Consider the following 144179-nt stretch of genomic DNA (forward strand, 5'->3'; position numbering starts at 1 on the left):
GAGGATGAGGAAATACACCAGAGCCTGGTGCGGGATTTTGCAATACTCTTTTCCCACACCAGCCAGAATCAGCTGGAGAGGGCTGCACTGTGGCAAGACCTGGTCCGTCGGGTAAATGACATAGGCACGCATAATAGGACATATGAGCAGGTACAACATCACTGCAGTGATTTAATCAGAAATGTCTGTCCGCATGCGTCGGATATCCACAGGCAACAGGTTGCCACAGGTGGTGGGGTGGCTACACATCCCCCACTCACCAGACTGGAGGGACTACTCCTAAGTGTTGTGGCTCCAGCCCACCAACAACAACAGCAGCAGACCTGCATTATGATGGAGGCTGGAGCCACACAGCACCATGACTACGAGCGTGCAGATAATATGCCATATGTATAGTTGACTGTTGTGTACACTGGTAGTTAATGCATGTGTGAGGTGTGTCCTTGGTTTGTAGCTGTCATCATAGTATTTAATGTGCAAGTGTGATATTCTCAATATCAGCAGCTGACCTGTGAAAGGCAACTGTTGTACTACTGACCTGTATCATACTCAGTAACAATGGCACAGTTGTGCCCACTGACATTAATTTCCTCACTTCTGCAGGTCCCTCCTGTGTAACAGCAATGCAGCCTATCCATGCTGGTGAGTGTGTATTAACAATACCTTTAATAGTCTTGATAGTAATAGTAATATTAGGCTCAATCAGTAGTGCTCTGTGTATGCATGCAGGTGTGTCTGTGTCTGTATGTTGATATCTCGCATACTGAGTAGTGTCCAAGTGTGCAAGTGTGCAAGTGTGCATCTCTGTGCATGTGTGCATCTGTGTGCTGTGTGCACCTGTGTGCATCTGTGTGCATGTGTGCACCTGTGTGCGTGTGTATGTGTGCATGTGTGTATGTGTGCACCTGTGTGCATGTGCATGTGTGCATGTGTGCATGTGCGCATGTGTACATGTGTGCATGTGCGCATGTGCGCATGTGTGCATGTGTGCATGTGTGCACCTGTGTGCGTGTGCATGTGTGCATGTGTGCATGTGCGCATGTGTGCATGTGTGCATGTGCGCATGTGCGCATGTGTGCATGTGTGCATGTGTGCATCACTGGTAACATTGTGTAGACATTGTAAACTGTGTTTTCTGTTTCCCTCCCACAGGTTCTGGTGCTGCTCTGGTGTCATGCAGCAGAGAACCTGAATCAGGTGCCACAGGTAGTTATAATGATGATATCTGTGTAATGGCACAGGAACGTGTGCCATGGTCCGTCATTGGTCAGTCAATTGACAGTACACAGCTGTCAACCCCATCAATGCGCACAGTCATCCTGCCAATACATCCTTTGTCACCAATGTCCCTAGGTGATGGACAGGATACAGTGGGCACTGACCAGGGTAATGTGGTATCTGTGGCACATGCTTCCCCACACAGCAGCCATGGGCATGGCCCTGAGATGGTACCACACAGACAGATGTCCAGGGGTTCTCGTGGGAGCATCCGTGGGCGTACTGCGCCTGTCAGACGTGCCCACAGAGGTCTTACAACCTTAGCTATGTTTCGGGCTGTCATGCAGGCACAGTCACGTATGGAATGGTACACCAGACAGGGTCTGAGGGAGCTGACAGCATGTCGCACAGCCATGAGTGACAGTATGCGTGACATTGCGGCTGCCATCCATAATTTCACCAATGTCATAGACAGACGTTGTGGGGACATATTAGATCAGTTCCACAACTACATGTCCATGAGCCAGGGCAATGGTGGACGGTTGAGGCATCGACATGGGCGTATGCCAGCAACAGCAGCAGCTGGCAGTCATCGCGGATGACAACAGGGCCACGGCCAATGCTGGGTCTGTGCTGTCATCAGACCGCCCCAGGAGACCATGTGCACGTGGCTCTGGACAGGCCCAACAGGGATCTGTGTCCAGTCAACGAACACCTGCTTCTGATGACAGTACCCAGTCTGGATTGGTACCGGATATGGTCCACAGCACCCCTGCAAGGCACAGGTACCGTGTCCGTGGCCAGAGACACTGATCTGTATGACCTGGCAGGTACAGTCTGTGACTGTCCACAAACACCGGTATATGGCAACCATGAGTTGGAACTGTGTGCATCCAGACACACATGCGAATTGACAACACCTAGGGCTACTGCATACATGCACACACTGCATCAACATTGCCCCACCTTGTACTGCTGTCCCTCACCAACACACATACACATACATGTCAATTGGTGGTATCAGTGGCAGACTCAGGCATACCAAGTTCACACCCTGTGCATATGATGAAACTGTGCCACCTCCTGCAATCTGTAACATCAGTGCAGGTATAGGTTAACATGTTGCTGATGCACAGGGTGACTACATAGACGTGTAGTAATAGTATCATGTTGTTAACAGTACAGTGTGCTGATATAATTGTGGGTATATCCCAGCATGCCTGATGCAGTAAGGGTATGATTGTCTTGTACTGTTTTCTACACCCATGGTAAGTACCATAGTGTATCATCTGCACATGTTTGCATACTGGTGGTAAGGATGTCAACAGAAGGCCACATACATAGGTAGCACAGGGGATAAGGTAATGAAAGTATTGATACGCAATGATGGACATGTAAACTGAAAGTGGCATGTTGCCCACACCGGACTTTGCAATGCGGATGTTTGAGGATGTTGATATGTGTGCAGTACTACACAACTGGTACAGGACACACAGGAGCACCCTAGCACTGCAAGCTCACACCTCATACCATGCTAGACAGCCCAAACACACAAAACTAACTTTCACAGGAGGGAGAGTCCCCATAAATGTCAGGGATACTGTGGTGGCAGGACAGGTAGCATACATCCTACTAAGTATGGATCCACTGAGTGAAGGCTCAGGGTCTGTTATTTGACATGTGTATTAGTGCAGGTATGAGCACCTGGGTACATCCTGACGGTACATGGTCTGTACACTTGTGTGCGCTGAGACTGGACCCTGGCAATCTGACCTGTGTATTTCCATGTACATGTGTAAAGTGCCTGCATATTTGCACTGTTACCTACTGGAAGTGGTACAGCTTGTTTGTTGTACAATGGACTACATGCAGCCCTGCTTACTGTAGTTTTGTTTGCATGCATGTTTGCTTGCAGTTACCCTGGAACACTGATTCCACCTGCAATGCAGATTTACGGAGCCTCTGTGGATTCCTAGTGACATCTGCATAGCTTGCTATACTATGTCCATGTCTCACTTGACAGAACGTCACTGTTTGTCCTGTTCGCATGTACGTTGCCTGTGACACATTGCATATGACTTACCTGGCATTTGACCACGTGAGCAGTCATATATGCCAGCGCTAACTAATCACAGGCACTACACCCTCGCATACTCACCTTCTGTATCTTGTTCCTCATTGGCCCTATGTGCTGTTAATCACCATGGCAATCACAATACTATGGTAGAATGTGCAAAGGTCACTTGTCAGTCACCTCTATGGTACAGTTGTGGAATATGTGAGTCATGTGGCAATGTCACAGCTGCCACATGTACACAGTCAACCCTCTCCCCTACCCATGAATGTACAACACATGTGTGAGATGCAACCACATAGCCAAACTGGGGACTAAGCACTCTGAACCCAGTACTGGCATAACCTGTCAGGTGGCATGAAATACTACAGTGACTACAATACCAGTCTGATGTAGACCTACACTGACAGCAATCCAAACACATGAACACATTGGGGCATTCTTGGAGCCTCAGAATAGCATCCTGCCTGAGCAGCAGACACCTCTGCAGCTGGCACACAGGCATACGTTAAGCCGGAACACAGCACGTGCAACCCATAGCACACAAATCCTGTGTGCCAAATAGTCACAGCCTGTACGGCTAGACAACACACCTGCTACAGTTGTGTTGGGTACCTTTATTGTCCGGTACAATGAGGTCCCGCTCACCAGGCTGGACAAGGTGAAGGTCACAGTGATATGTCCGTGGGGCACTATGGTCCACCACATAACACAAGCATACAGGTCAGTCAGAGGCATCGACACATATGACTCAGTCATTGTCCATGCCACTATAGCTGACCTGTGATGTACCTCTCTGGACTACATGATAGGGAACATAGAAGGGCTCTCTGAGCATGTGGCACAGGCTGGTATGACCCTGACCTTGGTTGGCATCATACCCTCACCAAGAATGCTGAAGTATTACTGAATGCTGATGAATTACTGTAGCTACAACACCCTAGCTGAAAGGTTCCTAGCATGTAGTCACTGCATTGCTATGGAACAACTTGTTACCACTCCCACAACAGGTGAAAACATGCAGCACCTGTTCATCAACAACATGTAGACTATATGCCCCAGACCAGATGTGTATCCCTCGATGCTAGGATGATATCATATACAACTCACACTGTATATACACATACCAAATGCAGCACCCGCACAGAAAACCACAGTCATAATGTTATCCAGTGCAAATACCATGTATTCACATGTGGCAGGCGTCAGACATGGGAACTATTGAAGGTCACAGGTATATATGTGTAGTTGGCACACACATACATCATATGTGTGCATTGCCATTACTGGTTTAATTGATGTCATGCATTATTGTGAACAACAACCCACACACATGGGCATTCTGTGTGACAAAAACACATGTGGCATTTGTGGAATTCAAAGCCATAACTAACTGTGCTATGACAGTAGTGAGAGACGCAGTAGCAGAGTGTGCTATTTGCATTACTGGGAGATTTGCCCTCTTCTGCTGTACTTGTAGGGTGCTGACATCATCTCTGTTTAGAGATTGGAATATGCAGCAGCTGGTGTGTTGTACTGGTTGCCAAAAGGGTCAGTTCTCTCACACATGTAATTGCACACACCCTACTTCCACCCCACACACACACACACACACACTTGCAGGATTAAACCCCTACCTAACTATGTTATGACACTAGTACGAGACGCAGTAGCCGAGCGCGCTATTTGCATTACTGGGAGGTTTCTCTTCTCCGGCTGTACTTATAGGGTGCTGACATCATCAGTGTTTAGAAAGAGGAATGTGCATCATGTAGTGTGTTCTCCTAGAGGGAGACGCATTAGCAGAGCGCACTATCCGAATTACTGGGCATCTGGTCTGCACCTGCAGTATTTATAGGGTGCTGACATCATTATTTCTACAGAGGTATGTACATCTATTACTACCTGTCAGGTGGGGGATAGCATATATATGCATTTGCAGCCACCTACTTCAGGGTCAGATATGCACATCAGCACTGGCAGGTTATGTTTTATACCATGCTTCGTGACCACAGGACCTGTAACAGACATCACAACCAGTTCAGACCACCCCTCCCACATCCAGGACACACACTTTGCTTCCCTGGGAAAAGTGCCAAGATATGAAGGTGTTCACATACACCATTCTAGTTGTTAATGTCAGGTACAGGTATATTGTGTGTGGGAACTACTCAGGCCTCTACAACATTACGCTACAGCCACTACAATTTGTGTGTCCATGTGCTATGGCAGGACCACTCATCACAGCCACAAGGGGGAATACATATTGCACCTGACCATCTGCAACATGGGTACTCACTGTTCCACACCAGAGGTAGACCACCCTTGTTGATCTCTGACCATACCCACCTTTCCCTGGACATCCATATCCCATCCCCATCCCCAGGCAAGGTTGTCACTGCAAACAATGTGTATTTATCAAAAACAGACTTTGCACTTGTGAAGACTGGGGTGGAAGACTTCAAAGGACCCATGCTGGGGGAGTATACAGGCCACTCTGCATAATCCTTGACAATTGGATTCTATGAGCATGTGGAAGGTTTGCATTGATCATGCTATCCCAAATATACCCATGACTCCTCCACAACAGGACACCTGTCAGGTGTACACCAGCCATATATGAGCTGTCCAACAGATGGAGTGAGCTAATACATTGCAGAGCAGTAGCCCACAGAGGGAGGACATCTCTGAACAGTACAGGCATGACACTTCAATCCCTCATAATGATCACGACAAAGTGTTGACAGTGAAATTGTCCAGACACTGCAGATAAGGCTCCCCTCAGTCTGTTATTGATGCCCACTTACTGTTAGAGGTCCTCACCAACCCTCTTCCAGCAAACACCAGCCACATGGATGTGGCATAGCAAATTCAACACCTGGGATCTCCACTGTGTCCCTGCTTGACGGAGGCACAGCACACTAGCCTCAAATGGTGCCTTATGTGACCTACTTTACAGTGGCACAGTAGCCTACTGTACTAGGGAGGCAGACACCAAGCACACTCTGGCTAAGCTTTCATTCCCTAGGGCAAACAGCCTAGTATTGACCTCTACACCCATATGTTTAATTGTCAGATGCACAATATTTGTTGCTGATAGACTGTTTGCAGGTCTTTATTGCCATAGCATTCCCTGTTTCTATGAACAACTTGTGTATCTGTGGAAGATGTTTGAATATGAGAGGGATCCACTATATCACTTATGTCTCTGTAGTCATTTAACTGTGTGCACTGGGCAGATTGCTGTAATGTGGTTGGTTCCTGGAATAACACGTACAAATAGCAGATATGTGTGGCCAACTGATATCTGGTGTGATTACTCTATGGTCTGATCTTACCAGTGAGGGATACACTTCTCATCTTGCCATCCAGTACCCATGTTGCTGATTATCACATCCAGTATGCTTACTCCTCTTGTGGGAGTGGTACGTTGTTCCTGAGAATTTTGGTTTATGGATTCTAGGAACCTTTGTCCTAGGGTGTTGGAGCTAGAATAATGCTCCCAGTCTATGTTTGGGAATTTTCAGTCACCCAATATAATGTGGTTTGGAGAGCTTGATATATTCATGTATTCCAACATAGGCAAAGTGCAGTTCCTGGTGTTAGGACAGTAGTCTGTAGCAGGCTATAAACTGGGAGGCAGTTTTAGCCACTGTTACTTGACCATGGATAGTCTATGCTGCTTCTTGTTGTAGTACCAACATGGGGGTGTGGTTATCCTTGACAATTATTGCTAGTCACCCTCCTTTTGTAGCTTGTTCCATGTTTTGGGGCTGTACATCACAGTATGAGGTGTAACCTGGTAGTGTTAGGGTGCTGTTGTGAGCCTTGACCCAGTTTTCTGTTACAGAACAGATATCAACATTCTCCATGCTGGGGGAGTTTAGACTGCATGCATCTTGCTGTTTAGACTTCTGGCATTGGGTAGTGTTACATCTAGGTTCTTATCCCTTGTGATACCTATGGAGGTGGGTTTGTGTTTTGAGCCTTACCTATTCAAGGCATGCTGGGGGTAACAACAGCCTTTGCCAGTATCCATAAGGCCAGGACTGATAGGTGCATGCCCCCCCTAGCAGGTGGAGTATCATGTCGTGCTCAGCATGTCATCCCAGGCTGGCACACATTGGATCCCCTTTGACTAACAGCAATACTTCAGCCAATTATTGCAATTGATCATCTCATCTTCATATTGTGGCATCATGCTTGGTGAGGGTAGGATGTTAGTCAGGGTCATCAAGTTTGCATATACTACATGGTGTTACATTGCTTAACACATGGTAAGCATGCCTCAGGTGGTGCTGCAGGGCTGCCTATGTTGGATGCACATACTACACTCCCTGTACATGTTTGAAAGCAGGCTGTGTCAACTTAGGCGTCCCTTTTACTATATGTGTGAGTCAGAGAGAGATATAATTTCCAGGGTCCCTACTGAGCCAGTGTATGTGCTATGCGTTGCCACTTTGCCAAGGCCAAGGCATACTGGGCACGCCTCCTTCTGCCTACTGGGGCAGGCTCAGGTTGATCCTCCTCCGAGTCACACTCTGCCTGTGATTGACTTGGCAATGGTGGGGGGCTGTTTGGCCCAGCCCTATGCTGATCCTGCTGCAGCTGTTTTCGCAGAATCATATTATGTAGCATAGCACATACCATGACAATTTGGGTACATGTAGTTGGTGAGTACTCCAAGGCTCCACCAGATGTATCCAGGCACCGGAACCATGACTTGAGCAGCCCAAACACACACTCGATTACATTTCGTGTTTGTGCGTGTGCCTCATTATGGCGTTCCTGTTCAGGTGTGTGTGCATTTCTGATGGGTGTCATCAGCAACGGCTCCAGTGCACATCCAGCATCCCCTACTAAGTGACCATGTGGGATGTCCCCACTGGCAAATGTCTGGTACAGCTGCATCAGATGCCAGATATGGGAATCATGGTAGCTTCCAGGGCAGCCAGCACACACATTCATTATTATGCCCTGGGCATCACACATGACCTGGCAGTTGATGGAAGGGAAGCCCTTGCAGTTGATGTAGGCCCTACCCCGCTCACCAGCTGGTGCTTTGATGTGTATGTGTGTGCAGTCTATTGCACCCACTACTTCAGGGTATTCCACTATTTGCTGGAAGAAACGCATATTGCTAGCCAATATCTCACGGGCATTGGGGAAATATACATGATCACCGACATGTGCTGACATGGCATCCAGGAACTGGTGAAGTACCCTGGAGGCTGATGCCTGTGATATGCCCATCATATCACCAGTTGGTCTCTGGAAGGTACCTGTTGCTAGTATTCTTAGGCCAACACATACCTTGATTTCCACTGGGATGGGTTCCCCTCTGTTGGTTCTGTGTGTGAGGCGTGGCCTGCACAGCTCAACAATTTGCTGCAGGAGGTCTCTGTCCACTCTATAGCGCTCCACTATCTCCAGCTCATGTAACCCTTGGTAGGTGACCCTGGGCCTGTACACTCTTCTCCATCTCCTCCTGTGGGTTGTCTGGCAGCATTTGCATTGTCACCACCCTCAGCAAGTCGCCTATGTTTCCTTATGACAGCTATGGCAGCCCCTAGCATTTCTGCTCTGAGTGAAGCTTTTTCAGTTTTCACTTCTAATAGCTTACTCCTGTCTTGCAGTGTCTCTTGAAAGAAACATCCTGCACTGCTGTTTGCAGAGTTTTAAGTGCTGGGCTGGGCTAGTATTCTGCCTGTGTAATTGCCTGCTTCTAATTGTTTTCACCTGCTAGCTCCAGCAGTACTCCCTGCTATCTTCCTACTATTTCTGTTGCTTCCTTTTTCCTTTCGGTTTCCTCAGGGGGGAGAACGTGCATACCAGTGGAAAAACGCTCACAGTGGCTTACACTCGTGCACACATGCTTACACAGTTTAGAATCTACTTATTCGAGTTACAATGTGCGCACACCAGTGCAAACAGTCTTACAAGTCTGCCAACAGGCTCCCACATGCTCAGTCTGCCTTACACGCACGCACATTGCCCTACTTGTGCTTCCTGGCATGCACACGTACGCATGCACGCCCAGCAAGAACTTTGGTATTGGCTACAGTGTGCACCTTCCATTTCTTGACTTTCCCATGCTTATTTTGTGGCACTCCTCTTTCCATTATATGTGTCTGACATTTGTCACGTGATGTAACACTGTCCTCCAATGAACTGCATTTCCTTCTGCCATTCCCCCCTGTGATGTCACCTATCTCCTACTCTGTTCCTCCCCCTTATGAAACTCTTACACTACTTGGAATGTGCTCATTTGCTATGTGACAGTGGGATTCAGTATCCTAACACTCATTTACATAAGATTGCCTACTAATGCTTAGTTACATGTCTTAGACTCAGCTTCCCCCCTTAGCAACCACTAAACGGTGGCCATGTTGTTTTTGGTCTGCTGGTCCCTGCATTGTAAATACATGTATTGCATAAAACCCACATTTGTGGGTTTATAACCTTCATTTTTATGTTTTATATAGCGCAGCCCATTTGCACGGGGCTGCAATACTTTTTTATCATATTTGCATCGGGGTACCTTGCCAATGGCCACATATTTGGCCATTGGCATGCTGCCTGACACATATGCACCCTTTATTTGGAGCTGACATGGCTCCATTGTGTTATTTGCAGAAACATACTCAGTTGTCAACTGAGTACATTTCTGCAGCTAACACGACTCTTACACGGGCTGGTTTGAGCTTCGTGGATCGCTAATCTACCTCATTTGCATGCCTTTCGGCTGCAAGTGAGGTGATTAGCATATCCACGCCCAGTCCGTGTAAGAGATGTTTTAGCTGGTCTCTTACACGGAATTTCGGGCTGTTCCTGGATCGCGAGGGCTGCATGGAGTCTTACACTACTCTGAGACTCTGTGCAAGCCTTCGTAAATCCTGCCCATTGTTGATGATGCTTTTTCAGAATCTAGTCTGGCCCCTGATTCCCTGCCTCCTGCTCCCAGAAAACCTGACAAATACTACAGGGTCCCTGAGTCCCACAAGTTCCTTTTTAAAAATCCTATTGCAGATCCAGAGACTATTTCACAGGGGCCCAAGGTCATTAAGGCTTCTACTGCTAAAAATCCTACCCCTTCTGATAGACACTCCAGGGCGCTGGATAGATGGGGTAAGAAGGTTTACACTTCTGCAACATTGGCCATTAGGGCTTTAAACTGCCAGTTTCATATGTTAAAGTATAAGCAACATGTTATTGGACTACTTAAACAGAAAATGATGTTGATTCCTGATTGTGTGGAAAATAAAGAATTACAGGATTTAATGCATTCTGCAGAACAAGTTAGAAGACATACTTTGCAATGTGGTTTTGATTCATTAGAGGCCTCTTGCAGGGCTGCTGTTACTTGGTCTGTGCTCAGAAGGCATGCTTGGCTTAAGGAGCAATCTTTGCCTGATCATGTTAAAGCTAAATTGTTGGATGCTCCATTAAATCAGGACCGCCTGTTTGGCAACAAGGCTGAGGAAGTTCTTAAAAACATGGAAGATAAAGCTAAATCTATGCAAACTGTTAAAGTTTTTTTACAAGTTCAGACTCCTAGATTTAGTTGGCACTGGCCCTCTAAAAATTGGTCCTTTCCAGCCCCTTCCAGGTCTTCTCAAGCCAAACCCAGACACAGCAAAAACTCCAGGTTTCAGTCCCAAGGGACACACAGAACTAAGCAGTGGGGGCCTCCACTTCCAAATCTGGGAATAGTAAGACTCCCTCTTATGGTAAACTGTCTCAATGGCTTCCTTTTAAAATTTCCAAGCACTTATCAACTGACTGCCCCTTTGGGGGGAAAGATTGCTCTTCATGCAAAGAATTGGGAACTCATTCCCCAGGACAAATGGGTTTTAAATATAGTGTTCCAGGGATACAGATTTCACTTCCACACATTGCCAACACCAAGTGGGTGGCTGGACTTACCCCCAAATCAGTGGGCAGAGGCCCAAAAATGAGTACTTTCTCTTTTAAGCATGGGAGCTATTCAACCGGTACCAGAAGAGGAAAAGGGACAAGGTTTCTACTCAAGATTTTTCCTGGTACCCAGAAAAGACAATTCATGGCATCCTATCCTGGACCTGTCTACTCTAAACACCTTTTTGGAGATTCCAAAATTCAAGATGCTGACTCTTCACCAATTACTTCCTATGCTAGACAAAGATGCCTGGTTGGCAACACTAGATTTAAAAGAAACATACCTGCACATCCCAATCAGGGAATCTTGCAGAAGATACCTACGCTTCAAAGCAGGCTACACGCACTATCAGTTCTCTGCACTGCCCTTTGGCTTATCTACTGTGCCCAGGGTATTCACAAAGTGCCTAGCTCCATTTATTGCATTTTGCAGGCAAAGAAATATTCAAATATACCCATACCTGGACGATTGTCTAATTCAGGCAGAAAGCCAGGACATAATTTTGAATCATCTGGCCTTTGTACAAAGGGTTCTAACTTGTCTGGGGTACACCATAAATGAAAATAAATCACACCTGGTACCCTGTCAACAAATTATATTCCTGGGAGCAAACTTGAATACAACTTCCCAGATGGCTTACCTCACGCCAGAGAAACAGATTAATTTGACAACCTACTTCAAACAAGTGGCCACAAAAATCCTGCTATCTGCAAGACAAATACTGCAAGCCTTGGGGTTCATGGCTTCCTGCATACTTCTAATTCCATATGCAAGACTGCATATGAGGAAACTACAGTCGTACCTAAAAAGCCTATGGTGTTAACATTCTCAAGACCTGGAAACAATGATTCCTATCATACCTTGCTTAGGCCTAGAGTTCCTTTGGTGGGAGGCCTGCCACCAAAACAAGGGACTACCTTTCACAGCACCCCCTGCCACCCAAACCCTAACAACAGACGCATCAGACTATGCATGGGGGGCTCACCTGGCAGGGAATTGCATTCAGGGCAAATGGAACCCAAGTCAAATGCACTTGAATATCAATGAAAAAGAAATGTTAGCTGTACAGAATGCTCTGACAGCCTTCAAGGACCACATTCTTCCAGGACAACTAATGGTAAAGATGGGCAACACAACTGTTATGTGGTACATAAACAAGCAGGGGGGTACACATTCTTACCCCCTCTGCAGACTAGCCATGGCATTGTGGAACACAGCCTTCAGCTGCCAAGTGCACCTACAAGCTCAATATCTGCCAGGAATATTAAATACACTTGCAGACGGACTAAGCAGAAACCTCATGGACCCCCACGAGTGGAAACTGGAACCAAGGATTTCAACATGTTGACAAGCAAATGGGGGAGCCCAGGTATAGACCTTTTTGCCTCTCCCCAGAACTACCAATTGGACAAATTTTGCACAAGGTCTCCCCACAAACAAGCCTGGAAAGTGGATGCTCTGTCCTTCAGCTGGAAAACCTATCAGTCTATGCTTTCCCCCCTCTGCCTCTGCTCTCCAAAGTACTACTAAAAATCAAACAGGACAAACCAAGGATGATTTTGATTGCTCCAGACTGGCCTCACCAACACTGGTACCCCCTCCTGCGCAGTGTGTCATGGTTATCTCCATGGCACCTGCCTCAGACTCCTTCCCTGCTGATCAGCAGGAGAACCAGATTCTGCACCCTCAGCTTCTAACACTGAATCTTGCTGCCTGGCTCATTACTTAATCTCTCCTTTATCATCCCTCAGCAAACCTGTGATGGATATCATTTTAGAGGCAAGGAGGTCTAGTACTAGAAAATCTTATGCTGAAAAATGGAAAAGATTATGTGCCTGGAACCAGTCTCAAGAGATGAGCACAGCAGCACCCAATTTACCTCAGATTTTATAATACTTAACTGAGATGCTCCACAAGGGCCTGTCTTTTTCCTCCATTAAAATCCATGCCTCAGCCATTTCAGCTCATTATAACACAAAACCTCCCCTCTTCTCTCATCCACTGCAGTTCCTCAGAGGAGCCAAAAATTTGAGACCACCCAGGAGAGCGCCAACCCCAGCCTGGGACCTTAACTTTGTCTTGGAGAAACTCACTCTACCTCCTTTTGAGCCAGCTGCTACTGCAGACTTAAAATTTCTTTCTTGGAAAACAGCTTTCCTTTTAGCAATCACTTCAGCTAGAAGGGTATCTGAATTACAGGCCCTTATGGCAGTGGAGCCTTTCATCATCTTTCAGGCGGGCAGGGTGTCCCTCAGAACCAATCCATCCTTCATGCCCAAGGTGGTATCCAATGTGGCTCTTAATCAGTCTATTCATTTGCCAACCTTCTTTCCCAATCCACAGAATAAAGGTGAATGGATACTGCACTCCTTAGATGTGCACAGACAACTTAGATTCTAATTGAACAGGACTAAACCTCAAAGGAAATCTAAACAACTGCTGGTGGCATTTGCTGCAATGGCAGAGGGGAAGGCTATTTCAAAGCAAACCATTTCTAAACAGATAAGCCATTACATTAATTTCTGCTATAAGCACCATGGAAAACCTATCCCCCAGGGCATCAGACCTCACTCCACCAGGGCTGCATCTACCTCTACAGCCTTTCTTAGAGGTGTCCCTACCAGGGAAATCCTAGAAGCTGCTACCTGAAATTCCATGCATACTTTCCCCAAGCATTATCTTTTGCCAATTTTCTCTAAATCCAGAGCTGGCTTTGCCACTACAGTCTTGCAGGACCTTATAGCTGGCCCTAATGCTATCTAAATTCCTCCTCCCAACCATAGCTTTGGGAACCTACCCAAATGTAATGACTGCAACAGTGAAACATGAAGAACATAGTACAGTTGTGTACACTTACCATAAATGTAGATGTTCGAGTGTATTCAACGTTGCAGTCCTGGATACCCCCCCTCCAGCCCCCTAACTTCTTTTGGGTTTATCTCTACTTCCCTTTACTATGCTTAAAAGCCTTTTTGGTGTATTTGCTTTTTTGTTGGAGGTATATATTTGTGATTTTATATTTAATTGCTTCCCATTAGGGGGCACCTGAAATCTGGGGCAAGAAAAACTGATGTAATGGCATCAGCTGCATGTTTTATACCCCTGACGACCTGACGTCATGGAAGAAGGGACAGCAACCAACGCAGGACCCAAGACTTTGTTAATCAGGCTGACTGAGGGCAACCTGCAAGCAGATTACCCAAATGTAATGACTGCAACAGTGAATACACTCGAACATCTACATTTATGGTAAGTGTACACAACTGTACTTTTTATGTGGTGCAATAAAAATGTATGGCTGTACATTCCTTTGTAAAAGTAGCAAGCTATGTGAAAAACCACTGAATGCTTTGCATTGGGCAATTTGAGAACTCTATTTTCTGTATGCATTCTATGTTTTCTATGCATTTTTTTAAATTGCTTTTATTTTAAGGTATATAATTCTCTATTTGTTTAAAATGTTTTTCATATTGTTTTCTCTGAGTTTTTTTATCTTGAAAACAAATTTAAACTTTTTTGAAATAAAGTAAAAGCATTGAGCTCTTACAGTGAGAAATCTTTTTTATGCAGAATTCTCTCATTTTAGATATCCTGGTCAATATGCTTGTTGCGTGTTATTTAGTTTTCTTGTTTTCAGCATGTAGCATAAGTCAAGTCTCTCTCTCTCTCTCTCTCTTCAGAAGTAAGCCTATCCTTATGCTTTATTGAATTTTAAGTTATTCAGCTAAATTCATTCATCACATTTGTCTAGTCACACTGGAAACCTTGTTGTAGGCCTTAGGCAAAAAAAACTTCCTTGTTATATCACCTACTAAGAATGAACTTCAGACAAAATGTCCATCCTCTCACTACAAGCCATTCTTGCCTTTCTGCTTGAAGAAAGGACAAGAGACGTGTGGGTTGAAGACTATTGCCACAAAGATAATCCAAAAAGACAGCAAGCTTACAATAAAGTTTAATGGTAAGCCTACCACCTTTGGCCATCATATTGATAAAATGAAGGTTCAACTCAGTAGCAGCAACGTGGTGGGCAAAAAGAAAAAAAAAAAGCAAACCTTTTACAAAACAAATCATCTAAAATACTGACAAGTTTATGGGACCCCCTTTGCAAAAAAATCCATAGTAAGAGGAGGATAAGCATTTACAGATCCTTCATCATTTGAACATGAAAAAAAATCAGTATCATCAGAAAACGCATTGTTAAAATTATTTTCTGTTTCTTCCGCTCTCCTGACTTTGTTTACTATATTTTCTTTTTTGGTTCCCTGTACATTTCCCAACTTTATCACAGTGTTCTTAATTGCAAACTTCTCTCTATCTTAGTTTATAATTCCTGAAGGCTGGAATCCTGTCTTTTACCCCCACAGTTGCCTTATATCTGTATGAGCAATCTGTGCTACATCCTTTTTGGTTCTAAATGCTGAACCAATAAATTCATCTGGCTAATCTTCCCTCACCTTTAGTGCCTTTATTATACCTCTCAAGTGTACCTCGTTATCAGGAACGTTCCTCATTTTGAGTCTTAAAAGTTCGTGTTCCCTGCAGCTCCACACAGAGGGTGTGTCACCCATTCACTGTTTAGATTTTTTAACTGATATCCATTATAAATAATAATGAATTACAGTAAACTCCCAGTTAACCAGAATTTAAGCAACCATCAAAAAAATATTGAAGAAATACAGTACAATTTTCATGTGTTGCACTTTCTGTTTCCCCCCCACAGAAACATACCTTAGGTTTTTAGAGTTCTAGAATTTTAAATAGGAAGATAGTAATAAATTCCCTCTCTCACCAACCTCAGAACAAGTCAAACCAAACAAATAATATAGGGTACAGTATTAGTCAGGCCTATTTTTAATAGTAACGCTCAAGCAACCAGAAACTACAGTTATCCAGCATCTACCAATCCTCATCTGTGCCGGTTAACTGAGAGTTTACTGTATGCTAATTTATCAAATGAACTTTTCATATGTATGAAGTAACACGTTACCCATTTTGAGAGCTTCCTAGCTGAAGTTGTTAGTAAGCTGTTAGCAAGTGTTCTACACTGTGCCCATTTCTTCCACATTGTGAGAGGTGATGTTCCACATTTTAGAGATGGACGGTTGAAAGCTATGGTAGTTGTCACTTCTGAAATTCAGTGCACTTACCTTTAGTTCTGATAATTTCTTACCTTGAGATGAGCAGCACTCTCAAATTACACTGATCATTTTCAATAAATGAAATCCCAGTTTTAATGCAAAAAAAGTGCTAAGCTAGATCAGACCATCATTGTCCTCCATATGATGAGTTCACGTTCCACTCTGTCAAAGTTAATCATCTGGAACTGCAGGCATCTATGTTCATTGCCACAGTCTACAGGTTCTAAGTCTCCATAGGTATCTACTCCAGCAAAACAGAGGGATGTGTAGCTGTGTGCCTCCTGAGTTTCACTTAAAACAATATGATGGCATTTGAAAGAATGATTGGTATCTCAACGGCAAAGAAAACAACTTAGGACACCAGAATTACCAGAAACTCATGCATGCTTAGTGTTGGAAGTCAAAGGATCTTTGCAGGTTTTTGTATCCTTTTTTTACCATTTCCATGTTTGCTGACTATCTGTCTGCCACCACTTGCCAATTCTTTCCCATTACCAAGGTGAGACTTTTCAAGTGCAGTCATCATACAGGCAACCAAGAGGGCTATTTGCATTTTCTAGCATAACCCCTACTCCTGCAGCTGAAACCTGCTATGCCTTCCCCTATAGGTATGCACTTTCCAGACCATGCCTTATTCAGGCTGTCATGTGGATGCAGCCTGGCCCATGATGCTGCATACCTTACACTTCTGTCTTCAGTAAAAGTCAACACTGTAGTGGACTGGGGAGCCTTCCTCCCCACAGGTTGGGTGAGTTAATCTCAGCCGCTCCCTCCCTTTCACTCTTCTCTGCCTGGTTGTTCAAACACCCAAGCTGCTAATTGATCTAGGGTCATTTGGGCCATAATCAGCACTTCTTCTATGAATACAGTGAAGACAGGATTAAGGATTACTGCATATTTTGTGTCAGGCGTTGTTAACTTACTACGTGTTTAGTGTCCGAAGTCAAAGGTTCATTCCATGCCTATTGTCAGAGGTCACTGGTTATGATTAGTGTCAGAGGTCATTGGTAATGCCTAGTTTAGTGCCAGCAGTCAGAAGATGATTACATGTTTTGATGTGAGGTCAGTGGTTCAGATGTTGCTGTAGTTGTAAAAGAATATTGTCCTAAATTATGACTCATGGGCAGTTGCCCTTGTTGCCACTGGTCAGCAACAGTGCCTAAACAGTAACACTCAAAAAGCAAGATGGCAAAGTGTACAGATTGGTGGGATATGGGTTAAAAGATCTAGCCCTAAATTTACGTTAGTGTCAGAGGTCAATGGATCAGTGCATATTGAGTGACAGAGGTCCCTGTCTCACTAGAGGTCTTCAGCTGACAGCCTCATTGCATGTTAAGGGTCAGTGGTCATGATCTCATGGCATGTTAAGTGACTGTAGTTCCTGGCTCATAGCATGTTAAGTGACAGGGGTCAAGGTCTCACTGCATGCTTAAGGTCAGAGGTCACAGACTTGTGGCTCATTACATATTCAGCGTTAGGTGTCACTGACTGACAATAGCTCTTATACATAATTCTTGTGCCATCTCAGTTTGCTAGATACATTTGTAAAGATTATATAAACTTTATGCCTTACTTATTGTTTTCTGGTATAAGCAGTAACTTGTTGAACTGGAAAAATGCTAGCATACGTTGCATAAAATCATGAATTCTTGTCACCAACCTGTAGCATTTAAAAAAAATAAGCATATTATTTTCAGAGGCTGTACTTTGCTGAAGTAGAAGCTACATATATTATAGCTCACTATTTGTCTGAAGCTACGCATATTATATCTCAATATAAATCTGAGGCAAGCTCTGATATCAACACTGTGATTCTTATGAAATATGAATCACCTGCTCTGAGAAGCTAAAACATAACTGCTTTAGTTCACTAATGGCAGGAAGATGAAAAGCACTTACTCATCTTTATGAATACAAGGTACAGATCAAAGGGCTCAAGACAGGCAGCCATTTCTGCTGTTGACAGAGCAGATAAACAAGAACATTCATTACAGTGAGAAAAACATGGAGAGTCATGCCAGCTGAATTATTTGAGAAAGAGGCTTCTCCTAACTGATGAGTCATCAACAGGGTGAACCAGTTAAGGGTCAGGAGATGTGTTTGAGCATACTCGGAGCTAAGGCAGCCAAATGATTTGGTTAATGGGATGTGGGCCAGAGATCTAATTCTGAAACAAACTTTTTTTTTTAAGATTCAAGTTTCATTCTTACAGCTAGCTGTGATGATGAAGTGAAGAGAGTACAAATAGTTTTGCCTGACTTCAAGAACACTCCTGTAACACTCTGCTGTGCAACTCTGGATGTCAAAATTATTTGTGATACCCCTGAGCAGAACTTTCTAGTCTATTAACATCATTCTGATGTCTAGTCACCCAGATCCTTTCCGGCCTCATGTGGATAATTTAAATGAATTCTGTGTCATGCTGCAGTGCTAGAAGGGAGAAAATAGAAATGTGCAACAAAGTGAAGAAAACTTATAATTAGCAGAAAGGAAAACTAATTCTACCACTGGCCTGATCCACATGAAATCCTAGTCCATATCTGATCCAACAAGGGAAGCTCGTGTGTGTGTGTGTGTGTGTGTGTGTGTGTGTGTGTGTGTGTGTGTGTGTGTGTGTGTGTGTGTGTGTGTGTGTGTGTGTGAGACCACGTGCATGTTTCTTTTTACAAATAGACAAAAAAATGAATAAATACAAATTCAGTGTTTGTTAAAAAAATATATACACACACCTATATATATATATATATATATATATATATATATATATATATATACATACATACATTCAGTATACATTTATATATATATATATATATATATATATATATATAGATTATAGTCATAACTATGACAGTTATATTCGAATATACTCTTGTCCTTCTTTGTTGTAAAAGTTATATTCACTTCTCCAAGACTGATGGGCTACTCTGTCCATATGTGTTTTATTTACCCTTGGCCTTGTAGCCCTTATCATGGCTTGAAAAGGGTTTGACACACACCAATTCAATTTCCCAGTCAGAAGTGAATAAATTACTACAACTGTCTCCAGCCCCTGTCTCCCACATATCACTTACCCACACTAGTACCTGACAGATGCCTTTCACTCCTATTTGGGCAGAAGCTGCCTTCACAAGATAGCAAGTTGTTTTCTACATCCTGTGACCAATCTCCTCCCAGCTTTTCCAACCCTTCAGATCCCTAAAACTATGACAACATTGTTCAGTTGTCTTGCTCTGTTCCTCTGCAATGCAGAAGTGACAAACAGAACTTTAGTTGATCAAAGAAAGACTGATTGCACTCAACCTTTATGGAACACAGTAGTGTCTTCTTCTTTATTCATCTCAGCTGATCTTAACCTTTACAAAGTCCTAGGCATATTAGATTCCATCTATTCTGCTCAGTTTTATATATATATATATATATATATATATATATACATACATATACATATACATACCTGTATCAGTAACAGCGTCCTGGCCAGATATCATGCTGCAGACAGTGGTGGTCATGGTGTCATATGGCACGAAATTATGCAGGACGTTGGTCCATGTTTTGTTCCTTGACTTATCCATAAAGTTCATGCGTGTAATGCACACCAGCATAGTATGCACACTTCTGCTTGCCATCATGACATTAACAGAATGCAAAGTTCTGCTGAGAGGTACCAATGCATGTTCCCTAAAGTTCCTCAGAGGGATTAATACAGATTCCTGTAGTCTCTGTCTGAGCTGTCCTCAGTGCCTCAGAATGCACCAGTTACTCAGTTTGTTGCCAGCTGCCCCTCCATCACTTGTGGGACAAGGTTCTGGCCCAAACCACCAGTTCCATTGACAAACCCATTATTCTTAGAATGTAATGTCAGTGAACAAAGAAAATTATTGCATTAACTGACCAGCAGGCCATGGAAGGTACTGTGGCGTCATCCTTACCTTAGGACTCACATTGTCCTTATAACACAATGTTATAACAATAGCAATTGCCCATTACAAGGGGTACATTACTGAACCGAAGTAATGAATGATATCAAAAGAAGGAAATCCTCCATAATGTTACATCTTCTAATTTCTAGGGAGCAATGCAAAACTACAAAAATAGAGAAATGATGACCTAAATTTTATAAAATATACCACAAGAGCATACCTCTCAACCTCTTACCACAAGAAATCTGGACAATGCCTAAAACAGTGTGTGTGTGTGTGGGGGGGGGGGGGGGACAAAGGCCCAAAACAGGGACAGATTTTAAATATTTCTCTTATAAATTTAGACAGCTGTTAGAATAATTGGTTTTGTGCTAGCATGCATTTTCTGAATGATATGAACTCTGAACCTCAAATGTATGTCATTATATAGAGACTTCAATCCTCAGTAATTTGCCAGAAAACCACACATTTTATGAGGAACAGAGTAAAAATTTGAGGCAAAAATCTGGACTTCTGCAAAAATCTGAACAGTTGATGGTATATACAAGAGCATTAAACATAAACAATAACTTTGTATGCCCACTGTGTGAGTCTGAGTAAGTCAATTAAAGAGACAGTACTTCTGGGTATCCCCTCCAACAAGGAAATTATGCCAAGCAGTTTTCTTTATCCACAAATACCAAAAGTCAAAAAACATAAGTGGGAGACAAGAAGAAGCTGAGAATGTTAAATAAAAAGCTTTATTTATTGACAAGCACATTCAGACTAAAATTTAAGTGCTTTCTTAAATTTTGGTATTTGGGTTTTGTACTGCAAATGGATTTATCCCTGTCATTGTTCTTTGCTTGGAATTTATTCACAAATAAGTTGAATAAAATAACTAAAAATATATTACAATTTTTCTTGTCATAGAAATAAATCTAGCAAATAACTTCAGTTGTAAATCTGACTGTACAATCTTAATTTCATTCTTACATTAGCTCATTTATAGGTAACAAATATACTAACTACATAAATGTGTGTATTTCATGGGATTTAATTCAACATGCTTTTTTAACAGTGTCTTTCACCATGTGTTCTAGAAAGAGTAACACACCTTGAATTAACCCAGTGTTCTTCTGAAGTGTGGAATTGTTGCAGAACCTTATTTGAATAGAAATTGTACCTGAAAATGTACAACTCATAAAGCACAGTTATCCAAATAATCATAGACCTGCACTCAGGATCACGCTCAGAAAGTTAACAGCTGTGAAAGAAATGCATTTTCCACTTCATAATTAGGAAAAAAATCTGATTTTTCAGGACTTTGTAACCATTATAATGGTGAAGCGATAAATTCCAGTATGAAGATTACTTATGCAAATTGTGCTGTGCCTCAGTTCATCAAAAATTTAATGTACTCTATGCTGGCAAAAGACTTAAACTGAGCTGAGCAGCAGCTGTGAAAATTCAATGAATGTTTATCACTGATGTGCACTGGATAATTAAAATTTATAAGCTGGCATTTTTAACTCGGTGGTTTTAGCCAATAGTCCAGTTACACATGATGGTCATAGCTGTCTGTCTGTTGGAAGTGGCTCCTAGATACATCAGCACAGCAAATGTTACTCATTTTAAAACAAAATGTGATTGTTTTGCAGGAAACTTCTTTTCAGCTGTGATCTTATATCAGTTTATGAACTGATTGACCGCAACTGGTTTCCATCAGCAGTGCAGGGAGCCGCACAGCCTGAAGTTAAGTAGTGGAAAATTTGCAGGTGATAATACAAGCAAGTTTCTCAAACAGAGACATAAATAAAATGAGTAATGGCAAACAGAAAAGCAGTACATCTCCTCAAGGTAACTCTGAACACGTTTCGTATTATAAACCTGAAATTCAAAATGGGATGCAGAACATGCTACACTGCTACTACATATTTTCTTGTGGCTTCACTGAAGGAAATGTTGCAATATGTCACCAGTTTTAGGATGCAGGACTTTTGACTATGACATGCTCTATCACATGTATACTCACACACACACACACACACACACACACACACACACACACACACACACACACACACGCACACACACAAATATATATTGGCACACTCATGCATGCGCGCGCACACAAATATATATTGACACACACACGCACATGCACACACACACATACACACACACACACACACACACACACACACACACACACACACACACACACACACAAATATATAAATATATATATATATATATATTGGGTGGCCGCGGTGGTGCAGCGGTTAGCATTGCTGCCTCACAGTAAGAGGTTCTTCGGTTCGATCCTTGGCTGGGGTGCCTTCTGTGTGGAGTCTGGATGTCCTTTCTGTGGTCGCGTGGGTTTCCTCCAGGTGCTCTGGTTTCCTCCCACATCCCAAAGACATGCTGTAGGTGGATTGGACACTCTAAATTGGCCCTAGGTGTGAGTGCGTGCATGTGTGTGCCTTCTGTGGAAGGTTGGGTGCCGGGCTGGCAACTTGACACCATAAAACTCCACTGCCAATCATAAGCAGACAGGTGATCTGCTGTGGCGACCCCTAACTGGGAAAAGCCGAAAGAAGAAAAAGATATATATATATATATATATATATATATATATATATATATATATATATATATTGACACGCACGCACATGCATGCACACACACGTATGCATACACATACTCAACACATGCACACAAACATATATATCAACAACAAATAAGTAATACTTGACCTATCTTGTAAGCCCATTCCCAGGCACTTGAAAAGCTGCAGCTCATACATAGCCACTGGCTTTAGTATGCAAACCACAAGTCCCACATTAGGTCACTCTGCATTCTTGAATTTTTGACACTTTGACCCCCCCCCCCATCTTTGCATAAAGACCATTCCAGTCATTCGCTCGCTTTTATATGAGAAGTACAACCTTACATTTTCATTAATGCATTGAGTATGAATGTTTAAATGCTATCGGTTTATTTCTCTGGTATTTGGCATAATTTGTAAAGATGTATTACACAGGGACTACATCAATTCTCTAGACATTACTATGAATTTTTTATCAAGCTTGGCAAACACATATACTGTGTATTCTTTCAACAGTTTACATCTGAAGTTATTTTAGCCCCAGTTTTATTGACCTTCTCTGGGTTGCCTCTTGCATGTTTGTATTCTGGTAAAAACAATTCTTAATGTATGCATAGTTGGGTCAAGAGTTACTTCCTTTAATGCAACACCAGGAACAATATGGTCAGCTTTAAAAAGACGATTTACCATCTAGTTTCACACAATGGATGCCTAGTGCCAAGCCAATTATCCTTGGACAAAAAAATATGTATACATATGTGCATTCCTTTGAGAAGGCCATTTATATCTACAGTTTACTACTTTTGTTTACAACTAAAAAACTTTTATTTTTTTCCTCAAACATTATCTCCTGTGCAGTTTATAATGATATATAAAGTATCCAAGCTTTGCCTCCATTCGTACAATGTGAATGAGTAAAAAATAGTTGTAATGGCTGGATTCTGCTGATTACACTTACAAAATGGCTAAATAATATCCTGGTTAGCACAGCTATAGCATGAGAGTTTATCTTAACAATACTTAGAGGGGTGCTTAACATGGGTAGTTAAAGTCGGGTCTGCACTAAAGCAGGCAGTACTGACCTGAAAACAGCACAGCAGGGCATGGAACAGCTTTGTTTCAGCTCCTGTTCCTGCCTGCTGTCTGCTGAAGTATATACAATGTTTTGAGTTAAAATGCTTCCCTTAGATAGGGAATAAGTAAAATGTCAACCACTTCCCCACGGCTTAACCAGTTTTTAAAGCTGGAACAACATATTGTGTGTTTTTTAATGCATTTTTTTATTAATTTGGAATACATGGATAAATCTCCATACACTACAAAAGTACTAATTGGATCATCGATCGTAACAAAATATTATGCCTTCTTGACATGGATGCCACGAATTACCTCTCGAGCTTCACTGTCAAGGTGAATTTCTTGGCCTCCATGTTTCAAGCAAATAATATTCTTATTATATTGGGTATCCCAATCATAATCCTCTATATAATGCATTGCTAGAATGAGATACCTATAATACTATCAAATTAAATTTTTCTAAAACTCCTGCATCTTTTATTGTAATGTGTGCCACTATAAAAAAATCACACCTGTCTAATGACACCTATGCCCCGGCATGTTCTATATCACAGTGTGGATGGAGACATACAAATAAAAAAATCAGCTGCCAGATTCATAAAGGTTACCACAAAGTGTACACTATGTATAAACTTAATGAAACCTTCCTAAGTGACTACACGACACATTGAGGTAGGATTATTTTTAAATTCAGAAAGTGTACACAAATTTTAGACATATAGTACACTTTGTGGTAACCCTTATGAATTTGGCCTCAGATTCCAGAAATATTTAACAATTGATCCCAATAATAGGGAGTTTTATGTAAGAAACTCCACATAAAAACTTGTTATACTGACGTTCATACGTAAGTACCTCATACCTAACAAGCTTTAGTAATGATCTCATTTCCACAGAACTAAAAGACATAAAGAATCATGACTTGTTCTCCTAACATGGCCACCCAGCTTGTGACCACAGAACAAAAAGATAAGCTCTCCTAACATGATCAGCCAGATTGTTATGTACTGAGAAATGGATTTCAAGAGATTCACACTGAGAGTGAAGCTTGAAAAGTTACTTTTTTTTTTAAATCCATTTCCAGAACACACAACAAAATTAAGTTATGAAGGCTGGTGATAAAATCAGATTTATCCCCCTGGAAAGCCTCCAAGCTGACTATTTGCTTCTCAGTACATCTCTTTATGGTCTAATCATCTGACATTAATACTACCCCAGGGGTTGGGACTGCATCAATGAGATGGGAAGGGGAAGTTGAAATCTGCGGCAGAGCTATCAGCTTGTGATATCTTAAACATCGTCCTGCCTACCAGAGCATTTTCTTATGTCCCACCCAACCTAGCATGATGACATTACCTTGTGAGGCTTTGCAGGCAATGAGGCATGGCCTTTGAAGACATGTCCATCCTGAAATGCATCTTTTGCTCATTGAACAGGATCATATTAGGATAAGTATTCATTTTATGCAAATAAACATTTGGTTAGTTGTGAGGTAGTATTTTACCAAATATAGTTTCTTAATCAGGTTATTACTACGTTATTATAATTGTGTCCTAGCTATTTCTGAAGTTCCTTTCCCTTGCGGCCATCCATCTGGATTTTGCAAATGATTCTTTTAATTTAACATAGTTTGTATCAATTTGCAAGATTTCAGTTAACAGGAAAGCCCTGGCAAGCAATCATCAGGAGAAATAAGAAATGGAAAGGCAGCATTTTGTATATGCCCAACCAAATGGAAAATCATGCATTCTGATCAGAAGAACCAGCTAGGAATAACAACAGTATTAAACTAGCTCTCAGACAAAAGCTGCTATCATCTGCTATTTCTCTCTCTTTTTTTTTTTGTTGTATTGTTTAGCTCAGAAAAATAATGCATAGCCATTAAATAATGGAGGCATTTTTTTTTTATTTTATTCCAGAAGCCTTTTCTTTTTTTTCAGTCTGAAAGCATACTTTTGAAACATTTCGTATTGAAGCTAGGATATAAAAAATATAAAGGAAATTTAAGGTATTTAAAATTCTAATTTTTCAATAAACAAGGGTAATCCACAGCAGGAACAAACATTTAAAATGTCCTGCCATTTTTCTGTGTTCACCATCACATGAAATACTGTGATAAAATTTGCATTGGAAACATTTTACTTTCAGCATTATGATGGCCGACTGTTTTTGTGTTCACTTAAGTAAAGAAAGTCAATTCACGGTTCTTGCACATATCTAATAAATGTGGATACGGTAATCGTAAAGTTATTCACTACACTGAAAAAACATTTATAATACTAAGACTCTGAGGAAACACAAATGTTCATTGCACACCTCTTGATTCTAAAGCAGATATATCCATTTACTCAGAACTCGCTACAGCATGATCCAGATGATAAGAATGAGTTCCACAGCAGCAAACAATGCTGTCCTGCATCTTCCTCCACTCTAACTGAATCGCCTAGAAGTTCCAAACAGTATGAAATATTCTGTAGGCAGATTACTGGTTAAACTTTGGTGGAGGCTAAGGCTTTGAGTGATTGACAGGGTGACCATGTGGGATGGCAAAGCAGATAAGGCTGCTCTGCATTTCAGGATGCAATATGGAACATGTGACGCTACAAATATGATGCACATAACAAACAAATAAGAATGGCCTGTAGAGATGTATGAAGCCATTTTAATCTAGAAATAGTTAAAGCAGTTCTGCAATGCAAGATGGGACCAGGAGAAATAGTTGTGTGTTTCAGTACTAAAAACCAACATTAATGAAACAATCACTTCAACAATTAATGCAATAACAAAATTACAGCAGTAATGCTGACCTAAATGTTCATTATGATAATGTCAGTGCCTATCTCTTGAACCATCTAATTATGATTGTCCAGTCAGGTGATTGTCCTGGGGAGTATTATACATTGTATTTACCAGCATCCAAAAAGGACAGCTGTTGCGTTCATGGCAAGTTGAAAGGACATGGCAATTCATAAGGGTATAATGAACACTGCCAATGTTATGAGGGAACACTCCTCATTGTGAATGTAACTAGATTATAGGTTAAGTCTCAGTAAGGAACTATGTCTGTTTTTATACAGGAGTGAGTATGGAAACTTGGTGGACATTTATCAGTTTATGAATGCCTTTGGCCTATATTTGGTGATTGGAAGTAACATGTGTATGTTGTTTACTGAAGGAGTCCAACATGGGTTGGGTAGGGTTGGAGAGAAAATTACTAAAGGGTTTGAAGCGTTTATGATGGATGTGTTATAAGTGTTCATGTTCTAGTAACATGACACAACTGTTGCTTTCCAGTTGCTCAAAAAGGCAAGTGTTCTACATCCCACTAGTCTGATCTTACTTAACTGCTTAGCCTTCCCAACACCCAGGCTTATGAAACTGTACAGCTCTACCCATGCCCTAATTCTAAACCTAAACTTCCGACTCAGTTCCTAACCCAGGTCCAGACACCCTAACGCTAAAACTCCACTCCTGCTCCCTAACCCTAAAGTCCCTGATCACTCTTTAAATGCAAAATTCATGTCCCTCTCCCTAAACCCAAATTCAGTGATCACTCATTAAACCTAAAACTCCTCTGCTGTGCTCTGACCTTAAACTTCTCTCCTGCCACCTCACCCTAAAACTCCCCATATACTGCCTTAACCTAAATCCTCTTTCCAATGTCTGCTCTAATCTACCATCCTATCCCCACACCCTCCTACCACATGTCTGCCACACTTTCCTCTCAGACTTTAATACTATATTCAGGTAAGATGTGGTGGTAGTCTAACAAAATTATATTAAAATTTGAGCTTGACCGTCAAACTGTGTAATCTACAGCTAACAAAATAGAAATCAAGTATTTGATCTAGTTTTAAATTAAATCTGATTCTACCAAATTAAGTTTTTACCAAATGATGTGATTTCAATTATTTGTTTCTACTAATTAAGATTCTACACACACACACACACACACACACACACACATATATATATGTGTGTGTGTGTGTGTGTGTGTGTGTGTGTGTGTGTGTGTGTGTGTGCGCGCTTGTGAGTGTGTGTGGTCTTCAAGCACTTAGGACTCAGGTCCCTGAATTCGAACCTTTTATGATGGCATTTGGATTGGAACAAATATTATGTTCATTGGATATCTCTAATGTGGTACTCTTATTACAAAATGGGAAAATATTTAAAGTGTAGGTCCAAGATTGTGATATGAGGACTATGTTTCAACAGATATACATACATATATATATATATATATATATATATATATATATATATATATGTATATATATATATATATATATATATATATATATATATATATATATATATATATATATATATATGCATATATGTAAGATAGATCCATATATATATATATGTGTGTGTGTGTGTGTGTGTGTGTATGTGTAGAGAGAGAGAGAGAAAGCTAAATAAAACAGAAATGAAAAACATCAGGAGAAACAGCACATTAACAACCACGACGGTTCAAATGAGCAAACCCCCAAAACGGTGAATTTCACCTCTGGGAAAATAACCACTTGGCCACCACTGACAACCTTTGCCCTTTTCTTTACTGTAGTGCAATCTCAGAGTTGGAATATTCAAGTAGGGGGTGTGGGTGGCAAAGCACCCCCACTTTGGTGGGTTTAATTTGTTTAGTTTTTTTTTTATTGTCAGTGGTGGCCAAGTGGTTAGTTTCCCTGGAGGCGAAATTCACCTTTGTGGGAGTTTTCTCTTTTAACCTTTCGATGTTGTCATCATCTTGCTGTTAAACAAGTCAACGTTATGGGAAATCGATGATATAAAGTACATATATATATATATATATATATATATATATATATATATATATATATATATATAGATATAGATATAGATATATAGATATATATATATATATATATATATATATATATATAGATATATATATACTTTATACTATATATTAATACAGGTCATAAGTAACATGTCCTCTGCCGACCACCTCAAAGCTCTATCCCTGTAGTCTGTCTCCTACAAGCTGCTGAGGGGGAATCAGTGCCTGGCATACAAGGTATTGTCAGATCCCACCCTAGTGGACCATCCTGCATACTATATATTAATACAGGTCATAAGTAACATGTCCTCTGCCGACCACCTCAAAGCTCTATCCCTGTAGTCTGTCTCCTACAAGCTGCTGAGGGGGAATCAGTGCCTGGCATACAAGGTATTGTCAGATCCCACCCTAGTGGACCTCCTGCATATTTGCAAAACACCAGAATTACCTATTTTAAAGACTTAAACCTTGCCTGTGATATAAATAAGGCCTGCTGGAGAGAGATATATATCCCAGACACTACTCCTTCTTTGGAACAGGCTTACCATCCATGTGAAGCAAAATTCTTCCCTAACCCAATTCAAGTGTAACTTGGACAAATGGATGGGGAACAGGAAATTCATTCCTGCTTTGGCATCTCTGTTTCTAATGGGTCCAGGCAGCCTGTAAATGTTTCACCTCCCAAGCTCCTGCTTACACTTATCAAGGGTACTAGAACTTGTCAGAGACTTGGGATGCATGGCTAGGCTTAAAAGGGCCCCAGAGGTCATTAACTTAGTATATGCCTATGAATATTATGTATCATTTGTGTGCATGCGTGCAAGTGTGTGTGTGTGTGTGTGTGTGTGTGTGTGTGTGTGTGTGTGTGTGTGTGTGTGTGTGTGTGTGTGTGCGTGTGTGTGTGTGTGTGTGTGTGTGTGTGTGTGTGTGTGTGTGTGTGTGTGTACTGTGTGGAAAGCTCTCTTTCTCTCTCCATATCTCTTTTTTCTCTCATATACTCTGAGTATAAATCTTTATTTCTCTTTTACTTACTCACTCACACAAACAAGAAATGTTTTAAGACACATTATCAGCTTTACCAAAATGCTATATATAGTTTGTGCACGTCATGTGGAAGTTATATGTACTTTGTCAGTATCATCAGTTCTAATAACTCTTTTATGCATTTCCAGTTTTAGGAGAGTACCATAGTCAGACACAAGTAACATAAAATGTAAAAGAGAACTCTTATTACATTGTCATGACTATTTCTGCAAATCACACCATAAGCTTAGATATTAATGGAACTACCACTTTGATCACGATGCTGTTGCATAGTTACCTTGCCTCTATTTGCCTCCTCTTCTGCGTGTATCCTTTATGTTCTTTACGTGTTAAATCCCTGTGGTCACTTCCAGTCTTTTCCTTCTGCCTCAAACCACCAACAAACGAATCGAGTCCATGCTATCTCGCAGTCAGCCCTTCTGTCTTAAACCACCAACAAACTAATTGAGTCCATGCTATCTCACAGTCAGCCCTTCTGCCTCAAACCACCACCATCAAAATCGAGTCCATGCTCGCAGTCAGTCCCTTCCTTCTGTAAAAAAAAACACCAAACAAACTAATGAGTCCATGCTATCTCAGTCAGCCCTTCTCTGTTAAACCCACCAAAAAATGAAGTCCATGCTATTATACTTGCATCAGCCTTTCTGCCTCAAACTACCAACAAACTAATTGAGCCCATGCTATCTCGCAGTCAGCCCTTCTGTCTTAAACCACCAATAAATGAATCGAGTCCATGCTATCTCGCAGTCAGCCCTTCTGTCTTAAACCACCAACAAACTAATTGAGTCCATGCTATCTCACAGTCAGCCCTTCTGTCTTAAACCACCAATAAATGAATCGAGTCCATGCTATCTCGCCGTCAGCCCTTCTGCCTCAAACTACCAACAAACTAATCAAGTCCATGCTATCTCGCAGTCAGCTTGCTTCTAACGGGCTCTGTCTTAATTTCTTCAACGTCTGTGACATCTTCTTATTGGTACTCTCACAATTATCAAAAATCATTTACTCTCTATTGGCATTTTCCCTTCCCTGTGACAACATCCAGATTATCATTCTCATACCCAATTAGAATCAGGTACTGCTGCACCTAACCCTCTCTCTCCCTGCTACCAGCACTCAGCAAAATTTTGGAAAACATTGCTGACAATTAACACTCTTTTTTGTTAAAGTAATTACTGTTATCCTAACATAGTATTTGGAAGAGCTAACAGCCACTTCACAATCTCAGTCTTACCTAATCTTACTTTATTGTACCAAGCAGATCTAAAACAGCATAAAGAACTGTGCTCTTACTTGGGAAGTTTTCATTATTTTAGCCAAAGCTTCAAAGGTCTTTTCATATGTCCACCTTCACACTGAACTGGATCCCTTGACAATTGACTGGTTTTCAAACTACATGGGGGAATGTGCTGGTCAGGTACTAGTGAATGGCAATTTCCTGAATAATCTATGCAGAGCTGATTGTCTCCCCATTTGTTGCCAGATGATTTCAGCAAAAATCTCAAACTTCTGCAATATTGTAGGACCTCAAAGGATGATAAGACACTAAGCAAGGTGTTGTGGGAGGGCAATGACTCTTGCATAGCACTGTGTGAAATTTGGTCTTCACCTTGGGTTTTTTATTTACTTTTTGATGAAATGACTTGCACAGAAATTGTTCATAACCCTACCAAGACCTTAACATTTGTTTATTTATTTATTTATTTATTGACATTTGTTGACTGGGAAAGTTCACTGGGTCAGTAACCCATTTTCAGTGGAGGCTCGAGGAGAAAAGCTCCACAAAAATTACTATAGAAGTACACACATTTAACAAACATAATAAAGTATATGTTACATATGTTAAATGCAGATATATTACAGGACAATTCAAATTTTAAATTAAAGAAAAATATTTTGCACAGAAATGTGCAAGACAGAAGAAGTTACCTATGTAAATACAGAGATATACTGCGGTAGGAGTGTTTTTCACACAACATTTTTAGCAGAGTTCCCCAAATAATGGTTTTACACCAGAGACCGTATCATATCCCTTAAAGGACCTTAGCGTGCTAAGTGGAGTTCCCCAAGAAACAGTTTTATCGCTTACTATGAAACTGTGGGAAAATGTCTAATGCAAAACAGATTGTATGATCCTCACCTGATTTACTCTTTCAGCCTCCAGCTTTGGTTCTAGTCTTCAGAATTCTCTTCCCCCACCCAGTCAAATGTCTGTGCAACAAGCAATTCCCACAAAATGCAAGATGTAATAAAGGCTAACAACATGCTGTTCAAAACCAATATAAGAAGTCATCTGCTCTCTCATGAGGAAACCATCACCTCTTCTACGGAAGTCTTGAAGTTGTTCACAATTATAAATATTTGGGCATGAACCTAGACCTGGATTTATCCTTCTGATATCATGCTGACTCAGTACAAAGTTGAATCTTCAGTATTCTACTTACATATCCAATACTCACAGCTTTCCTCACAAATGAAGTTTGCCATTGCGGTGCTAATATTTACCTTCCCCCATTACATAGTCTGCTTCTAGCACTACCAGACTTCAGCTGCCACTTTATAAACCTCTGCCATCAAAAACATTACCACTTCATTACCTTTTCTAAATCCAGCTGTCCCCTAATTAGTGTTTGTCTCTCTCTTCTTTCACCTTCATTCTGCTTCTGGGACATTGTCTCTCCCTACACTCTTACCAGCCTACTTCCTGTTCTCTTCGCACACCCATTTCTGTCTTACATTAGGGGTGGAGCCTAATCTCATTGGCCTGAAAACATTGAATGCCATTTCTTCTCACATCCAAAGATGTCCAGCCTATAACGCATTTCAGACAGCACTACAACTGTATCTTTCATTCTTACGTATGTGTAAGTTCTATAATTTAATGCTTTAGAGTACCTCCAACTAACCTGTTTACTTTAAATGTACCTTGCATCTGAATCCCTCTCCTGAGACACAGTTTAATTTTTGTCATGTTAACTTTGGTAGCCATTACCTTTAGTTGCTGTTTTTTTTCTTGTTATGACTGCTTCATGTATTTATTATCATATTTTCCTATTGCTAGATTTTCTTACTCTAGCAAGTGTTTTTGCTTACTATATGCAAACCTTTTTACTCCTCTCTTATCTCTCTACCATGCTTAGCCATTTGTTATACTGTAATATGTTCTACTGTGCTACTGTTCTCCCATTGTAATGCATGTGGTATAATCACTGTTGTTAAAGACTACATAATTAAGTTGTGTCTGAAAAAGGGCCGCATTTCTTCACTCCATAAGTAAATAAATTAGATTATGACAAAGAATAAGACTGAACCAAACCAAGACAACAACTATAAGCATGTGTAACTCTTCAGTACAAAACAGTCCAAAATATTCAAAGTAATATAAATTTATTGTGAGCGCTTTTGCAGTAACCACTACTGCTTCATCAGGCAATGAATGCATTCAATCATTCCCCGTTTTTAAAACATGAATCAACCAATCAAAAAAAACCTCTGTGTCATCACATGACTTCATTTAAAATGATACATAAAAATTACTATATAAAAAACTATGTATATAAAAAAAAATATATATATATATATATATATATATATATATATATATATATATAATAGCAATCAGTTTCAATTTTTGACATTTATTTTCTCCTTCTAGATCTTGCTTTTAATATAGGTTTAATGGATATTTTATCATTTAATCCACTTCCCCTGCTCACCCTCATTCTGATAATCCATTTCATTTCACTTGTTTCATTTATGTTCCTTATGTCTCCCCCTCTTTCATTGGGTGTAATGGTATCAATGGCTAAAAACTTAAAATTATGGGATGTACCTTCTTGTGCAATATGTTTTGCAAGTGCATTGGTTCTAATCCTATTGTTAATATTATAAGCATGTTCCCTGATTCTATCACAAAATCTTCTGTCAGTCTTACCTATGTAAAAGGCTGAACAGACTATACAGTGGGCTAAATAAACAATTTGACTAGTGTTACAAGTAGCTGTTACTCTAAAAGTCAATTCCCTCCCTGTGTCCAGGTGTAAAAACCTATTTGAGGTATCCAGAAACTTACAATAGTTACATTTATTACACTGATAGGTGCCAAAAACATTCATTGATCCCACTATGGGGTTTAAAGCTCTAGGATAACATAACCTTCTCTTTAATTACTTTTTATTCTTAAAAATAAAAGTAGGTTTATTGCCCACCATTGATTTAATTTCAGGGTTGGTTAATAAAATGTCCCAATGCTTCCTCACAACATCCTTTTACATTCAACATCCATTTACCAAATCTGTTTCACCATACTGTTTTTAGTAACCAAGATGTCCCATCCCTGCAAAAATATAGCAAATATAACATGCCCACAGAAATTCCAGGACACCAGAACAGATTGAACTTAATTATGGGTATGGTAGGTACTCCTCTACAAGGGAAGGTCACCATTCCCTATTCATATCCAAAACAATAGGCTTTTGAAAAATGCATCTCATATACCAATGATTCATTAAAATGCTGTGGACCCTTCAAATTTACAACAACTAGGGCATTAATATAGTGAATCAAAAAATTATTACACAGGGTGTGTCCAGAATGTGACATTTTTTAACTGCAGCCTTGTGACACAGTTTCAGTTCATGTAGGTCATAATTAAAGCTCTCTCTCCGACTACTGAAGAGGTTTTAATAAGATCTTGCACAATGATTTCTTGGTATTTTATTGCATAAAATTTAAAGAGTGGAGTACTTTTGCTGACTTGTGATCATGCTGAAAAAGGTGTTCACAAGCTTTGTGACTAGAATGAAATGATGCCAGTGCTGTGGTCAAATGACAGTGCACATATATGAGCTTCCAGTCACATGAAAACTAGACAATGGAAAAAATATTTATGGGTGTGCCACCTGCACACCCTTACTAAAATTCTGCCAAGTACTTGTCAAACTGTATATACGTTACAATTTGCTATTCGATGACAGATCCCTGCCTCCTTCTAATCTCTGTTGAAACTCTTCCCCATCTCTTCTGCATCGAGCAGCATTCATGTTTTGTGCCACCTTTCCGTCTTTTCTAATCAGGGAAACACTATCTGTATATCTGTGATGTGTCCATGCCCATATAATGTTTTTCATCCTTTCACCACATCTATCCTCTTATAGCCCCAGTTTGTCAACTCTTTAATATCTCAGACAGAAATTATGAGAGTCCCACACCATCCTTCTAATTTCAACCTGCACCATTTCTGTAACATCTATGTTCAATTTCAAAAAAGATTTTCAAAACACATTCATTTTCAGATACCATCTGCACTCCATTCAGGGTCAGAAGGGAGACAGTTGTTACACTGTCAGACAACCGACATAAAGCAGAAAAAGAATTCTGTAGGGGCTGCAGTCCATCATGGGACACACACACACACACACACACACACACACACACACACACACACACACACACACACGCACGCACGCACGCACGCACACACACACACACACACACACACACACACACACACACACACACACACACAGACAGCTTGGAGGATTACCATTTCACCAAATGGCCTGTCTTTGGAATGTGAGAAGAAACTGAAGACCACAGGGGAAAAAATATATTGTCACAGGAAGATCATACAAATTCTGTGAAAAAGACAACTCATCTAGGAAGTAAAATACAGAACCAGGTTACAGGGATTGTTGCACCGCTATCTACCCCCTTTAAAATTGCAGATAACACTTCTTCAGGCGTGTCTTCACCAAAGTTTTAAGAAGAGGCATCATTAATTCTCTTCTAAACTACCCTTCCCCAGGATCCAAACCCAAATATTATGTTTAGTCTCACCCCCAGTTTCTGAAATAGTTAAAAAAGTAATTTAGTAAAACATGAAAATATTCAGCAAACAATGGAAGAAAACCTTTGATCCATCAAGTATACCTGAGTGCTTCAGTTATCACTTTGTAGGTGACCTCCATCCTAATGTTCTGTGTCAGCGCTTATGGACACAATTTTATCTTTCTATAGATCTATGCTCTGGTCCCACTTCCAGACATGCATTCAGGACATTACAGACATCTTAGTAAATATTGTTTCCTCATTTTTGCTCTTAACTGTTTTCCTCTTCAGTTGGTACTTTGGCCTTGTGTTTCTCAGTCCTTCCTCTTTAATTCTGTTACATTTGTCCTTGGTGGTGCATTGTATCTATGTCAGCTGCCTTCCTTTCTTTCTTGCACTGTTTGTATGATATAAACCCTTGTATGTGAATGTATATTTTAACCAAAATGGAGAAACCCAATGACTCTTCTCACTTGTAACCCATGTCAAAGACTCATACAAAAAAAACATTTGACACATCACTGATTATATAACAATTTCAGTACACTCATGCAGGTCATAAGGTCAATAACAAGAAATTGCACAATAACAAGAAAATGCAATATTTGAAACAAGCAGTCTGAAATTAGACTTGCTGAGAATATTTAAAAATGTGGACTAATTCACATCAGATAATAAGGTAAATTAGTACTTTCAGCTTAATCAGTAAAATAGAAGAGAACAGGAACTGAGGTTTTTGGTTTGGCAATATAATAGCAATACTATTAACAAAAAGAAAACTAGGAAGACAGTTGCTAAGATAGCATTCTGTTAGGTCATTATGCTTCCATTGTCCCAGCATCACAAGCTTAGAAATTAACTCATTTTCGATTATCTGTTAACACCCATTAAATTTAATGTTGCTCACAGCACTAGAGGTATGGGTTTGATCCTGCCCTGTGGTTACTGCTTACATGAAATTTACAAGATCTCTGTCTGTGTGGGACTTATTTGGGTATTACCGTTTCATCTTAGGTTCATAGGTTCATAGGTTCATAGGTTGGTACTAGGCTATCAGCCCTAGGGCCTATACAAACCTAGCCTTAACAATTCCCTGGCTATTTCTTCCCACACTATTTACTTCCCTGGACCCTGTCTAGCAGGGCAACTGACATGATCCCTGGGGTAAATTTCCTTTCTCCCATCCAATCGTCAAGGTTCCTTTTGACGAGGGCCAAAGAGGCACTCTGCTTGACATGTATGGGTAATCTATTCCAGAGTCTGGGGAGTCTCTGGTTCAGGAATCTATCCCTCCAGCATGTTTTGTTTATTTTGATGACAAGGTTTAGTTCTCTGGAGCGTGTGGCTCTGAGGGATTGGGATTTCTTTAAGTGTAGCATGTCCAACAGCTCTGGGTTTGACATGGCCTTGTATGTTAAGCAGAGATTGCCTCTGAGTAGACGATATGCGACAGAGTATAGCTGTAGTTTTTTAAGGTGGTCAGCGTAGGGCATCTGCTTTAGGCCTGTTATTCTTCTAGTGAGGTATTTCTGCGGCCTTTCCAGTTGTTGCAAATGTCTTGAGAGGTACATACCAAATGGGGCGTTGTATTCTATAATGAGTCTAATGAGGGATGAGTACAGTGGAACAATGACCTCTTTTTTCTGGATGAAAAGCCCTTAGTGATGAGGTGTGCCACATAGAAGGATTTCCTGACTGTTGTGGCGATGTGGTTATCGAAGGTGAGACCACTGTCCACCTGAGTCCCTAAGTCTCTTATCACACTTTTGGTGTTTAGTGTACTGCCACCTATATGGTAATTCACAGATACATGTTTTTTCCCAAAGGGGATAACTATACATTTCTTGGCACTGAGCTTGAGCCCATGGCTCTGGCACCAAGCATCTGTTTCTGTAAAGCCCTTTTGTAGAGTATCCACATCATTTGGGGATTCAATAATGGCTCCCAGTTTGCAGTCATCTGAGAACTTTGTTAGCCAGAGTCCCTTAGTGTTGGCCTGTACTTCAGAGAAGTAGATGCCAAACAAGAGCGGTCCCAGGACTGAACCCTGAGGTACTCCACTTGTCACTTGTCACTTGTCTGGAGCTGGATTTGGAGTCAGCTACTTTTAAAGTGTGGGTTCTATCAGTAAGCCAGTTAGCAACCCATTGGGTGACGTAGGGATTAATGCCCAGGTTAGTAAGTTTATCTATGATTCCAGAGTAGGGGATGGTGTCAAAGGCCTTGGCAAGGTCTAGATAGGCTGTGTGGACCACCTTACCCTTGCCCATGGCTCTGGAGACTGATTCAAAGAAGTCAATCAGGTTCAGGAGACAGGATCGGCCCTTCATGAACCCAAACTGGGTGGGGTCCAGTGTTTGAAGGTTGCCAATGTCTTTGTTTATAAGTTCCATGATAATACACTCCATGGCCTTGCAGATAAGGCTCGTCAGACTGATGGGATGGTACTTTCCGGGATCCAAGGTGGATCCCCCCTTGTGGAGTGGGATAACTGTAGCTCTGCACCACTCAGTGGGCATGAAACCTGAGGTGAGGCTATGATTAAACATGACACTTAGGTGAGGTGCCAGTTCATATTGTAGTTCATGTAGTACACAGCCCGGGGTGTCATCTGGTCCCATGGATGCTGTATTCTTAGCTATGGAGAGTGCGTTTTTTTACCTGTGTGGCCATTATTACTGGAATTTGGCAATCTTCCAGTATTGAGATGGGCCATTTAAGAGGTGAGAGGGGGGTGAAGTTGGCACTGAATCGATCTGCCAGGATATTGGCAATATCCTTGGGATCAGTATATTGAATGCCATTCTGTTTTAGCTCAGAGCAGATCTGAGCATTGCCATTTAGATTCTTGACATAGTTATAGAATGCCTTGTGGTTGTCTTTGGAATCTTTGGCAATTTTATTTTCGTAACTAGCTTTGGAGGATTTTATGAGGCATCTCAGCTTCTTACTGAGGCTGGTAAGGGAGTTTTTTGCATCCTGGGATGTTCCTCTTTTCTGCAACAGTTTCTTCCTTTTGTTGTAAAGTTTGTTTATGGCAGGGGGCCACCAGATTGGCTTCCTTTTTTTGGATGAGAGCATCTTGGTTCTATTTGGGATGGCACGATTCATGCATGAGTGGATGTGCTCGTACAGTGCCTTAGTGTAGGATTCAGCAGTTGAACTTTCAGTTCCCGTCTGCATGGGTGTCATGAAGTTTGTCACTTCTGACTTGAGTAACATGAAGTTGGCTTTGGAGAAGTTTTTATGGAGGTTTCCTTACTGGGAGGTGGGGGGTGGGATGTGGATGTTAAGGGTGATTAGCTTATGGTCAGACCTGACTAACGAGGGGTGACCATAGGTGTGGAGCATCGATTTCCCATGTTGGTAATGACCAGGTCTAGGATATTGGAGCCCCTGGTGGGACTATGGATTAGTTGATCCAGGGCATTGGAATTTATGAATTCCAAGAACCGTTGGGCAAAGGTGTTGGTACATGAGTAGTTTTCCCAGTTAATGGCAGGGTAGTTGAAATCACCCAGTATTAGGGTGTTTGGTTGTATCTTAATATTTTCCAGTATGTTTAGAAAGGTATAGTGAGAATCTTGGGGTATGGTTGGGATCTGTAACAAGCTACAATTTGGATTGCAGTCTTACCTAGTGTTAGTTGCACATGGAGAATTTCAGATGCATTGTGTTGGGCAACTAGCCTGGTGGTGTGAATATCCTTGGTGAATATTGACACTCCTCCACCTTTAGTGTTTTGGTCCTGGTTTGGTGGCCGAAAAGTGTGGTAAGAGTTGTAGCCTGGTATTGCAGGGGTGCTCTCTGGAGCCTTGAACCAGATCTCAATTACTGCACAGGTATCGATGTTCTCCATTTTTAGGAGTGCCTCGAGAGAGTGCATTTTGAGATTTAGACATCTGGCATTGAGTAGCATTACCTTCAGATTTTGCATGCTTGTACCTGTTACGGTGGTGGTTTTGTCCTTTGAACTTTGCCTAAAAAAAGGCACTATATGGGTGGCAAGAGCCTTAGCCAGTAACCTGAATCCCAGGGGTGGCAGGTGCAGACTATCTCTGGCAAAGCATCATGGTCTGTCGATCATGTCGTCCCAGGCAGACAGATACTGGATCCCTTTTGAATGACACCAGAAGCTTAGCCAATTGTTGAAGTCAATCATTTTGTCCTTATAGTGTGGTATCATTCTGGGTGAAGGCAGGATGCTGCTCGGGGCTAGGGTCATACCTGCCTGGGCCACATGATCCGAAAGCTCTTCCATGTCTCTTTTCATGTAGTCCAGGGAGGTACGTCTCAAGTCATTCACTCCAACATGGGCAATGACAGAGTCATATTTGTACTTGTTGTGGAGTGACTTGAGTGCATGCGTTATGTGGCGGATCCTGGCACCCAACAGGCAGCTGACTGTAATTTTCTCCTGGTGAGTTGGACATCAGTGTGCCAGACTATAGAGTCACCTATGACTAAAGTGTTAGGTACGTTGTCTTGCCTTAGGGGCTGTTGCTGGGTGGCACACTGATGTTGTGAACTATGTGACACTTTGGTTGTGATTGGTGTTTGTTTGCGTTTCAGCTTCAGAGGTCCTTGTTGCTTGGGCAGGTTACAGTTAAGGTCCTCTGCATATGTGGATTTAGTGTTGCTATATGTGGGTGTTGGTGGTGTGGGTTTAGAAGGGCTATGTGTTGCTTGAGGTGTAGTGTGGGTGTTAACCTTCTCCTCTTGACTGTCTAGCACAATCTTGGGTGGAGAGAGCTTTGCTTCCATTTTGGCTATCTAAGTGCATCTCTCACAGGTTGTAGTGTTGGGTGGCAGGAGGAGAGGGTTGTCTGTGTACATGAGGCAATTGCTGCATTGCTCCAGTATGCCCAGATTCACCAGGTGGACAGGAGAAATCACCAGAAGCTGACCCTTGGACATGCCTGGTTTGGTGCTTTTTTTTTTTTTTTTTGTAAAGTACAGGAGCTGTTTTCTCTTACCTTAGCAAGGTACTTTGCAATTATAGGCTGTTTAGTGCCTACTATTTATTTCTCCTTATTAACAAGGAGAGTTGAGTGCTTGTATCAGTTTAAGGCTTCCTAGTGTTTTCCACCAGGTATTAGAGCAAGTGCTAGTCACAGGGATGCTTAAAGGTAAGATGAAAAAAAAAATGCACACTGCAGTGTGCACTAGAGAAGTTAGATGTGAAAGTAGGTAACTTAAGTTTTACCTGTTTAAAAAGTTTAGGTTTAGTGGAGAGTTACTATTTTTAAAACAGCAAGATGAATTGAAAGGGGTGGTCACTTTTGTATTCTAGTACTATGGAATACAGTGGTATGGGCAATAAATTTAAATAGTTAAAGGGGAGGGGATTTCAAAAATGATGATTTTGTGATTACTCACACAAGCCAGTGAAAGTAGAGAGGAAATGAGATATATGGTCAGATTAATCTCATCTCACCTTTAGAAAGGTACAATGTCAAAAATGTTCTAAAGGGAGTACTATCCAGGATGGTGTTAGCATTCCAAAGGCAGTACAATGAATATGGCATCTGCAAATCTTTCTACAGGCCATAGCAAAAATGGCAGCCATTTTTAATTTTGTTAAAAGAAGGTTTCAAGGAAGTGAATGTAATATGCTTATTGCCAAATCGCTGGCATATCCGAAGTGCTGCTGGGCTCGAGGGGCGGGGGTTGTGGTGAGTTGGTGTTGCTCCTTCTAAACAAAAAGAGGGACAAATCTAACACCTTAAGGATACTAGATCTGGGCCTTCATTTTCAGAAGGGTCATCAGTTTCCCATGAGATACTTAAACAAGCCTTGGCTCTTTACTGTGAGAACTTGCATCATGCATATATACATGAAGCTTGCTGAGCTATGGTATGCAAAGCTTGTCGGACTCCTCCTACTCTAGCTGGATTTTGGTTGTATATTGCCCTGTTTTCACCATAGTTTTGACCTGCTGCCTTAATTGTATTGTATCTATCCTTGTTTCATCAGAGTTTGGACTAAGCAACAGGTGAATACTTAGAGTTGAGTGCTGCTGATTTTAGGCTGGGTGGTTTTGGTTGAAGTTCCTGGTGAGCGGTGAAAGGTTCTACCTGAATTAATAACTGCTGCTTCTCCTGAGTTTTTCCTTACTAATTGTGTGTCTGTTGTTTCCTTGCTGTTGAGTAGGACTTTACCCCTTTAGGCGGTTGTTCGTATAATATATAACAAGCTTATTTGCACAGAATGGTGGTTTGTAGTACTGAGCTGTGTTGTACTTAATGTGCTGAACTCCTGTTTCTCTAATTAGATTTTGTTTATCTAGTACCCTTGTTTCACTTTAGATTGAACCCCATGTTTTATTTTTCTTATAACATGAAGACAATTAAGTCTAGGCCAATAGTATGAAATTATCAGATCAGATATGGCTACATTTGCATTTCTTGCTGTTTCTATGAATTCATAGATTCTTATTTAAGTACTCTGCTAGCTGCCCTTGTGGTCCATTTTAATCCTAGTCAATTTCCCTTTCAAATGTGAGAATCAAACCCTTTCCCTTGTGTCTGTGAGGTAAACACCTTAATCATCATGCCAACCAAACCCTGTGATCTAGCTCATGTGCTTACTTCAAGGAAAGTGGAGTGCTGCTTCTACTTACTCTCTGTGATAGTTCACCAGTTAATGTAGAAATATCTGGTCACATACATGTCTGTGTTGACATACTTCTACATGTTGCACAGTCTGCATCTGTTATAAACATCTGGTCACATAAGTGTCTCTGTTGACATACTTCCATATGTTGTACAGTCTACTTCTGTAATAAATATCTGGTCACATGTGTATCTCTGCTGACATACTTCCAAATGTCGCACAGTCTCCTTCTGTTATAAACATCTGGTTACATGCATATAGGTTCATAGGTGTGTACTAAGCCAATGGCCCTGGAGCCTTTACAAGCCTAGCCCATAGAAGTCCCCTGGCATCATGCCACTGTTAGTTCCCTGTACCTCTATCAAGTAGAGCCACTGGAGTGATCCCCATGGGTGAACTTTCTATTTCCCATCCACTAATCAAGATTTCTCTTGAAAAGGGCCAGTGAGGTGCTCTGCTTGATGTGTATGGGAAGTCTATTCCAGAGCATGGCCAGTCTCTGGGTTATGAATCTGTCCGTCCAGCATGTTCTGTTGCTTGTGGTAATGAGGTTGAGGTTCCTGGAGTGTGTGGTGTGGAGGGATTGGGATTTCTTTAGGTGTAACATTCCTAACAGGGCTGGGTCAGACATGGCTTTGTAAGTCAAGCAGAGATCGACTCTTAATAGACGATATGAGACAGAGAAAAGTTGGAGTTTTTTGAGTCTGTCCATGTAGGGCATGTGTTTAAGGCCTAGGGTCCTCTTCATGAGGTACTTTTGTGGCCTTTCCAACTGTTGCAGGTGTTTAATGAGGTACATGCCAAATGGGGCATTATACTCAATGACTGGTCTAATGAGGGAAGACTAGAGAGAGATGATAACCTCTTTCTTCCTGGATGCAAAACCCTTGGCAATGAGATGTGCCACATAGAAGGACTTTTCTGACCACAGTGGCAATGTGGTGGTCGAAGGAGAGGTTGCTGTCAACCTGTGTCCCCAGCTCTCTTGCAACGCCTTCAGTGTTCAGTGGGCTACCATCAATGTGATAATTAGTGAGAACTGAGTTTTTTACAAAGGGAATGATGATGCATTTTCTGGCATTAAGCTTAAGGCCATGGTTTTGATACCAGTTGTTGGTCTCAGTGGGGCCTTTCTGTAGGATGTCTACATCACTTGGGGAGTTAATAATGGCTCCAAGCTTGCAACTGTCGGTGAACCTGGTCAACCAGAGTCCCTCCGTGTTGGCCTGGAGTTCTGAGAAGTAGATGCCAAACAGGAGAGGACACAGGACAACCCCTGTGGAACTCCACTCGTGATACTTTCACACTGTGGGTTCTATCTGTGAATCAGTTTGCAGCCCACCTAGTGATATAGGGGTTGATGCCTAGTTTGGTGAGTCTATCAATAATTCCTGAGTGGGAATGGCATCAAAGACCTTGGCCAGATCAAGGTAGGCTGTATGAAGTGCCTTGCCCTTAGCCACAGTTCTGGTGACTGACTTAAAGAAGTCAACCAGGTTGAACAGGCATGATCTACCCTTCACAAAACCAAATTCTGTGGGATACAGAATTTGGAGATTCCCTATATCTTTGTTAATTAGGTCCATGATGATGCGCTCCATAGCCTTACATATTAGACTCGTCAGGCTAATGGGCCGATAATTTGCAGGGTCTGTAGTCGCTCCCCCTTTATGGAGAGGGATGACTGTAGCAGTGCACCATTCTGTAGGGACAAACCCTGAGGTGAGGCTGTGATTGAACAGGGCACACAAGTGTGGTGCCACTCCACTTTGTAGCTCATGTAGAACACAGCCAAGGATATTGTCGGGTCCCATGGAAACTGTATTCTTGGCCTTGGACAATGCAACTTTAACCTGTGCTGCAGTAATCCTGGGTGTCTGGCATTCTTTGAGTATTGTGATTTACCCTTGGGGGGGAGAGGGGTAAAGTTGCCACTGAATCTGTCGGCTAGTATGTTGGCAATATCTGTTGGCTCTGTATAGGAGGTATGATTGTGCAGTAACTCAGAGCAAATCTGGGTATTTATGGAGATTCTAGATATAACTGTAGAAGTCTTTGTGGTTGTTTTTAGTGTCTGCCGCAATTCTCCCTTCATAGCTAGCTTTAGAGGTTTTGATGAGGGATCTCAACTTTTTGTTGAGGCTAATAATGAAGTTTTTCCAGTCTTGAGACTTCACCTTTTTCTGCAACAGTTTCTTCCTTCTGTTGTAGAGTTTGTTAATGGCAGGGGACCACCAGATTGGCTTCCTTTTTTTGGAGGAGAGCATCTTGGTTCTGTTAGGTATGGCTAGTTCCATGCATTTATGAACATGTTCGTACAGTGCATTGGTGTATGATTCGGTGGTCATACACCTATTTTCCATTTGCATGGGTGCCGTGAAATTAGCCACCACTGTTTTTAGGAGCCCAAAGTCAGCTTTTGAGAAGTTTTTCATGGTGGTTACCTTTGCTGGCAGTGTGGGTGAGATGTGGATTTCCATGGTAATTAGTTTGTGGTCGGATCTAACCAGGGAGAAATTGACTATTGGCATTGAGCAATGGTTGCCCATGTTAGTAATAACCAGGTCAAGGATGTTGCTTCTTCTAGTGGAGGTAAGAATGAGCTGCTCCAGCGCATTGGAATTAATGAATTCCAGGAAGCGTTGGGCAAGTGTATTGGTGCATGAGTAGTTTTCCCAGATGAAGAAGGGGTAGTTGAAGTCACCCAGTATGAGAGTGTTGGGTTGGACCCTAATAGTTTCCAGGGTGCTTAGGAACATGGATTGAGAGTCTTGGGATATGGTTGGGGACCTATAGCAGGCTACAACCTGAATCGCCATCTTACCCACTGTTAGTTGTACCTGAAGTATTTCCGATGCGTTATGCTGGGCTACTAGTCTGGAGGTGTGCATATCCTTTATGAATATGGAGACGCCACCGCCTTTGGACATGCTTCCACGTGTTGTTTATATTCTCACTCCGAGATCACACTACAGTGGGGAAAAGGGAAACTGTGAGAGCCCTTTTCACTTTCTGTGAAACAGGCTTTTGGTAGACTGTCCGGGTTCTGTCTATATATATATATATATATATATATATATATATATATATGTGTGTATGTGTGTATGAGCCTATGTTATAATTTGCAGGAGATGTGGGGGCTGCAGTGGGCTTGCCTCCCTTCAAAATTTCTTTTCTGTGTTTTTTTTTTGATAGATTGTTCATCGAGAAATTGCTTGTACTTTTGATTAATTTTTAGATATACGCACACACACACACACATATATACACACACACAGATATATATATATATATATATATATATATATATATATATATATATATATATATATATATGAGCCTATGTCAAACATTCAAAGTATTAAAGCTTCGAGCAACTGACATAGTGTTAAAAGCGTTTGAACCACAAAGACTGGAATACACATAATAAAATCATATCACATAGATCTGAAAAAAAAAACAAAGTCTATTTTGTTTAGTAGGCGGCAAGTCCCCTGCACCCCACACCCCCCTGCTAATTATATATACCACTCTGAATTCACACTACAGTGGGAAAAGGGTATAGTCCAATCCTCACTGTACTGTGATCTTGAGCATATAAATACTGGCAATGTTTGAAACATTAATTTTCAACCAGTGCAGCTGCTTATTCAAGTGCTGAATACTTGAGTTTTCCAGTACTTGAATGGAAACTCTCTCTCTCGCTCTATAAATATATATATATATATATATATATATATATATATATATATATATATATAGGTCTAGGACATTTCGCTGAAAATCCATTTTGCCGAAAATTTCTGACATAGGATCCAAATCACCGAAAATAGTACTGGCATTGTATATGCCCTTTTCTCCCACTGTAGTGTGATCTTGGAGTGAGAATATTAAAGCAGAGGGGGTGTGGGGGGTGTAGCCTACCCAGGTTATAAACTACTTACTTATCCTTTTAATAGGGACTGGACAATATAAAACAATACTAGGCAATATTAAACTGTACTGGGTGCCCCCTTCTTTAATATTCTCACTCCTAGATCGCACTACAGTAGGGAAGAGGGCATACATACTGTCAGTACTCTTTTCGTCTAAATGGATTTTCGGCGATTTCAACCCTATATCAGAAATTTTTGGCGAAATGACACTGATCCATATATATATATATATATATATATATATATATATATATATATATATATATATATATAGATATATGTATGTATATATATGTATATATATATATATATATATATATATATATATATATATATATATATATATATATATATATATATATATAGACCATAAGTACTTCTAGTGATCTTATCTCTAAGTCATTGCAGTTTCCCTTGACATTTACTTACATTTCCTTTCCCTTGACATTTACTGCCATCTCAACAATTGGACTCTATTAGGCATAATTCTGGTGGGAAATTTAAAAGTACACTCTATAAAGGAATTCACAGATAAAACAATACAATAGGAAGAGAAAATGATATGGGTCATAAAACAACATTTTCCACCTTTACTGAGATGGACTAAAGCAGGTCTAAAAGGCTCTTAAATACACTATTAGGTTCAGCAATGCTGAATCTGAACTGAAATTAGCTATCTCACCAAAGGCTAAGGATAATTTTAAGTTTTTTTTTTTTGCAACTTTACTTGGAGTATGAAAAGCGAAGTTCTATCATACACCAATCTGAATGTGAACAACACTACATTTTTCTGATACCAAAGCCATAGTAAGTATCCTGGCTGACAAATTTAGTTCAAATTCTTCCCCTTCCTTGTACACCAATGTTCCCTTCCTTCCTTCCTTAACCCCTTTTACAGTGTTCCTCCCATTATGACTATGGACTTGGAACCTATTACCAAAACTAAAAACAGCATCTCCATGAGTTTGGACATTATACAAGGCTCCTTCACTGTTAGTACAAAGTACATTATTGTTAAACCCCTCCATAAGCTCTTTAGTCTCAGCCTCTCCACATGTAACGTGCCTGAGCTCTGGAGAACAGCAGTTGTAGTGTACATGCATAAATGAGGTGTTGTAACTGACCCTGGGAATTATTATCCCATTTGTAGTATCTGCAAAATCTTGGAGCAGATTCTCATCAATTACACTTGTAAGTTACAAATACTTAACAGTGGTCTTTATGGTTTTGTGAAAGATAGGTCTTGCTTGCTTAATCTGGTTAACATTTTTGTGCATCTGACCAATAGTATTGATGGGATCCTTCTGTCCATGTCACTTAAAGCATAGATAACTGGATATTGATTGATTATGCAAACTACAGACAATTTATAAGATGTGCTGTAGATTTTTTTTTTTCAGTAAAATATGCAGTGAGTGATTAATTACTTGTCTGTTATTTGTGATGGCAAATCATATATGCTGCAGATCAATATAAAGTAGAAAATGGTCACATTACAAAGGCATGCTGAAAATTGGCTTTGTTCCAAGTCAGACTTTCCAGGTAAACAAATGTTAAATAAACAAAATAAATGTGAGTTGTTAAATGAACCTCAAAAAAAAGTATTGATATGTAAAACATATTCTTATATATATGTTTCGCAAGCGGCACCGTTTCTGCTTTGACAACTTCTGTATTCATAGAGATGTTACACAACAGTTGCTCCACACCACATGCATTCACAGTAATGTTAAAGTACACTTGTCCTCTTATCTGTGTGACAACATATTTACTCAGCACAGTATTACACAAGCAGTGGCCATTGTATCTGATACACGTTATGTGGTCATTCATCCTAACGGAAAGCGTACTAAAGAGTGAGACTGTGACAGTTATACTCACACATAATATTATTGCTCAAGTGCTGTTAGTCAATCAGCTAATTTTAGATGTATGTTTGATTCCTCTCTCCTTCTGTTTAATAACATACAGGTGACAAACATGTCTTGACCAAATATTGTAAATGTGAAGTAGCTTTTCTAACTAATGGATTTTTTTTTTTACAACTTGTGAGCGCTCTTCAGAGATTGAAAATCTTTTGTGGTATTTTCATTTGTAAAGTGAAACTATGCACCAGAAAAGAAGATGGTGGGGTCTCTACACTGAAATGAGTTTTGTGTTTGTTCTTAAAGGTTCAGTTACAAATTCAGTATTCTGCACACTGACGTAGTCTTTTGCTGTGCATGTGTGGTCATCAATGGTTAACCTGAGATTTTTCATTGCCATGAGAGACCCTTTGAGGCTTCTGACCAAGTAAAAAGTCATAATAAAAAAATGCACTCCTGGTTGAACTGCCAGTAAAATATTATGCGTTACACAGCCAAATACTTCAGTTTTTTTTTTACTTTGTGTTAAATTATTTTTTTAAAGAAGAAAGCAGAGAATATGAGGGCAGTGCCCATCAGTGCTATATGTCCATTGTTCATATCTACAACAAAATATTATTTTTGCCCCATTTTGCTTTTCCAGAGAAAGCAAATACCTTAAAGCAAAAGCAAGCATGGGAATTTCACAAAACCATTGTTAGGTGTGGGAATTTCACAAAACCGTTGTTAGGTGTCAGCCTTTGTAAGCCATATGTAGATGTTCAGAAAGCACAAAACATACAGCATTAGAGACCAAGCCTGATGAAAAGAAAGTCTTTGAAGGACCCAGAAGAAGAAAAATATTGAGGTGTAGATAACCATCCCGCCTCCATGAGATGTAAAGCACCAAAGGTCACAAGTGAAACTAGACAACAGGGAAGTTTAACAGAGATATCTTCTCTACCTGATGTCACAGCTATTTTTGTGCTTCTATTAAAGCATTAACTTGTTGGCATTTCTAACAGAATATTCCTCTAAGAATACAATAATTCAAAGTGAAATATGTGCCATGAACATTAAATTCAAAAAGATGAAGTTCTTTCCATGTGCATGCTGCACTTGTGGGCTACTGACTGTACAACAGTTGCTTTGACTTTTTCAGGAAAACATTGGTAGTAAGATTTTTTTTGACTCCCCATTTCAGAATTTGAGGTTCAGTCCTTCTGTACTGTCACTATCTTTGCTGAATATGCATTACCTTAATGTTTTAATTTGCACATCAACAGTGATTCCTTTCTTTTGAGTAATTCCTCCCTATATCATGTTTGCACAGCCTTGGAGTTCATATGTATAGGTTTGGAAGATAGGGAATTGTCCTACACATAGAGAGTACTAGAGGTCTTGCTATCCTGGGTGGACACGGTGGTGCAGCAGTTAGCATTGCCACCTTACAGCAAGAGGTTCTCCGGTTTGATCCTTGGCTGAGGTGCCTTCTGTGTGGAGTCTGCATGCCCTCCCTGTGGTCATGTGGGTTTCCTCCGGGTGCTACCATTTCCTCCCACATCCCAAAGACATGCTGTAGGTGGATTGGACACTCTAAATTGGCCCTAGGTGTGTGTGCATGTGTGTGCCTTCTGTGGAAGGTTGGGTGGTGGGCTGGCAACTCAACACTGTAAAACTCCACTGCCAATCATGAGTGGACAGGTGATCTGCTGTGGCAACCCCTAACCAGGAGAAGCCAAAAGAAGAAGAGGGCTTGCTATCCTGGAAAGATGTTGTATTTATTTATTGCTTTGTTTTGTTTTTCATCTGAATAAGATCATGACCAGTTGCTTTTATCTAGCTGTAACCTTGTCCTAATGAAACTCTGTAACACATCATAAAAACTGCTATTACATTTACTGTGACAGATGTATGTGAAATCATTGAAAAGTGAGTGGAAAATGCACTGTTTTTGAATGGGGTCACTGGTGGGGAAATACCCCTTTACCTGAGCTGCAACAAATCTGGAGCTGTTTGTATAAAGTAAGGAGTTACAGAAGGTGAAACCCCTATGATGGGGTTTCCAGGGCCTTGCTTCCTCAATGATAAAGAGAATTCTACTTCTGTTTCAAAATCAAAGTCATTTTCAAAATCCTAACTGTAGAACCAAAAATTGGATGTGCAGACCTATGGATATAACCGCTTGTACACAAGGATGAGTTGAACTATTTATTGTCACACAAACAAAGAGTGAATACACTGGTTAAGCGCTTTCAACTGAAAACCCCAGTCTTCTTCAGAACAACATAATGCTAAAGATTCTCTAATTTATAGTCATCTGATCATTTAATTGTTTTAAAAAACCTGCCAAAAACCTTAAAGGTATACATATCTAAAATTTGACTATACCTAAAACTAACAACATACTAAAAACAAAAGTTTTACAATAAGGGCATGACAATTGTGATCTCTCTTATACATAATGTTATCTAAGAGAGTATAAATGTAAATGTTGAAATACATGAAAAAGTACAAATTTAATAACTGATTTGATATATATACATAATGATACAAAAATGATTTATAAAATATTTTCTCCATGATCTACATATAAGTATTTGGTAGATTCTCTGTAAATACTAAGACTTAAAATTTATTATAAATTAATAAAAAATAGTTATTTAAAAAATTATTTAAAAAATTCTGTTGGTATGGTAAAATTAATATAATAAATATAATAGATGAGTTAATATATATGCATTAATCATTAATCATTATGAAAGAGCTAAAAAGGGTTTTATGCTGATAAAATCATTTAAACCAGGCTGTCTAGCAGAATCAGTGTAGATCTGCCATCTACTTTCAAATTGGGCCAAAATCATTTTCCAATTACCTCCATATGGAGTATTGATAACCTGATCAATAATAGCAAATACAAATCCATGATCTTTCCCTTTCTCTAAGATATGTCTATACAGAGCGTTTTTAGTATCACACTTCTGTATTTTGTATTGATGTTCATATATTCGTTTTTTAAGCTGTCTTTCCGTTTTTCCAATATAGTATGCAGTGCAACATTTACACGTGGCCACATAGACCACCTGTTTAGTGTTGCAATTCCCTGTCCTACACCTAATAATAGTGTGATTTATGTCATCTAACCGGATGGTCTTAGCTTCATTAATATATCTACACTGCTGACATCTTCCACATTTGAATGTACCTTTAAATCTATCCACATCTTCATTTTCATAACTAGCTCTTTTCAGTATTCTCTTCAAGTTGGGGGCTGTCTTAAATACACATTTAGGAAATTTACCTAGCTTTTCCTCTAAATCAAGTGTAGTTATCACTTCCCAATGTCTTTGTAAAATTTCCTTGATTACGTGTGTATAGGGGGTATAAGTCAATACACATACTCTCCCAAAAAATTCCTTCTGCTGTTCTACTTGGTTGTCCAAATTATAACAGCCTAATAATGGCGTATACTTCTGACCCCACTGTTTCTGTATGTATTTAGTAATATCGTACAACATGTTCTCCGGATAACCACGACTAAGGAATAAATTGTGTATCATCCTTAGCTCAGTCTCCAAGTATTCCTTTGTGGAGGACATTCTTGCTGCTCAGATACACTGTCCTTTCACTATATTTTTGAAAACATAAGGGGGGTGGTTGCTGGTGAAATGAATATAATCATTGGAAAATGTAGGTTTTCTATACACTTTTGAGGTAAAACCTTCTTCATTGTGACTAAGTAATATATCTAAATATGGAATTTCTTTGGAACTAAAATTATGTGTAAATTTCAGGAACTCTGTTGTACTATTAAGGAATTTCATAAACTCTTGCATCCTGTCCAAAGATGCATTCCATAAAATAAATATGTCATCCAAATATCTAGTGTAGTATACTATATCGGAAAAAAATTCACTTTTAAATAAAAATTCGAACTCCCATTCTAACATAACCAAGTTCGCAAATATGGGAGCGCAAACTGCTCCCATAGCCACTCCCTTGGTTTGTCTAAAGTATTCCCCTTGAAATACTATGTAATTATGGTCCAGTACCAATGACATCATATCACATATTAGACATATCTTATCCCAAGTAAAACCTGAATGTTTCCTGAGACTGTTGGCAAAAAATTCCAAACCTTCATCTTTAGGGATGCTAGAAAACAAATCCACAACGTCGATGGTAAGGTAAATTAAATTGGGATTCCATTTATCCTTTGTAAGTTTACCCAAAAGGTTCCATGAATCTTTCATGATATGTGGAATTGTATTGTATATATGTTTTAACCATCTATCTATTAGCTTTCCTATGTTGAAAGTTTTGGACTTAGATCCTGAAACAATAGGTCTAAATGGTGGGTTCTCCACTGATTTGTGCACCTTTGGAATTCCAACCATTTTCACTAACACAGGATGATCTGTTTTTAAAAAAGAATATGTGTCATTAGTAATCCTATTATCTATTAAATACTCTTCAATACTCAAATCTATTCTCTGGTGACCAATGTTAATTTGGTTGATAGATACACTTTCGTAATTGCCCGACTCGTGGAGGAGGTTGTATATACCCTGATTGTACTCATTGGTGTAATAAATTACAACACCGCCCCCCTTGTCTGGCTTCATGATCCTTATATCCTTGTTGTACATAACCTTATGTAGACATTCTCTTTCCTTTATCGAAAGATTATCATTTATGTTGATCACATTTTTCTTGTCTTTCCTCAAATTATTATGTAACCAATAAATGTCGTTGCAAACCAATTTTTCAAAGTTATGTACTTGTGGATTAGAGGCGAGGATGTATGTGCTCTTCTTCATAAGATCCGTACCCGCTATACCAATAATTCTCTCCTCATTTTGATCACTTTTGTCAAACTGTATGGCTAGGTTCAGTCTTCGACAAAACAACTTAATTTCCTTAATGTTGTCCACTAGATTCAAACCTACCATGGGTATGAATTTCATACCCTTACTCATGAGTCTAAGAAATTCAGTGTCTACATCTACCTCAGTGTAGTTGAATACATTAAATCCATCATATGTAGTAAGTATAGGCCGTTGAGTGGTTACACACATATCTAGGAGAACAGATTCATCCTTATTAGTTAATCCTATAACTGTGGAAACAGCTGAATAAGACTCATTTAACAAAGGTTCTGATATATGTTCAACACATATCATAGATGTTAATAACGGCTCACTTATAGTCTTAGTCAGAATATGTTCCACTGTTTGTTGGGGTTCCGTGCTGGAAAAAATCTGCCCCCCTGAAAATTTTCTTCCCCTAAGGGAACTTTTAGATTGTTTTCTGGAGATCTGATGTATCTTTGTGTGTTCAAAAACTCTGTTAGATGGCCAAACATAGGCTCTGTTATTTTTATACAAATCTAAATCACGTGATATTTTCCTGTTTTTTCTCTCAAAAATAATGTGTGTCTTATTTTCAGCAATGGTATATTGTTTAGTGTAAAGCTCTTTCCATAATTCAAAATCATTGTGTCTTGTGATAGCATTATTCATGCTTTCTAACTCATTAGCCAAATTAATAAGTTTTTCATCTTGATATTTAATTAACATTTTAATAAATGAAAACCCAAAACCATCAAATAGATCATTAAAATATTTTACTGTATCCGGTCCATAGGCTATACCTAATGGAAGTTTAAAAAATCTGAGACCTTTAGGTACAATTTTTAGTTTTAGGCATTTGGACAAATAATTACTATCAATTTTCGTATTCTTATAAGACACTAATTTTTTACTAAAGTCATAGATTAATTCTTTTAAAGATGTGTATATAAATTCTGTACTTTTAGGTTTTTCATTTAAATTTCTAACATCCACATCAAAAAAATCATAATTGTCGCCTAAAAATTGTTCCATCAAACATTCCTCATTGTAAACTTTTTCATGTTCCTTATTGTTCATTACACTATATTCAAAGTCCACTCTCCCTCGTTGAGCAAAAGTCTTAGATTTACAAGGGCTGGAAACATTATGAGGCACAGTACCTTTTAAGGCTGAAACAGCCTTCTGTTTTGTGTTTCCATATTTTTTAACCGGTGGTATTTCCTTCGGCCGAGCCCCTGTTTGCTGGTTATCCTGTCGCACTCTGCTAAAGCTAAAGTCGAATGTGAAATCATGTGCAGGCGAATTGCAGAGGCGTTCGTTCGTTGGAAAATGTTCTTCCCCATTATTTGGTGAGTCAAAACAATCCACATTAGTCTCTTTTTGTATGTCCGGAAGATCAATGATGTAATTCGTGTTATGGACACCATCCGTGTCCCGTAGCTCCTTAGGAAAGCCACAATCTGGTGTATGCAGTATGTCGGATTCATACTGTCCAGCAGATGATGTAAGCGCGTGAACAAAAACATCGTTACGCTTATCTGCTTCAGAAGTTAATGCTGGTTTACGTAACTCAGCGTTGTCTGCATCAGGAACTGTTGCTGTTTTACGTGCCTCAATGCTATCTCCATTCATGGTCACTAAACTAGTGACTAGGTTTAAAAGTCTGTGCACCTCTTGCTGAAGAGCTGTAACATCAGCTCGTAGATTCACAAAATTATCCTTCGACAATGAAGCTGGTGATGTATCTGTCGAACTTGCCATCCAAAAAATGTAACCAAAACGATAAAAAGTAAACTCCAACTGTAGAACCAAAAATTGGATGTGCAGACCCTTGGATATAACCGCTCGTACACAAGGATGAGTTGAACTATTTATTGTCACACAAACAAAGAGTGAATACACTGGTTAAGCGCTTTCAACTGAAAACCCCAGTCTTCTTCAGAACAACATAATGCTAAAGATTCTCTAATTTATAAATTTAAAACAATTAAATGATCAGATGACTATAAATTAGAGAATCTTTAGCATTATGTTGTTCTGAAGAAGACTGGCGTTTTCAGTTGAAAGCGCTTAACCAGTGTATTCACTCTTTGTTTGTGTGACAATAAATAGTTCAACTCATCCTTGTGTACGAGCGGTTATATCCAAGGGTCTGCACATCCAATTTTTGGTTCTACAGTTGGAGTTTACTTTTTATCGTTTTGGTTACATTTTCAAAATCCTGACATTACCGATGTTGATGCACATCCATTTTGGAAAAATATCTTAGGGTACAGATTTTATGGTGATAGAAACTGTTTTATGGGTTTGATTGCACCGCAGTTTGCTGAGACAGCAGCATCTCATCTTTTCAGAGGTGACTACAACTGTTATGATGAGATACATCATAAAAATGTAAACAATTCATAATACATATTTAGAGATAAAAAATTAAGTATTTAATCAGATGCTAATCATTGCTCATGCTCTGTTGTTCCTCCTTAAACTTACACCCTGCCTGACCTCATCTGCACCCTTAATGCAACCACCTACCCAAGCCAGTGAGAGCTGCATAAAGAAAAGACCAAGGCATCCCACTACAGTATAACCCTGGTAGTGGATCAGGAATTTCTCGGCTGAGGCTAGTGAGACTAAGAGGTCTATAGTTACATCTCAGACTTCATTAACCTGGACACTGAAAATCTCATAATCCTGCACACTCATTAATTTGGCTTTGTCATAAGAAGGTCCTGTCTCTTTAACATTATTAACTTATTTGAAAAAGTAACTGAAGAAACAAATATCAGTTTTTAAGTACAGACAGCATATCTGGACCTGGCCCAGGCCATTTACACTGTTGAATATGCAGCTATTATTGACAGACTTGTAAATCTGAATATAAATCATTGTATTTTGTAGTTCTCATTTGATGGAGCATTTTGGTTTTGTCTTTGCTTTCTGTGTCTGCTAAGTTTTTTTTTTGTTGTTAGATGCTCATTAGATGGTGCCAGTTTCCATATTTTCATTGGCTCAATTGTACAGCAAATGAGGAAGGAACTCATCAAGTCAAATGGATTGACCGAACCAAATCAGTATACCTGAAAGCCAGTGATCACTTTATAAAACAATGCCACATAACAGCATCACCACTTTAAAACAAGGAAGCAAGCTGACATATTGTTGGTTGCCTTTTCTCTTTTGTGATTTGATCATGGCTTTTCTAGAGTTTGGGTTTTATTAGTCAGGTGAGGAGTTGCCATTCTGTTACTGGGGCTTCACTAAGGTGAGCTGAAATGCATAGGAAGTTGGGAGACATCTGAGGTTTGCATGGTCTGACATGTGTTTTGACTTTTTTCAAAGCTATTCAGAGACCTGGAGGATGATTGCTACACATATGGAGACAGAAAGAAACAAACGGACAGAGCAACAGAAGATAATTGCAGTCATTCAAATACTTCTTCATAGCTTAAGGTACAAGAATTCTTTGCCAGAAAAATCAAAGAGTAGAACTACTCAGAGAAGCTCTGCCACCTGTTTGTTTCTTATAGTTTACTTAGAGGTGGCTTCTGCTGGTCTGTCTAGTCTACTAGATAGTGTCTAAGCTGGTTTCATGTGAAGGTCCATACCTGGAACTTCATGGCTGCATATCTCATGATTATTAGGACCACCATATTTTACATAAATTAAGATATTGAGTTTTAGTGATTGTAATAGTGAATGTTATACAGATTCCCTTAATTTTGTGATTGTGTTTATTAAGTAGAATGAAAATAGACTACACATGCAAAACACTAAAATGAATCAAAGCTGCAAAAATATAATGGAGGGGAAACTGTTAATATTGCTGGCTGATTGTATTTAAAATGCTGAATCTCATAGAATCCTCCATGTTTAAAGCAGTTACATGACCATATTCCTGAATTTGACCATATTTTCCATTGGAAAAGTGTTGAAAAATGTGAACTTAGTTATTTTTATTTATTATCTGTCGATTTACTTTATGTATACATTTGGTAATATTGTGGGTGGGCTGGTCAAATGACTTTTTTCAACCATGACTGGCACCATAGGTATGTAACACAGGCATCTAGAGGGTTCCTATCAGATAATCGAACTTCTGCAAGTTCGAACCTCATATGGTCGAGACTATAAGTTCGAATTTGCAGAAGTTCAAGCGTTTCAATGGAAATATCTGCAAGGGAAGGTTTCCGTTTTGTTCAATGTGGTGCGATCTCGCAGTTGGTATATTTAAGTAGTGGGGGGGGGTGCAGGGAGGCTTGCCCCATACTTACAACAGTTTGTTTTGATTTATTTTGTTTTTTTTGTTTTGTTTTTTATCCATAGTCGAAGTTTTTTAACTTCAAACAGGATGGTTCAAACATTCCGTGTTCAAAGTCATTAAACTTCAACTATGTGATATAGACCCACATCTAGCCAGTACAAAAATGTATTTACAAATATTTACAAGAAGTGTTTAGATATACCCAAAGGAAGTAAGGAGCATTATGACCTTTCAAAGCATTATAAAATTCTCTGTTTGATTAATGTCAAGTTATAAGGCTTGCTACAGAGGTGGCAGAACCAGATAGAGAATCCTATACTAGGTCATTCATTAACTTCCTTCAGAAAATGTCTTGATATATGAACGTTTTTCTACAAGTGTCTGATGTGGAGTTTGTCACTCAAGCCCTTAATTCCAGTCTCACCTTTCCTTGATTTTGACCAAAAAAACCCAAAACCATTGGTAACTGTTCTGTGATTTTGTATTTCATGTGGTTGTTGATTGTAAGGGTGGTCACGGGCATCTGGCTGCTTTATCCAACGCAGATGTGAGAATGTGAAATATCACAATGCAGTAAGAATACATTTTTCTAGTATATCTGTTTAGAGAAGGGTAAATCTGTATATTATGTCCCCTACCCCCAGGGACTCAAATTCCCTCATATGTAAACTTAGTGAGTTATGCATTTTGGACCTCTGCTATGAGTTTCAGTTGTCCCTGCTATGATTTTGAAACTAGAGAGATGAAGAGGTGTCATTCCATGAGATAAAACATCACACAGTTCTGAATGAAGTTACTAGGAAACACCAGTACATGGCAATTTCTAACAGAAAATATTTATATCTAAGTGGGTGACTTATTAGAAAGGTCCTGCTCACACTCATGAATAATGTGGGATGTGAAAAGATACCCACCACTGAGACAGAATCTGCCACAAAAAAGTATAGAAGTGTGTCGTGTCACCCATTATTTATATGATGAAAGAGTTTCTCAGTACAAATAGACCTTAAGTCTTGTGGAAAAAAGATATAGTGCAAACTATTTTTAGCAAAAAATAAACAGAAGATCTATATCACTGCTACTACAGTTTATGACTGGAAGACTAAAACAGGAACATGTTCTCATGGGTATAAGCTTAACAAAAGATAAAACATTGTGTACATCTATTTGTTTTAAAAATAAAGCTTTACTCATGCCTAGGAACATTCATGTTACTACTTGGAACAAGGGATCCCTTAAGTATTTGTTTAAGTTACTCATTTCTTCAGCACTTAGTTTAGGAATTAAATGAAACCCACAAACCGCAAGGACAGTGCTTACAGCGAGACTCCTTCAGTATACTGCATCAGTAGTACAATAAAGGGACTACACATGTTTTGTATCCTTAATAGGGCAGGATGAAAATATTTTTAGCCCGATGCCAGAATCCTTGACTACATAACTGCTTATTTTAGACTGTAGCATCCCTCCCAGAGTAGCTAAAGTGATACATTGTTTCCTGCTGCCCACCACTCCAAAACCAGCTGAATGTGTCATATTATTGGCTGGGAGTTAGCTAGCCAGGAAGTCGACTCTGTATTTTCTATAATTAAAAACAGTTGGGCCAGAATAGGAGGTTCACAGAGGGATAGCAGGGATACATGGCTACTGCCTGTAGAGCTGCATTCTGTTGTCTACCCTGCTTGGATTACTTCTGAATACCTGCTAGAGTTAATTATTCTGTATAATATTAATAATATTTCAAAATAAGTTTTTATTTTTTGATTCAGGATGTTTTTAAGTTCGCAACGTCTACTACTTTTCTGATTTTTTTCTGCTTTTTAATGTATAGTTATTAACTAGACAAACAGGAACTGAAAAACTTCCACACAGAGAAGTTTCTTACAATGTTTTGTTTTGGACCTGCAATACTTGTATAATGGGTTGCTTGAGACTTAGTGGATACCACAGAGATTACTTGTTTTTAGCTTCCTAATTTCAATACAGGCATTTGAAAAGTCAGTGACAAATGTTAACCATGAATCTTCTGCATATCTTAAAAAAAACAGATTCATTTTCAAATAAATTACAAGCAAACTATCTCAAGCTTAACAAAACGTTAACTAATTCAACTCTATCATTTATACCAAACTGAGGTATAATAGATAAAACAATAACATATATGCCTGTTAATACATAAAATATGATTCCTCTGACCACACCATATTGCTGCCCCATACTGTGGAAACAAGATTTGACAGCCCTGATTCTAAAGGAAAGCAAATTATTACACCTCCAGAATACATGTAATCAGTCACCTAACTTCCCTGATTAATATCACCAACATCATGGATCTGTCCCTGGGAAAATCATCTGCAATCTTGCAGGAGTGTAAAACTACCTGTACAGACACTTCCAGGTGAAGATAAAAAAATCTCCTCTCCTTAGTTGCACTTCTCGGCAACATGTCTACCAACTGCCATCTGGATGGTGTAATTATTGTATTTAACAGCCTTTCCATCCATTCTCTATGTGTGAAGGACTCCAACTCCTTGCCCAAACATGATGATCTGTATGCTCTGGAAATTAGGGCCTTAGGTGCAGGGGGAATCTTGTCTAATTCATGTGTAGCTGTACCATCACTGGCCCATAGATCTATCTCCTCACCTTAATTCCCATTTTCTGTGCTTGTTCCTGCAAACACCTATACATGAGATATGACCATGATGGAAGTTCAAATCTAGCTTGAACCTCTTGTCATGAAACAATCTGGTCGTTGCTAACTAATTGATTCCAACAAAGCAGTTAAGTCTTCTGTCTGCACATCTTCCAAAAGATGGATTGGTTTACTTTATCTTTTACCCCTTGGCCAGTTGGTGTAACTCATAAAAATCAAAAGTGAAAACATTCTTAATCATTTATGTCTTGAAATCTTTACTGAGTTAATCCAAGCTGTTATTCTGTCCTGCCCCCAATTCACCCTACACAAATCTCCAGCAATTTATCTCAGACTCCTGTGTAAAGAGTTCATGAAGCATTTGCCTCCAGACTGCCCAATAAGAGGGTGACTGCAGTCTGAGGAAATCAGCTATGTGGATGGCCTACCACTATCACTGTAGATCTGGCACCCCCAGACCTCCCTCATAGGGAAGCAGAGTTAATTTTTCCCAGGCTATTCTTGGCTTGGTGTTTCCCCAGATGAAGGACTCCATTCTATCTTTTAGCTTTTTCAATAACTGACAAGCTGGGAAGTACCAAATAGACTGTGCCAAATACAATACATATGGCATAAAAAGTTACAGGGACTGAACCTTCTGATCAAGATCTAACACCAGGCTCTACCATTTCGGAAACTGACTTGTAAAAGTGGAGTGAGTTATTCTCAGTTTAATATCTGAGTTTGCTACTATGAAGTAGCAAACCAAACTCCCAGGTATTTTAACTTATAGTGCCCTTTAACAAAAGGAAACTTCTTCTGCAAGTTCTCAGATGGGTACCACTTCAGTGAAATGGCATCTGTCTTGAGTAAATTGATTTTATACCCTGACAAATCCCCATACTGCTGAAATAAATTAATTAAGACTTCCAAATCCTCTCCAGGATTCATAAGCATTAATAACACATCATCTGCATGCAAACAAGGAGATCTTCAAATGCTGGGTACCTCACTGACATCTTTTAATTGCTAAAGCGTGGACATAGCCTGTGAGTGGTTCCAGACAAATAGAAAACAACTAAGGCAATAGGGGACAACCTTGCCTGGTCACTCTATAAATCTGGAATTTCTCAGAGTAGAAGCTAGCTTTACCCTCGCCTCAGCTCCTTGATAGATATTTCTTAAGATATCTATGAATTCCTCTGGGAAGTATATTGTCCACAAGACAAAGAACAGAAACTCCCATTCAGCCCTGTTGAATGTTTTCTCTGCATCCAGACTAAATAATAATAGAGGATTTCCCAGATCTTCTGCCTTTCTGAGTATCAAATTAGTGTGGATAATATTTTCAAATGTCCTATGCCCAGTAACAAAACCATATTGATCTGGGTGAATCAGGTCTGACAGAAAGGAAGATGTCTTCTTTGCCAGTATACCAGTAAACAGTTTACAATTATGATTTAACACAGTGACGGGCCTACAGGAGGAGGAAAACCTGGGCTCCTTACCTTTCTTATGAAGGACAGTTAGCACTCCTTGTTTCCATGAGAGTGGGGGAGGTCTTTTTGTAAGACTTTATTCATTATGTAACGCCAAATATCTTTTACTTGATTCCATCCTGACTGCCAAACCTCAGTGGGGATCCCCTATGACCCTGGTGACTTCCCCTTCTTCTGATCTGCCATTAACTCTTCCAACTCATCAGGCAAAATGGGAGCCATAACCTGCTGCTATTGCTGATATGTCAGTTTCTGGGTTCCTTGGTGCTGAAAAAAGGGGATCTCAAAATATCTCTGGGTCTCACTTGAGGTTGGGTAATATACACAAGTTTATAGTAGGCTCTAAAGGTGGTCATGATATAGTAGGACAGAAAATTACTAAAGATCCTAGAGGAGGACCTTGGAATCTATTATTAGAGGAACAAGAGCTGCTTCGGCAGCTAAAAACCAATGCTTTTGCTCCCCCAGGTCTCAATGAGTCTTGTTCTATAAAATGTCTTTTGAAATTAAAGGCTCTTTTAAGGTAATTTTAGAGCTGTTTATTATTGTATATTATGTATCATATATATATATATATTTCTTTTAGCCAATACATGAATTGTGTAGCATTTTAACGTCCGAACATTCATCAATAATGTTAGAGTAAATATATATTCCATGTAGGATGTAGGAATTATTTGTAGGTGTTGTTTGTATTCTTTGAATATATGTTCTTTTTTTATATATGAGGTTTTCATTGTAAAGTTGATCAATTGATTTATTAATTTATGTATTTAATTAATTATTTAATTGAATAATTGACACTCTCAGGTATATAGGCTGGATGTAGTTGGTTTGTCAAATGGTCTGAAGAAGTGTGAGGATTACCCGCATGAAAGCGCTAACCATTTTAATTAAAGTCTTACATCTCTACTTTGTCTGCAGATGGTACCGGTTATTTTTGTTTTACTTGTTGTTTTTTTCATTTTCGTGGTTTTATGATATAGTAGGAGTCATTAGTATAGTCACTTGTCTCCATACTATACTGCTGTGGGACCATACAGTCAACCTTCTGTTGTCTAAGGTACGCAGGTACATAGTTTGTATTCTTAGAGGAAGCTATTGTCCAAATGTTTTGAAAAGCCACATTCTGAAAAGCCATTTTCATAGTTATATATGTCAAGGCATCCTGGTTAGCTTTATTGAGCTCCATAACCTGTTCATGGTCCAGAGTATAGTTACTTGCAGAGATTTGATGGTATCTAATGCTGCTCTGTTTTTCTAAATATGTCTGGCATTGAGCCCTTTTGCATGCAGCTAAACTTTTTCAGCAAAAAGGGTATTAAACCATTCAGGTGTAACTATTCCCCTCAGCTTACCATTGTGAGATAATTCCCCCAACAGCTTCTGAATCAGGATATTACATTTTTGCTCAGTCAACATAAATACTAGAAAATGCCAATATTTACTGAATTGGATTAAGGGAGGGTGAGTATAAGTTAACATCGAAAGGAAATGGTCAGAGAAGTAGGGGGGGTAGATTGCACCCCTTAGCATGCTCTGCAAACATATATATCCTGTCTAGTTTAGACCATACTCTATATTTTAGAGACACATATGTAAAGCCTGGTTCACCCTCCTGCCCACAGCTCAAGCCTACATCCTACAGCAGTTAGATCTTGGTTGTTAAAAAGATAATGGATTTCCCTATTTATTTATGTTAATAGTGTATGCCTAGGGCAACTGCGGTGGTGGTGCTGTGATAGCGTTGTCGCCTCACAGTAAGACACTGTCTGGTTAGATTCTCAGCTAGAGCATCTTCTGCGTGGAGACATGCATGAATGGGCGTACCTTCGTTGAAGGTTGTGCATCAGGGCTGGCAACTCAGCATGTAAAAATCTGCTGCCAATCATTAGCAGACCGGAGTTCCACTGTGGTGACCCCTAACCGGGAAAAGCCAAAAGACACAACAACAACAACAAGTGTATGCCTAGGGCCAGCACTCACATCTTGTTTCACAGTCCCTGGAAAACAGTATTCTACCCCCTGAGAAGTCTACTAGCTAAGTGATCACCTTTCTGCAGGTGTGAAACTTAGAATTTGGTGGGCAGTAAACTGAGGCAATTGTCATAAGTGTTCCATCAGTCACACCCTTAACTGCTGCAAACATACCATTCTTAGCCAATCTGCATTCCTGCACACAAAATCTTAAACTAGCTCTCTGCATAAGCACTATACTCTTTTTCCCAGCTGGGTATGTAGAATGCACTAATACTCTACTCCCCTTTTATTTATTGCATGATTGGTCTGATTTGTCAGGTGTCTTTTCTGTAGTGCCAAAAAATCAGCCTGATATTTTTTTCACATGTAAGAGGACCCTACCCGTTTATTGGGATTATTAGGCCTCTTTACAGTCCAGCTGATAAACCGTACTTTTGTCCCTGAGTATGCTGAGCAAATTCTCTCACTAACACCTCATCCCACATGTTGCCCCTATACCAATTCCCTCACTGATCGTACCATAACTCTCAACTGTCCAGATTTTTGCAGAATGTTCAGATTTCTGCATCATATTTTTGATCTGTTCTTCATAACATTTGTGGTTTTCTGGCAAATCACTGAGGACTGAAGTCAATAAATAATGGTACACATTTGAGTTTCAGACTTTATTGCCTTCAGAAAATGCATGCGAACACAAAACTGGTTATTCTATCAAATTTCATAGTTTACAAACTAATATTTATTTTTGAGCCCATGACCCCATTACTTTAGGCTTTGTCCAAACTTTTTGTGCTAAGAGGTTGAAAGGTAAGATATACACAGAGAAAAGGAATGTCAGGGACTTTTGCTACATAGAACTCTAAAACTGACATGTACCAATATATGTTAGGTAACAGCCTAACTCATCCAGTTGCTCAAAAAGAACAGAAAAAATTAATTCAGACAGTCACAATAAACGTTCAAGCTTGCATACAGTTTTATAACTGCTTCCACAGAGAGAGCCACTGATTCTTATCTGTTGTCACAAGACTCACCACTGACTACCATTCAACAGACCATTAGAGAGTTATGGTAACTTTAAAGTCCATAGCATGGTCAGTCATTATATCCCAAGGCAGCCAGATCCTTATATTAAAGCCCCTACAAAAAGTGGTAAGATCTTGTTCTTAATCCACTGCTGAATGACGGTTCATTCATACTGCAGTCCCTGTGGTCACTTAGATTGATTTGGGTGGCTGCAGAGGCACTGAAGTGTTATCTCCTGTGTTTGCTTGTATTCATTTTCTCCTGTATGATCTCTCTCTCTCTTTCAAAGCCTGCTGTCAATTGCACATCAGAAAAGGGTCGCTCAAGGTTGTTGAGGGCATTCTGGCTTTCTTTAAGATTGTCTTGTGAGAGCCCAAAAGGATTGCTTCGTTGCTGATGTTTTGGGTACAGTCACTATTGGCAAGTGTACAATTCATTACAGATAAAGCCTTGAGAGCTTGCTGTGGGTCCATGAAGGATTTAGCCCCAGCTTTTAATAGTACCTTACATGTGGCCAGGCATAGAAGGTGACACATCAGGTCCTTCTGCTTGCAAGCCCTTATTACCAGCATAAAGGATGCGGTCTGTCTTTGGGATTGTAGAGGGAAATCTTAACACACAAACTCTCAACTGTAGTCTGGATCACCATAACTTAGTATATTTTCTTTGAGGGCATATGTTTAAATGTATACTATAATTAAACCAAATAAAAACCAATACCACCAACAAATGAATGGTCTTGAGCAAAAAACGATAAAACAAAATGAGCATAAAATAAAACACTTGCTCAAGATCAATACCAGGCAGTTAATTCTTACGAGACACTATTCAGTTTCAAATATCAATAAAATTCAAGTCTCTTCAGACCAATTTCTTCAACTTAGTTATCACAATGATGGTAGCAGTACAACACATTAAAAGTCTCTTCAGACCTTAGCGGAAAAAATGTTCCAAACCAGTGTCTCGAAAAACTATGAAATATTAACAGGTTACCAAAAAGTCTCTTCAGACCATAAATTCAGGAACTCAATACCATTCTTAGATACTGGATATAACAAATTCTTTATTGACATATGTTCAGTAAGTGCTTTCACCAAGCGGCTTTTTCAAACCATTAAAAATACAATGTTACAAAAAGCACCTTATATATGCTTCAACATGATTAATTAATAAGCATAATCAGCAGTCAATTAACTGTTCAATGTTCTTATATATATTTTTAGTATATCTCCTTATTTAGTGAACTGATATGAAGAGACTTTTTGGTAACCTGTTAATATTTCAAAGTTTTTCGAGACACTGGTTTGAAATATTTTTTCCGCTAAGGTCTGAAGAGACTTTTAATGTGTTGTACTGCTACCATCGTTGCTATAACTAAGTTGAAGGAATTGGTCTGAAGAGACTTGAATTTTATTGCTATTTGAACCTGAATAGTGTCTCGTAAGAATTAACTGCCTGGTATTGATCTTGAGCAGGTGTTTTATTTTATGCTCATTTTGTATACTATAATTGCTCAGGGGGTCTTGTTTCATGTATCATATGGGCTCCATGCCTCTCTGTGAACCTGTTCAGTCTTGATGTTATTTTTCAGAAGGGGTATCCAGATAGCCAGTTAATGTTGCACAAAATGTGCTCAGTTTCCATCCCTTCCAACATCCTAGAGAATCTTAGATTCCTGTGATGAATTCTATTCCCTAACTCTGTCAGTTTGTGTGCCACACAGTCTAATCAAGCCTCTGCAGCTTCCATGTGGGTTCAGACTTCCGGGTTTTCATCTGTTAGGGTTTGCAGCATATCCAAGTAAAGACTCGTGTGGTTTTCCACTTCCAGGAACTGGGAATAATTTTGTGCCATATCATTTTGCAGTAATCTGTTCACGTTCTATAGTTCCTGAAATATTTGCTGAAGCAATGGCTGCTGTTTCACCCTATATATATATATACACTCATCACAGTTACTCATCCTCAGGGTCAATCGATTTATTCTTGTAAATGCCGCTCACCTTGCCTCGACTTTTGTTTTCTGGACAGGTAAGCTCACTGACACACCCTGTCACTTTCTGTAAACGGCTTAATGTAGAAAACCATGGTAACTTGGTGAGTGCTGGCGGACTCCGGACCTACAATTTCTCTCACACTAACATGCCATGTGTCATCATGCAGGAAGTCCGAACCTTCTGCCTATCTTATGAAAACACCAGAAGTACAACTCTGTACTAAAAATAAAATGCGAACAGAAGCTTATGGCTTCATTTAACCAGTTTGCCATCAGTTTTTTCTATACACCATACCAGTCCGGTTTGTGATTTTCTTAGTAAAATTATTTGCATTTTAGTTACAAAACTTTTCTTGTCAAATTGCAAATGGCTTCTTCACTCACAACCCTAAGGTAAACAGGAAAACAAAGCACATTGCACACCTCTTGATTGCCCTGTTTTTTATTTCTTTCATCTCATAATAAAAGCTGCTACATATCCACCCAAGAAATCTATTACTTAGTTCATCATGACATAGATTGACACTGACACCACTCCATCTACAAGGAGAATAAGAAACTATACCTCCTCCAAAAAAGAATATCTATCTTTCGGCTGTTAATCCTTTCTGACCTTAGACAATGAATAATTTTAGAATGTAAATTTAAAGATGCTGATCATGTAAAATCTTATAACTGCAATCAAAATTGAAATCTAACACTATAATAGCTTGTGTAATATTTCTTTACCTTTAATAAATACTCCAAATGTTCACAGCAGGGAGAAATACAGCACACCTCACAAAACAAATGTAGGAGCATCTGTTTGCCATTCAAAGAAGTGTAACACTCTCTTTCTCTCTCACTCTTCCACTCCAATTTGTTCTAAAGCTGAGAACTTTGAGAAGATGGTCATGTGACTGAATCATGTGACTAAGATTAGGCATATAAGACATCTGTATCAATTTTCTAGTTTTTAGAAATACCAAAAAAAGGTATTGCAGCGAAAGCTAGTATGTGTATGTTTTTATCATTAAAATGATATCCCATCTAATCCATTACTTATTTACTAAGAGTGCATATTGGGCCTTTCTATTCACTGGCACATGACTTATCTGCTAGGGATGGCTATTTTTTATTGTTAAATAAATTTCTCCTGTTAGTACCCACTGCTGAAAACAACTTCATTGTAAAACAACAAGCACTTTTTGTAATTATAGAGAACATATGTGAAGTTAATTATAAAGTGACAAGTGGGAAAAATAAAAACAGAACAGTTGTATCACATAAATGTTCTAAAACCTTGGAAAGAAACTGATATTTCTGCTGTATATTTGCAGGAGAGGTTATGATTCTTACAGTAGGTCCAGAAGTCAAACTATGGAAGACACTATCAGCATCTTAGGAAAAAGAAACAAAGGATTTTGTAAACAGGAATAAAGACTTACCTTCAGACTTGCCTGGTAGAATCAGTTTAATCCAACATAACATTCATGCCATAAAGATAGTCCCAGTTCTAAACAGTTAAGGAAAAAGTGCAGAAAATGCTTAAACTTTGGGTCACTGAAGAATCCCAAAGTGAATGGAATAATCTCATTCCTGATAGTCTATAAAGTTTTCCAATTATATCAGAAAGTTAAATATCACATATAAATTGAAGTCATATCCCATTCCTTAAGTGAATAAATCTTGGACCTAACCAAATGCTATTGGCAAATTACACTAGCCCCGGAAGCAAAAGATAAAAAATACATTTTCCACACCAGATGGAGTCTTTACATTATACTACCTTTTTGTCTCCATGGAGCTCCTGTAACATTCCATAGACTGATGGACAGAATTTCCATACACCATGCTGCAGCCTACCTGGATGATGTGGCAATAGTCTTTGAAGACTGAGAGAGCTATCTAACTATAACTGAAGCCAAATTCCCTGTATCAAGCAGGATTGACTGCTATCTCCATAAAGCAAAAGTTATGCATGGAAGGAGCCTGCTAGTTGATCTATGACATAGGTTGAGGGATAGTGAAACCACACACTAAACAATGAAGTAGTAAAAAAAAAAAAAACTGAACACAAACCACTAAATAGTAGGTTAAGGATTTTTTTGGTGGTAGTGGGGGGTTATCTGACTAGCTATTATTCTAAATTATCCCAGACTTTGCTGTCATTACTTGCACCCTGACTGACCTGGACAAATATGTTTCCCTTGAAGGTTAAGTGGACAGTGGAAGCAGAACAGATCTTTAAACACTTAAAAAGTATGTTGCCTTCAAAACCATTACTAATTAACTTTTCTAAGCAAGTTTTAGTATAGACAGATGCCTATGATGCAGACATAGGTGCAGTTTTGTCTCAGATTGCTAAATTAGCATAAAACTCATCAATGCTGAGAAATGGTACTCAGCTATAAAAAGAGAGTATTTAGTCATCAACTGGGCCCTCACCAGCCTTAAGTACTGCCTAGTAGGAAGGATATTTGTACAGTCTATACATCTGTGCATCTATCTATATCTCTAGCTATCTTCATATAAATATATATTTATATGATATCCATTGCTTTTGCAGATCAGTGGTTTTGTCAACATCCATTTAGTTGACAGAATTTGGTCAGCTAAGCAGATGACCGACAGTTGTGTGAGATCAAATGATTTTTGGGGTTGGGGTATATGCCTTTTCCCTGAGAATTGTGCAGTCTCAGAGTTAGCATATAATTTGCAGGGAATGTGAGGACACACTCCCCCTTCAAAAAACAATATTTTCTTTCTTTTTTATTTTTTAGGCACCAAGATCGTTGCTCATTGCATGTGTAGTAGTGTGCTGACATGTGTAATGTTGACAATTTTGTGTCAACAATATGTTGTTCAATATATATATATATATATATATATATATATATATATATATATATATACATATATATGGATTCACTTTATAATCTCGAAATACTAAAATAGCGAATTTTAGTATCTCGAGACTATAAAGCTAAAAGCCCAAAAAACTGACACACACAACCGCAAAATTCAAAATCGCAATCATTCACATACATACCACCACACAAACAAGCACACATACATCTACCTAATGACACTACAACAAACAAAACAACACAAACAAACACAACATAACAAACAAACACACCTACCCTACCTATAAACAGGGGGGTAAGCTTCCTGCACCCCCCATGTGAAGGGCTGTGCCCCCCACACCCCTTATACACTTATATATACTAACTCCGAGGTCGCACTAAACACACATACACTTAAAACTCACCACTACACACATCCACACACAGTAAAATCCCTATCCACTACCCTAACAAGAACACCACTTACCTGAATCCCCAGCTAAATCCACAAACCGCACATCATGAACGTGACAGCACAACGGCAGATTCGACATTTCTGCATTCGATATTATGCAATTTTGCGTAACTGTACTTTCAACTTTATAGTCTTGAAATACTAAAATTTGATATTTTAATATTTCGAGATTAAAAAGTGAAACCATATATCTATATATATATATATATATATATACATATATATATACATATATATATATATTTGTATAACTCTGTTTGTCTGCCTATCTGTCTATCTATCTATCTATCTATCTATCTATCTATCTATCTATCTAACTACATGCTTGCATACACACATATACCCAAACATATCTGGTTTATAAATCCTTCAGGAACTTAGTTCTTGAAAACAGTGGGATAGCATGTTATTATAGGTTTAGATAGCCTTATTTGTAGAAACTAACATAATTATACTGTGCTTGGCTGTCCTGCATCAGTTCATAAATTATTTACATTATTTGCAGCACATTTCAATTAAATTAGTAAAAAAAAAAAAAATTAGAAAGTGTATATTTCATAACTAATGCAACTGACCATAATTTAAATACATTTTAAATACGATCTTATGTTACAAATACAGTAATTCATCTTATTTTAAAATATTTTTAATCGAAATCACATGGACAAATCAACTTCATCCAAAAAAATTTAAAATTTCTTAAAACTACTGCATATCAAACTAGGCCTATAAGAGGAATTTTCTATTCGTTTCATCTTGATGCCATAACATTGCTCATCAATTATTCGTTTTAAAATTCTAATTGTTTTTTCCAACATAAAAAGCTTTGCATCTGTCACAAATGGTTACATAAACAACTCCATCTAAAGAACTAGTATACAACCTCTTACAACCTATGATCTTGTATAGTTTAGTACTGTGTTCTTAGTACTGTTGTATATATAACACCAATCATTACAAAACTCACAAGGAAATGTACTTTTCTGCCATTAGAAGTAATTTGTGTCACATTCTTCCTCCAACTTTCAAACAATGCTTTCAATTTTGTGATTTCTTATCAGTAAACAGTGGTTTACCTATGATCACTTGAGACAATTCATTGTTGCCTTTCGAAGTTTTCAAGATTTGTTAAATAACATGTTTATTTTCTGTTGTAGCAAACACTGTATCCAATCACCATAAATGATGACAGATTATGTAGTTTATTCTGCTGTGTCATGTTAACAGCCAGAAAGAATTTTCTGCAATATAGGGCATATAACATTTTTTCATATTAACCATATCAAAACTGTCTAATATGTCTTTTGACCTATAACTCATACTGATAAAAATTGAGGTATTGTCAGTAATTCCTAAAACATTTAATCCTCACTGGCAAGTATCAAGTTTAATTGCCTTACTTTTACTAACATTATTCTGAAACTGGATGAAAACTTGAAAGTTGATATAGGTGTTACCAAATGTAGATTTCCTAGATATGCTAAATGTAAAGAGGCTGTTTAAAATATATGTCAAATTTGCAAAGGCAGAGACCTCTAGAGACAGATGTGGTGGTCTCTACCTTTGTAAATTGCTTTTGACCAGAGGTTTGTTTTGCACTATTTTCACAATGTATACTTTTTCTAAAACAAAGTGCTAAGAATTTTTTAAATAACCTAGAGTGGTGGTGATTTCATACTTAAGGGAATGCTTCATAAACAATGCAAGTAGTTGCCTTAGTGCCTTTAACTGAAATAATTAACCAGCTTAACCAGTTAACCATTAACTGACAATTGTATGCATTGTTTTTACTAGGCTTATACTTCTCTTTCTTACTATAACCTTTTATAAAATGAATGTATGTATTTAGTGAGATTTTCATCTCAGACCTCCACTGAAAAGGGGCCTTTGCTGTGAGTCAGACAATCTTGGTAAACAAATGTTAATAAATAAATACAAAATGTGAAGGAACAGTGGATACAGAGCAGTTCTATGGACTGCAGATCTAAAGTGGTAGAGTTTGCAAATCTAAAAATACTGGCAGTTTCAGATGTTCTATTTAGGAAAATTAAACATATCCATCTCTAGCTGACTGCTAAGCAAGCCTATCTAAAATATGTCATCAATTACTTTGTAACCTGTGTGAATATCTGACACTTCAGTTTTGTCACATGTTCATCATTATGATGTACATATTAATATATTCTTTATAAACTGCTGTGTAAGTTACTATTATGACTCCTCTCTATTAAAATATGAATGCCCATGAAAGAAACAAACAGATTTCTACATCCTAGTATTTTATTAACTATTTCTAACAGCCTTCATTCCTCCCATGTTTACATGCTTCTACCTTACCAGATTCATGAACTTTTTTAAAAATGTCTTTGATCATTCTGTTGTCCCTGTTAAGATACGGACTTCAAAACATGAGACAGTACTCTAACACAGGTCGCAGCTATGCTCTATACCATGCCTCTCAACCTCTTACAGTAAGAAATCTTGACAAAGCCATAAATAATGGAGGGACAAAGGCCCAAAAATAGGATATTGATCTTAAAAAAGTAGAAAGTTGATATAATAACAGGTTTTGTTTTAGCTTAAATTTCTTGAAGGATATGAAGTCTGAATGTCAAATGTATATCATTATTTTCTGACCTTATTCCTCAATGATTGGCCAGAAAAGCACAATTTTATGAGAAACAGATCAAAAACATGAGGCAGAAATCTGGATGTTCCGCAAAAATCTGTACAGTTGAGAGGTATGCTCTATAAATTGGCAAAATAAGATTTACATCACAGAAATATTCATCCCAGCAGTACATTAAAATGCCAGTTTACTTCAGCAAATGCTTTCTTCACATGTTGCCATTGGCTAAGACTAGGTCTGGTAATAACACAAGATCTATATCTTTGCTTCATCCCCAGTAGTATTTGTCTGGCAGTTGGCACAGAGGGATAATGCTGTGAGCTGTAGTTCCTGCTGTACAGGTTTGATTCTTTCAGTCCTCATTTGTTTACTGTGTGACCTTAAACTAGTCACTTTACCACGTATTGCTCCTGGGGTGCCCCTGAAAAGGGAATGTGTGTCCAGTGGGCTTGCCTCCTTAATAAATGGATATTATTAGTAGTAGCATTACTATTACTTCTCTAGTTAGGTTTCTTACTCTGATGTGTACAGTTTTCTTACTCTGATTATACAGTTTTACATGTCTTGGCAATGCATCTAGTACTCACCTGTTTATACAGTCTTCTAGCTAGTTTAGAATTTGATGAAGATATTTCCCCATCTGTTATCATTCTCCTGGCCTTGTTTTTTCTGCTGATAGGTCACTTAACTCTCAAAGCCTTTGGATAATGGCTAGCATGAACATATTAAGAAACACTGGCCCCAATACAGACATCTGTGGCATCCATTTGTCACATGACCTCTACAGTGACAAAATTCTACTTACTGCAACCCTCTGAGCACTGCTTTGAAGCTGCATGTTTCCTTTTCCTGTTCCAGTGCTCTACAGCCTAGCTATTAAATATTATGCTGTAGTAAATCATGTGCCTTAGAGACATTCTGATGGCATACAGCCACAGAGCCTCTTTGGTTCCCTTTTTATGTGACTAACTGCAATAATGCAGAATCAAGATGGGATAAAACAACCTGCTGTCCAGGAAACAGTTGGTGTTAGTCTATAGACCTGCTATTAATAAACTATGCTGTCCTCCACTTCTTAAAGCCTCAGTTTTTCTGGTCAAAAAGCCATGGTTAAGCAGTGAGGTCTATGAGCTCATAAAATCACAAAATGCAGCATTCAGATCCAAGGACAAGGAAGCCCTAAAAGTAGCAAGAGGAAAACTAAACAAAGGTATAAAGGAAACAAAGAGAACCTATGGCAGAAAGATCCAGGGTCACTTTAATGATCAAAATGATACCAGATGTTTATCGAAGGGCATACAAACCATAACTGACTACAGATCTGCATCATGAATAACTTCTTTGCATGGTTTGACATGGATAACAAAATGGTGGCAAACAAACTCCCTTTTGGTAAGGATGAAGTAGCGCTGCACCTAAACACAATAGATTTCCTTAGCACCTTGACACATGTTAACCCAAGAAAAACAGCTGACCCTGATAACATTATGGGCAGGGTACTGAAAGAGTGGGCATCAGAACTGGCATCAGTGCTCATGGACATTTTCAACAGTTTGCTGCAACTAGCCAGTGTACCAAGGTGCTTTAAGAAGATGACCATCATTCCATTACCCAATAAACTGCAGCCAAGTCTATATAACTACCATAGAGCTCCTCTTACTTTGACAGTGATGAAGTGTTTTGAAAGACTGATTAAAAACCACATAACCTCAAGTATACCAGCAACTTTGGACACACTGTAGTTTGCATAACCACTGCACAGCAGATGCCATCTCTCTAGCACTTCATGAAACCATGACCCACTTGGAAGGTAAGAACTGCTATGCCAGAATGCTATTCATTGACTTCAATTCTGCCTTCAGCACTGTCGTCCCTCAGAATCTAGTAAAGAAACTAGTACAGCTGGGCATTAATACCCTGTTATGCAATTGGATCCTAAGTTTCATCATGAACAGGCCTCAAAAGGTTTGTGTGGGTGACAACAGTTCTGGAAGCATAACTTTGAACATGGGGGTACCACAGGGATGTATCTTGAGTCCTTTATTATTCACCTTGCTGACACATGACTGTATGGCCAGACAGGAGTCCAATAAAATCATCAAATTCACAGATGATACCATAATCATAGGTCTAGTCAGGAACAAAGAGGAAACAGACTACAGAAGCAAGGTGGAGCAACTGATAGGATGGTGCAATAGCAACAACTTAGCATTGAATATCAGTAAAAACAAAGAACTGATTGTGGACTTCAGGTGTCAGGAAACACATAAACCTCTAGAGATAAAGGGAGTGTCAGTGGAGAGGGTCAAGGAATACACATCTCAAAAGACTTGTCCTGGTCCTAGCACACTAATTACACTGTAAAAAAAGCACATCAAAAGTTGCACTTCTTAAGGAAACTGAGAAAAGCAAACTTGTCACAGTCCATCCTCCAAGCATTCCATAGGGTCACCTTCGAGAGCGTCCTAGCCAACAACATCATAGTCTGGTGTGGGAACTGTAATGCCTCTGACCATAGGGCTCTCAGATGAGTTGTAAAGGCTGCAGAGAAAATCATTAGTTCTTCACTTACATGCTTGGAAGACTTCCACAAGACTTGTTCCATAGGAAGAACCAGAAAGGTAACCAATGACCTTACCTATCCTTCAAATGGCATGTTCTCCCACCTCTCCTCTGGTAGAAGATGCAGAAGCATGCAATGCAAGACCTTCAGGCTGAACAACAGTTTTTTCCCTTATCCATTAGACTGTTGAACTCTGCCGACAGGTGAACCAGAAGAAAGTCAGCTCCTTCATCCTCCCCAATCACCTAGGCATGTATGTACTGTCTGATCAGGAGCAGTACACATTACAGGCTCATCACATTCTACAAATTTTACTAGTTTTACACAGTTCATACAAGTGCATTATAGAGAGTCAATGTCCATATTTGAATGTGCAGTTCTGTCTGTTCTTCAGCTGTACCCTTATATGAGAAATTAAAGAGAGTGCAATATACACTGTTTAATATCTATATGTTTTTTCTATCTATTTTTATTTATATGTTATGTTTTTGGGGTGACAATTTACTTTACTAAAATATTTTCTGTATGTATGTCCTTGCACTAGGAATGAAGCAATGCAATTTTGTTCAGGTACACTGTGGTGTAGATCTGAATGAGAATAAAATTTGCTTTGACTTTGACTTTATTGCTGTAATGAATTTTACCAACTTTCTTGAAGATTACTCCTTCACCTCCCCTGGGAAGAAAGTCAGACTAACCAGCTTCCATATCACAAGCTCTGGGGTACTTCATTTGTGTTTTTTTTTTTTTTTTTGAGTTCTCCTGGTATCTCTCATTTTTCTAGGGATAGGTTAAACAGTTACATTGTTGACTCTAATAAATCTTGTTAAGTGTGCCACAGCATCTGGTCCCCATGCCTTCTATCACACAGCCAACATTTTTTTCAACCTTCTCTTTTGACAGTACCATCCCTTTTATCTACCGCTATCCTTACATTTAATTCTTTTTTATTATGCAAGACCCTGCCCCTTCATTTTGGGGAGAACAGAGACAACATATTCCCAAAGCAAGTACTTCTGCTTCCTTTTGTCTCACATTACAAACCTTGTACTTTCACCAATGTGCTATATGGACTCTTTCTTTTTTGTGTGACATATCACTGGAGCTCTTTAGTCTTGATACTTTAATTATTAAATATCACTCTATTTTTAGCTTTTTTTCCTCATTAACTACTGTGGCTACTGTGAAGATAGGTGAAGGCTGCCAGCCTAGGCAGATAGAATTTTGTAGATAATTCTGTCATTTGTAAATATTAATATAAGCCACAGGCTTGTTCTCTTAAATGGGAAAAATGGTGTTAAGTGTGGAACTGCAAAAATGTAACAACAGTGCACTCTGCTGTAACAAAGCTAATAAGTCAATTCTGTGATGTCAGGGCTTGGAGCCGATATGTCTGGATGAAGGAATTTTGGCTATTGTCTTGAGACCAGAGTTAATTGCTAGAATTTGCATGCATAAATTATTTTATTGTTCTGACTTCCTGACCAGCTGCAAGATCAAGGGCTATTAACCTCCGAGAATCTGTTAGCTTGGGAACCAGAAGGAAATTATGTAATCTGAAATAAATCAGTGGCACTATGTTATCAATTTAAGGACAGAAGGAATGAGAGCATTTGAGCATTTGTCTTGAGGACATCCAACATCACCAGCACTGCCTGTTTCTATATGTAAGTAGGATCTTAGACTTTAGTGTTTCTCTTAGAAATAGCTAGGAATTAGGAAGATTAGACTAAGTGTTTTTCTGTGATGTCAGAACTTTTTCTACTGTATTGTTTTAAACATTTCTCTGTGATCTCTGAACGCTTGACTAGTACTGTGTATTAAGAAGTATTGTCTTGTGTTTTTATTATTTATTATTAAATATTTTTAAACCTTTCAACTGTGGCTGTTTTGTGTATAGATAATTTAAGCTGTAGAGTACATTGCATGTATATAGTGATACAGTATCAAGTCACTCCAAATAAGCTTTGCTGTTCAGTCACACTTACCATTTGGATAATAACATTGCACAGTAATAATTGGACACCCCTTTAATATGGGCCTTTGAGTTGCTGATAAATATTAGCTGGGTGGTGGCAGTGATTTCTACCATATCATCTGGGTAAAAGGGGCACATCTAGAGAACCTGTGCCACCCTTCCCCAGGGGTGTCTATGTGGTTGTATATAACTCTTATCTCAAAATGTGTGTGTGTGTGTTAGCTACTTGAGCAGGGACACAAAGCACTGGTTGGACAGAGAGTGTGCTGGAGGTTTTAGCTTGCCCACTAGGCTGAGATCTAAACCCTATAGCTGTGCAGTGGGGAGTCTTATTGGGGACCTGGAGATAGAGGGAGAAACCAGCCTCAGACTGACTGTGATCTCTGCGTGCTCTTAAGGGAAATTGTACTTTACTGTGTGCATTTGTATTTATTATCCTTTCCCAATATGGACGCCCCTCACTGGTGTTACTGGTGAGGATTGAGGCTCCTTGATTGCTGGGCCAGTGCACGGGCATCACAGCTACACCCTTCCACGCCTGTACTGCTTCCATGTTAAAAAAATATTTACCTATTAATGGAGTAAGTAAACCTGCCATACCAGGATGCTTTTCATTTATAATCCAGGCCACAAAACTACAAATTAACTATGCAGAGAAGGCTACATGTAGATATATATTTTCCAAAGTCAGTCTTTTGCCATTCATTGTGTTTTTAGCCTCCATTGCAAACCTGCATAAATACCTTATCCATCATTTATTTATCTTTCTCTTTATCCCTCTTCCTAAAATTGCTATCTCTATCCACCCAGAAAAAAAGGCAGTTGTACTTCAGACTGGCTAATACATCACCTTAACACAAAAGCAAACAAAGTGAGTTCCCAAACTACAAGAGATAGCACGTGCCTCATCAGACTTATCCTAGCAGAAAGGCATAGTAAATGTATTTGAGTAAAAGTAGCAAAATGTGTCTGGAAATGTCCTACTGACTCATTACATAAGGCTCTTGGCAGTATTTGAAATATTTAACCCTCATGCCAAGAAGAAGAATGAAAACATACTACTTTCTATCTTTTGATGCCTTAGTAGGGAGGGCTATATATGAAATATTTCTGTCATGTTAAATTTAATTTGCTGTCTGTAACCACAAAAAAAGGTGCCAGTTATGGTAACAGCTGCTATATTTCTTTGTAGTTGGTAGTCTAAATTATTGTGAGTTTGTTTTCAAGGACTACAGCAAGCTTGGTGGACAGGGGTACAGCTGACATAATATCACTGATGATGTAAAAAAGTGAAGCAAAGCTTATTTTAACCTGTTAAACACACAGGCACACAGACACATAATCACACTCACTGTCTCTCACAGACAGATAGACACACTCACATACACAAGACACGTGCACACACACAAGCAGACAGAAATGGGCACAGACTTGCTGTATTTGGTAATGTTTCATTGGCTTCATAGGAGTTTTACTGTCAGGCAATTGTCTATAATCAAAACAATTCTGTAATGTATCATTCGCTAAAAATGTGTCCTGGTATTTTATGTTTCATGTATTATGGCTAGACAGTAAGACATAGACAGTTACTTTAATGGTACCAGCTTTGAAGAAACAACAGTTAAAAGATGAATAAAACAAGGTCAGTGATGGGTCATCCTCTTTGTAATGCCTTCATAAAATGCTTTCTAATGTCTTTATAAAATAAGTGACATTAAGCACTATAAGAAAGCAGGAAGATAGCTCTGTCTTTCTACATATGCAGATATCCCAACTGGAGTAATGCATGCATTTCTGAAGATCCTACCTCTGTCATGTTGTAGGTAGGAAATAATTGTCATAAACTGTTCTCATCTGTCCATGATTTTGCAGAATTTCCATAATTTTGCATGATATTTTTGCCCCGCCCCCGTCCATTGTAAAATTTTTAATTTTTTGGTAAATCAGTGAGGCTTACAGTCAAAGTATAATACCACACATTTAGAAAAAAATACACTGATGAAAAATCTATCATTCTATTAACTTTCTAAGTGAATTATTGTAATATTAAAAATTGTTCCTGACTTTCAGCTTTTTTTTTCTCGCATTTCTGATTTTGTTTCTGGTTCTTAGGGAATGAAGCTGAGAAGTATGTTCACAAGACAGTAAAATTTTGCAAAGCCTATGTACAAGAGCCAAAAAACAAGAGTAAATAAATGATCAAAGTCTAGATTTTTTGATGAGGGTAGATAACAAAAGTTGTCAGGTATGTCTGTAGAATCAAGAACGGGAGGATGCAGTTTCAAGACAAAATGAAGACTGCACAAAAGAAGTATATTTTTTTAATATAAACATGGTAGCAGATGCATGAAACAATCTCCCAGAGGAAGAACTGGAATCAAAAGCAGAGACAGAAATTAAAATGCTCTGAGGAAAGTAAAGTATTATTATCTATTTTTTCCAGGTACATGTATTTACATACATAGTCTTAGTCTGACCTACTGTATAACCTGCTGCATCTCCTAGCTTTCTTTCTCTCTTAGTAACTTCTGCTTAAACTAACCTCCTAAATCCTCAGCTCTACTACTGTAGCCCTACTATAGCCCCCTCCTTTCTCTCCCCCCTCCCATTCACCTCACTATTTATCTTCCCCCCACTTCCTATCAATGTCTATACATTGTCCTTCTTTTGAACAACGATAATCTTTTTGTTTTCACTCTCATATGTAGTACATTTTGACCACTGTTATCAGTGCAACCCTTAATGTTCATAATTTTTTTCTTTTGTTTTTCTCTTTATAATTAATTTCGTATTTGCATTGTTGTTTTTATAGTTTTTGTCCTGTATGTTTACCTTTGCTTATGTTTGCTGGGGCTCTTTCCCCTTGAGTCTCCACTGAAAATGTGTTGCTTACTATCAATGCAATGCATATAACTAATAATCTTTTCTTTTTACAATTATTTTGTATTATTGTTATTTAATATTTGTATATTGTCACTTTATCTTAACTTATGTTTGCTGGGGCTTTTCCCCTCGGGTCTCCACTGAAAATGGATTTGTTTTCAAACACAGCTGGATTAACCCGATTAACAAATGTGAAATAAATGCAAAAATAAATAAATACATTTCTCTATTCTGAACACATTACATGCATGAACTAAATGATGACATGGTCAACACAATCTTCATCATAAATAACAAAGTAAAAGGGTATTAAAAAAGTTTATAATAAAGAGAAAAATATAACATGTATAGCACTAAGAAATTACCCCACCAGAATTCAACATTATACTCAGCTACTCTCTAATTACCATAGCTTGATAATTCAATGCATGAACTAATGAGCGCCTGCATTCTCAGAATTGTTTAGTTCATAACTGCAACTAGTACATCAATTCTGATCCCCTAGATGTGTCCATAACTCTCAACCTCTTAGTGCAAGAAAAAGCCTGTCCAAATGGGGGGACAATGGCCCAAAAATAGGGACATATTTTAAATATTGCTCTTATTAACTTAGAAAGTTGCTAGAGTAACATAGTTTGATTTAGTATATATTTTCTGAAGGATATGAGGTGTGAAACTGAAATGTATGTCATTATTTACTGACATAAATGCTCAGATCATCCAAGTGATTTACCAGAAAAATACAAATTTTATGAGGAACAGACCAAAAATATTAGCCATAAATCTAGACATTCTCCGAAAATCTGTGCAGTTGAGAGGTATGTCTCAGGTACATCATTAGACTTTTCTGAAGACAAGCCCCTCTAAAACTATTTGTAATATTATTCCACTTCCACATACACACTAGAAGTTAACAGGAAGCAAACCCAGTTTTAATCCAAGTAACGTACCTAACATGATACTGAATTCCCCTAAGGGAGTGCAAGCTATGTTTTGTTTCTTTGCCACTAGCCTGTTCCTCAGTTAGGGCAGTATCACATAAGAATCAGTTTGCACATTCATAAACTAAGTGCAAAGATATTTTTTTTCTTAAACTGGCAGCTGTCAAATCCTGTTCAAAATACAGCAGTACACCCTATTGGGTGCAACTAGAATAAAATTAGCAGAAGAAGCTAACAGGAAAGCACCGGCTGCATGTATACCCAGAACAAACAGGAAAATCAAACTATTCTGTGGAGTCGATCCAGGTGTCAGAAAATACAAGAAAGAAAGTCTGTTGTATTAATTCAAAAGAACTTATTTAATGACTCCAAGAAACATGTTGTAATTTTTTAATCCAAAAAGAAAAACGTTTAATAGCTCTAAACACAAGTTATTGTTGTGCTTTCATTTCTAACAGCCACCTACTTCTTTGGAACCTAAACCTCCATAGGCAAAGTGCATTTAAAAAACTCTGTCACTTCTATCCCTTTGCTTTTATAGATACAGGCTTCTGGGCAAGCAATGGTTTCAGAATAACTAGCTATGAGACGTAGGTGGCTCTATTAATATGCCTGTATTATTTGGAAGCCCCACATTTATTTGCATTTAGTTTTGTCATTAGGTATATACTTTACTTGGATTGTTTTTATAATATTCAAGAATCACCTTGATGTTCGTACCCCCCTTTTTAACAAAGCCAGGGATGTTCTCTAGTGGCATGGTATTAATGTCTTTAGTCATAATATTTTCCATTTCTTTTTAATGATGCCTGTAATAATAGATGACACACTTTGATGCATAGAAAGAATAACCATGGCCTTAGAGACTTTATTGTCTGTGGCATGACTACCATGTGTACTTATTAGTGTCTACTGCTCTAAGAAATAAAGGGGGGGGCATCTTTTGGTGTTATATATTTTGTGTTTCCTTTTCTCTTGTATTTCCTGGCCTGGATCAGCTACTACAGCTTGTTTGGTTTTCCTAGTGAAATAATCTAATGTAATAGAAGGAAAACTTCATTTCAAATATGCTATAAAATATTAATGACTTATCTACTTCTCTCAGCTCTGCAAATAGAAATCTGTTTTTTTTTTTTTTTTTGTTAGCTGAACATGACAGACTTAATAGTCTGGAAGTATAAAAATTCAGTGCAAGACAATTAAACTCAGTGCAAACACATGCATATGTGAAACAAAACCCAGAGGAAGAATCTGCAGATGCTGAAGGAGAAGCAGCAACTAATAAATAAATGGGGAGCAGGGATGACAAAAGCAGAGAAGCTAAAGACATGTAAAAAACAAACATGAAGGTATTTAAGTGATTGTACAGTTTTAAGTCCATTAGGAAATCTAGCAGCCCAGCTTAAGGACTTCATGGTGTCCTGTACTGGCACCAGTAAACATGACGTTTTTGAATAATGGCGAACATGCAAATAAGATTACATAAGCAGACAGACAATCTTTCAAGTCTTCTCATCTGTTACATTTAGTCCCAATGCAGTTCTCCCCTCCCCTTGTCCACCTTCATCCTATCGCAGGCTGCACTGCATCCCTCTGGCCTTCTACATTGTAACACTCATCTTCAACAAGTCATTCCAGTTCCATGATCCTTACCATTCTTTCTGTAGTAAATCACTTCTCTAAGTCAGAATATAATAACTTCCCATGTCTAGCTGCCCCCTATGCCTTCTTCTAACATGTTTGTTCTCCATTTTGACTCTCTCCCCCAGTATACAGGTGTCAGGCCCCACTGCTACTTACCCTCATTGACCATTGTTTTCTTTCGTACATTCATCGGGCAACATGCCATTATTCTTATTTAAGCCAGTCACCCCTATATTTATCTAAGTGTCTCCTCCAGTATATCCTGCACCCACATTATAGTCCTTTCCATATACTGTAGAAACTGCTCCCCCAAATCAGGCCAGTCATCAAAGAGATTTGTTTGAAAGAACAATGAATGGGCATTGCCTGTACCCCAGAAGACATGGCATTTCAAGGTGTAAGCTTGAAACTTTACCAGTCAAGGATAAGCTTAGCACCTACAGGGAGGGGGGACTATTTTATAAATGGACTTATCTCCAGAAGGGTTCATTTGTGGTCTTTGTGACGGTGATCTCAATAAGACCACTGACTTTATGATAGTGGTCTTACTGACCTTGGACTGTGTGTTGGGCACTTCCACTGAGCTCCAGGTGAGAAATATCCAGTATTTAGTTGTTCCTTTTAGCAAGGCAGACCAAAGGTTTCGTCCTGAAATGTCTAAAGATGGCAGAGTTGAACCACTGGAGCTAATGCTAGTTTAATTTGTTGTGTTCCTCACCATAGCAGTGTAGTGCCACCTACCTTTTATTTTTCCAGACTATCTGGAAATCAAACCGATTGTCTGTTAGTCTGGAGAACACTGTACAAACTCCAGTATTCTGTTTCAAAAGAAGAATCAGACTATCACAGTTTGCTAAATCAGTTGATTTACTATGCGTTTTAACAGAAAAGCACAGTAAATCAGCAGAAACAAAAGCAGTGCCAATGAAAAAAGAGGCCAGACAATGACATTATGAAATGGGTGGAAAGTGGGCCGGGAGAAGGGAGGAGATGGATGGGGTTATGTGAGGTGCTAGGGGGTGTGGCCTTGATCCAGTTTTGGCTACAATGAAAGGTGGCAATCCTGCATGGCAGTATGGAATTATTGTATTGTGGTACCCCACATGGGTATGCAGTAACAAGGCCCACCCAAAACCCGCCCACTATCCAACACCCAGTGACATGTACATATATGTAATGAGTATTCATGGAGCTGTCCTTACAGGCCTCATGAGTATTCATTATGTATTTGCATGTGGAATGTTCAAGTGGCATTATTGTATTGAAGTACCCCACATGGTCAGACTGCACAGAAGTGGGTGTGGCCCGTGTGACTGACATGCCAAATGGTCAGGATGTCATATGCAAATGATGCATGATTGACTGTTATACAGATTTGCCACTGACATCATGCATACATTAGATTTTGACAGTTGAATGTTGCATGCAGTTATCAGAGAACTGACCAGGAGGTACTGAAGGATATGCTGCTGTTTTAGAAAACCTGAGAACATGTCTACATTCAGTGATAATTACCTAAACAAAATCACTTCTTCATTGAGCTCAATAATATCAGCCTTAAAATCATATGGGATTCTGCCAGAGGAGAAAAACTGCCTTAAGTGTGGCTATAAAGCATCCCATGTTGCTCATAGATCATCCTTCACTTGGAAGTGTAGATCAAGGAGATGGAGAATTAAAAATGGTATGCTGACTGGAATATCTTTGAAAAAAGTAGATTGCCTCTCCAACCGCTTGTGAAGATAGTCTACTGGTGGGTCAGGAAGGTCCCTGTCAGTATAGCTGCAAACCACCTTGGAGTGTTGGCTAAATCAATGGTGGATTGGTATCAGTTCTTAAGAAATGTCTGTAATTGGAAAGTTTTCTGAGATCCAAGGTTGACTGAGCGTCCTAAAAAGGAAAATCAGATGATGAAAGTCTTTTACTAAGAGCCAGGTATAATCGTGGGAGAAACCTTGCAAAAATAGACAGGTGGGTATTTGAAACATATGATTATAGTGAAAAAATTGGTTATCTTAACTTTGTAGACAGACAAGATGTAGCCTCAATACAACCAATCATCATACCTCCCAACCTCTTAGTGCTAGAAATTTGGACAAAGCCTGACAAAATGGGGGGGGGGGGGCAAATGCCCAAAACTTGGGGCAGATTTTAAATATTGCTCTTATAAACTTAGAAAGTTGATAGAATGTCAGGGTTTATGTCGCCATGCATTCTCTTAAGGATTTGAAGTCTGAAACTGAAATGTATTTCACTATTTAGTGACTTCAGTCCTCAGATCATCTCAATGATTTGCCAGAAAATCACAAATTTTATGAGTAACATACCAAAAATATGAGGCAAAAATATGGACATTCTGTGAAAATCTGGACAGTTGAGAGGTATGCCCATCATTCAATGGCATGTTTTACCTGGAACAACCATTATTTCTGATCAGTGGGCAGCTTGCCAAAGCATTGCTCAAATACCAGGGATGAAATACATCCATCTGAAAATCAATCACAGACAAAATTTTATGGACCTACTTACATGTGCCCATTGCTCTGGAGTGTATGTGCTCGCATTGCAAGAAACAATTTAAAGCCACAAAGCCATGAGTGGTACCCAGGTACACATGGTTCTGAGCCATTTAGATGAATTCATGTGGAGAAGTAAATATGGGGGAGACTTTAATCAGCTACTTACCTGCTGTGTTGGTCACATGAGGGAATTCCAGGAAGCTCACTGAAGTGAGGGTGCTGAGGTGTCACCACCCAGTGAAGCCAAAAATGAAAAAGGTTCTGAGCTGTGGCCTGGAAATTATATGGACACATTGGCCCATTGATTCTGAAAGGAGAATGAGGATCCTTTGCTGTGATTCACCCTCCCTTTTGTTTATTTTATTAACTTATCAGTTTGTATTTTTACTGTTATAAAAAGTTGTTTAACTCACTAGACAAAGCAGTTCCAGTGTAGATTTATTTCTGTAGTAAGTTAACAGCAATATTGTTGTTCCTTTAAAATTAGTGTAGTTATAGTGCATTTCATTCAGTAGTCTGTTGCCAGTTGAAGTGCTGTTCCTTTCAAATTAGTTTTAAAACTTGAATGTCATTATTGTATTGTAGTACCTCATATGGATGCGTAGTAGCAAGGCCTGCCCAAAACCTGACCACTATCCAGCACCTGGTGATGTGTATGAATATGTAATGAGTATTCATGGCACTGTCCTTACCAGGCTCATGAATATTCATTATGTATTCCATGTGGCCTAAGGGCATGGTGGATCTTTTTTTCCATGCCATTATGCTGAGTGTTTCCTGAAGCACACAGATGCAATGGAGATGGTTCCATCACAAGTGTGATGAATACAGTATCATGTATAACGTTGGTATGGCAATGCTGCCATGGCTGTTTTAAGCCACAGTTTCAGACCTAAGTTGTCTGGCTCTTTGGGCAGAGGTATTTTCCTTGACAGCTGGTATTTTATTAGAATCAGGGGCATTATTTATGTTATATAGTTAAGTGAGCAGGTATGGTTGTTCGAGATTTAACCAATCTGGCTATGTTCATCTCTAAGATCAATTTTGTAAATAGTTGTGGGATTGGCTCCAGGTTTACTGGTAACGTTGCTTAGTTTACATTCAGGGTGTTTTTTTATTTTATGGGAAGGTCTTGATGTGTGAAGGGTCAGCAGAACACAGGTAACAAATTTTAGCCAAACAGTAGGGTAAAACAGTGGCAGTAGACAAGCCTGACATGGAATGCAGAACAGATGGATTTCCCTGTCTTAGCATGTTCTGTCTTTACAGATGAATTTTTTGCCAGCAGACAATATCTGGGAATGTGCATCAGAAATGTTGGGGAAGTCCAGGCCTCTTTTACAGATAGAACATGCCAAGTTAGAAAGGACAGGTTATGTTTTATGTGCTTCATTCTCCATGTGGCTATTCTCTAGAAAATATAGTACACTCAGTTTAGTGCTAATGAGTTGGTAACCTCCAAGGATGGAAGGCAAGGAGCCATCAACAAGTGGGAGAGAGCATCTACATTTACATCTGTAAATCTTTATTTCTGGCTGTATGAGCTTACTGAAAGAGTACTGTCTATTGAACTTCTTACTAGATATTTGGAGGATGATGTCATGCTTGGCTAGGAGTTTTAACTGTATAACTTCACAGAGAGGTTCTTCATATTTCAAGGCATATTTCCTATGGTCAAATATCAGGACAGTAGCAAAAAAATATATGTTAATTTCAGGAGATTGCTATATTCATGTAAACAGCACACAGTGAGACAGTGTGCTCCAGCAGTGGGCATGTGCTAACATGTGACAGATGTGGGAACTCTTGCTCTGTTTGGTCATCTCATATTTATTCATTCTTGTTTCATTTCAGGTGTATTCCAGTGCTGATAAGATTTATTCAAACGCGTGTCTTATAGGCAACATTGCAGATTTCATGGTGAGCCCCATACCTTTATTAGACCATTTTGCCCTATCTCTAGAGCTAGTGAACCTAAGAAGGAACCCCTTGAAGGTTGAGGGAAATGCCTTTTCTTTTTGTTTAAATTCAAGGTGTGTAAGCCATGATTTGATAAAGAGTGCAAGAACTTCTACTGGAATATAAAGCTACATCTCTGTACCTACCTATCCTTTGGGACAGCTGAAAGTGTTTATCCCTTGCCAGGAGAAGTAGGCAGATGGGGCTTTACATAGCTGAATTTATAGGATCATAGGAGGTTACTAGGTTATTAGCCCTGAGGCCCTTATAAGCCTAGCCAAGAGTTTAGCCCATGTTTAGACAAATCAGCACCCAATGCCCCTATCCAGCAGGGACACGGGTGGAATCCTAGGGGTATATTTTCTGTTTCCCATCCAGTTATCCAGGTTGTGCTTAAAAAGGGGTAAAGAGGTACTCTGCCTGATGTGGAGAGGGAGTCTATTCCATAGATGGGGGAGTCTCTGGGACACAAATCTGTCCCACCAACAAGTCTTGTTGATGTCACAGACCAGGTTGAGGTGTGTGTGTGGGTTAGTATAGTGGAGCTTGACTTGTGGATATGTAGCAGTCCCATCAAGGTGGGGTCCATGATCACCTTGTGTGCCAGACAGAGGTCACCTCTGAGGAGTCTGTATGAAACTGAGTAAAGGGATAGGGCTTTTAGCTTATCTGTCTATGGTAGATGTTTGAGGCCCTGGATTCTCCTGGTGAGGAACCTCTGTGGTCGCTCCAGCTGCCGCATGTGCTTTGCAAGGTACATGCTGAAAGGGGCGTTGTACTCAATAATGATTGAGATGAGGAGTATACACATCTTAATAAGCCAATCTGGATACCAACCTTCTACATTAGTTGAGATTTAGTTTTGGGGACATTAATAAAGGTGGTTAAAGAAAGAACCCAGGCAATATTGAATCAGAATGTGGTAGTAATACTAGAGGGGGGTGAATATCTGATACATTTTTGACATTCTACAGATCTACAGGACCTTAGTAAGGTGAGTAAATGTCCACTCAAAACAGCAGATAATTTCAGAAAGTCAGCATCAGTAGATGGGACAAGAAGTATATGATGACAAAGGTATTTTGCATTTTTTCTACTTGCATATACAACTGCTTTATTCTAGATAAGACCATTCTAATTCACTATCTATTTAAGAAGGTTGTCTCATTTTAATTTCCTGAATTGTCAGAGATCCAGAAAGAACCAACAGTTATTCCTTTCATGATGAATAAATTGGCTACTGTTGGAGTGCTTTAAGCAAGACAAGGCTTCTGGCCCAGATAGATTCCCTCTGAATTTAATAGGGTGTTTCTTCATCATATGATTTTGGAAAATTTCCAGCTGGATAGTAGGTTCAGAAAAATCCTTCCTTACATCCGGGGACAAGACAGGGGAAGAACCTGAGCCTAGTAGATTTACACCTTGCAATTTAAATGCAGCTGAAGGTTTTTTCACTGCCTTTGGTTGACATTCATCAGTGTGGGTTTATTCATACTCCCCAAATGAGAGATAATACTTGGTAATAATTTCTGGAACTGGGTTTATAAAAAGTTGTGGCATCCTTTTGTGAGTCAGGCCTTGGACACAGAGAAAGCCTTTGATAACAGAGTGGTCACATTTTTATTATCAGTGAGGGTGCTTTGCACCCTCCATCCCATTTTCTGACTTGCTGAGTTATCTGCATGGAGCAGCCTCATCTGTCATTATAGTGGGACCATCTGTCTGTTCCTCCTTTGTCCTTGGTAGAGACCTAGGCATGGCAACCTTCAGTTTTGCATTTTTTACTTTAACTCTTGAGTCTTTATCCTGTTGGATTAGGGGTCAGAGTGGTACAGATTTAAATGATGCCCTAGAGTACTATTGTGGGATTTCTCAATTCACAGCTGATGTTCTGCTGCTCTAAAAGGAACCTTTGTCCTTTTTCCCAAAAGTCTGGACCTATTTACTCAAATTTGGGGGATTCTCATCTAAAACAGCTGAAGTCAATGAGTTATTCATAAACTTCTCCATCCAGTTGCACTTGAGACATATTTTTTAGACGGTTGTCTCAAAGTTTCAGCAGATTTATGCCCTTGCTGCATAAGTGGAGGGCACGCGAATCAGGAATGTTTCACTTACTAAGGTTTTACACACTCACCCACCAGTGGTAAAAAGTGCCATTTTTGTTAAAGCAGAAGTGAGCATTATTCAAAACAATGTTGCTGCCCAAGACCTTGTACCTACTGTAAACAACTACAATGTTACCATCAATTCAAATACTTCACTAGTCAATGTAATATTTGTGGTATCCTTAGTGCTCAAGTTAGGGGAGGATATGAATATCCCCTGCTCGCAGGAGAAAATAACAGTTGTCACATATAAAACCCACCAGGCTGGTCATTATAGATTTATAGGCTGATAGATGTTATAATACAGTGTAGAAGAAACTGGAACTGTTGGAATCTCACAGCCCTGGATTAATTTGGCATGTTATTTACTTACTGCTGAAGCTGAAGAAGACCACAGTGGTGCAGTGGTTAGCATTGTCACCTCCCAGCAAGAGGTTCTCCCATTCGATTCTTGGCTGGAGTGCCTTCTGCATGGAGTCTGCATGTCCTCCCCATGGTCAAGTCACGTTTAAAGACATGCAGGTAGGTGCATGTGTGAATGGGTGTGCCTTCTTTGAAGGCTGAGCGTCGGGCTGGCAACTTGGCACCATAAAAGCCACTGCCAATCATTAGCGGACCGGAGTTCTGCTGTGGTGACCCCTAACAAGGAAAAGCCAAAAGACTTTTTATTTACTTACTGCTGAAATGTTCAGTGTGTGAAACCCTGCTCTGAAGGCTAACAGTGAAATTGAGCTTGGCCAAGTTAGACTCTTCTAGTCAACCAAATTGCGTAAATAAATAAAAATAAATTACCAGACTGGATTTTATGTATGGATTAAGCTGTAAAGAAGGTTCTTTCAAAGTACATAGTGTTTGACATAATACTGTTATATGGGGATATTTAATGGGGGTGATTTTGAGGTTAATGGACATTTTTTTCAGTATATGATGGTACTAAGAAATGTGTTAAGCATGTGACTCATGGATTTTGGAAAACAGTTACTAGTAAGATTGGAGTAAGCAAATAGTGCTTTCCAGCTTTCTCATCCACTTCCCTTAGATGGCACACTTTAGTCATTTATTTATTTATTTATTTGCTTACTTACTTATTTATTTATTTTTGAGAAGTAGAGGTGATTCAGTTTGGTGCTGCGGTAGTGTTGTTGCCTCACAGTAAGACGCTGTCCGGTTCGATTCTCAGCTAGAGCATCTTCTGCATGGAGATATGCATGAATGGGTGTACCTTCATTGAAGGTTGTGCATCAGGGCTGGTAACTCGGCACGTAAAAATCAACTACCAATCATTAGCGGACCGGAGTTCTGCTGTGGCGACCCCTAACCAGAAAAAGCTGAAAGACACAAACAAAGAGGTGATTCAGTTTGAACAGTTTGGGAATGTACTTCACCTTGAGTAGATAATGGGGACTTGTTTAGTGGCATGGTTTAAGTTGATGCAAAATATGGGTGGGCTGTTATATCTTGGACATGGACAGTTATTGATCAAAACCACACATCAAGCAGCAATGCAATGCTTCTTCATAATGCAGTGTTATTTTAAACGGAGCAATGGTAAGTGGCTGTTATATGCAGCATTGCTTGGGTAGTTTCATAAGGGTGTAGATTTAGGAATTGCTATTTTGGGGAGACTTCTAATTCATATTTTTTTTAAAAAATGAAGATATTTCTCAAATTGTCAATAAAAAGTTGGCTAGAAATCTCATTTGCTTATAATGATCAGTTATGTGAGGAAATGATTTCCTGGTAACAGAAATGTCCTTGGGATATGTAGGTTAAGCTGACCAGTGCCTAACTTTAATATGGAGGCACTGTTAACAATAAACAAATGATCACAGTTTGAGTTATTTGTTACAAGTCAAGCATTTACAGTTACAAGCTAGATTAAAGCTGCACAATGTTAATTCTCTGGTAAGAAACTAGTGTTATGTTTTGTGCATTCTGTGTATGGAAGCGAAACTGCAGACTACAGAACAGATTCTAAGTATCTAGGGTAGCAATGCAGAGTATATCCATAACAAGGGAATCACTTTCATAAAGCATTAGCAAAACTAATCTCCCAGATATGCATGAGGATAGGAGGAGGTGCTATATATCTGCAACTGTACTATGCATTTGTAATACAACCATTTTATTTATTTATTGACATTTATTTGCCAGGAATTTCCACTGGGCCAGGAAAGGCCATTTTCAGTGGAGGCCCAGGGAGAAAAGCTCCAATTGTAACAAAAGAGTTACATAAGAATACATAAAGTTGCAAAAATGAAAAATTTTACAATATTTAAAAAGTTTCCTATAAGTTTCATAAAACAAAAAAATATACAAAAGTTTCATAGAAATTTCATAAAACAGAAAGATTCCTATAAGTTACATAAAACAAAAATTATACAAAAGTTGCATAGAAATGTCATAAAATAGAAATATAATTCAATAGGTAGCACAAATAGATGTCGAGAGATAAAATAGTTGGTATGATAGATACAGTGCAAGATACAATTATTGCAGGATTAGAAAGAGGTAGTATCAGAAAAGCAAATGGCTTTGGCATTAGAACAGAATAGCTATTTAGAGTATTTGAAAATAACATATTTAGAAAGGGATTGCGATGTTACTTTTATGAATGCAAAAGGCAAGGGAGGAAGTAAAATAAGAGTAAGGAAGAGAGAGAGAGAGGTAGAGGAGGGAAATTAAGAACATTGCCAGTAGCTAGAGAGAAAAAGAGAAGGAAGAGGACTTAAAGAAGTGGAGGGGGAATAGGTGTAGCAGTGGTAAGGTATTGAGGAAAGGCAAGAGGAGGAGTGAAAATATAAGATTCATTAGGAAGTATTGATCAAGCTGTTAACATGAGCTACAATAAGCAGTTTCATGGTTCAACTGGAGGAATTAAGTAATGGCAGAGTGAGTAAAGGAATAGTTACATGTCCATTTGGATAGCAAATGGTTGTGTTGTTCCCTTTTAAAGTTGGAAAAGCATTGTTATAAGTGGATAGAAGGTGAAAGGTTATCCTATATTTTGGCAATTTTCCAGGAGTACAATAAATGACCAGCAGGTAGCTTTGGTTTGTGGATTTGGAGAAGATATTGGTGTTCAGATTGTAGGGACCTAGCAGGGTTTTAGAGGCTAAACAAGGAGCTGAGTGCAGGGCAGTCCTGAGGCTGGTATATTAGTTGTGTGAAGATGTGAGCTGTAGGAGGAGAAGGTAGTGGGGGAGTTCCAGCCATTGTAATTGTTTTAGGACAATACAGTGGTGTGTAGAGTGGTGGCTATTAGAGGCAAATTTAGCAATGTTGTTATAGCAAGATTCTAGTTTTGTTATCGGGCAAGACTGCAGATTGAGTAGTAAAGGAACACCATAGGTTAGTGAGGGTAAGAGATAAGATGACACTAAAGTTTGTTTAGAAGGTTGGGAAAGGAACTTGTTATGTCTATAGCGTAACCCAAGTTTTTTGTGGGTTTTGCTGATATTGTTTTGAATGTGAAGACTGAATTTGAGGCTTTCATCAATTATTACCCCCTACAATTTAGTGTGGATTACTAATTTAATTTTAGTGGAGTTTAAAGAGAAGATCTCAAAGTTGGCTACATTAATAGGGGTGTTTCTCTTGGGAGTGAATATCATAAGTTTGGATTTTTGAGGATTTAAAGAGAGGTGATTTTTGTGAAGCTATGTTTCAACAGTGAAAAATGTGGCCTGGGTGGATTTCTGTAGAATACCAGAGTTATGGGCAGAACAGACTATAGTAGAGTCATCTGCATACTGGACTAAGGAGCCCTGCTAAATGGCTTGGTGGAGTTTATTAATGAAATGTTAAACAAAAGATGGCCTAAAATAGAGCCCTGGGGTACTCCTGTATGATTGTGCAAATACGGAGAAATGGAGTTCTGCCATTTAACAACATGCTATCTATTGGAGTGATAGCTTTTGAAACAGTTAACAGATTGGGGAGATAGACCTATAGTGGAGAGCTGGGAGAAGAGGATGATGTGACAGATGTTATTAAATGCTTTTGATGTTGTTGAGTCTTTCGGCTTTTCCCGGTTAGGGGTCGCCACAGTGGAACTCCGGTCCGCTAATGAGTGGCAGTTGATTTTTTACATGCCGAGTTACCAGCCCTGATGCACAACCTTCAATGAAGGTACACCCATTCACGCATGTCTCCTCACAGAAGACGCTCTAGCTGAGAATCGAACCGGACAGCGTCTTATTGTGAGGTGACAGCACTACCGCAGCACCACCACTGTGAATCCAAAAAAAATGGCAGATACAATGTTACCTGAATCACAGGCTTTGTTGACTATGCCAAGGAAGGAAATTAGTGCAGTAGATATGCTGTGCCCTAGGCGGAACCTGTGTTGTGTAGGGGAGAGGATATAATGTTTTAGAAGGTAGTCTAAACATTGTTTTCGCAAAAATTTTTCAAGAATTTTAGAGATAGAGGAAAGAATAGCAATGGGTCAAAATTAGAGATATCTGTAGATTTGTGAAGTGGTAAAATGATGGCTTTTTTTCCAGAGACCAGGGACATGAGATTATTGGATAGATCTGTTTATCAGGATGTCAATGGGATATGCCACTGACTCTGTAGGAAGTTTTAGAAATTTGGCAGGAATATTATCAGGAGAGTTAGAGCTTGGCTTTAGTTTCAGAAGTATTTTTTTATATAAAAGGTAGGGATAAGAGAGAGATTGAACTGAGGTTGGGAAGTTTGTTGTGTCAGTTTGGATAGGGAGTGTAGGAGTGGAATGATATGAATTATTTGGAGTGTTAGGAAAGTACTGTGGAGGAATCTGTTGGAAGGAAGGGGAAGATGTAGAAATAGCATTATTAGGGAGAGGAAGGGTAAAAGTAGCAGTAATCTTGGCTATAGTGTCGACAAATTAGGAGTTGAAGATGCTGTTTGTTCAGGGGACATGTCAGGATGTGGGCAAGGGTTGGGTTTGGTGCTAGGATTCAAGATGTTATTGATAGAAGACTAGAATAGTTTGGGGTTATTTTTTCTATTTGTTTGATGGTTCCGGAAGTAATGCTGTTTATCTTTAACAACAACTTTTTTAACTTGGTTACGGAGCTGTTTATAGTGAATAAGGTCAGAAGAATTTTTAGATTTAAGCCATAGTTTACATGCTTTGTCCCTATTTGTCATGATTTCTTTAATGGCTTTTGTTAACCAGGAGGTATGATTAGATTTGATTCTTTTAGTTCTGGTAGGGGCTAGTCTGTCTAGAATTGCTAGAAACGTATTGTTGAAGTATAGGAGAGCATCGTCTAATGGAAGAGATTTGAGGATATTCCAGTTTAGGTTTTTCAGGATGTTGTTAAATATAATGGGGTAAAATTTTGAAAGCTTTTGAACTAGTATAATATTATGATTTTTTGGTATAGATGTGCAGGCCCAAATTGTATAGGCAGGAAGATGATCACTGAAGGATTTGGGCACAGTGCCCGAGGTTATGAACTTGGAGGGATCTGGTTTTATTGTGCCTAGTAGTGGAAGTAATAAGTTGTGTGAAGTGAAACATTTTACCAATATGTAAGTGCCAGATGCTGTTGTATTACACAGACCTTGCCTTGATGTGTCACAACACTGAGCATGTAATATGATTTTAAAGCATGCACTGCAAATTATTATCATTAATGAGTACCCCAACAGGGTAGTAGACTGTACGAAGTTCGCCAGTCAGTCAGTAGGTAATGTGGTCTACCAGAGTACCTGTACAAGGATGGAAGATAACCCCAAGATCATGGATGCAGTTATGATTAGACAACAAATGAGTGAAGCCAGAAATGATTATGTTTTATTCATATTCTAATCTTACTACTGTTCAGTTCAACCCAAATTATAAAAAAAAATGTACGCCTCAAAATGCTGTCCCCTTTACAGTTAAAATAAACATGCAGCCTTATCAGATGCTGCCTCATACACTCATCAAAAATATTTTTTACAGAAAAATCAGATGCCTTTTATATATATTAGTCTACACAATTAAAGATATTTTTTGGTCTGCATAATTTATTTATTTTTATTTTACATTTGTTGACCGGGAAAGTCCGACTAGGTTCCACAGAGCCTGTTTTCTGTGTAGGCCTGGGGAGAAATGCTCCAGATGCATGTCTTCAGAATTTGGGAGGAAACCAGAGTACCTGGAGGAAATCCACGTGAATACAGGGAGAACATGCAAACTCCCCACAGAAGGCACCCCAGCCGAGAATCGAACCGGAGAACCTCTTGCGGTGAGGTGACAACATTAACTGCTGCACCACTGTGCTGCCCATAATCATACATATTTTAATACATGTTCAGAAAAATTATACTTAGCTGAGCTCACAAAGCATGCCTGACACTTTTAATGAAGGGGCCACAGGCAGCAGTGTTGTTTGAAGGTTTTCATATCATCCCATTTCAGCTAGTGCACACTGCAATATTCAGAGTGTTAATCTGTATTGTTTTTTTTTTTTTTTTATGCATTTTTCAATGTTTCAACCAAAAGTCAATTGTTGGCATTTTTAACTTGGTCTTGGACCTTGGTGTTAAAGTATCCCTCACGGCAGTGGGAAAATTCTGAGTTGCTGCAAGATTGGAGCCTCATTTATTTCAATTCTACTGTAGTTTTACTATTTGTATTTTGCTTAGTCTGGGGACCTTAGCCTTGTAGTATTACTCATAAAAATGAAAGAATTGTGAATTGCTGCAGGCTCTCAGTCTCATTTATTTAATTTTTACTGCATTTTTACTTTTTGCATTTTACTTAGTCTGTCGGCCTTAGTCTTGTAGTATAACTCACAATAGTGAGAGCATTGTGAATTTGTGCAGGGCCTGAACCTTATATATACACCTATACTGTATTTTTACTCTGCAAATCATCTCCTATAACCTGTGCTGAGCTGTGCAGCAGCACTGCCCTGTATAGACACAGGCACCTAAAGTTGTAATTTTCCATAGAAAACTTCCTCTGCTATTTTATCAAATATCTAGCTCAGTGTAGAGCAGCCAGTTTGCCCGCTGAGAAGCATTACCCTATAAGTATTATTTTAGATTAATCCTAGATCTCTGTCCTCAACCCAGTAACTCCAAATCCTGATTACACTGCCCCTCCTAGATCACAAAAAGCGGATCCACAGTCATGGATGTGCACTTTCCTACTGTCCCTGCACCCAGCTAATGGAAATAGGCATCCTGAGACAATGTAGTAATTGTCTCAAATATACTGGCTATGACCTTATTTTTTTCTTTTAAACACCTTTATTAAATTATCACTTAAGGTATACATAGGCAAATGTTAAAATGGTTTGTTTTCTTTTCTGTTAATGTACATTTTCCATTTATATCACATATAACTTCTTTGTTACTATCATCAGTCCCACATTACAAAAATTGTTGAATTCCTGCATTCCCTTAAATTTAACTCCAACCTCCTCCTGAACATTATTATGCATGTACTGTTCCCACAATTTCCATTTACTTCTATGTAATTTGCTCCTTCCTTTTTCAAATGATACCTCTTTTATCTCTTTTATAATATTCAATACCTCAAATACATTTGGTGTAGACTTTGATTTACATTTCCTAGTAACTGCTTTTTAGGCAGCCAACAGAATTAAACTTAATAAGGCCTTAATATGTCCAGGCAATTCAGATCCTGTATCTCAGCTCAAAAGAATTGTCTCCTTATTTACAAACATTTGCTCACCCAATATGTTTGACAGAGTACTCTGTAGGGAATTTTATTTTCAGTCTGCCAACAAATTAAACTCCAAAGCAATATGTTCCCAGTCACTTCTTTCTACTCCATCATACTTCCAATATTTGCTACGTACCCAAGGAAAACTTCTTTGAAGTCTGCTTGGGGTACACAAATAGCTGCACAAACACTTCCAAGCAAAGATCCTATATTTTCTGGGCTTTGTTGCATACTTGGGGGCCATAGATATGTCTTACCATTCCTTTCTTGTAAATTGCTTTTCCACTCTCTCTTCCTAATCTTTTCTGTGCAGAAGATTTTCAGTCCATATATCTCTAGTTAATCACTGTATATTAATCAGATCAGACAATAGTAGTAGAAGTAGCAAACTTACGCCTTAAGTCAAAAAAATAATAAAAATATATAATCTGGAATATTGTACAGAATTACTAAGTATTCAAAAGTAATCCAAGCAAGGCAGGCAGCCTGTTTCCAGATGAAAATCCTTTATTAAGTACAAAGACAAGCAATCCAAGTAAAACAGAAATAACAGAGTAATACTTTCCTCACAAGCAATCCAAGTAAAACAGAAATAACAGAGTAATAGTTTCCTCACAAGCTTTCTAAATATATATATATATATACTAGTTATCAGGCAAGGGAGTGGTTTATTGTGCTGTAAAGTAAAACAGAAATAACAGAGTAATAGTTTCCTCACAAGCTTTCTAAATATATATATATATATACTAGTTATCAGGCAAGGGAGTGGTTTATTGTGCTGTAAAGTAAAGTGTTATTGGTACACATGTTAAATTCACATTCCTTCCCCCATCAGTGTGACATTCGAGCTGGTCCTGCCCTACTTAGTAGCTGTCATACTAATATAACCCTTATGTACTTTAACTAACATTTATAATGATGTGGTACATCTTATTTAACCAGATTATTAAGTAGATTATTAAGTCTGTGATTTTATCCAAGACAATATACTACATGGCTGGAAATATAGCAACCTTAATCCATTTGGCAATCAAAAAATATATACAAATATATACATATACATATACAATTTGCATGTAAAAAATCAATTGTAAAAATCATATTATACAATGACCCCCCCATTAATATTCTAAAACATGCATGCTGATTGGCCAGCGTGCCCATTGTAAATCCCACAATATACCAACGGAAAAAGGTCCAGTCGCCCAGACTTTTTTCCGTTGATATAAAATAAAGAAAAAAAAACAGCGCAATGGAGACTTTCTTTTCTCCATTGCTTCCGTTTCCAAGCATTGATGTACTGGGTATTTGTAGGAATGCAAGTCCCATATGCATGCGCAATACAACAACACAAGGAAGCGGTATACCACCACTGGCAGAAGAACAGTAATGCGCCATTATACAAAGACATTATTTAAGAAAATTAAGTTTTTTTTTCTTAAATAATGTCATTGTATAATATCAAAAACCAACTCCGTGGTTTTTGTATATTGAAATTTACCCACAGTTGGCTTTATTTAATCACTCAGGCTTCACCCTCATGGTTAAACTATGCCAACCATGGGTAAATCTTCAATATACCACACCATGTCGTCAATTATTGCTTAATTCTATTTTCATAACCTATTGTTAACAATGATCACTTTCATCCTTCTAGACTTCATCAGGTCTGTGTACAAGAACCCTAAAAACTATCTATAAAAATATTATTGTATAATTAGTATTGTTATTACATGTCTATTTGAATAAAGTGGAAAAAAAGAGAACAAGAAAAAGAAAAAATAATAAGAAAAAATGTATGATGATGGAAACAAAATAAATACTTAAATTAAAACTGATTTAAAATGGTATTTAAAACTAACTGGTAGAATAAAATAAAATAAAATAAAATTAGTCATGTAAACAATGTGACAATTTTCTAGGTTCCAGTACACTTTTAATTGAACAGTAGTAGTTTAGTTCAGGCTTCCTAAAAGAGTTCAGCTTTAATTGCCACATGAGTTCATGTTTCTCCAGAATATTTGGGATGTCTCCTTCAAGATCACCCATGTCTGTGTTATCCAGGATCTGGAACTTAAAATCTGTGTGTCTTTTATGAAGAGAAAGGTGTTTGGTTAGTGCATTATTTTTACATCCAGAGCAGATTTCTGACAGAAGACATGAAATCCTACGCTTAAGTTTATTTACAGTGTTGCACACATAGAATGCATCACATTCATTGTAATGTGCCCAGTAAATTACTTTTGTAGTGTTACAGTCACCCCCTGCTCTAGTTTTAATGATTTTCTTTAAATAAGGGCAATACAAACTATTACCTTGCTGTATAAATATACAAAATGTACAATTGGCTTCACATCTTTTAGTGTTTCTGTCATATGGTCTAGGTTTAAACTCAACAAAACTTCCAATGTTCCTGGCCTTCCTATAAACAAAGGATGGGGCTTCACTTCAGATGTTAATCAGAAAATGGTTTCCTGTGACAATGGCCCAGTTTTCTTCAATAACATTTTTGATACTGTGATAATCCAAAGTGTATGTCAGGATACAGCTATTTTTGCATTTGTTTTCTCTGTGGAATTTCTTAACATTCTCCTACTGGGGAGGTTTGACTGAAGATTCTTCTGTCCTTTTCAGTTCTATAATGAGTTCCAGGATGTTTTTTAACATCTGACTTTCATAGCCTCTCACTAGAAAATTGTCTGATCTGATTAATATACAGTGATTAACTAGAGATATATGGACTGAAAATCTTCCACACAGAGAAGTTTCTTACACTGTTTCATTTTTGGACCTACTATACTTGTTTAGAGGGTTGTTTGAGACTTCGGTGATACCACAGAGATTACTTCTTTTTCTTTCTAATCTTTTCTAACCTCCTCTGATTGATTTTATAGTTATTATGAAATATTGTATATGCCCTACTAATTATACCTTTTTAAACAGCTGCTTCTGTTCTAGATTCAACTGAAAAATCTGCCATTCTGTTCTAGATTCAACTGAAAAATCTACTAGAGAGCAGGTCATTCACTTAAAATTCTCCTACCCCTTACTCTTTGCCTGTATTCTGAGATCAAGCGTTGGTAGGGAAGGCAGTCTCTAGCCTGCAATCCAAATGTCTTCTTGGCATCATCTCACTCTGTTACCTTTCCTGCTTGAGTTATTTGCTCCTAATATATTCGTTCCTCTACCAGGTTTCTACAGTAAGTTCCAGCTTCCTCCTGCCTATTTTGTGTATCCCTACTTGCAGTCATCCCTACTGACAAAATCTCCTTTCTTCATTTTCATACTGACTTAATTCTTACAATATTTGCTGCTACTTTATGAACATGATATTCTGTATGGTTGTGATTATTCTCCTTTAGGATCTACACCCAAAATCCCCTTCTCTCTCTCCCTGTCTCTTTATTCCTTGAACATCGCTCTTGCTTCATCATCATCCTTTTCACTTTGAATTATAACTTTATGCTTGAGTTATGTATAGAAGCCTTAACTGTGTAGTTCTAAAATATTCTTTGAAATCAGGTAAACCTATACCACCTTATTCTATTGGAAAGATCAGTTATTTGCCCTCTTTCCCTCTTGGATTAATTAATTCAATTCATTGTTAATAATTGTCCACAACTTCTCAGGTTGATAAAAGTATGTCTGACCTTTATACAAGACTAAAGGGAATAAAAACATTTTCACTGCTTGTATCTTACTATCCATATCCATAAATAAGTATTTCCAGTTTCTCATTTTTAGACACTTATCTTTTGTTTAATCTCTTTCCACATATTCTTAGCTGCCATAACAGAAGTCTTTTTAATCCATACTCCTAAAACCTTAAACTTATCATGTCCCCATAAATATGTACATTGCTGAACCAATCCATGTGAGGGTACATAATTTACGGCTGTAGCTTGTTTTATTTTCATTAATTTTATATCTTGAAAAACCTGAAACTGTCTCAAAATGTTCCACAAAACTGAGCTGTCCTTTTCTGGATTTAGCAGGTACAAAATAATATCATCTGCAAATAAGCCCAACATTTCTAGATTGCCATACCAAATATATCCTTGTATTTCTGAGTCCCTTAGTTTCTCTTCCTATTGCTCTAGATATAAAACAGACAACAAAGGTGAAAGAGGACACCCCAGCCTGGGCCCCTTTTCAATCACAGCTATCTGAGAAGAACCCTCCCACTTTAATTCTTGCCTCCAATCCTTCATATATCCATCTAATTAACCATATTATTGTATCAGGGAATGCAAATGCTTCCACTGCTCTACTCATAAAATTTCAGCTTACTCCATCAAATGCTTTCTTTGCATCAAGAGCCACCAGCTACAACAGTAATATTTTCTTATGTTCTGCTTCCCTCTGGATCATTATTGTTTATTCATGTTATGAAATGGTTCCCCCCTCCACAAAACCACTTTGATACATAGCTATCGATTCTGGCAACACCTTGGGATTCTTTTAGCTAGTATAGACATAAACACGTTATAATTGTGGTTTAAAATTTAAATGGGTCTATATGAAGCTAGGTCTGATGGGTCTTTACCATGTTTAGGTACTACAGCCACTACAGCTTTCTTCCAGGATGTTGGTGCTTCGCCTCCTTTTAAAATATCATTAAACAAAATCTTCTGGATCTTTATCACTTTCTTTACCCCTAATGTCAAAGCTTCAACAAGAATACCATCTGTTCCTGGAGACTTTCCTGAAGATTGATTATACATCATTATTTTTATGTCAACACCTCCTATTTTAACTGTTAGTTTTTGAGCCTTATCTACCTCTAACCTTGGCATAATTAAAAATTCCATAAATATTTCCATCTGTACTCTTTCTTGATTTCCACATTCCTCTGCTTTATACAATTTTTTTATACAATTTCTAGAACATCTCTAATACCTGTACAGGATCTGTGGTTATTTTTCTTGTTATATGTTCCCAAAGTTAGGCAACAAAACATTGAAAGGGTTGCAACCAAAGTGATTGTGCTAAAAGTGTTTGGGTTCTAGAGCTGTTATCAAAAATAGTTACTTAAATGCAATCTTACTAATCTCATGCATATTATCCAGATATTCCCTTATTTTCTCTGCATTTGTTCCTTCTCTTGTTCTGTGAGATTGCCCTTATTAAGCAATACTTTAACATTTGTCAGCCTCTCTAATAAGTAATTTTTATCACTTCTTAACCATATCTCTCTCTTTTATTATGACCCTGTTTTTAAACTCCTTATCATTTTATCCCAGTCACTAGCTATTTCAGAAGGTATTTCTACCTCCCCTAATACCTCTTGAATAATTTCTGCTACCAAGTCCTTAAATTCCTCTTTTTTTAACAGGTAGGTGGGAAAGCACCATTGTCTTATTTTTATGTCACTACCCTGCATTTTTATCTTGGTTTTTATGAGTTTTATGAGTACATAATCAAAAATAGTTATTGCATGTATGTCAAAGCTTTCAATTAACTGTACATGTTCCTATGAAAAATAACTAATATCTACTCTAGCTCAGTTACTGTTCTTTGGGGATAACATGTAAATTATGAGTTTTTTCTATTGAATTCACATCTTCCATACCAAATATTTTCATAAATTTCTTTATAAATCTACCTTTTGTTATATTGCTCCTTAGAGATCCTCTTGATGCATCCCCACTATTGCAAATCAAATTCCCGCCCCCACCTATAAATAATATTCCCTGCTGAAAGCTGACTACTACTCCCGCAATTTTCCTAAGCTCCATAATAGCAGTTTTTGGTGGAATATAAATACATGTCATTGCAATCTTCATCCCTTGCCGATAGCCCCTTACTTCCACAAATCAACTTTTTTATCTCCCCCCCCTTACATCACTTTTAGTTCCCCTCTAATAATTAGTATAATTACTCCCTTTTCCTCTGTCCCTGATATTCTGCTGAATATCCATTCTGAAATCCTCTCTTTGTCAAATTCACATGTTTATTTCCTTCAAAATGTGTCTCCAGCAGCATTGCTTTTTGCACTCTACATTTCTTGATATAATTCAATACTCTTTCCTTTCTATCTATACCTGCAAGGCCATTCACATTCCAGGATAATATGGACAGCATAGCCATTATGATAAAAAGCTCTTGTTCCCACCTATTATACATGACAGTTTTTTTTGAGTTTGTATTTCCAGCTTTTGTGTTCAATGCATATACTAAAGTTTGGCAGGCTGATCTTTTGTACAGTTGTTTCTTCTCATTTTCATTTGAACCTATGTCACATTTTTCAAGATTTTTGTTTTAATGAAAACACTCAAACAAAAAAACTAAACACAAAACACCTCCATCCCCTATTAATGTGTTACAAACACAAAGTTACAGACATCTTCAAAACATTAAGTTGAACCCTCCAGAAGGGAGCAATTGCCCCAAATTGATGGCTGCACTTATAGGCATTATCTAACCTAAAATTAAGGTTAACTATGCCAAAGCACATGATCCCACTTACAATGACTGAGGTCTGTTCTTTTCTTAAGTATCTTCCCTTTCCAGATATGAAAAACTGCTTGTATGCTTTCAGAAAACATTACCTTTTAGCCCCAAGATTAAGTGCACTGGCTTTCTTTAAATAAAACTAAATTATACACTGTTCTGTTAACTGCAAGATAGTATTAAGGCTGCTAAGGAGGTTGTTACCTCTTATTCACTTCCCATATTTTCAAGCTTAATTTTTTTCATTGAACTGCTTCCCACTGCACCTTTAAATTTTGCATTTACATTTTGCATTTCCTTCAGAAAGTAATACTCAGAATTCTCAGTATTAACTGCTTGCACATGTAGGCAGTGTGTCTCCATGGAAATATACTCAGCAATGAGTCTTTGTAAATTTCACTCAGAAAAAAATGCACAGCTGCCCTCAGCTGCAGATAGCATACCTACATTTTTTTACATTTATAAGAAGCTTAGCATTAAAATGGCTTTCACCATTTTGTCTTATTTTTAAAGCCTACATGCTTAAAAACACATATTTACAGCTAAAGCCAATTGTAGCAATCTAGACATTCATTTTTGTAAAATAAAAAGAGAAAATATTCTACATATAACATAATATAATCATTGCACTATTACACCACATTCCCATCCCAGCAGCCAAAGATCACAGTGTATGAATAAACTTGCTTTTGTAAGCCCTTGTTCTCTTGTTATGCAGTGAAACCTATATTTCTTACAACTAAGACAAGTACTTGTTTACTTTAATATCTTTAACACATACAACAGTAATGGAAAAAAAACCCTCCCACATTTAAAATACTCCTGACTACAAACTACAGTAAACTGTTTTACATATATAACATGCAGTTTATATCATGGAATGTTTTATACAAATACTAATAAGAACAAAAAGTGTTTTACTTGCAGTCACTTTTCCCCCTATTAGTGTCCTTCTAAACATTAATGATATAAAGTGGGGTATATGCTTTAAAGTCCACCCACAAGTTTAGCAAAGTCAACAAATCCCATTGTTTTTCATCCACTTTTTCTTGCAAAAACATATTTCACAAATGTAATAAGATGCTTTATAGCTTTCCATTTATTCGCTAATTTTATAATTGCTGTCCTTCTTCCTGTTCATCTCCATCTCCTAACATCAGACTCTGGTTCTAGTTCAAAGTAATGCCGATTCTTCTTTTTTCTGCCTCTCAAGCATTTTCCTTTGGAACATTGGGACAAGTTTCACTGGCAATATCTCTCCTGCGTGCTGACTCACATTTTTGTTGGATAAACTTTTTTATTCCTCCTTATCCTGTTGTGCATAAAACATGATTTTTATTCTCCAGGACAAAACACTTTGAAGACAGCTGGATACAATAGCTTGAATCTCACACCTGTCTGTTGACATTTCCTGATTACTGGAATAAATGTATGTCTCTTCTGCCTGCTGCAGAGTAAATAATCCTTTCTACAATCTCTCTGTTGTCTCCATTTTTTTAATGTTTTGTCTTTCTGCCAGAATTTTGTCAGGATCAACCCTTTCTGCTGGTATAATTGCATCTTTACAAATACAGGTTGTGGATGCTTTCTCATGGCCAGGTTTAGATCATACACTCAATGTGCCCTTTCAGTTAACAAATTCTGCTGTGGAACACCACTCCAGTTGCTTGTTTGTGATTTCATAATACGAATACAGCAGCCTGTTCCTTCCAGTTTCTCTGGTGGAGCAGAAAATCTCAGGTTTTCTCTGCACACTCTGCTTTCCAACTGCACTATTTTAAACAGTTTTTCTTGAGAAGCCACATACTCAGCCAACTTTTTCTTCATGTCATCTTCTGATTTTTGCAACTTTATCAGTTAACCTGAACAGCTAGTTAAAGTTTTTCTTATTGTATCCCAACTTTTTGTTTGAAGTGGTATATTCCTTCAATATTTGATTTATTTTTCCTCTAAATTACTGGAAGTCATCTCTTGAACCAAAGCTTAAGTCTGAACTGCTTTTTGCTGAATAGCAACAGAATCCTTTCAGGATAATGTTTTCTCTTCACCATTTCTGGTAGATTTTCTTTAATGTTTTTCAAATTTCTTCTTTGCTGGTATACAGGCAGTGGATTTACTAGCCAGTAACTGAATTTCATCAAAACACATTCTCAATAGTACTCTTTTTTCTCAGTTTCTGTTTGCACATTGGGAGAGCTGAAATTATACTGTTGATCAGTGTGTAGCCATTTAGGAAATCTGGCAATGACTTTATTCTTAAGAAGACTGACATAATACGTGAGAGATATAATTACAATATGTCTTTGGAGGCAAAGATCTTGCATGCAGACTCTGATATCCTCAGGCAGGTTCCCTGTAACGTGTGTTCACAGACACACACACACACACACACACACACACACACACACACACACACACACACACACACACACACACACACTACACCTACTTTGGATCAGACACATAAACTCACATATGCTGAGGCTCTTAAATTCAATTAACTCAACCCTCAAAAGCTATCTGCATGCTGTCCTCAGCAACCTCCCAAACACTCTAAAAAGGCAACAATCCCCAGGACACATATAACCACATCTCACAATGTCTCAGTCTCTAAGCCCATAAGGCAAACTACTACACAACCCAATATATTGGTCACTTGAGACTCTGTAGTGAGATGCTCTGATGCTGCGCTCACCACGCTGAGCAAGAAGACAGTCACACTGAGTTGCCTATCAGGTTCAAGGATCCACCAGATCACCTGGAATCAAGTATCAGTACAACTCTGTCATAGTCCATATTGGTGTTAATGAGCTGAGACTTGTTTCTCTCGTGTATATGAAGAGAGATATGATAGACCTTTCAGATTACTTAGCCCAGGTAGGTATGAGCCTAGGATTGAATAGCATTCTACCTTCTCTTACGATGATACCACAATATAAACAGAAAATGATTGACTTTAACAATTGGCTTAGTTAGTGTTGTCATTCTAAGGGGATCCAATATTTATCAACTTGGGAGGATATGATTGACAGACCATGTTGCTTCACCAGGGATGGTCTGACCCTGTCCCTACTAGGCTTTTTGATATTGGCCAAAACATTATCTGTCCCATAGTGCTTTTTTTAGGCAATGCAAACCTGATAAACCTTCCAACATAGTAAATTATACACAAGATAAACTAAAGGTGTCACAGCTCAATGCTAGGAGTATTAACAAGAAGCTCCACTCCCTGGAAATGCTCCTTACTCTGGAGAGTGTTGACATCTGTGCAGTTACTGAAACATGGTTTAAAGCTGTGGAATGCACCCTTGCAGTTCAGGGCTATAATGCCTTCCACACATTTAACCCAGCTACTGCACAAGAAGGGACAAGAGGTGGGGGTCTATCAATCTACATAAAAAGTAAGCACACCTCAAGATTGGACAAGCAGTATGACATCCCTGAGCTATTCCATGTCCAGCTAAACTTAGGAAAAGTCCAGTTCCACATTCCTGCTAGCTATAGTTCCCAATCTATGACCCAGGATAGCTATACCACTGAGTCGAATGTACTGGAGTCACTTACAATTCACCCCAAAAAAGCATATATGTGGATGATTTCAACTATCCCGCCGTAAACTGGGATACATACACAATTGATAACATGCAGGCTCAAAGATCCCTGGATTTTATTAACGCAAACACCCTTGAACAACTAGTCTGCACTAGGGATGCAAATTTCCTGGATTTGGTATGAGGGAATGTTACAACTCCACCCCCTTTTTAATGTCATTACTGGTAAGATCAGATCACAAAGTGGTCACCCTTAAAATAAATATAAAGCAAAAACTCCCAGCAAACCCTAGAAACTTTAAGAACTTATCTCCTTATTAAGTGATGGCATAGTTAAAATTCCAAACCCACCCAAACTCAGAGAACACTGTGGCCTATGTAGAGGTGCATATAGAAACCCTTTACAGGCATGTAAATAATTGCATAGAAACAGTGGCACCAAACCAAAATAAACTTAGATAAAACTCCTAAAACAAGCCCCCTTCATGGAGCTCCAGTATAAATAGATTGGACAACAAAAGAAAGAAAATTCAGTCAACAAATAAGAAGTGCTATGTCCAAAAGGAAAAAAATATATACTCCATCATCAGTCTCAACAAGCAACTCAGGGGTGTAATCAAGTCCACCAAAACCAACTTTCAGGCAAAAATAGCCTCAAAGGCTAAAGATAACCATAAGGTATTTTTCAATGATGTATGCAACCTTAAAGGGAGCACCTATCAATGTGCTGAACTAATAATAAATGGAACTTGCTATACTTAACCAGGGAATATTGCAATTTTGTTGGCGGATAAATGTTTTTCAACCCCCTTCACCCCCAGTTACCCCCAGGAAATAGCCTTTCCCCAAACTATCACTAAGGAGCAGATCCTCACTGTATAACCCAGAGCTAAAAATGCTACATCATTGTGTCCTGAAAATATCCCAGGATGCCTCCCAAATAGCTAGAAATATGGCCTGTCTGTTCTACTAAAACCTTTATTCAAGCAAAGCCTCCAAACAGGCTTCATCCCTAGGAAATGGAAGACTGCACTGGTCATCTCTCTACACAATGGCAGACCATCAACAGACCCAGGGAACTACAGACCATAAGTATGACTAGCCTTGTATGCAAGGCCATGAAGAGACTTATCATGGACCTGATAAACAAAGACATAGGAAATATTCAAACACTAAATCCTTCCCAGTTCAGTTTCATCAATGGTAGGAGGTCACTAGAGATATGGATGAGGGCAAAATGGTGCATATTGCCTACCTCAACCTGGCAAAGGCATTTGACACAATATCTTACTCAAAACAAACTAAAAAATGTAGGCATAAATTCCTATGTCACCCGATGGATAGCCAAATGGCTTATGGACAGTGCATATGAAGATAGTCTCATAGGGCTTACTACTTACTTACTACTGGGACCACTCCTGTTCAGAATGTACTTCTTTGAAGTCAAGGCAAACGTACAGTACCAAATTTGCTAATGACTGCAAGGTTGGTGCAATCAATGAATCCCAAAGATGTATATATCCTCCAGGAGGGTCTGACACAGACAAATAACTGGTACCAGAATCAAGGCCTAAAACTCAATGTAAAAACAAAATGCATAATAATAATAATTCCCTTTGGGAAGATGGCCATCCCTATAAATTACAACATTGATAACACTTCCTTGAGAGTAGACCCAGTGGTAAGGGACTTGGGAACTCAGGTTGACAGTGACCTGAACTTTGATCACCATGTCCATAGTGTGAAAAAAATCCTTCTTTACGACACAAATTAAAGTAATGGCATGGCATCCAGATTTAAGGAGAGCATAGTCCCCCTACAGTCATCCCTCATTAGACCAATAATCGAGTACAATGCACCTTTGGGCATGTACCTGACAAGGAGTCGGCAACAGCTGGAGTGGCCACAGATGTTCCACACTAAAAGAATACAGGGTGTAAATAATATGTCTTATGCAGACTACTTTGAGGCCCCATTCCTGAACTTGGTCTCCTATAGACTACTGAGGGGCTACAATGACTACATTGTAGACTACAATGCATGCTCTGATCCAGCCCTGATAGAGCTGCTACACATTTGCAAATCAAATAGCATTAGAATTACCCAATCCAAGGAACTAAATCTCATCTGTGACATAAACAAAATATGTTGGAGGTACAGGTATGTGTCTCAGAGATGACCCCTTCTCTGGAACAGACCCCATCCTCCATTAATGTGAAACAGAGTTTTTCCCAAAAGCAGTTTGGACTAGTGGATGGGAAATCACAAATTAAATCTTGGCTTGTCAACTGTGGACCTAACGAACAGGAGCAGCTTGTAGATACCTAAGGCACAGGCAGATATACCAAAGCCTCTAGTCTGTGGGCATTGATATTTGGAAAAATTGGGGCATGAATGGCTAGGGTTAAAAAGACTGTAGGGCAATTAGCCTAGTAACCTCCTATGATCTTATCAAGGGATGTCAGGTAAAAACATCTTTCTGTGCATTAGAAGAGGCAGAGAAAATTGGGCTGGATATGTATAGAGTTGGGAGACATAGCAGACAAGCATACACATATTAGAAAGCAGGAACAAACAGAATATACAGGGTCAGTGCACAACAGCAATGATGAATGTGTGATGTCACCATAAAGGAGACCATCAAGTTAAGGTACATGGGTAATGAGGTATGCCCTCCAGCTCCCTACAGTGTTAGTTAGGTGTCAAGTGAGACATTACATCAGTTTCCTGCTGAGTATGCAATAAAAACAGACCAGGAATGGGATATGCCGAAGACTACAATCAGGAGAGATATCTGAGTCCCCCCTCACTATATTCAGCAGTTTCATGAGATGAAAAGCTTGAAAATAAAATACCCAAATGGCAAATTTTTCACAGGGCAAGTAAACTTCTGCCCAGACTTCAACAAAACACACACCTGAGCAAATAAAACCAAGCTAGCTGGGGGGGGGGGGGCTATGCCCCCCCAAATAAATATACCAACTCCAGGATTGCACTACATTGTAGAAAATGGCATGGTGGGAAAAATTCACTGTTCAGGTATTTCATTTTCATGATTTTCATCTTGCAAAAATGAAATTCGATAATATGGCCATTCAAGTATTACAAGGGGATCTATATATATATATATATATATATATATATATATATATATATATATATATATATATATATATATATATATATAGGTCAGTTCTGTGATGCAGTGGACAGAGATGGCCTGTAAGAGGAGCCGAGGAGGAGGAGTAATTCTATAAAAAGAGAATGGAAGCTGGAAACTATAGAGATGTTTGCATCTCACTATAGAGAGGAATACAGAGGGAAGCAAGTAGGGGCCAAACCCATAGAAGCTATACAGGCAGAAGACTGATACCCAGGCAACGGACTGTCTAAGAGAGTTTACAGCTTGAGACCCTGATATCCATGCAAGGGCCTGCTCAAGAGATGAATTCCACAGACTTAAAAGAGAGAAGACTGTACCCACCCAGATAAAGAGATCTTGCGTGTGAAAGAAGATACCATGAAGCAAGGACAGAAACAGAGGCAAGGAAAGCCTGTATATGCTATGTAAATGCAACCGATGAGAAATGTGAAGTTTTTCAATTTTAGTGAATCATTTATGTTCTGTCATTTAAGCCTGAGAATTATTATACATCTGAAACTTTTCAATATGTTTTCAGGTTTATGTATTGATGTGACAAGGTTACTTCAAAAAAGGCATCACTAAATTTATAAATGCAGCCATTGTCTCATCCATGAAAGTCAAAGATTTCTAATATATGTAGTTTATGCAGTAAAATAAAATAGAAATAGTAAAAGATGGAAATGTGTCAGTTGAGTTAAACTCCATAATGTGTATCTCCAGGGGGCCTCAGGACACCTCATCAGATAGATAAATAGCCAGACAAAGATAAAGATATCTTATTTAATTTTAGTTTATTTGTTAACCACACAAGTAAATTGGCCTTTCTCAGACCCTTCTGAGCCAGGCCCCAGACCCAAAGGTAAGAGTAAATGCAATATATATGCTCAGCTTAAAGTAACTTATCATCCAAACATGTTTTTATTTGGGGAGAAGTGACACAAAACCAAAAACAGTATACTAAGAGAAAACCAAGACAGTTGCAGGAAAAACATGCACAATCCCCCTCAGACAGTTCCCAGAAGGTAGGACAGGAAGGCTAAACTAGAGCTATAAGAAGATATATTAGAGATATTAGACATTGTGCTACCTCCACAATATTGCCACACCCATAGAGAAGAACCTGATATGTTAATACCAAAGTAGCAGACAAAAATGTATGCAAGAGCAGTTCAGAACAAAACTGGATGTGTCCACTGACCCTATGGAATACTTACAATGGTATGGGAAATGTACACGTGTTAACCAGCCTCAATGAGGCTAAAGGAGCAGTTGTGGTGAGTGTAGGAAGATATATCCACAATGGGAATATGGGGATGCCATCCATAGCCAGATCACTGACCTACATTATCCAGAACATTGCCAATGCAACACTGGGATTATACAGGGGCGGTAAGACAGATGCTGCATCTAAAAGGGGAAAGCAGATGCAGATATCCAGGTGTAAGGAACACACCATGAAGACTGTACCATGTTTAGAAGAGAATTCATCTGTTTTTAGAAACACTGGAGTATCTGTTGACACTTAGATTTGGCAAGATGCCTACTATATAAGGCAGTGCCCTACCACAGTGTACAGCAGGGTGTTTGTCTGCATTGCATTATGGATCCCTCTTACCACACATCACAGCCAAGCAGATATGTGCCTGGAGTTTATTATAGGTGCTCATGTGCTGGTAGCTTCTGACATACTTACTCACTGTCAATTGGCCAAAAAAAAAGCAAGCGCTCAAACTCCAAGTAACCTGATCTTCCATTTCTTGGTAGTCCACCCAACACCCGACTCTATAAACTGTGTAGCCCTACCAGAACTTTAACTCTAACCCTAAAACTCACAACCTATTCCCATCTCAAGTCTTTACTTCTTTACCCTACAACTCCACTCACCCTCCCTAAACCTAAATTCCCCATTTGTCCTCTAATCTTCCCATTTGTTCTCTAATCCTGAAATATCCTTCTCAATTCCTAATACAGAAATCTCCCTCCTGCTCCATCCCCACAGCAACCGCACTTGAATAATGTGTTCAGGTTAGAAGTGGCAGGTGCTTGCCCAAACTTATATTCAAATTTGAACAGGAGTGGTGGTCTACATATGCTATATGGTGCTTGGATCTCTGGTGGTTTTCAAGCAGTTGGGACTCAAACAGATCAGCAGTAGTTGAACCATGCACCTGTCCTGTTTTAACTAAGCTGAACTTTCAAATAGCTTAAGCGGAGTTGCACATTGTCAGTCTAGTGCACTATGTATGCTTTGTTCATTCAGTTCATAATTTTTCACTTTTGTACTTGGATCCCATGTGGAATTGAACTTTGTCCACTATGCCCTCACAAGTTAACATAATATCAATAAGTTAAATAAATAAATAGATGCATTTAAGTATCATTTTAGATAGTAGGCATGTTGGCAAAGGAGCTCTAACAGGACATGCATAAGTTTTCAAGCATGCTCCTCCAATTTATGACTGTTCCTGAATTCAGGGCAATGAGTCAAGCACGTCTATCAGAATCAAGAGTCCATCTCAGCATAGGAGTTATTCATAGAAAAATGGGCACTTCCCTGTCTGAATATTGTACATGGGGAAATATGCAAGCCTCCTTAAATAGTAACAACTACCAAGAAAGTAGTCAAGCACATTGCTTGAATAGTAAATTGCTTTGGAATCCAAATGTAGATTAGTCAAGACGTTCTTACTGGTCATCAAAGTTCAACATAAATATCATGCATTAAGTAATTATTTAACAAATTCCCTATGTTTTTGTAGTGTGTTTGAAAAAAACTGAAAACAATGTATTTAGTCAGCCAAGGATAAATCCTTCTTTACAATGCAAGACTTGTTCCTGAAAGGCATACACACACACACACACACACACACACACACACACACACACACACACACACACACACACACACACACACACACACACACATACATTCTCTGAGCTTATCAGAAGCATTTGTAAATGGTAGAACAAGCATGACATAAGTATATATAGTCTGGAATCACTGAGGAGGCGACTTCTGTTTTAAATGATGCTTGACCTGCATTAGAAGCCTTGGTGGATGGTGTTTCTTTGAGCTATCACTTACCCTAAGAGTACACATCAAACAATATTTAAACGCCTAGAACAACATCTGCATCATGACTAACAGTAGAAAAATATTCATAAAATTTCATCAAGAGCCATCCAGAAATTTCCTTGGCTGAAAGAAATTTCCTAAGCATTTATTAATTATTAGTCAGTCACTAAATCACAATTTTCTTCCCAGAAGGCACAGTTACAGCCTTTTTATAAGGGACAGCCCTTATATGATTAATAGCATACTTTGCAGAAACCAAAGTACACATCATTCTAATGCATAATCTCAGCCCCGTGGCATGCATTATAGAACAGAATGTGGGCGTCATGCCTACTGCTAAAATGCAAGTGTTTGAATTGTACTAATTTAAACACCGTGTTTTCAAAATAAGGTTTTTCTCTGAATTTGCCAGTGAAAAGAGAAGAATGGGTATGTCACTTTTTGTGCAGAAGCTTGATATTTATGTTTTCTCTGAACAGTGGAGACTTCAGTAGTAAGTACATTAATTCACAGGGATGAAAGGGTGCAGTCTCCTCCCTTGAAAAAAATCATTTATTTCAGACAAATGTTCATTTGTGAAATGTTTACTGTATTTTATCTGAAAAAAGACAAAAACTTCAGTATATTCCTGGAATGAATGTTATATTGTAGGATATTGTTACCATAAGCAAAGGGTGCAGTTGTGATCACTTAGTACATTTATTTAATTTACTTACTTCAGAGAAGTGCAGTAATGGTGATGGTACAGCTAAAGGATATTTTGTATCCACAGTAATGGTGATGTTACAGCTGAAGGATACTTTGTAGCCATGGTGATGGTGATGATACAGTTGAAGGATACTTTGTAGCCATGGTAATGGTAACATTACAGCTGAAGGATACTTTGTAGCCATGGTGATGGTGATGATACAGTTGAAGGATACTTTGTAGCCATGGTAATGGTAACATTACAGCTGAAGGATACTTTGTATTCATGGTAATGGTGATGGTACAGATAAAGGATACTTTGTATCGACAGTAATGATCACAGTACAGCTAAAGGATACTTCGTGTCCACAGTAATGGTTGTATCTATGGTAATGGTGATGGTACAGTTAAAGGATACTTTGTATCCACTGTAATGGTACAGCTAAAGGACACTTTGTATCCAAGGTAATGGTGATGATACAGCTAAAGGATACTCTGTATCCACTGTAATGGTAATGGTACAGTTGAAGACTACTTTGTATCCATGGAAATGGTAACAGCACAACTGAAGGATAAACTGAAGAATACTTTGTATCCATTACAGTAATGGTAATGGTACAACTAAGGGATACTTTGTATCCATAATTGCCACCCATGTATATTATTATTTTCTTTAGATCTGCTGCTATTTTATTTGTATTCATGTTTTATTTATTTGTATTTTTTGTAAACTAGTGCTTGCTTTAATGTAATTTGGTAGTCTGTTTCATGCATCATCTGCTCTTTCAGATAACTAGTTAGTACACTTCCCATTCCTATAGAATCTTCTGCGTACCTTGTTTGATGGTTCTCTATTACTTTTTGATAACCCCAAACATTCCCAGATGTAGTTGCCTCTAAATGCCTTATGTAACTGAATAAGATCTCATATTCAATATTTATAAGAGACATAGCAGAAATCAGAGCAATTGCGGTGAAACTGAGTGTTAGTTATGGATTGTTATAGACTGGGAAGATCTGACAGAGATAATATAACATGAAAAAGGAATGAGGGGAAGTAATGAAACCATGTGAGAACAATGGAGGAAGGCATGAAGAGTTGCATTAAACCTGATAGCACATTCACTGATAATAATCACTTTACCACTATTAAATATAGCCCAGAAATGTAATGCTTACTTGTTGAAACAGGGGATTGATGTCTGATGCAACTTTCATGTATTAAAAAAAAGAAATTTTGCTTCTTAAATTGCAATACAGTCTAAGCTTGTTACCATATTGCTCAGCTCAGATATCCCATTCCACCATGGGCACTCGGAGTGTATCCGTCTGTACAGGACAGAACCTAAGAAGCTTGCACCCTCGTTAACAACAGGACACTGTGATGGTATCCTTCCAGCTTATCCCTGCAACACTTTCTCCCCACTTCCTGTGACCCAACTGGCATATATCATGTGTTCCTGCAGACAAGCAAACAGATTTCTTTAGATGTTGGTAAATCTGGCATGCAACCCTCAACTTCATCTTCAACTTCTTACTTATTTTATGAGCTTTAAAACAAAATGGAAGATATAAAAGGGCACATAAAACACCTAGATAAATCTGTGGAAAAACAGGAAACTAGACAGAATCACCTAAAGACAGGTGATGACCCTGAATGGCAAGGTTAGTTCTAAGATAAAATCAACTAAAGTAAAAGTTTCAAACAATCACTTCAAACCATCAAAGGCAGTTGATGTGAAATCATGGTCCACAATGATTTGGTGACCCTAACTTCTACACTTTTCCCCCAGATTGCCAAATCTGACAAAATAAAGTTCTTTAAACCACACAACAAAATGCATTTCGATTCCTCTAGGATTCCCAGTAGTACATTCAGCAGCTGTCAATAATCCTTCTCAAAATATAAGGAGTTCTTAGAAATCCCATATCAAATATGAGTTTATATTTTACAAACTCCAATAAGTCTGAGCATCTGAGCTTTATTCATCATCTAACAATCCACTTAATCTCAGGAATCTCACGTTATTACTTTGAGCATTATGCTCCAAAGGAATTAATTGTTTCTCAATGTAAACTAGCTGGCCATATGTCTAAGCTGTTGTTTTCCATATTGCACAGCACCCGTTTTAAGGGTAAGATGGCATTGTATTACTACAATTCACAGCTATCATTCTCTAAGCCCGTTATTTCTAAGGAATACCTCAATAATATCTTGTAAAATTGTTGCAGTTCATGCACGACTATGTTCAATGTAGTCCCAGAATTTTTTTTATCAAACCCTCATCACATTTTGTTTTCAACCTCTTCATAGTCATACAGAGCTATATCCATGTGATTCCATATTTTTATTAATCACCTCCTGTTCCATCTTTCCCAGATTTTACAGTCCTCTTACAAGCAAGTTTGACTCATTTCACTGATATTAACTGTATAAACTACATCAATTAGCACAGATACTATCAGGGCAACTGAAGGGGACACCCAGCTTCTCACTCCACCATGAAATATCTAGACAACAAAGATAATTTAATATTTAGAGGTTGTTACATAACAGCTTTGTTTTCTACTCTTAACCTGTCAGCTTAAGTCTCTGAAATGAACTCCAGAATGACCTTTATGGTACAGTTAAATGTGCTGACATCCGTTTCCCCCATGAATTCTGAATGTATGATGATTCATAAGACTATTGATCGATCACAGCTAATTAAGAGCACACTGTCTTTGCAACTCATCCGAAAATACTGAATTTAGCATTTTTGTAAGGGGGAAGGCTGCTATGCACCTCCCCATATGAGATGCAAGCTGCCTGTACCTCTTGAACTTGTGAATACTAATCCCATGGTCATACAATAGTAGAACAAGGAGGAAAATCCTCATTAAAGCCATTAACTGTCTGAAACAAACCAGTGATTTGACACTAGCAAAATATAATATGTGGTCTTTGATCTGCGGTTCAAAGTAAGTTTGACCAGTTATGTTTGAGTAGTTAGAGCCAGAGACGTAAACCTTGAAACCTCAAGTGTCAAGCAACGTATTGTACTAATGTGCGCCCAGAAGGGCTCTTGGAAGCTGAGCATTTTTGCAGTGTACACAAGTTTATATAGTTATTGGTCTTGAAATATTTATTGTGAATTTAGCATTCATAAATGGAGTAGTGCTTCTTTCTCACATGTTATGCAGGGGCTGCAACATTACGAATGAATGTGTGTCTGAGGGCAGTCATTGTTTAATCTGTGGACATTAGTGACAGGCTAATTCTGGAAGGAAAGGAAGGCTATGCTGGTCAACTGCTCCCAGGATCAACACTAACCTGAGGGTGACTGCATATCATGTTAAGTTTATTTATTTTTCCATTTGTTTACTGGGTTAGTCCGACTGGACACAAGGTGACCATTTTCAACAGAGGCCCGAGGAGAAAAGCTCCAAATACATAGTAAAAAAATTATAAATAAAAAAAATTATTGGGAGGGTTGGGAGGGTAGCCTAATGATTAAGGTGTTTGCCTTACAAACACAAGGTACAGGGTTTGAGTCTTACAAGGGATAATTGGCTTGGCTTAAAATGGCTTGCTAGAGCAATTAGCCTAGTACTAATCTATGAACCTATAAAAAATAATAAAAATAATTTAAAAAAATTGTATAAACATAGATAGTTTTAACAAAGAGCATAGAACATATAAAAGGAGTAAAAATCAGAGTTTTACAATTGATGCAGCATACAGTGGTTAGAATACTGAGAAACAATTAAGCAAATCTGACGAGCCTGATCTGCAAGAGCATGGAACGCATTATCATGGAACTTATAAACAAAGGCATTGGCAACCTTCAAACACTGTACCCCACCCAGTTTGAGTTCGTGAAGGGCCGATCTTGTCTCCTGAACCTGACTGACTTCTTTGAATCAGTTTCCAGAGCTGTGGATGAGGATAAGGCGGTCCACACAGCCTATCTGGACCTCACCAAGGCCTTCAACACCATCCCCCACTCTGGAATCATAGACAAACTTACTAAGCTGGGCATAAATCCCTACATCACTTGATGGGTTGCCAACTGGCTTACTGACAGAACCCAGTCTGTAAAAGTAGCTGACTCCAAATCCAGCTCCAGACAAGTGACAACTGGAGTACCTCAGGGTTCAGTCCTGGGACCACTCTTGTTTGGCATCTACTTCTATGAAGTACAGGCCAACACTAAGGGATTCTGGCTAACAATGTTTGCAGATGACTGCAAACTGGGAGCCATTATTGAATCCCCAAATGATGTGGATATTCTACAAAAGGGCCTTACAGAAACAGATGCTTGGTGCCAAAGCCATGGGCTCAAGCTTAATGCCAAGAAATGTATAGTTATCCCCTTTGGGAAAAAATATGTATCCATGAATTACCACATAGGTGGCGGTACACTAAACATCAAAAGTGTGATGAGAGACTTAGGGACACAGGTGGACAGTGGTCTCACCTTCGATAACCACATCGCCACAACAGTCAGGAAATCCTTCTATGTGGCACACCTCATCACTAAGGGCTTTTCATCTAGAAAAAAGGAGGTCATTGTCCCACTGCACTCATCCCTCATTAGGCCCATTACAATGCCCCGTTTGGTATGTACCTCACAAGACATCTACAACAGCTGGAAAGGCCGCAGAAATACCTCACTAAAAGAATCACAAGCCTAAAGCAGATCTCCTATGCTGACCATCTAAAAAAACTCCAGCTATACTCTGTGGCATATTGTCTACTCAAAGGCGATCTCTGCTTAACATACAAGGCCATGTCAAACCCTGAGTTGTTAGACATGCTCCACTTACAGAAATCCCAATCCCTCAGAGCCACACGCTCCAGGGATCTAAACCTTGTCATCACAATGAACAAAACATGCTGGAGGGATAGGTTCCAGACCCAGAGACTCTCCATACTCTGGAATAGACTGCCCATACATGTCAAGCAGAGCACCTCCTTGGCCCTCTTCAAAAGGAACTTTGATGATTGGATGGGAGATAGGAAATTCACCCCGGGGATCACGTCAGTCACCCTGCTAGACAGGGATCCAGGGAAGTAAATATTGTGAGAAGAAATATTCAGGGAATTGTTATGGCTAGGCTTGTATAGGCCCTAGGGCCGATAGCCTCATACCAACCTATGAACCTATGAACTTATGAGATATTATACAACAAATATAGAAAATATTTATATAATACAACAAATATAGAATTGCTTGAACATAAGTTTAGAAAGAAGTTTCCATAGACAAACAGGGTCATAAACTAGCAATCATAACTATAAAGGTGGCCTAAACACCTGGTACTATGCATTAAGTGAAACTACACAGTACACCTGTGATCTAGGGATGCTGAAAGTCAGGAACAGGTGAAATTAGTCTGGTTCTGTACAGGAACATATCCAAGTTTTGAATAGGAGATCCTTTAGTAGGGATTTGAAAGTATGTTTAGTATTTAGACATCTAATGTCAGGTGGTAGAGAGTTCCAGGCCTTAGCAACTGCATAGGAATAATGAGACTGGCCTGAGCAATGTAAGCAATTGGTAGCAGTCAGTAGGCACTTTTTCACACCGCACACAGGGTTTGGGTACATAATTCCTACACACACAAAGACTACAGACAGTTTGTTAGGTTATTTTCTTGTTCAGATCATCATTGCCAGCATACTATTTCTTACTGAACTAAACCCTTGTACGGGAGCTACAAAGCATACATGATGCAGTTTTTTCCAACACTACAGAGAAAGAGTCATAGTCAACTATTTTAATTAAAAATATAATTCAAAAATTATAAGCATCACTTCTAAACCTCGGGGCACATATAGGGGTTTAAAATATCATGTCATATGTATCAAGTTATAGTAGAGAATGTTGAGTTTTAAGGTTTAGATGTTAATAAGTTTACTAGTAGTGAAATTAATAGTTAACTTTGAAGCACAATGTCATTTAAAATATAATCAGAGAATTTTCCATGAAGCATGCCTTTATTATTGCTAAGTAATACGAAGAAGGGAAGAAAAAAGCTTTTAACACCCAAATGAAAATTATTTTTGATCACCAAAGCACTTTTTCACACCACACATGTAAAACTATATTTCTTTCAAGAAACTATAACTTAACAGCAGTTGCATATGTAAGCTAATGTGAAAATAGCTGTATGATGACAAAAGTACTTAAAGGGGAAAAGTATTATGAGTTAAAATTAGAAGAGAACATTCTAAAGCATACACATGGCTGCATCCTGCACATATTTTGATCAGCTTTTCTCTGGTGAGTGTTAAGTGTGTATAAGGGTGACACTTAACTGAACACCACATTATGATGCTTGATAATGACCAGAACTGAATATGTAGGCCTGCTTAAGTAATTCTGCCTCTCAGTTTATTAGAAAACATGCTGAATTTTTTGTCCAAAAATACAATCAAATATATGAATACATGAATAAAACACATGTTGTGTTTTTTTCTCTTCATGTTTCTTGTTATAGTTAGCAAAACTAAAAGCTATGAATCCTAGCATATGGCTCTCTAGTCTTGCATATCTCTTGATAGGTTAGTGGGAACTTAAAGACAGATTAATAGTAAGCCATGGAACTAAGGGCTAGACCAATAAGGCATTGACAGTGACTGGCCTGATGATGTAGTGAAGGCATTTATGCAAGGGACCAATATCAAAGGTTCAAAAAATGAGCTATGGTTGTTGAAGGGACAGACAGGAAGAGAAGGACTGCACACCCAAAACACAGCTGTTTTTTCCCACAAACTCCAGCAATTATTCTTACTTGCCTCTTCTAATGTCTTCATATCTCTCTATATAATGATATGCTGCTATCCTCAAGTCATTTTGGCTACATGTTATTCAAAAAGCTCTTCTTCTTTTTCTTCTTCTTTCGGCTTTTCCCGGTTAGGGGTCGCCACAGCAGAGTTATCCAAAAAGCTTTGATAAGCATAATTTCATTTTTTTCATCCATGTTTTGACTTGGAAAAATCTGCTATAACATTTAGTTCAAGAAGCAGTTTACAGTCTATAAATATGCATATGTTTTTAGCATATCCTTGTATCTGTAAATATGTTTTGTTCATTTCTTAAGTAATCCTATTCACCTGGGTTATACCTGTAAATGGTCCATTAAGATCAATGCACTAGCCCAATAAACAAATATAAGCAAATAAAAGACATAGACATGTGAATGCATACACGTGCACACACAACACGTGCACACAGCAAAAAGACACAGTCTTAGTTTTCTAGATTAAAGAAAACAGAAGGCTACATTTCTTCATAATGCATAACAATGACAGAGGTAAGCAGGCAAGGAACGACAGGCAGGGTCATGCTACATCAGGCGTAAAACATGACAAGAATGGGTGGCAGAAGCTAAAATGGTGTAAAACCAGGAAAATAAAACATTACAAATGTCAGTAAATGACAATGCTGGGTTGTGAAGGGAACCACTAGGCATGAGAAGCATTGTGTACCTTCCAGAGGAGCACCAGTGGGTACAGGTAACTAGGAAACACTGAGAACATTTCTGGCCATTCCTGGAAAGGACTGTTGTTGTTTTGTTTTTTTGTTTTTTTAGTAGGATTACCTATTTACTGTATTAAAATAAATCAAACATTCTGCCATCTAGCTGTCCTTGTAAACGTATAGGGACATTATGTGGAGAATGTGGCTGTAGTATTCTACACATACACTACAGGATTATTGAAAAAGATGTATGATACATACACTGTAGGATTACTGATAACGGTCTATGATACATACACTACAGGATTATTGATAAAGGTTTGTGATACATACACTTCAGGATTACTGATAAAGGTGTATGATAATACCTTCAGGACCTTTCTTGTTAGCTTATGTACAAGTGATTTAGTATGATAATGAGGTTTAATGCCGTTTATACAGATATATAACCACATTCTTACATGCATATCGATTTAGAGATGATATCTCTCTATATCTAATATATATATATATGTATATATATATATATATATATATATATATATATATATATATATATATACATATATATGTATATATATATATATGTGTATATATATATATATATATATATATATATATATATATATATATATCCAAGTAGAAAAGCTGAGCCAAACCACCACAGCTGTATTAAACACAACTTTATTACGAAAAGCACTGGAAATAAGTAAGCGCTTTCACGATCACTCTGACTGCTTCATCAGACTGTTGTTACTAACTTTTTTATCTTATTTAAACACGTGATCATCTAATAAGCAGCTCAACGTAATTGAAATACAATTAACCAATCAACAACATTACTAACTTCTTTTAAAACCTTCAGAATATTCACACTCTATTATTACATAAAAATCTAAAATAAGATAAATATTTTGTTTGAAAATACAAAAAAGAATACAATGCTTTCTCCTTCTACATTTAATGCCTAAGTGCCCTTGCTTTGAGGAAGGATTTTAATGAGATAGCCTTGTTGATCCCTGGTGGTTTATCAGCATTCAGCCTCATAATCCACCTTTGCTCTGCTGCTTCATCCCCATTTCTTATCTCCCCTCCTCTAACCCCTTTCTTCAAGGATCTCTAGTACAAGGAATTTAAATGTGTGTTGTGCCCCTTCTGTTTCCACATGTTTGGCCAAGGCACTTGTTTCCTTCTTGTTACTTATATCCCTGACATGTTCTAGTATGCAATCCTTTAGCATTCTGTTAGACTTCCCTATGTAAAAAACTTTGCAGACTTGGCAGAAACTAAAGAATACTATATTTTTGGTTCTGCAGTCTGCATAAGATTTTGCTTGAATCTCAAAATGCAGCTGTGTATGTACAAAGGTGGTGCAGGAATATATATATTTGCAGGCTGTACATTTTCTGCATATATAAGTGCCTCGTCTCTGTGAAATGTTCTTCATTTCTGTCCCTTGTGTTTTATAGCATAATTGACATTTGAGTGATTTTTTGTTCTTAAAAGAAAAGCTGGGTGTGCCATCTATCACTCCCTCTAGCTCTTCCACTGCTTTCAGGATGTTCCAATTCATTTTAAAGACTTCACAGAAAATGTTAACATCACTAGTGAAATAAATAGGGAATCTAAGTTTATTGTTTTCAGTGCTATTTGTCTTTGTTCCTGGGTCTTCCTGTCGTGAAAAGTATGCTTTCCCTTTCTTTCCTCTTCCTTTAAGTAGATCCACTACACACATATCAAACTCATATTTGGAATACCCCCCTCTCTATATACTCTTCCCCAAGGGTTTGCAGAGCTGCTGTCAACTGTGTGTCACTATTATTTAATCTCCTTGTTCTTAGAATCTGTCCCCTCATAACATTCTTACCAATATGTTTTGTTTGCATACTGTTTTTATGAAGCAAAGAATTTCTCCTAGTTTAGTTTCTTATATAAGCTGGTTTCCAGTCTATGGATCTCAGACGTCTTGACAAGCACATCCAAAAATTTAATTTCTTCTAATGAAAACTTACAAGTAAACTTCAGGAATGTTGTTGTTGTGTGTAAATATTCAAAGAACAAATCTAGCTCTTGCAAGGAGCCCTCCCCCACAGAAAAAAAACATATCAACAAAATGGGTATACCATGATAGGTGTTTGCTGTATTCACTGTTTCGTAAAAATGATGTATACTCCCATTCAGCTAATGCCAGATTGGCATAGCTATTGGCACATGCCATGCCCATAGCTACGCCTGTCTTCTGGAGGTAGTAGTCATCCCTGAAAACAATATTCACAATTGACCGCCATAACCTTATTGTACAATACCTGTAAAAAAAGTCTTAGAATCCTTTAGCACATTATCACAGGTTTCAAGCACTGGATGTAAACATTTTTCTATGTAAATGGATAGTGGTTCTGTTGCCTACCCTTTACTTGAGACTATAGGTCTCATGGGTGGCTTCTCTGTGTCCTTATGTACTTTAGGTAATCCATATATTACCGGAATCAATGGAATTTCAACATTAAAATATTTAAAGAGTTCTTCTTAAATCATGTTACTTATTAGTAAATCAAACACCATGACAGATATTCCATCTGTTACAGCCTTCACATCTATTCCAGTTATTCTTTGATATGTAGTCTGGTCATTCAATAATAAATGAATTTGTATAATATAAAATTCCTTGTCCATAACTATAATACCTCCCCCTTTATCAGCAGGCCACATAGATTTTAATTCTGACACTGCAGCACATTCATCCCTACTTAAATTAAAATAAGAAGGCATTATGCCATATTCAAATATTTTTCTAATTTCTTTATCGCGCACTGAAATAAAAATATCGACCATCAGGAGCATTTTGGGAGTAAAAACACTAGGTTTAGTAAATTTAGGAATTTCATTGCTAACATTCTTAAAAACATTTTTCAAAGTCAGTGTCCTTCCAAATAGTCTCAATTCCTGCAAAATGTCTACTAAGGTAGTCTTCTGTGTTGGGATAAAGGAAAGTCCTTTACCTGGCAGTGATAGCTGTGCATCAGTCAATGGTATACATGAAAGATTCAAGACCAGACCTTTAAATTCTTACTTTTGGTTACCCCTCTGTGTTTGTATCCCCTCTGTGTTCTGCTGCCATGGGCCATTGCCCTTCCTGCCGCAGATCCTTGACCGGTAGAGCATCTTTTAGTTGAAATGGTATTATTAAAGTTTCTTTCATTCCATTTGAGCCCTTGGAAAAAGGATTTGCTTGTTTAGTTTGGGATGCTTTGTCACCTACCTTCTCCATTGCCAAGTTCTGTGTTCTTGTTGTGGAGTTCTGCTCTGTAACTGAAATGCACTCTGTCTGCATGCTACCCAAGTTGGTAGGTGTATTTACTTCCTCTTCAGCTGGTGTGTTACTGATTGGTTGCTGAGAAGGAGAATAACCTGTTGATTGGGTAGTGTTCGTAGCAGGTTGCCTGGGCCAAGAAAACACCATTCCACACTGAAAATCATTCATGTCACACTGCAGTTTTCTCATTTTGTCATTCTGAAGCCATTTCTCATAATTAAGGATCTGTTCATGCAGCGTGTCAAGTCTATCAGATATGATATCTGATGAATATGTAGCATGCATCAGAGTATACAGTTCTTTGAGTTATCTTTGAAGTTCTCTGTCTTGTGACAGAAAAAATTCTATGAGAAGGTTCATATAATCATTGCTTAATTGCAAATTCAATTGCTGCCACTTATTCAATAAATCGGGGAACAAATCACTGTATGTGGGCATGGTCAATACCCTCAGACCTTTAGGAATGATCTTATGCTGGATGCCTCTAAATGGAATCTTTGCCACTGAATGTGCTTAAACTTGTATAATTTATTTTCGTACACTCTAAACTGCTTTCGAAAATGCACCTGCATGTCTCCATCCACAGTAGCTCTATTGTCCTCTGGAAATGCTGGTTGGTTAAAAGTGGGTTTGTTTCTAGATAAAGAATCCAATTCAGCCATTTGGCTTGAGGTTGTAGTATTAAATTTCCTGCTGGTACATAGTCCAGTTCTACATCAAAGCCTTCAGCCATGTTCCGGACCAGTTTCAAAATATTTAATATACAGATAAAAACAAACCAAAGCCCCAGACAAAGGATATGGCTCACAGCTATAGAACGAAATATCCAAGTAGAAAAGCTGAGCCAAACCACCAGGGCTGTATTAAACACAACTTTATTACAAAATGTACTGGAAATAAGTAAGCGCTATCACAATCACACTGACCGCTTCATCAGACTGCTGTTACTAACTTTTTCATCTTATTTAAACACATGCTCATCCAATAAGCAGCTCATCTTTATTGAAATACAATTAACCAATCAACATTACTAACTTCTTTTAAAACCTTCAGAATATTCACACTCTATGTGACAGAAACCTTATTATATAAAAATCTAAAATAAAAATACAAAAAAAAATATATGATGCTTTCTCCTACTACATTTATTGTCTACTTGCCTTTGCTTTGAGGAAGGGTTTTAATGAGACAGCTTTGTTGATCCCTGGTGATTTATCAGCATTCTGTCTCATAATCCACCTTTGCTCTTGCTTCAGTCCTATTTCTTATGTCCCCTCCTCTAACCACTTCTTCAGGGATCTCTAGTACAAAGAATTACTATAGGATTATTGATAACGGTTTGTGATACATACACTTCAGGATTATTGATAAAGGTATATGATAATACCTTCGGGACATTTCTTGTTAGCTTATGTACACGTGGTTTAGTATGATAATGAGGTTTAATGCCATTCATACAGCTATATAACCACATTCATACATGCATATCAGTTTAGAGATGATATATATCTATATATGTATATATATATATTGGTCCCCTTCAGATGATCAAACTTTTAAAAGCTCGACTTTCATATGGCCGAGACCATATGCTCGAACTTTTAAAGTTCGAACAGTCTGAATGGAGATCTCCATAGAGTGCGGAACAGGAAGATTTCCCTTTACCACAATGTAGTGCGATCACGGAGGTGGTATATTTAAATAGCGGGGGGTTGGGGGTGCAGGGCTTGCCCCCCTGCTAGCACTGTTTTTTTTTTGTTTTTTTTTTATTTATTTTTTTCACATTTTCAAAAATTCAAATGTTCGATCATATGGTCTCGGCCATATAACAAACATTTGGATGTTCGATTATGTGAAGTAGACCCATATATGTATATATATATATATATATATATATATATATATATATATATATATTTATATATATATATATATATATATATATATATATATATATATATATATATATATATATATATATATATATATATATATATATATATATATAGATAAAACACACACACACACACACACACACGCACACATGTACACACACACACACACACACACACACACACACACACACACACACACACACACACACACACACACTCACACTCACCATGTCTCAGGGAAGATTTTTAAATATTAGTCTAATTCACTTTAAACATTAATGCATGCATTTTATGAAGAATAAGGTGTATGAAAATTTAATGTCTGACATTACTGACTAAATGTAGTCCTCAGTGATTTACAAAAAACTCAAAAGTTTTATGAGAGACAGGACAAAAATATGAGGCAAAATAAATGAAGTTTTGCAGTATCAGAGACCAAAGAGAGCTATACACACCACACACGCTCACAGGCATGCACCCACAGATAGAGGCCTAATGGTTAAGGTGTTTTCCTTACAAACACAAGATGCAGGGTTTCAGTCTCACAAGGGATAATTGGCTAGGCTTAAAATGGCTCACAAGGGCAGTTAGCTTAGTACTAATCTATGAACCTCTAGGACTGTTTTCATGTCATACAGACACCCTTTATTCCAATGAGTACCCCTGATAGCCCAAGGAATACAAAGTCCATTTATTTTTTTGAATGTCTACAATGCTTCATGCACAAGGATGTAAATGACTTCTGTAAGTGAAAGAAAAGGTTTATACAGCCCCCCATAACACATTGCTGATTTGTAGTTACTTAGTTCAGCGTTCAGGACCTATCTATATTTCTCCCTTTCAAATGCACTATTATCCACCTATGATAAAATGCTAACTTGAAAAACAGTTCTTTGCTTCTGAGACCGAGACAACAAGAAAGGAAGACAACAGGTGCTGTTGGCTTGGAGACGCCATACCTCCCAACTAGAATCGGTTCATGTAAACAAGGAAATTAATTGGAGAGATGCCAAGCAGGATAATCAGAAGAGCGAGGCATGGACAATGCCTTTTCTACCAGTGGGTCAGAAAATCAACTAGACACAGAGTTTAAAGGTTACAGAAGGGTCTGGAAAATCAAGATAGTGAAAATGAATGCAATGATTCATGTTTCCAGTTAGCTGCAGTATTAAGCAACTCTTTTTCTGGCTTGGACAAGGGGAGGAACAACAGAAAGAGAACCCAAACAAGTCTGTTTCCTGGCCTTAGTCTAAACTGGGGCTTATCGCAAAGCGGATATCATTCACATCAAGAAACAAAGCTCTAAGATGCTTAACTTCCTTAATCTTAATCTCTGATTAGCACAGTATGGTGCTGACTGATGCCAAGGGAAGTATTAAGTCTACAAAAAAAAAAAAAGAAAGAAAAACAAAAACTGCATACTATTCAGATTTGCAGTAACTGTCTATATGGTGCTTTCATTGCTGCATCATATACACAGTGCATTTTATTAAATTTGTCTGTTTTCATTGTTTTTCTTTTTTTATTGTTTCTCATGCATCCTTTGGCGTCTTTGGTTACCTGATCAGTATAAGCATCCTTTGCATCTTGACTACTGTATCAGTAAATGGCAGTCAGTGGGCCTTCTGAGTAAGAATGTTATCTAGGTCAGATATCTCTTTTATAGGAGCCTGTGGATAAGGTCAGCATCACCTTTCTCTATCACATTGCACATTGCTGCAAATTAGGTCTTAGGTTAGAGATAGAGCCAGGGGAGATCTGAAAGTTATGGTCCTGACTGCCAAGTCAATAATGAAAAGGACCTTATGGCATAGCTACGACCAGTGTTTGAGATGATCAGTCGAATAAAGTGGCAAAGCCTCCCACGGCACCACTGCTAAATGATGTAGTTACATGCAGGCACTCCTACTGACCATATTGTATTACAAGGAGATCCTGAATGAGTCTACATAAGCCATGCTAGCAATGTTCAAGGCAAAAGTTACAAAGTATTCTCCATTCTGCCTACAAATGCCATGCTTTTCTCTCCCTTCATCAAGTCCATTATTTCAATATTAGGATGCCCAGTCTTTCAGTACTAAATGCCCACCTTTATGTGACAATGCTGAGAATTCCTAAGACTGTAATAAGAAAATTATCTTTTGAAGTAAACCACATGTGAGATTTAAACTAAAACATTATTTAACAAAATACCACCACCAGCTGCTAAAACCCAAGTCCACGAAACAAAGTAAAGCAAATAATTCCAAAAAAAATTCCAAAAAAGCACACGTGGACTCAGAGATGACCAAAGGATCCAGTATATATTCTGTTTATTGCAGAACAAACACATAAGCGCTTTATCAGTAGAACTGCTTCTTCAGATGTAATGAAACACTCATTTAAATAGTAAGTCCAATAAAAAAAAAACAGTCACAAGGCACTCAAACTTAAAGGTGCTAAACACTATAAAACCTCAAAAAGGCACACAGACACAATATATAGGATTAAAACTTTTATATAAACGTATAAACACAAATATCCATGTACCTATATAAAACATAAAATGCAAACATGTAAAAAACATATGAAAATCTATAAAAATGTTACCTAAAAAAGTGGTCTAGCCTTAAGCATGGGTTTGATTGGGACTTTGTCATTAAGACCATATCCAGAATCACTTCTTAATCTAATAATCCATTTGCTCTCAAACTGTTCTGTCTTTAAGTTGCGAATGTGATATAAATGTTCATAGGTTCATGGGTTCATAGGTTCATAGGTTCATAGGTAAGTACTAGGCTATCGGCCCAAGGGCCTACGTAAGCCTAGCCAACAAGGTTCCCTGGCTTATGCCACCCAAGAAAGTTATTTTCCTGTGCCACTGTCGAGCAGAAACACAGAAGTGATCCCCGGGGTATATTTCCTATTTCCCATCCACTCATCAAGATTTTTCTTGAAGAGTGCTAATGATGAACTTTGCTTGACATAGATGGGTAGCCTGTTCCAGAGTATAGGAATTCTCTGGGACAGGAATCTATCCCTCCAGCATGTCCTGTTTATTGTGTTGACACGGTTTAGGTCCCTAGAGCATGTAGCTTGGAGGGATTGGGATTTCTTTAAGTGTAGCATGTCCAACAGCTCTGGGTTTGACATAGCTTTATATGTTAGGCAAAGATCACCTCAGAGTAGGCAATATGCTATGGAGTAAAGCTGGAGTTTTTTGAGGCGGTCAGTGTAGGGCATTTGTTTGAGGCCAGTAATCCTCTTTGTGAGGTACTTCTGTGGCCTTTCCAGCTGCTGCAAATGTCTTGTGAGGTACATTCCAAAAGGGGCGCTGTACTCTATAATGGGTCTAATGAGTGTCGAGTAGAGGGGAACAATGACCTCTTTTTTCCTGGATGAGAACCCTTTTATGATGAGGTGTGCCACATAGAAGGACTTCCTGACTACTGTGGCAATGTGACTATCAAAGAAGAGACTACTGACCACCTGAGTCCCAAGGTCTCTTATCATGCATTCAGTCTTAAGTACATGAGTACAGAGTTTTTACCAAAGGGGATGACACTGCACGGTTTGGCATTGATCTTGAGGCCATGGCTCTGACACCAGGCATCTGTCTCAGCGAGGCCCTTCTGCAGGATGTCCACATAATTTGGGGACTTGACTATGGCTCCAAGTTTGCAGTCATCTGCGAACTTCATTAGCCAGAGGCCTTTTGTTTTAGCCTGTACTTCAGAGAAGTAGATACCAAACAGGAGAGGCCCCAGGACGGAACCCTGTGGTACTCCACTTGTCACTGCTTTGAGGTCAGATTTGGAGTCTGAAACTTTTACAGTGTGGGTTCTGTCAGTGAGCCAGTTGGCAACCCATCTTGTGACGTAGGGATTTATACCTAGTTTAGTGAGTTTAGCTATAATTCCAGAATGGGGGATGGTTTCGAAAGCCTTGGCGAGGTCAAGCTAGGCTGTGTGAACCACCTTACCCTCATCTACGGCTTTGGTGACTGCCTCAAAGAAGTTGATCAGGTTCAGGAGTCATGATCTCCCTTTCAGAAACCCAAACTGGGTGGGATCCAGAGTTTGGAGGTTACCAATGTCTTTGTTTATGAGTTCCATGATGATACATTCCATGGCCTTGCAGACCAGGCTCGTCAGGCTAATAGGTAGACAGTTCCCGGGATCAGTGTTGGCTCCTCCTTTGTGGAGTGGGATAACTGTTGCTGTGTGCCATTCAGTGGGCACAAAGCCTGATGCAAGGCTATTATTGAACATGGTGCTTAAGTGAGGAGCCACTTCATTCTGAAGTTCGTATAAAACGTAGCCTGGGATGTTGTTCGGTCCCATGGATGCTGTGTTTTTGGCTTTAGAGAGTGCAGCTTTTACCTGCATAGTTGTGACTACAGGGACTCTGCATTCTTCCTGTATAGATATGAGTCCTTTAGGGGGTGAGAGGGGGTAAAGTTAGCACTGAACCTATCTGCCAGGATGTTGGCAATATCAGTTGGCTCTGTAATTTTCTTGCCTTTGTGCTGTAACTCAGAGCAGATCTGGGTGTTGCCATTGAGATTCTTGACATAGCTATAGAATGCTTTGTGGTTGTCCTTGGAATTAGTGGTGATTTTGATTTCATAGCTAGCTTTGGAGGATCTTATAAGAGATCTCAGCTTCTTACTGAGGATAACCAGGGAGCTCCTCCACTCATGGGATTTTACTCTCTTTTGTAGCAGTTTCTTCCTTCTTTTGTACAGTTTGTTTATGGCAGGGGACCACCAGATTGGCTTCCTTTTTTTGGAGGATAGTGTCTTGGTTCTGTTTGGGATAGCATGATCCATGCACTCGTGTAAGTGCTTATAGAGTGCATTTGTGTAGGATTCAGCAGTTGTAACTGTATTGTCCATCTGCATGGGTGTCATGAAGTACACCACTTCTGTCTTAAGAAGCATGAAGTTGGCTTTGGAGAAATATTTTACTGTGGTTTCCTTAATGGGGGGTAGGTGCGGGATGTGGATATCAGGGGTGATTAGCTTATGGTCGGATCGGACCAACGAGGAGTTGACTTCAGTTGTGGAATCACTCATGTTGGTAATGACTAGGTCTAGGATATTGTTCCCCTGGTGGGGGTGTGGATAAGTTGATCCAGGGCATTGGAGTTTCTGAATTCCAGAAAGCGTTGAGCTAAGGAGTTGGTACACGAGTAGTTTTCCCATTTAATGGTGGGGTAGTTGAAGTTGCCTATTATTAGAGTGTTTGGTTGAACCCTAATATTTTCCAGTACATCAAGAAAAGAGGAGTGGGAATCCTGGGGCATGGTGGAGGATCTGTAGCAAGCTACAATTTGGATTGCAGTTTTGCCCAGAGTTAGTTGCACTTGGATAACCTTGGATGCATTATGCTGAGCAACTAGTCTGGAGGTGTGGATATCCTTAATGAATATGGACACACCTCCACCCTTGGTGTTTCGGTCCAGGTTACATGGCCGAAAAGTGTGGCATGAGTTATAGCCTGGTAGTGCAGGGGCGCTCTCTGGAACCTTGAACCAGGTCTCAGTCACTGCACAGATATCGATGTTCTCCATTTTAAGGAGTGCCTCAAGTGAGTGCATTTTGAGATTTAGACTTCTAGCATTGAGTAGCATTACCCTCAGTTTTTGCTTGCCTGTTCCTGTTATGGTGGTGAATTTGTTATTTGAACCTTGCCTAAAAAAGGCACTATAGGGGCAGCAAGAGCCTTAGCCAGTATCCGGAATCCCAGGGGCGACAGGTGCAGGCCATCTGTGGCAAAGCATCGTGGTCTGTCAACCATGTCATCCCAAGCAGACAGTTACTGGATCCCCTTGGAATGACACCAGAAGCTTAGCCAATTGTTGAAGTCAGTCATTGTCCTTGTACTGCAGAATCATTCTGGGCAATGGCAGAATGCTACTCAGGGCTAGGGTCATACCTGCCTGGGCTACAAGATCAGAGAGCTCTTCCATGTCTCTTTTCATGTAGTCCAGGGAGGTACATCTCAGGTCATTCACACCAACATGGACAATGACAGAGTCATATTTGTACTTGTTGTGGCATGACCTGAGTGTGTGGATTATGTGGCAGATCCTGGCACCCGACAGGCAGCTGACAGTAACCTTCTCCTTGTTTAGCCTGGTGAGTGGGACATCAGTGTGCCTGACTATAGAATCACCTATGACTAGTGTGTTGGGTACGTTGTTTTGCCTTATTGGCTGTGGTTGAGTGGCACACTGAGTCTGTGGGCTATGTCATTTGGGTTGTGTTAGGGGATGGAGGTTGCTTGCATTTCTGCTTTGGAGATCTCTGTTGCTTAGACAGATTATTATTGAGAGCCTCCGCAAATGTTTTTGTGTTACTATGTGTGGATTTTGGTGGTGTAGATTTAGTGAGACTATGTAATGTGTGTGGTGTGGTGCAAATGTTTACCTTCTCCTCATGACTGTCAAGTTCAGTCTTTGTTAGAGAGAGCTTTACCTCCAGTTTGGCTAGATAAGTGCATCTCTCACAGGTTGTAGTGTTGGGTGGTAGGAGGAGAGGGTTGTCTGTGTACATGAGGCAATTTCTACATTGCCTCAAGATGCCCAGATTCATCAGATAGACAGGAGAGAACACTGGGAGCTGGCCCTTGGACATGCCTGAATAAAAAACTATTTTCCTCTAGATAAGTGAGGAAAGTGAGTACAAGATCTGTTTTACTCTAAGCAAGTGAGAAAAGTAAGTACAAAATCTGTTTTCCTCTAGGTAATGAGGAAGATTGAGTGATATAGTAATTAGTAGCTTATTTGGTGCTTACAAGTTCTGAACAAGTGCTGAGCATGAATAAGCAAATTTAAGTGCTAAAACTAAGAATCTGTATCTGCACTAGATGAGTTACAGGACAGAAACAAGTGCAAATGCAGGCTTTTTTGTTCTTTAATTCTATCTTTTTAAGCCCTATCCTATACATCCAGACCAGTGCAAGAAGTATGTTTTTAATGTTTGTGCCACTTGTGATTCTATGCATGTCGTATATTTAGCATACTGTTTGATTTTTAGATTTTCATATGTTTTTTACATTTGTGTTTTATGTTTTATATAGGTACATGGATATTTGTGTTTATATAAAGAAGCAGTTGTACTGTGAAAGCGCTTATGTGTTTGTTCTACAATAAATGGAATATATACTGGATTCTTTGGTCATCTTTGAGTCCACGTGTTTTTTTTTTTTTTGAATTTTTAAAACATTATTTAACTAAAGCACATCCTCTTGTCTCTTTCTCTTTCACCTAACCTTCCCCTAAAACTATACTGCAATAACAATGGCTGATGTCTGGATGCCAAGGGCCATCTGTCTCACTTTGAACAAGTGAGGCTGCCCAATCTATTAGTATCTTAACCCCAAAGCAAACAAACAAAAACATCCTCTCCATAAAATATAAATACAAGATCTCAGCTTTGCTGTCTTTTTTTGTGGAGCCTGCATACACTTCTTAGGTTTCTGTCAGCTTTCTTCTGACCGTCATGCTTCCTCCTACAGCCCAAAAACATGTCATAAGCAAGGTGGCAATGTTTTAAATTGCCTAAAGATAGGTAGGTGTGTGTGTGTGTGTGTGTGTGTGTGTGTGTGTGTGTGTGTGTGTGTGTGTGTGTGTGTGTGTGTGTGTGTGTGTGTGTGTGTGTGTGTGTGTGTGTGTGTCTCTGTGTAAAATTGTGTTTGTGTGTGTCTGTGTGCATGCATATTTGCATGCATGTGTGAGATGCTCTTGGTGCAATGGGCTGGTGCCTCATCTGGAAGAAGTTTCTCTGCCTTGCATCCATTTGCCCCATGATACTGATCTGCATTAAGTGGATAACTGAAGAAAGAATGAATAAATGAAAGAATGAATGAATAAATGAATGATACTCCATTAAGGAAATAAATAATTAAACCATCTCAAGGCTAGTTTCCCACTATAATCCTCCAGTGGCATGTCTCATATATTTGAACAATGAGATGGACAATTTCCCTGTGATATGCCTCCATATGTAGCCACTGGCAGGTAAATAGTCTTCATTCTCAAGGTATTCTGCATGATGTCCCATACCATCTCAGTGTCAGGCTTTCACACAGGACCACTAGACTGCAAAACACCCCATGCTAGGCCTTTTACATGGGGCCTCTGGCTCATCTATAACCCCCCCACCCAGTGCCAGGCATTCTAGATGGGGTTACTAGTCGGCAATTGTCTTTTTCTACAAGATCTCTGAGAAGCATAATAACTCAGTGAAAGGCTTTCTTCTCAGGGACTATGAACTGCACGCTTCCCTAGTTTTGGGCCTTCTGTATGGAGCACACCTTCTCCAAGTCCCCATATTTCTAGATGGCTGACTGAGATGTGTAATCCATCAATACAAGGCCTGAGACAAATGACCAATGTGAAGCAAATGCCCCCCCACCCTCCACCCCCGTGCCAGCTGTTTCACACAGATCTGCTGGACGGGCATAATATCCCAGTATAAGGCCTTCTTAACACAAAAGCTAAATAAATGAAAATAAAGCCATACTGGGCTGGCAAATAAAATATATAAACCCCCTAGAAGTCAAAGATGACATTTTAGGTTAGTTTAGCAGAAACTTTTCAGAATAAAGTGGAAATGGAGATCATACCAGAAATAGACAAAAATCAGACAGCAGTTGAATATGCCAAAAACATAAATAAATAAATAAAACTCTAGCTTGGCTGGGTTTTTCTTGTAGTTTTTACTAATTACTTACAGAGAGAGGCAAAGAGATAAAATACCAGGATTTGCAAGTAAACAGAAAACAAAGGTGAGAGAAAGATGTCCAGACAGTTCCAACAGTAGGAGAAGCAACAGGAATAATGAAAACATTATTTACAGTTATACTTAGGGGAATGTAAGTAAGTAATAAAACAGTCTAATTCGTATTTTAATAACACCATCATCTGGCAGTCAGTGCAGAAGATTAAGGCTATGAGTTGCCTCCTATATAGTTTGATTCCCTTTGATTAGTTATTTCTTTGCGAGTCACTTAACCAGAAAAAGGCTCCTGCATTGACCCTAAAAAGGAACACTTGTGTCCTGTGCTTTTCCCAGTTAAATAAATGCAGTTTTAAGTAATTTAGATACATTATATTTTAATTATGCACTGTAGGTTTTATTTCATTACATTGTGTTTATTGATCTACTTTTTATGTGACTTAAACATTAAACTACCAACCTATTTTGTCTGATGAAAGTCACTGTCTAGTGAAAACGCTGTGTGTGTATGTTTGTAAAAGTTATTATATTTGTTTTGATTATACGCTTTGGATTACTTGTTGACAGTTTTAAGTACACCATTTATACTTACAACTTAGAGAGCTTGCACAGGGAGTGGGGTAAACATCAGCAAACATTGCAAGTTATGCTTACATATCTTAATTTTTTTCTCAACAACAAATAATTTTCAGTGAAATCACCTACTAAAGCAGTATTACAGTTGTGTCACAGGAACAATTTTACATTAAATAATTATAAAATTAAACATATTTTCAACAGTTAAACATAACTTTACAGACTACCTATTTTCTATGTGTAATTATGCCTCCCAGGGTAGGTGTTACAAGGAAGAAATGGAATTTCCAGGGATACAAAAGACCTACACCTCTGGTACTGGACCTCATAACACCCCCAGGAAATCTGCTGCACATCTCACATCTGAAGAAATAAACTGTCTTTATGTTCCTTTTGTACTTTTATTAAGAAAAGTGACATTCCCATTTCCTTAACATTATCTTTCCGTTTAGTAATACTTACAAGTGTCTAGCTGTTAACCATTACTCTCAGAAGACCCTCCCATTCAAATGGACTCCTTCTCCCTCATCTGCACACATTATGTACAGTTTCAAGAATACTGCCTTCTTTGAATCAGACACAAGTCTTCCATCTTGGAGAACCAACCAGAAATTGATCAAAGCAGTATATTGCGGTTTACAATCAAAAGTTTGAAACTGCATCTGTCGACTGGTTTTTGGTCGACTTGCAGTTTCCAAGTTGGCAGAATGTTGACCCAAAATCGACTGACTACATTACAGTGAACGTGTAGTGTAGGTCGATAATTTGGGTTCAACATTGTGCAGGGAGGTCGCGGTTCAGTAAAGAACAGGGAGTTAGCCTATTTCCTCACTGTAATGCGATCTCGGAGTTGGTATATTTAATGTGCAGGGGGGAGGGGGGGTGCAAAATAGTAGAATTAACATACCAGTGACTGTACAGTTCAACAGTATGTTAATATGCATAGCAGGAGGTGAGTGATGTCACCTCCTGCTATGTCGAATACATTGAACCATGGTGGTCAATGTATTTATTTTCACTTTGGTTTACTTTTTGGAATTTCAAATTCAGCATTTCAGATCAACATTTTAAATGGTCGACCAAAGCTGATTCGAAATTCCGGTAGTAAACTGTATATTACATACCAGTGCATTTCCAGAACAACACATTTTTGTAAGCATTGTAATTAATTAATAAATATCAAAAAGGCTATAAACCTATATTTTGTTAGCCAGGCAGCAACTATTGTGCAAACAAGAATGTGTAAGGAAAATCGATTGCTGACCTGTTTTTTTTCTGGCACACATTTTTGGCTAATAAAAAGAAGAATTTTAGAAATGGTGCATATTCTAATATTTCAGTATTTATAAATTAATTTATTTCATGGCCTAAATTCCTTGGAAGTCTGCATGATGCTTAATAGACTTGTCCTACAGCATTTCTGTTTATGGACATTCTTTAGTCTTTTTAATATACCGATCCAAAATTTTAACCAGCTACTTATGGAGCTCCATGTCACTATCTATGGCTTGATTAATCACACCCCAGCATTACAAACCATAATTTCAGGATTGAATATGGAACAGCATCGATAATAACTTTTCAATGACCATTCCCTATGAGGCTTTGCCATCTCTCATGCAGGAAGCATTGCCTCTACATGCCCTCACTACTTATTTTTTGCCCCAGACTGTAAGGATAATTACCATTACTTGTATATTCAGTCTCAGAATTGTGCCAATTAAAACTCCAAGGTTCTATGAACAGTACAACTCTGTCTCATGAACTGTTATACTGTTAAGTGTGATATCACAAGAAGTGGTGCAACATTATCTTGGAGAACGTAAGAATACTTACCATTTTAGGTTAAGGGCTGGTTTTGCATCAGTAGGTTTCATGTTTTGGGTAAGTGAAATTATTAATGTAACGTCTTAACTTGATCATTTTACATTTCCTTTTTTTATTTTGTTTCTCCCCACACCACTGACCTCACAATCTCAAAGGCCTAACTAATGTCTATATTGCCCCTTTTGTCACTCTAAATGAAGAGTTAGTTGGTTGATTTTCCAGAACCATCATACGATAGTGATATTTTTAGTTGTCATCTTTTTCCTTGAGGCCATACTCACTCAGTAGGGCAATTTGACAAACATGTTTCCTTTAAAGTGACACAAAACAGGTATTTTTGGAAGAAAGCTGCACCCTATGGGGGTGGGGGTTCCACTCAACACTGCCTTTGTCTAAATATATCAACTTCTAAGTTGTACTACACTAAGAAAGAGAGGGAACTTTCAGTGAGCTGGCCTACTCAGCAAAAGCACTACCGATGAATTATCTTGCAACAGATTTTTGTTATTACTTATACACTACGTATACCACTAACCCCTCTTCAAAGATGCAGGCTATTTCTGAACATAGATAAGGATGTCACAAAATCCACTGTCATAATGTAGCTGCCCCACTCACCTCCCAGCAATTCCATGCAAACAATGGAGTCACTATAGCACAGATTCTCCATCCTCTATCAGCCTAGACCACATTTTAATAACTTCCCATCATGCCATCTAACATTCAGATCACTAATGAATTTGATCTCCCTGCAGTACTAACAACTGTCCTTCTCCTGATACATTATGCTGACTGCTACTTTCATGGTTTTATTAGAAATTTATACCATGAGAATTTTACCAAATTCCAGCAATAATGTTAAAGCAGCCATTTCTTGACCATGGTGAGCACAATAAATAGCATTTTGTCCTCACATAAAAGAAGATTTTTGGATGTATTTTGCAAAATCATGTCAAGGAAGGTATACTGAATTTTGGCAGCAAGTCAACTGTATAAAGGACAGTTGTCCTTACAATGAAATAATCCTTCTGTGCCACAGCCAGCCCCTGTCTTCTTATGAGAGGTGTGTCCTTACCATGGCATAATCCTTCTGTGCCACACCCAGCCCCTGTCTTCTTATGAGAGGTGCCACTCACTTTAGAGGTGTACAGCCTCCCTGTGTCTGTAAACCAATTTGCTGAAAACTAAGACAAATGGTCATCCTATCAGGTAGATTGTCCGTGCTTGCTCTGTATCAGGCTCTTCTGCTGCAAAATCTCTTTTGTGGTAACCTGCAACAACTGTTCCTATTCTCAGCTTCCAAGAAGATTTTCTATATCACATCATCCCTAACTAACTAGGTGCTTCGAAATGTTACTAATATGACCTGTGAGGGATTCCATAAGAGTATCTTGTATAATATGCAATTACAGGTTATTTTCTCCACCTTTTTATTTCCAACTTCATAAGTAGTCATTAGGCTTGCAGTTCAGAGAATAACTGAGGACCCTAGCTGAAATTCACAGTTTCCCCCAAGCAGTGTCTGGTTAAGTGGCTTTCTCAAGGTCACATGATACACAAACAAGAGCTGCAGGAATCAAACTCTGTACTAAAGGAGCTACAGCTCAGAGCCTTAACCCCCTTCCCCAAATTTCAGATATTATATACTTTTAAACAATGTGATTTCATATTGTCTTGATCAAAGGCCTCCTGCTGCTACAAAGACAGACCCCCCCCCCAAAAAAAAAAAAATCTCTACATTTTCAAACTCCATAGGGGTGCAGACCATATTAACCTTTTAAATAGTAAGCCAGGATGCTCTGGAGTATGCAAAATTCTTTCCTAAAAGTCCTTTCAGTGAAAATGTGGAGTCAGTCAACCAGCCCTTATTCTAGATTTCTGTCTAAATTAATATGCAGGTATGCATTTTGTGTTTTGATCTTTGTTATAATTACTCAGATACCTTATTGGGTGAATTTCCACATGTTATGCATCAGCAGTCTGTTGCTATGACAAGAGCAAAGCTGTATTACAGTTCATAGAGGACAGACAGTGAGTCAGTAACCCTGGAATGCCCCTGAAGCATGTTTTTTTTTCTTTCAAATGAAGCTTGTAGCCAACTGTTTTCTGCATAAAACCTCCCCAAGATAAACATCACTGGAACCACATATTTATGTTTTCCTTTGTATCTCGGTCTCACCATCAGTGTAACATGGCTTATCTTTCTGTTATCTGTCTGATTTTTTTAACAGCTAGGTAAACACCAGAGATTGACTATTACAGTGTACTCTTTGTCGCCTTTCCAGCTCACTTGGTGTGTGAGTTCTCATGTGCTTTTCATATGTTTTCATGATACTCCTGTTTGTTGGTGACAGCTGGTTCATAGGTTCATATGTAAATACTAGCCAATCAATCTGCAGACTATTACATGCCTAACTAATAACCAGATTGTTTCCAAAGATGAGAATCAAACTGTGTACCTTGTGTATTTGAGGTAAGCATCTTAACCATTATGTCAACCTCCCATGTTTTACATCTCCTCACCCATTTTGTTTATAAGGAAGGTAGCTGTGACTACTGTCTCTGAACACAACCATCATACATCTGTTGACGTTACATCTTTTCACCCATTTTGTTTATAAGGAAGGTAGCTGTGACTACTGTCTCTGAACACAACCATCATACATGTGTTGACGTTACATCTTTTCACCCATTTTATCAGGAAGGTAGCTGTGACTACTGTCTCTGAACACAACCATCATACATGTGTTGACGTTACATCTTTTCACCCATTTTGTTTATCAGGAAGGTAGCTGTGACTACTGTCTCTGAACACAACCATCATACATGTGTTGACGTTACATCTTTTCACCCATTTTGTTTATCAGGAAGGTAGCTGTGACTACTGTCTCTGAACACAACCATCATACATCTGTTGACGAGTCTTATGATGGTGCTTTTGCTGCTTCTATTCAGTTTCATTTTTAGGGTATAGTGCACAACGTATCCCAATGTAGCATCTACACTCCTGTACAAGTGTGCTGTTGATAACAATCATGCCCTAGTGCAAGTGTCAGGTCCAGCACCCCCCTTAGAATGGATCTGCAACCCAGTAGGAAGAGGTGTCTGTTAAACCCTTTGCCCTCCCCCCATCCTAATCTTCTTCCCCACAGCTTGAGGCTCATTCCTATACATAAGCTACTGCAGCTGCATGTGAATTGCTGTAGTTTCCCTTCCAATCCTTGTTTTTCCTTATCTGTCATGTGATAAATCACATGGAGCCTGCGAAACATATGCTATAATGTCTCTATAACTGGCCCAAAACATTACCTACTGTTAGCATTTGAATGTGTTTATAAATGTCTAAATGGTAGATTTCACAGTTTAAGATGCCGGAAACTACGATCATAGTAATCAGATGTCCTGCCCCTCTCAAGTAGCTGACTGGACTTGCATACACTCAGACAGGCAGGGTAAGGTTTCAACACATCAGGTACACTTTCCTCATATACAAACATATCAATCGCTGCTTTCCATTTTGAATCTCTCCCAGTCTGATTTCTGTTTGTACACCATAACTAATTGCTTTTTATTTTTCTCAATGATTGTATAAAAATAGCATTAATTTATGTAAGTAGGAAGGTGCTGCAGGTAAAGCTCCACACATAGTGGAAATGGATGATTGAGTCTAGTGAATGACTTAATAACAGTAAATAAGCTGGTTATTACATATAGAAAGTTAACAGATGAGCAAGTAAGTATGTGATGCAGCTGGTGGTTGGACATCAAAACCCTGAGAAGTCGATTTGTATAGCAGCAAACTCCTCCGGAGCTACATTGACTAAATGGGTGGCCAAATCCACAATAGTTTATACTTACACTGTAAATAATACAAAAGAGAACTAGATGCTGAAATGTTAAGAAGATGCTCTTTAACTTAGATGAAAACAATATAAAAAGGCATGCCCAGTGAGATATTCGTGCATGCAGGTACATGCGCAGCATTGTTATTATTCTACATTCACTTCCTCCTATTTCAGGTAACAAGGCTACACTGAAAACTTAATAATTATTTGATGCAAAGTGTTAAACATTTACAAACTGCTCTGTACAAAGGTATTATTGCTTAGGTGTTAAATCAGCTCTATTAACGCAGTAAACACATTGGTCTGAATATTAAATGATACTAATGCAAGGTACTATGGTTATAATATCATTGCTCAGTATGACAGTAATTTAATTTCAGTCTAATACAACATCATTGTTTACTGCTAGGATAAAACATCCCTCTCAAGCTATAGGAATCAGTTCTTCAGCTTCGTGTCTAAATGATCTCTTCCATCGCACAGAAAATCATGGCATTGTGCAAATGTCACTTGTTGCTGCTAACACATATTCTAGGTTCAGAGGTTCATAGGTAAATACTAGGCCAGCTGCCCTTGTGGGCCATTTTAAGTTTAACCAGTTTCCCTTTTTGTGCTAAAAATAACCTACTCCATTTGGTTAAAGATTGGCCGTGCCCATTCCGTGGTAGGTAGTTATATATTACCCAGAATGAGGATAACTGGGATCGTACTATAGATAATTTGAGGGGACCCCATAAATGGGATAAAGCAGTTAGGAGCTGACTCTGACCATTAGTAGTACATGGGCAGTCCTGCTGTAAATTTTATGATTCCCATCCATAGACCTAAGTTGAACTTGAATAAGGACAGGGATGAACTTTGTTGTAAGTGGATGGGGAGTCTTTTCCACAGCAGCAGTATCATCTGTGAGATATACCTATCCCTCCAAACCATTCTGTTGATGGTGATAGCATTTGTTCATGAGTGAGGTGCCTCCTGTGTGGAGTCAGCACATTCTCTTGTATCTGTGAAGGGTTTCATCAGGTGCTCTATCTTCCTCCAACATCTCAAAGATGTGCCAAAGATGCATTGGTGATGCTTCATATTACCTGTAGAAGTACATAACAAATGTGAATATGTGTGTTTGTGTGTGCGAATACTTGACTATGTGAGTGAGTCAGTCAGGGTGAGTGTGTGTGTATGTGTGTGTCTCTCTCTTATGATGGGCTGGTGCCCCATCCAGGATTATGTTTTCTGCCTTGCACTTACTGAATGCTAGGACAGACCACAGCTACCCCATCACCCTGAACTAGATTAAGTAATTAATCAGATAATGAATGAATGTATACTGCTTTTCCAGAACAGTAACATAAATGCCCCTTAGATGCTCTGGACAGCGGTTCTGATACCCCATTTGTGCTAATCAGAGGTGGTATCAACACGCTTGATGACTCCCTCCCTACTGTTGCCTTTTTCTTTGGCAAATGAAAGTGACCATTGCTCACTGCTGATGTGACACCTATGCCCACTGTCCATCCTGGAGTATGCAGACCATCATTCATCATGGATAGGGTAGTAGTTGATTATCCATTCACCTAGATTTGTGATATTCATCATCAATCATGGTTAACTTATAGCCTCTTATATCTATCTATCTATCTATCTATCTATCTATCTATCTATCTATCTATCTATCTATCTATCTATCTATCATGTATTATGCCATTAGACACACGTCTTTCTAGGGTATGGTGTTTGCCATGCATCTTTCTAATGGATATGCCTCTGGTTATCCATCACTGTAATGAAAATGTCTCTGGTTATATGGTTCATAGGAGAACACTAGGATAACTTCCCTGAAGGTCCATTTTAAGCCTAGCCAATAACTCAAAGTCAGGATCAAAACCTATACCTTGTGTCTATTAGGTGAAGATCTTAACCATTATGTCAAAGCCACCCACTCACCCTTATCTGTCCTTCTAATGGATACGTCTATGGAGATCAATCCTTTTGTGAGCATGGCTGTGGGCAGCCATCTTTCTAGGTGCGCTCACATTTGTCTGGTCATCAGAAATGTCATCAAAGTCTGGGTATCTTGCCATTTAAGCATTTTGATGAGTAGACACTATGAGTTTACACTGATACTTTCTGCATACATTTTCTCCCACATAAGCTGTGTATATCAGAGACCCTGATCGCAGCACATTTTATTCTAGCTGTCACTTTCAGTTCTGTAGTCTGGTGTTTATACATGCTGGTCTGTCACCTTTATTCTGTATTGACTTACTTTCAGAAATATAGTGTCCTTTCCAGATGCCAACATGAGTTTTCAATTAGCAAGAGCACTATGACCACATCTGGACACTTGGTATTGATATTCTTACTGAGATGAATAAAGCCCTACTTAGTGGATCCATTGTAATTGGATTTATGAAAGCTTTTCCCATGGAAAAATATTAGATCCTTAACTATGTCCTAGTGCAGTTAGGTTTAAGTACTGTGTTAGAAACTACTTCTCCATCATCTTATACAACCGAATGTGCTATGTAAATAAAGGTACCTTTCCTTCACCCAGTTCTCCCTTGTTAGAAACATTACCCAAGGCTCTGTGTTTGCAACTCCTTGCTGTTTGTTAATCTTCCTTCCTGCTAACCTTCCCACAAACATGACGCATCTTTTGCAAATTATCCTCTTAACTGACACTAAATAAAAGTCAACTTAAGCAAAATTTCTCCCATTTCAAAACTTATTTACCCAAACAAAGAATATTAGTTAGCTCAAAAAATAGAAACAATGGTTTTCAGATCCAAAAAATCCCCAACTGATCAATTATTGATCCTATGGGTAAAACACTGCTGCTTGACTACCTTTGCCTGTAGCTCGAGTCCCTAGCTGTTAAATATCACAATAAACAAATAAAAGCCAAGATAACCAAAATGTTCGGAGCATTAAACACCTTTCACTACCTCTCCCATAAAACTTGAACTGCTGATAGGAAAGGTCTTCTACTTTGTGGACTGGATTGTGACGTTTCCTCATAGCATCCAACTCTCAGAAAAAAAGCTCCCATCCCTTAAAACCCCAGCCAAGCATTTCTTTAGTCCCTGTGTGAAAACTCCATTGTTCACAGTGCCTAAAACCCAAATGGCTTCCCATCAATGACCACACAGTCCTG

The sequence above is a fragment of the Protopterus annectens genome, chromosome 7.part0, assembly GCF_019279795.1.
Source record: "Protopterus annectens isolate FY-2018-M chromosome 7.part0, PAN1.0, whole genome shotgun sequence".
NCBI classification, from domain to species: domain Eukaryota; kingdom Metazoa; phylum Chordata; order Ceratodontiformes; family Protopteridae; genus Protopterus; species Protopterus annectens.